General features: G+C 27.6%; 2 protein-coding genes and 2 long non-coding RNA genes across 16 annotated transcripts in view; 2 read left to right on the forward strand and 2 right to left on the reverse strand.

The window, feature by feature from the left end:
* Nucleotides 1-15,718: 15,718 nt before the first annotated feature.
* On the reverse strand, nt 15,719-16,691 carry LOC136968357 (uncharacterized). Its single transcript, XR_010879653.1, has 2 exons — nt 16,015-16,691; nt 15,719-15,928 (listed from the first exon to the last, which is right to left on the reverse strand). It is a non-coding gene; the product is annotated as an uncharacterized lncRNA (long non-coding RNA).
* A 1,258-nt stretch (nt 16,692-17,949) lies between these two features.
* LOC136968351 (leucine-rich repeat neuronal protein 2-like) lies at nt 17,950-53,918 on the reverse strand. Of its 13 annotated transcripts, XM_067262352.1 has the most exons (7): nt 53,701-53,831; nt 51,060-51,166; nt 50,836-50,905; nt 44,583-44,696; nt 38,993-39,371; nt 38,734-38,917; nt 17,950-20,158 (listed from the first exon to the last, which is right to left on the reverse strand). In XM_067262352.1, exon 7 carries the CDS (start codon nt 20,128-20,130, stop codon nt 18,583-18,585), a length of 1,548 nt encoding a protein of 515 aa, XP_067118453.1. In that variant the 5' UTR covers nt 20,131-20,158; nt 38,734-38,917; nt 38,993-39,371; nt 44,583-44,696; nt 50,836-50,905; nt 51,060-51,166; nt 53,701-53,831; the 3' UTR covers nt 17,950-18,582. The 13 variants fall into 13 exon arrangements, 9 of the variants coding, with proteins under 9 accessions (XP_067118453.1, XP_067118454.1, XP_067118455.1 ...); XM_067262353.1 differs by lacking the exon at nt 50,836-50,905 and having other exon boundaries at nt 38,734-39,371; XM_067262354.1 differs by lacking the exons at nt 38,734-38,917; nt 38,993-39,371.
* Nucleotides 53,919-79,537: 25,619 nt separating this feature from the next.
* LOC136968356 (uncharacterized) lies at nt 79,538-105,087 on the forward strand. The gene is made up of 3 exons (XR_010879652.1): nt 79,538-79,595; nt 103,222-103,378; nt 103,867-105,087. It is a non-coding gene; the product is annotated as an uncharacterized lncRNA (long non-coding RNA).
* A 38,448-nt stretch (nt 105,088-143,535) lies between these two features.
* The window catches only part of LOC136968354 (leucine-rich repeat-containing protein 15-like), a 16,180-nt gene continuing 15,536 nt past the window's right edge, over nt 143,536-144,179 (forward strand). Inside the window, exon 1 of the mRNA XM_067262363.1 lies at nt 143,536-143,710. The gene's annotated coding sequence lies outside the window, so the exon portion shown is untranslated. The remainder of the gene's footprint in view (nt 143,711-144,179) is intronic.

A 144,179-nucleotide genomic window follows, 5' to 3' on the forward strand; every position in this document is an offset into this window, starting at 1 on the left:
AACTTAAGATCTTATGTAAAATGTGATCGAATAAACTTAATACGTTATGTAAAATATGAGGGAATAAACTGAAGATCTTGTATTAAAGGAAGGGGAGGAAAAGAGAGAGAGAAAATGGTGTTGAAAAGTGAGAAAGATAAACTATAAATCTAGAAAAAACAAACTGAAAAATATAGAAAATGTATGAAATATATTTTTAAAAATTTTATTTATTTTTATATAAAATATTTTTTTAAAATTTTATTTGTAGAATCAAATAGTAAATAAAAAAATAAAAAACATGTTTTTGAAATTGTGAAAAGATAAAAAAAAACTTCTCCTTTTTTCGAATTTGCCGATTTAAAAATGCAAATTTATTTAAAAATTTGTTTAAAATATATTAAAAGTGACGAATTCTTATTAAAATTTACTTTATTATTGATAAAATATGTATAATTAATAATACAGAATTTATTAATTTTAACATGCAAATTTATTAATTACAATGTAAATTAAATTCTTTTTTTTTAATTGTATTATAAACTTGTATTTTTATTTATAATTTACCGTTTACAGTAAAATATTGGATAGTTTCTAGTTTAAAAATAAAAAAATGCAAATATATTCGCCAAAATTGAAAAGTTTCGCAGTAAAATATTTTAAATTCAGCAGTAAAAATATAGAGATTTATTATTAAAATTGAAAATTTGTCAACTAGAGATGCAAATTCGTGCCATTAACAATATAAATTTGCCCTCAAAAAATAAAAAATAAATTTATATTTAAAATTCACCGACTTAACACAAATATAAAGGTGCAAATTTCGTAAAGGAGAGCGATTATTATTATTATTTTTTTATTTATTTTGTAGTTTGAAGGTAGATTAACGGGTGACTATTTTGAGTGGAAGGATTAAGTGGAAGTGTATTGAGCAGATGAAGATAGAATAGCTGTTTAGAGGGGATTAGCGAATGAAAAAGATGCGACCCATTGAAAGAGACGAATTAAGCAATGGCAATTTGAGCAGACGGATTATTCCTGCAAACTAATTAAAAGAGTAACCGTTTGAGCAGAGGATTACTGAAAAACTATTCGACAGTTAATTTGGATGATGGTTTATTAATGATCTTTGTTAAAAGATCAATAAATGCACTCCGTTCATCTTTAATCTCTCGTTATAAAAGGAGATGAATTGAACGGCTCCCTATTAGCTTCTAGTGTCATAGGTCGCGGATACATCTTCACGTCTTTAAAACTCAATTTTCTCTTAATAACTCCCAACTCGATAATAAAATTGAAAACACGATGCAATCTTTCCATCAATGGACTATTAAGTAATTTAAGCTGCGAGTTAAGTACTGCTCTACTCGGGGGTGGATTTTACCGAAGGGTGAAAAAATGGTCGCCTGTTGGACCAAATTCTTTTTCAACTTTCTTTCTTTTTTCCAACATTAATTCCGTAACTTGTACAGTTTAATGTTTTTAATTTTTATTTATTTATTTAGTAGAATTCCGTTGGAAAGCGGCGTTTTATTCCTCTGCCAGTGCTCTTCTCGTATCGATTTTGATTTTGTGACGGTATGTGTATGTGTGTGTGCTCTTGACGTTTATTTCTATAGTAGCATGTTGCCAAATTTGGTGTTTATTTTTATGTTAGATAATGTGTATGTTTATTTCTTATATTGTTCCAGCTTTTATTTCGCTCTTCTACCATTGTTTATAAGCTCGTATCGTTAGTGTAAGTACCTTTGTCTTTTTATAAACACAGCATAAAGTCGTTATATTATAACGTTTCTATAATAATATTTACATAATAATCCACTGGAAATTGTTTATTAATAAAGCTATAACCGTATATATTAAGCGTTATTTCTGTTGGAATTTTTATTATATTTGCGATTTATCAACCAATTTTCCCTGTAAAGACATCGATTCGCACGTAAAATACGTGTAAATAAAAGTTGCTAAAATTAATTTAAACTAATTAAATTTTTTATTAATATATTTTCTGGAATTTATTACAAATTTTTTAATGTTTTTAACGTAATTATTACGCGTCAGAATATATCTTTTATGAGTTCTTGCACGTTAAATAATCGAATGATTAATCCTACTACAGAATTAATGGAAAATCTCATTGTAAATTGCAATTAAAAGATGAGTTATTTAGAAACGTACGCCTTTCAAAATATAGTAACATTTTCCAAATTGTTTAAAGTCACTCAGCGAAGATATAAATTGTTTCCATAGCGGTACACTATAAATTATTAAAAATTGCAGCCATTTTATATGTTGAATTAGTTCTTATAAAATCGCATAGAGATATCAAGTAATGTATTATTTTAACGGCATCTTTTCACAAAATACTTTCAATCGTATCAATCACTCTACCTTTTTGCATTAAAAAATATATTGCAGAAGCATACTAAACAATGAAAACAATTTAATTAAATGCAAAATATGTGATTGATCGATAATCCAAGTTATATATTATACATATACGTTATACACATATGAAGAATGGAGGTGTAATAAAATGTAAACAGAGGAATAGATACAACAAATAAAATCCAACATTTATTGCATTTATATATATATATATTTTTTTTAAGAAAATCTGGAAAAAATCAAGCATAATTTATATTTGTAAACTATTTTCTCTAGAGAATTATATACTGTATATATATATAAAGGAGAGAAAAATATAACTACTAACGAATAAAACAGAATATTTAAAAGGATGATAGGTATGGATTTTTATCCATAAGTAGATAAAAATAATTTTTTTTTCTTTTTAGTTGTATAGAAGCATGTTTTGTATGATTAGTTTGTTAAACTGGATTTTTTCCGAAATGAAAATTGCTTTATGCCTAGCGAGCGATGAGAATAATCTTGTTCTATCTTTTTATTTGATGGATGGGACACTATCTTTATTTTATATTCCGACAATATTGAGGTCGTCTGTTTTCTTTTGATAGAATATTGGAATTCGTCTGTTCTGCCTCGACGACAACTCGTCTTGATGGAAAAATTGACAGTTTGGACAATTTCGGATAATGACACATTATTTTTCTCTTACGTCTGACAAAATTTTAATAACCTCGTGATGGTTGCAACTTTCCTCAATCCCCGTTTTTATTTATTTAACGATTTAAAACGAATTTTAATCTCATCTTTTAATCAAATATTTATACATTAACCATTACAGAGCTAAAGATGATCTTTTTGATAAAGAGTTTTGACATTTTTGACATTTGAAAAGTCTTTTTTTTTTCTTTTATTTTAATAATCATGCGGCTTGTTGCCGTTATGGATTTGTGAAAGATTTTTTTCCACTGTTTTTTTTTACTCGAATATTTACATAATTTATTACAAATAACGAAATTTCAGGCTAGTAATTATTTATCTGGTGGCTTCAAATTCGTGTTAACTTTGCTACAGTTTCGCTCTTTGGGCAACAATTTCTGTGCCACTGGTTATTGCTGCTCTTGCTTCGAGACACGTTGGCCTTCTCTGCGTTTGCTTACAGCGTAATTATGCATTAAAACAGATCGGAAATCATCCGTTATATTCAATTTTTCCCGTATAAACTCGCCGAATCTATTAGATTTAATATCAAAACTGTTTCCAGTACTTTCTTAGCGCGTTAAATGTTAATTACACTCGCCAGTTATCCCATAATATACGCTAATTGCAATATAATTTTCATGCAATTTTTTTTCTTGCCCTTAGTGATGTATTTTTATAATTATTTCTTTCGTGCTTTATTATACAATAACGCAGCCTATACACACGTATTTGGCACGTATACAACAAACGGCACTTCGTTCCGTTTGCTGAAAAAAAAAACTACACGACTTATTTAATTTACGAATTAATGTATCTTAAAAATCTATCTTTATACGGCTTTATAAAATAATTTATTGAATGGTGAATTTAAATATCTGGCACAAAATATTCTTACATTTTAAGATATTACATTCTTTATAATATTGCTTTTATAGTCGTTCCAATATTTATCCCCGTGTCACTAGTCAAAAGCTTCAGCCTATGTCAGCACTTCTACATCTTCCTTAAAGTTTGTTTACAAGCCAACAGTTATTCCTCCCTTAAATGTCCCTATTCTCGTAAGACATCTCGACATATTTAATTCACAAAAACCTTTTATTTTCGGAGAGAATTCTTAAAATTTTTACCGAAAACAATTCTTTTCTAGACTACAAAACTTCATAATTCAATTTTATGAATTTTTTCTCTTCGTTTTTTCCTTCTTCTTTTTCTTCTTCTAAAAAATCTAGAACTTTTCTAATTTTTATAATAAAACAAGCACGTATCTTATCGAAGTATTCAACTTTTGGCATATTGGGGGAAAAGTAAATAGTGAAAATTTAAAATCAAACTCATGCACGAGGCACTTCCATTCACATTCATACATTATAATGGACTGACAAGCTTGTATATATTGCACTTATCTTACTCTGTGTTTTTCTATCTTCCCCACCTTCCATCCTAATGGAGCCTCTGTCTGGGAGACCATTTAGCTTCTTTTCAAAAACTTCAGGCATAACAGTAATCGGTTAACCGGTCATCGTTCATATAAAAATCCATTCTCCAACATCACAGAGATAAGAAACTTTTGCTTCTCCATTGACACTTAGTTAATATTATGTAATGGAAGAGTTGTATATGCAAGAGGAAGATTCCATTGTTGAATTTTTTAAATCTTTTGGGAAAATATGGGAGGGAGAAGAAGTGGTTGAAGTCCCCCGAGACATCCGTTTATCCTCGTTCTTTTTTTTTATTCTAGGCATTAGACTAGTCTCGTTCTACTGTAAATCTGTAACGTCATCCATCATACACGTCACCTCATGAGCTGGATTTACTAGAAGTGAATGACTAGCATATGACCTCCGTTGGAATTTTACCGTTTTTCTTCCATATCCAGATAATTTCCGTCTTAGAAAAGCAACCATTTCTACTAGAAAATGGGGAAAGAAAAATAAAGGAAAAAAAACAAAAAATAGCATTGCAAACTGAGAGAATTGTGATTAATAACGCAACTGAGTAAACACAGACAATTTCTTCCTCCGCCTAATTCAATTACCGGAATCCGTTTTAAAATTCAAACAATAACAAATCCCTTATAGTTACAAAACATTCCGAATAGATGGCGCCACAGAATATTCATTATATGAATATTTTTCTATCTATTTATTATTACTTTTTTATACAGAAAGCTTAAACAATTCCGATTGTTTTCCTTTATTAATATACTCAAAACACACAAATATTTTTACGTTAATTAATAAGATTAGTGTGTCATAATCCTCGATAATTGAAAATATTTGAATTTTTTAAAATGTGTATACCCATTTACTTAAATAAAACATCTGTTATAATTAGCTCGCTCTCTCTCTCTCTTTCTCTATGCATTTTTCATCTTTTCTATTCCTCAAGGGAGAAGAAATAAGATACGATGTCGAGTAATAGAACGAAAGCTTGTGTGCGACTCCAATTATAAAAGCGTACTTCCTTTATTACAATCTCTATAGAAACTAGCTGATTACAAAGACAAAATTCTATTTTTCCTTTAGCTGAATACTATCGATGTTTAGTAATTCGATAAAAAGCATTACAATCTCAGTTTCCTAGTCGGATACAATATTCCGTTCCCCCCGCTACAACTAAATTTCCGGATAAATTTCATCCCGTGACTAAATTAATCACATGGTCGAATTTCGGAAGTCGTCCTTTTCTGATGGAAAGGAAGTTATCTTTACTAATGATACGTGATGTGGCATAACTGGGGATATTCGATAGGGGTGGATAACACCGTATTTATTGTTACATTTATCCATTTGTTTTTTTCCCCTATCGACTCCTCCTTAGGAAGTGTGAAAAATTGAGTGAAATTGCGAAATTGTGAATCTAAAAATGACTCAGCTCTCTTTAATATGTGATTATTGTCGGTGGGGGTAGAGTAGGTTGTCCCCCTTCTCCTTTTTTTTTTTTTTTTTTTTTCTGGAGGCACCTGCACCTGTTTAAGGGGGTAAAATCCGCGAGATTGCTGAAATTTATCATCTCGAAACATAATTTCTTTTTTTCTTTTGTATATTTTATTCTGCATCCAATCAAAAAGATGTTAATAAATAATAATGCTAATTTAAGTTTGAAATTTCTTATTTATTTATAACAATATATCACTTTGTATCCGTGTATGCTTTATTTAACATAATATACAATATAATAAGCGTATTATTATGTTATTTTACGCTAAAAAATCAGTAAAAAGAAGCCGAAAAAATAGAATAAAATGCATACTTTACGTTATAACCTATGTTATACACGTTCATTATGCGCTATTGTAAACGTATGTGTAATTTAATAATATATTTGCATAGATATTTTCGGGTAGATGTAATTTATCAACATAATTAGCATAAATACATACGATATATATTATAGTGCGCTTCGTGTATTTTAATGGCTTATTTGCATAAATACATATGAATGCCTACTTTAACGGTAAATTAGCGCACTTTACGCGTAAATTTATACATTTTACTAGTAAATTAACATATTAAAATTTACGCTTAACTTGTGTATATGCGCGGATTTAGTATGCATATATTGTTACATATAGATCTTGAGGATTACTTAGTGTAAATATGCTACGGGATATATTAACATAAATACATATTATATGAGCAACCGTTTGTATATTTTAATATTGTATAAAATAATAAACACGAGTACTGTTTTTAACATTACACACACGTATAATTTGTACAAATTTATATATTTTTTCTACACTTTATAAGCCAGTCTACTACATGTAAATTAACATTAGATTTACTTAAATATTTTATAGTATATAAGTAAAAATGCTTGGATGTGAATTAGTAATGTATGGAGTATCTCCAGATTTTCTTAAATAATTAAATACATTTCGAGACGTAATTTAAAGCTGTATTAACATAGATACGTGTTTTATGTATAGACATAAAAATGTATAGAAAGATCACTCCTGATTGTCTACAGAAATATACCTGGATCGACTCTTAAGTGTGATTTTATAATTAAAAATAATAATAAATAATTCGAAGCGAAATTAAGAGAATGTAGATTAATTAAAATAAAAATATATATAAAGGGTTCAAAATATATTTAATAATTATTTAAGAAGTGAAATAATTTAAGTTAATATATCAAATTTAAAATTTCACCAAGAAAATTCTCATTTTCTACACTAATTAACTTTGATATTCATTACATTTGATTATTGTGCTTGTTAATTTATAAACCTCGCCTCATCATCTGTGATTTATACTAATGATACATTTACTGTGACATTTATGCGATATTTATTTATATCTATGACTTAACTGAATAATAACTGCTTTAAACAAACTTTCGTTCCCTGTTGTGTCATTTATTAAAGAATAAAATTTTAAATAAATAAGTATTTATCTTTTCTAGACTAATTAATGTTTATAGTATATCTAACTTTATATCCTTTATCTATTATCTATTATTTATTTATGACGTCGTTTTTATTTTTTTTAAAAAAAAAGCTGGTGATGATGATGATGATAAAATTGAAGCTGATAATCGTCATAAACAGAAAATAATCGAATTATCGAATAACCATTATTCATCCCTATATCGTTTGTTATTATTGAATTATGTTTATCGAAAAATAATTTTATTATTATGATTATTATTTTATTTTCTTATCTAGAACGAAATTTATGCAAATTTATAATTTTATTACGAAATTCTCGCTTAAATATACATAATAATCCTTAAATTAAAAAAAAAGGTATAAAAATGCTTATTTTATACCTCTTTTTAAAGCAGATTTCCTTTAATTTCTTTCCTGGAATCTATAATATTTCTATAATTTTAATTTTAAAACCGTTTAAAAAATGATAAACAAAGATAAGACAGATCTAATTTTAAGTTAATTAAATATTTTTAACAATTTTTTCTCTTGGATATATTTTTTTAGAAACTGGCTTTAATTTATTCTGCGCTTTGTGCTTGTTAAATAATTAAAAGGAGTGCGGGAGATAGATTGACAGAAATGGATCTGGTTTATTGTCAATATGATGGATGAAAATGAGAATGGGTATTAAAAATACCGATGTAACTCAGCGGAGGCGGTTCGATAAATAAAAATCTCGCTATCTTTTCATATATATATACACAAAGATGCATCACAAAGTAAGAAGACAGACCTTCTGAGCTTCGACCTTAGCATCGAACCTGACAGAGATTTATGTCCAGTCTGCAGTAGACTTAGTCGTTCAATTATTTACTGATAATCACAGAGGTCGAGCGTACTTCCGTCGTTTCCTGAGGACTTCCGGTGACGTAAACGGTGGAAATGGCATAAACGATCGCCTCGGTTGGGTATTCGAAAATCTATCAAGGGAATACGCTGTCACTGATAAAATTCACTTCATTAAGGGATATTTTTGTCAATTCGGGGGATTTCCCTTAAATGAAAATTGCGGTGTCGGAGAATTTCAAAAGTTAATTTTCCACGTCATTAAAGGTTTTTTTTTACAGAAAATGCGGGAAATAGATTGCCGAGTTAAACCCATTTTATTAATTAATCCCGATTTTTGTGTAAACAAGTATTTATCACATAGGAAAACGCTTATAATGATATCACAGCATTAAAAAAAACAAGATTATCTTACTTGAGAGATTTAAAAATTTTTTAATTTTATAAAAATTAATCGATAATGTTATTAATGATTGCTTTAACAATTCTTAATCTATATTTAAACTTTTCATGAATTTTTCTACTTCGAAACTTTCATTAAATAACTTAAATTTCATTTTAAATATTGAATTCTAGAATGAAGTCGTAGAAGAAAATTTTTTCTTTTTTTTGCTTGTTTTTTTATGCAATTAGAAAAAAATGTCCTCTTGGTATTTTCCCCTATTGAAACCTCCCTAATGTAGGGATTTTCCGATATTAATTTTTCTTCGCAATTAAAAAAACTCCTGGTATTTTCTCATTGTTATTCTCGTACTCTTGGGGATTTTTGAAATATTAATTTTTTCATGCTGCTATTATTTTTTCCTCCTCTTGGATATGTTTTAAGATAAATGCTTTAAAACTTTTTTAGAATTAAACAGAATTTTTGTTGTTGATTATATATTTATAATGAATGTATACATATTTAAATTTTCTTTTTGAAAAATATACAAGCAAATTACATTTTTAAAAAAACACGTTTTAAATATATAAATAAAAAGAAAAGATTATGTTCTACTGTATTATTTGTTTGAAAGGTTCATCATGATGTGTGTGCGTGTGTATATTTATTTATACAAAAGAATTTGCTAGTTACTTATAAAAAATTCCATTTTTAATTTAAACTCTAAGATATATTTTTTGCGATTTAATTAATTTTAATTTACTAATAGCCTACTTTAACGAAATTAATTTTTGTTTTTATCGACTTTATCATAAATTTTTAAGAATATTCCCTGATAAATATTAATGAATTTAAGGAAATTCCCTATTACTCATAGGGGAATATTATGCCATTGTTATAAACAAGTTACTCTCAAAAAACCTTGGCGTATATAGATAATAACGTAAATATCACACGATATTAGCATATTATTATTATTATTATTATTATTGAAATATAAATAAATATTTATTAATAACAAAAAAATTTATTTACACAAAATTATATAAAATAAAGATTGTTATTTGCATATTTAATCAAAAGCGGGAATGAATTCAAATTGAATATTGATAAATTTTAAAATAATTTAATAACCAGAGGAAATGCTTTACAATTGAAAAGAAATAATAAAGCAAATAAACGTTCGTGAATAACATGAATATACACGCCGATGATAACATAAAAAACACATATATATATATATATTAATTTATAAAATTACAAATAGAAAAAAGAAATTAGATCTTGATTTTTTTAAAGGCATAGAATTTCAATTTTTATCCAACAATGTTATCAAGTTTCTAATGATGTAGAAACACCTGGATCCTGATCTATCAAGATAGAAGAACTGAGATTTTCGATAATGCTGACGACGTTTAAATTCTTTTTCGTTTACTTTTGTTGACGTAACTCCATTATACAGTATTTCAGTTTTTTTGTAATCTTCTCGTTTTTTTATTTTTTATTTTTTTTTTTATATATTTTTTTTTCATACATCCATCTGTCACTAGTCGCTATCAAGCCAGTTCCTTGCTGATCAGAGAAGATTAGAACGGTTTCGACACCTCACTTAACAAAAATGATGAAAAAAGGATTTGAACTTTTGTTCTGCACATATAAGCAGAATAAATAGGCTGTGCAATTTGCACCTTTTGCAATTTTTTCTCCTTTTTCTATCCTTTTCTAACCCTTCTTTATTATTCAATGCGAAATTAGATTTTACATAATATTAGCTTTTCCATAATCGATTTATCTTTTATTATATATATTTATCCTTGTCGAAAAATATATATATATAAAATAAAGTGTAAATTCTTTCCCTTTTTTTAAGTATAGAAAATTTATTATATAAAATTTCATATCGCGCCTACGATGCAAATGTATAGAAATTTGTAATGACTTTATATATTTATAGAACTATAAACATATATCTGATGTAAGTTATTATATATATTATCGTATAATATATAATGCACAGTTTATTATAATAACTAGCCTTTGTTTGTAATGTAGTTTGCTTACAAATCACGAATAACTGGATGAATTCGATGGAAGTAATGCAATATAAATTAATTTTAGTATAATTACTAAAGCTTAATTTAAAACTTAATTTAAAAATAACGTAATAATTCCTTAACGGTATACAATTTTGAATTTCAATTAATAAGATGCGGTCCTATAGATAGAGTACATTGTCTAAACTTTTAATAATGATTGAATGATTGATATTTTAAACATTTCCTAACTAAGTTTAGCCTCTTAGCACTTACGTGTTCTTAAAATGTCAGCTTTCCAGCTGTACTGTACGTATGTATATATATATTGTTTAATGATTTTAGATAAACGTACATCATTAACTAGGCATAGAATTAAACATTATATCCGATTAATAATCCTATATAGGATTTACGTCATTACTCGTATCGAAATTTGGTGAAATTATCTGTGCATATAGATAAGATTTCAAATTACCATAACCGGCACATGACTGTTGTTGTACTAATAATAAGTTTATAATAGAGTAAATTTTGTTATGTTTTCTTAAAAACGAGACAAATTGAGGGAAAAAAATCATTCACGCTTCGACGAATTTATAAGCAAAAGCTAAAATTTTGATAGTTATTCAAGAAACACATTGCCAACTTTTAGTTTAAAGTCGAACATGTTCTGGAAAAAGGCCAGAGAGGAGGAGGTTGTGCTGTATGTCGCATTGCGGAATAAGTATTTGCTTGAGAAAATCTTAATTTCCTTCACTATGTAAGGACAATCGAAAGAAGTGCATCGTATCAAAAGATCTGATTGCTCAAAGACTAGAAACTAAAGACTAAAGAAGTGTAATGACCTATAAAGGAATTTTCGTAATTTAGAACTTTTAGTTCTTTGCCGACGTTTGATTTTTTTTATTTTTTTACATTTTTTATATCATTTAAGAATTACTTAAAGGTATTATACATTGCTACTTCGCATAAAATTTTTATTAAGATTGTCTTAAGAGATACCGATTCTTTTTGATGTTTTACAAATCTCTGGTTTTGAAACGTGTTAATTACTTTAAAAAGAATTGTTAGTAAATTACATATCTTTAATTTAATCTTTCAACTATTTCGATTTTCTTTCGTCATCGTTTCTTTTTGTAAAATACCATTTTTCTTTATAAAATAACCACTTTAATATATCATTTCTCCGATAACAAGTGGAAGATTGACTACATCAACCGGTTGTTATATGCATATCTTGTAAAATTGTTTTTTTTTAATTCTATTTATTTATTTTCTCTCTCTCCTATCTATAAATTTACATAATCATTTTAAAGTTAGTTAATAAATTATTAATGAGAAATTTTATGAAAGTGATTATGTAAAAATATTAAGTTAATTTATACAAAAAATAATATAAATGTAAGCCAGATAATATTAAAAGTTATATGTTTTAATGTAAAAATAATCGATCGAGCTTGCATAAAATGTTAAATTTATACTTTAAACGTTATTTTAAAAAAAAAGTTAAATTTTTTTATGGTGTTTACTTCTCTGAGCTATAATTATTTACGAAAATTAATTAATTAGATAAATTATTTTAAAAATGATATAATTTAATGTTTATGTTTTTAAAAGCTTATTAAATATTTAAAATATTTAATTGTTTTACATAAAAATAAAAATATTTGAAATTAAAAGGAAAATAAAAAGTTTTTTTTCTTTTTTTTTTTTTACTTATAAAATATCAAAAATATTATTTCTAAACTTTTAAAAGGATTAAAAATAAAATATTTAAGGTATAAAATTGTAAAACAGAAACTTCCCTGAATAATATTATCTAATATTTTTTTAATAATATTTATGTATTATTTATAAAGGATATTGATTTTTTTAAATAAATTGATTCTGGGATTAAAACGAAATATTACTCTTAGAAAATTTTTATTTATTTATATATTTTTTGAAATTTAATATTTTATAGACCGCATCTTTTTAAGTAAACAAAATTTATGTATGTTTTACATAATCGCTAATTAAATTTTGAAGGATAATTAAGGATTAAAGCGAACTTATGGAGCATGGAACATCTTCAGCATCATTCATTTCCAAATAATTGTTATACGTGTACTTGTTTACGCATGAAAATTACTAACATTTCTTAAATATATTTAATCATACGCTTATAATTATCATTCGACGATGATAATTTAATTTTTTAAGTAATATATATATGGAAGGGAGAGGGGTGTGTTTGTTATGCATACGACCAAGATAATATATAGCAATGCATATAGAGTTATTCATGGTGTGCAGGAAGGATGCGGTGCTGTGTAGTTACATTTATAGAGACATATTCATTATATACACGAAAGGATAGGATGATACGAAGCTGTGACTATACAGACGTATTCATTACATGTTTGGAAGCATGCGGATGATATGAAACTTTGCTTACGGAAACAAACATTGATAAACGAAATAATAGAAATTCAATGTAATCTTATCCCCTCACAAACAAAATATAATGAAAAAAAACCTGTATAATTCAATCACGTATGTATTATTTTGTTGATTTTTTTACGTGAAAGAAATTATCTTAAAAATTAGATAATTTGATTAATTAATTGTATATATCTTTATATTTTTTCAATTATAAAACGACGAAAAACATATTAAATAATGTAAGATCTTGATTAATTTTGAATAAATTGTTTATGCAGGATACAGATCTCGGAGTATACTTAACCGATTTTCCGGTGTTGTCTTTTTGAAGGAAGAATCTTCCAATTGTACGCTTGGAATGTTAGCAAAGACCATCTTGTGTAGTAGTGTAAGAGCAGGATCCGCATTCTATTCCATTAGATAGTCTGACTGAGCTTTCTCCGGGTCAGGGCAGAACACATTTTAAGTCTTCAAGTGGACTTTGAGAGGTTTTCCACAGGTGGTTTAAGTCTACTTTGTAGTATTATGGTTTCCTTAAGTCTTGCTGAACTTTATACTTCCACTAGTGAAAACCAGAATATCCAACATCATTCTTTACATTGTGTCGGCTTTTTATACCATTTGTACTAAGAGTTTTTTTTTAGTTTTTTTTTTAAACTCAAACAATTACCTTAAAATATCTTTAAAAAATTCCAGAAAATCTTAAGGATCGTAAATAAAGAATTATTTATTCTGGAAATCATTTTAAATTATGTTTATATTCCAATTAATTCTATAATTAATTAGGTAGAAAGCTAACACGGTTCTTACTTAATTATGTTTACTTAACTATGTTTAAAGTATATTTGATTAAATGAACAATGTAGAATAACTTTTATTGGAAAGATACGTTTTAGAAATATAAAGATGATAGAATTCTGTGCCAATTTTATTGCCAAGTTTGTTGAAATTCTCCATATTTGTATCTCTGGTAGAAAACAATCTGGAATATAAATTCGGATATGTTTCTTTCAAACAAATTTCTTTTTTTAACTTTAAATAAAAAAATGTCAACAAGAAATACAAACTCGGCTAATATATATCACCAAAAGGATATAAAAATCGAATGGATGTCGTAAAAATGCTCTCCAATCTAGCATCACCACATCCGCATTCGTGAAACCATTTGTATTTATATTGTCGTCCACGTGACTGTAGATAATTTTATATTTTATCCCCTTCCAACAAAAAGCCATTTTTGCTTACTGCTAAAATTCGATTCACCTAATAAAAATTCGATTAAATGTACTAAAAAATTAATAATAATTTATTCTTTAAAAAAATCATATTAAAGAAATAATAATGATGATGATAATAATAATAATAATATTGCTATTATAAAGCATTATCATAAACTTAGGTTGTATCGGAAGAATTTTATAATCGAAAAAAAAAATTAATGAAAGTAATCAAAATTTTTAATATTTATCGTATTATTTAAATACAATTGTTATTTTTATGTATAAATTTTTATTATTTTTTAAAGTAAATTTTGGATTTCAGTTCATAAATTGAAAATAAATTTAATATCGATTTTGATATTTTTTTTATCTTGTAAAAAGATATATATTTTTTAAATCTAAATTGTTATATTATGTATTAGTTTCTTAACAGAAAAAATATATGAGTAAAATTAGAAATTAATTAATCATCCAATTCGAACCATAATTAAGATGATAATTAATAAGTAATGAATCGTTTCTTATCTTAATTAGATCAGGAATTTTGCTTTTAAGTTCTTAGTGAATGATACAGGAGATCAGTCATTATAGTAACACGTGGCACAACCCACAGAAACAAGACCTCTTCTGTCAACTGACAATAGACTGAGGAGAAGACATATCAGCATGTATCTACATTTGGGTGTAGGACCCCACCTTCTAACGACCTCTATCGAAATGGATGGAAAACAATACAAAAGACTCGATTAATTGGGACAGAGTTCTGCAGTCTCTAAGGACGAGGATTGATTGTGCAACACTCAACTCCGGGAGGACCGAGAGCGAGAAAAGAAGAAGAAGGAAAAAAAGGGATAGCGCTTATCAGCGTTCTCCTCCGGTAGAGGACAGAAGGAGGGATGCTGAGGCCGGAAGGAAAAGTAGAACAATAGAGAAGCATTGATTCGTTCACCTTTATTACGTCAACACTGATAACAATGGAAGCAAGAATGGGAGACTCACGGGATGCGGAGCGTGAAAAAGAGGGAGAAATTGACGCTTCCTTGTTCGATAGAGCACGCATCCTGAACTTTTTCTTATTTCCTCGTGATAAAATTTGTATTTTTCTTTTTATCTTGCATAATGTGGACTAGGTGAAAGTATGTTTCATCGATTGTATTGGATGCAGCAACTGGTCTGCTAGAGAAAGAAGATAGAAGAAAAAATTCATTACCATATATATATTTACCAATCTAATTTATGTTATAGGTAGCGAATAAATGGTTTTAAGCTTGAATTAATTGACACGGATCCGCTCTATAAATGTTTACTTGTCACAACGTAGTTTCTGTTCAAATATATTTTTATATAGGAGATGTGATATTTCGTAACTCCATATAAATAGAAATTTCAATCTTTTTTCTACTTTAATTTCATTCTTTTCATTGTTAAAATACAGTCTGGAGGTTGCAAATATTTGTTCAAGTAAAAATTTGTCGACTATGGATTTCGTCCTGTATCCCCTGACGTTGTTCTCTTCTGGCAAAATCTGTTCTCCTCATTTTTCACATTCAAGAAGAAGAATGGTCTTTAGCCTTCATTTCTCATCGCCTTGTCTCTGTTTGAACAGAAAATTTAGAAAGAATTTTTAAAAAAAGCTGAAATTTCTTTTTAACTAAATTGAGTAGTATTCATTGTTATCACCTTTTTATGTGTAAACGTGTGTAGCTTATATCTTGCTCTAATATATAAATTCTGTTTCAAAATGATAAAGTGTTTTGCCCAAATGAAATATGTTCTGTTTAAAATACATTTTTTGGTAATCATCTTTAAATAAAATAACTTCTCTTCAGTCGTTATTTGAATAATTTATTCTAAAAAGAAAAGAACATTAGCGAATCAGAACCAAAATATTTTCAATTCAAACAGGATTTTTAAAAAAATTAAAGCATCTTATGTGCAATTACGTTGCTAAAATAATATTAAAATTTTAAATTAGTTCAAATCTTAACAAGTTCCTCTATTAATCGAGAATTTTGAAGAATAACGCTGTAGGGTAGAACTCCTAATGAATTTTATCCAACTATGTAAGATTTTCTGCTTGCACGGGCTTCAGAATGATTATTGTGGATTGTATATGAGGTCGTTAAAGCTCTCAAGTTGAAATTTCCGAACTGAGAATCTAACGCCTTCTATTGTACTTAAGTACAGAAAGCAGTCTCTTTATGGCAACTAGGATCATCCCAAAGGTCGTAGTCGTGTACTCTACAACGATAAATATTACGAAACTTACTTTTACCAAAGTTTTAATGTAAATTATATCTAAATTAATTAATAACGATTTAAAAAAGGAGAAAAAAACATCATATGAATAGCTTAAAGAACTTATAATTCTTTGCTTTTAGCGATATACGTGTTTATTAATGGTTAAATAGGAGGCAATTCTTTTAATATGTTATTGTGACTATTAGTGGTTAAAAATATTGTTGAGTAAGCCTTCTGGGTTTTGTGGCTAACCAAATAGCCCTTTAGGTCCATAGCTAAGATCCCATGTGTTTCATCTATCAGTCTGCTTTCGCGCTGATCCCATTTTATAAATCAAATAAATACTGGTAAATATCTCGAGAACTTGTTAAAGTAATTATTTTGATAATTGCTTGACTTGAACTTAATATGTAAATAATAAATGGAGATATGCCGTAATAACCTTCTAAAGCAAACAATATCTGTATTATAACGTCTGTGGGAATTATAAACCTTTCGTTCTATCGATTGTGACAGAAATTAAATTGTCATTTGTCCACACAATACACCATGTTCTCTTCTCTTGCCTGCTGATTAATGCGACATCTGGCAAGCATGTCGAAGGATATTATAGAGATCTTTCATTGTTTCTGGAATTGAATGATGTCACTTTTAATATATACCGATGTCTATTCACTCGTTTAATGTGTGTTATGTGTGAAAAAGCCAACTTGATATTAATAAAATAAAGTCTATCTACAAACATTAAACTTGCATGCAGAAAGCGACAGGAGGGTCTATTCCGTCGACGATCCTAAAAAATTGAGTTCGAATACTTTAATTCTATTATCCTTAGTGTTCGTTGATGCTCCGGTTATTTATATCCCTATAATTTTTTATAATGATCGATTCGAATTTTATTTATGAACGTAGTCTATATTTTCAGTTTTACACTCAAATATTAAAGCTTATCTTGTTTAAAATATGATATCCGAACTGAGAAAATGTATATTATTTTAATACCAAATAAATTATAAATTATGTATTTTTATAAAAGATAAAGTAAATAATTTTAATAAAATAAACGTTAATTTTAAATCGTTTAAATTATCCAATCAGTTTCGAGACCGTTGTAAATTGACCGTTAATTTTGAATTTGAAAATTTAAATTAAATATATTTTCGTATAACTGTTGAAGTTTATTATTTTAAAATATATTGTTTTCGTAAACGAAATATACATTTATGGAAATACATTAATATTTATTAAATAATTTGTTAAGCCCGTACTATAACTGTACGCCGTCATCGGAGTGTTAATAATTCGTAATTTCGCTTTAAATCTTAATATAATTTAAATAATTGCAAATATATCAAATGAATAAAACAAAGAAACTTAAAATTTATTTGGGCCATTTTATTAAAATTTAATAATTACCCAAATCGTTCACAAATCAATGTATTGCATATACTTCACTATTTTGTTTTGTATCATTTTTTTCCTATAAATTACTGTTCCATCTTTTGATAGATGAGGGAAGAGAATTTGAAGACAAGTGGGCAAGAAATATACACAAATTTGATTTCAAACATTAGGTAACAGGTATAAGAGGTAGGAAGGTTTTTTTAACTATATCACTTAGTGTCCTATCTTATTTTGGAAATTAAAATAATTAAATTAATATTTACAGAATTATAGTACAATAAATATATCTTTATTTGGAAAGTGAATATAGGATAATAAATAAGATAGGACACAAGTTATTGCTATAAAGTAAAAATATATGGGAATGTTTAGGAAAATTTTCAGGAAGAGGAAAAGGATTTGGAAAAGTTGATAAAGGGAATTACTTTGATGGAATTAATCATCATTAATTTTTTGATACAATATTGCATCGCTGAGCAGATACTAGGAAGAAGCAGCGTGATATCAATTCAGGATCATCTTGACAAACGTCAAATACAACTTTTCTATAAATAATCTCTTTTTTATAATCGCGAAGGAAGTTGCATATCCCAGGTGGACGTGCTATAGTTCAGTTATCGGTGATATTTTCGGAGTTGGACGAACAACTCGTGTCATTGGTCCATATCGATTTTCTGGCGTTTCGGATCTTTGATATTGCGTTTCCTGTTGGTCCTGTTTCCACTTCTTTTCTAAAGCTCTAGCTATTTTCTGGCGATGCCACAATCCCAAAGTTATTGTAGCTAATATTAGAATTCCCGCGGCGGCCACCGTACCTGTCACTATTTGCCTTCTCGTGTTCTGATAACAATCTAGGTCTTCCATTCTGGATTCGGACAATGGTCTTCCTCTAAGGTGAGGCGGACTTACACACAAAACACGCGTCGTATCTCCAGGAGACTCCGAAGAAAAATTCTTCGATCGTAACATACTCCATAACCATAGCAAACTACAGTTACATGTCAGTGGGTTGTCTCTCAAATCGAAATATTCCAATTTCTCCCAAGGTAAAAGGTCTTCCGGTATTGTGTAGAAAGCATTACCTCTTAGGCTGACGTATCGAAGATGATTCAAATGGGAGAATGCATTGGGATCCACGTATACTAGACTCGGATTGTGATTAATAACAACTTTTTCTAATCGTGTGTTATCTTCGAATGCACCTTTTTCTATCCTTTCGAGTTCGTGACATCCATTGGCAACTAAAATTCGCAGAGATGTCAATCCTTGAAAAGATAGAGCTTTAAAATGTGTCATCCTATTTTGTCCTATATGGAGTTCCTCTAAGCGCCCAATGTCACCCAAAGCATCCACAGGCACAGAGAAGAGCTCATTATCTTCCAGGTGCAATGTAAGTAAATTATCTAACCTTTTAAAGGCCCCTTGCTGTACCATTTGAATTCCACAACCATCTAAAACTAAAGTTCTCAAGCTTACGAGAGGAAAGAAGGCGTTACCGGGAATAGCTTGAAAGGAATTTAATCCTAAATTGAGAAACTGCAATCCTAGGATTCTCTGGAAGGAAGCTGTTGGTATTTGCATCAGTTTGTTGTCCCTTAGTAATAATTTCTTTAATTGATATAGTCCACTGAAAGCTGCAGGAGCCAAATTAGATATTCTGTTTTGAGATAAATCGAGTATCTCCAAGGATGAAAGACTTTGAAACACATTAGCCGTAATTTCTAAGAGGAAATTCTTATCCAGTCGAAGAACTTGGAGAGATATTAAACCCCGAAAAGTATGATTGTTCAATGAAGAGACCATGTTGTCGTTTAGGTGCAAAATACGAAGGCGCCTCTGGATTTCGAAATTGTTTTTTCCAAGAGACACCAATTGATTCTTTGACATATCTAAATACTCTAAGTCATTGTAAACAGAAAAGGAGGACATTATACTCTTGATCCTGTTGTTTCCAAGATACAGTTCTCGGAGACCCGGATTGAGAGTGATGGGAACGACGTCGAGACCGGCATTATCACACCTGACAGCCAATTCGACGTCGTCGCAGATGCATCGAAAAGGACAAGGACCGAACACCCGAACTGCAGTCGTCCAGCAAACGAACACACACAAGATGGCGATCTTTTGCGGGTTTCCATTGGCGATTAACATGGCGTTGTAAAGAATCCCGCAGTTTTACCTGCCGAAAAACAAAAAATTAAAGTAGACAAGTCCAATAAAGTACGTCAAACACTAGGTTAATAATAAAATAACACTAAAGAAAATAATATATATAAATCTTAAGCGTTGACAAGCAACATATGAAGTTGACGCAGCATGGTGATGGATAGGACGCGGACGAGAGTAAAATAGTCGTTAGGAACCATTTCGACGTCATATTTTCTGTTTGTTTTGATTTTTCTTCATATTCGTGTCGTTTCTTGCGAGATACTTGTCGGGATTTCCTATCAATATGTCAATATTTCGAACAATAAACTATTACGACTCTTACGACAATATTAGTTACAGAAAATATTTCTTATCTTCTGACATTTACAGAAGATTTCTCGCTGATTTTTATTACTACACCTTCAATTAACGAGGAAAAAAATTCGTTCCAATCGAAAAAATACTTTTTTCAATTTCGGTAAACACTCATAAATCACTTTTACACTTTTTCCTCTGGAGAAATTTAAACCTCTTCGGAAGGAATTAAAACAAACATTAATATCACAGTACCTCTACCGATGTCAGTGATACTCACTCCTCGAAAAGTTTTTTATTAAAATAATATTTTTAGATATCAGAATAAATATACTTTATAATTAAAGAAAAAAAGAAACTTGTACAATTTTGAGAAAGTCGATTTTAAGAGGAGTATATTCCATAAAATTGATGGCAATATCTACAACTCATTTTACTGCGTTACCTGAACGACCAATGGATCTCCTCCTTAGAGTCATTTGTCATTCAACGTCCCCGACTGCTCGATTATCTACCCTAAGCTGAAATCCCACCCATTCCTAATCTTGTTTGTCGTTTCTTATGGTTTTCTATCCATTTACCAACGGACATTGATAATGGAAGACACATAGAACATTTTCGAGTGATCACATTATATCGATTGTATCTTTTCAACTATAGATACATTTTACGATTTAAAAAACTTCCGGACAATAATTTTTTATTTAAACCTTCTAAGTTCCAAAATTCTATTTGATTTTTTTTCCTTCTTTTCTCTCTCCTCCACCTTACGTCAGCTTTCTCTATATCTACATATGAAGAGAACATGTGGAGCAATCTTCGAGCGTTTCGATAAATTCCCAAAAGTATTGGATCAGTGACTCAGAGAGTCCTTCACTGTCGTATCGGGCATCTATTGTGAGGGTAATTTGGACAGGAACCATCCACTCTAAATATTGAAAGCACGTACTGTACAGTACAGTACAAGAAGCTTTAGTGCACCATGTTGTAAGAACAAAAATATTACCCATGTAAATACTTACACTGGCATTTCTTTGTCAATACTTTCAGTAACTTTTTTAATGTTAATTAAATTATAATACGTTTGAATTCTCTGAAACTAAATGAAAACATTTAAGCTACATGTAATTTTTGCTTATGTTACATCCGTTTAGTTTAACTCGAGGGAATGAGTTAATAAATAATGTCACCTCTAAATTACTAAATTACAATTTTCTTATAAATTCTACTCTCGCTTGGTAGATTTTAAAGAATTTCGATAGGCAGAAAACTTAGCTTATTTATAACTCTAATTCAGCTGTCTTAAATGTAGCACCAGTTAAATCATTCTCGAGATGTCAGCAGGCAATAGTGTATTAAACAGGACAAGTCGAATAACCTTCCTTCATATTAACCTGCTGTTGGCAATATCTTATAAATAATAACCGCTTGGACAGGAAATATTTAGACTATGTGTAACCAGATAATGTTTCCTATATAAGAAGACTGTACTCTAGCTAAGCTCTTCATGATTTGTAGCTCCGGGCGCTAGAACAATAAGTGTTCTCTCCCTTGTATTAATCTAGATATCACTTTATGATTAGATTTAATTATATTTTGCCTTTATTCTATCAAAAAATATAAATTTCGAAGTTTTCTAAAACTTAAAATATGAGTATATTTGCGTTAAGAGTCACCAAGACGTGAAATTTTGCTTTTAAAAATGTTTCGAACATAAATGTTGTAGTAAGACATTTCCTAGAGGTTAATTGCTACTACTTCACGTTCAAATTAATCCAGAATACCACAGAACATAGTTTGTACGAGAAGTGGCTGTGAAAAACACTTTAATCGGCACCTTCTTAACATTCGCTTCATGAATTCTGCATTCCAGATCGCCTATTATCTAAATGTCGCATGCGTTAATTGGATTCATACAAAAGATTGTTCTTAGTGCAAATTCCAAAATAAGGAGGGAAAAAATCATTAGCTTCTTTGACATCAAGTTAAGAAAATAATCAAATTTTTTTTCTTTACTTTCTTAAAATATTATATACTACAAAATATATATTTTATAAAGCTTACTATGGGCTAAAATCATAATTAAAATAGCATTTCAAACGTGTACATACAAGCAAATTGATGTTTGACATATCTCAATACGTGTTATCAAATCCTATCTTGTAATTTACCAATAGGAATTGAACATTCGTGTCAAACAAGAGAAGTTAAGCTTAATTGTCTTCGGTAATTGCAATACGAATAGTAGGTTACGAGTTCACTTAGCAAACTCCCAAACACACGACGGATTTATCCCATCAATATTCATTCACTCACTAATCTCTCTGGAGTAGAGAACTACTTACCCTCAGAGAATACTTGTGCCAAGAGAGGTTAATTATATGCAGCAATCATTATTACGCTATGTCATGTTTATTAAAATCTCATATAAGAAAAAAATATGTATTTACAATATAAATCAAAAGCAAAAATAAAATGATAAATGATTCTCTTTTCGGATACGGTTCTGTATCATTTATATAATCGTTAATGGTAAAATTGGTATTGTGTGGAAGATGCTGGAACTTTACTCAGAAGCGGGATTAAGGTAGAAAATGACATTGCTCCAGAGATTAGCCCTTCTATAGATTCAATACTTGCCTTTATTATAGGATAGCGTTTATGTCCCCGACAGATGTGAGAGGGAGAAATGCAGTACTTTAATCGAGGTTGAATATGACACTGGACCAATGTGATCGTAAATATGGTGAGTGTGCACTGAATCCTAATTAGCTCCACCGTTTCCATCTTATCTTTGCCTTGCAAACGGGTGCATTTGGCTGCAAATTAATAACCAGATTTTTTCCTATAAACAGTCTTATTAGCCTTGTTACAAAAAGAAACGTAACCGATCATTACTTGGTTTCGATTCAAAACTATTATTTGGGTGATGCCTTTGATGTTTTCTCTGATGCTCGTTAAGTATAGGTAATTTGTGTTGCTTAAAGATATAGATTAGATAGCAAACTTTGGCATAGAAAAGCTAGAAGAATGTACGTGTTTTTTCGTTTTTTAAATTTGTTGGATGGTTTCTAAAAGTTATTCGAGCAAAAGTAAAAGCGGTTTTGTGTTTCTGCTTAACTTGTAATATCTGGCAAACCTCCGAATTATCTCGGATAAAATATTGACAATCCTATATCGGTGCTGGGATATTTATATATATATTACATCGGAAACATCTGCGTTATTAAAGTTTTCTCCTTCTCTATACCTATACCTATCGTAATCGATAACAAGAGTAGCATGAAGAAAATCTTATTAATACCATTCGGGAAACATGTCGCACTTTACAAGCCCCCACTTGCCTAATTATACAGTGAACTATTTCATTTGTAGCTGCCAACAATCAATGGATACATCCCGAGTGTTGGCCTGCTAATTTCCATTTTCGGACGCCAGGTGGCAAGTTGCGGTGGGTCGATTCGGAGACAAACTTGCTGAGCTGCACTTTACTGCACTACACACAGAGGAAAAAAGAAAAAAAAGAAAAATGCCCGGAGACAGACGAGGCGTGTCCTTCGTCATGTGACCACTCCCATCCCTCCTGGATATAAATTGAGCTAGTGAGGGAATACAGGGGACGAAGGGAATTTTTCCACATAACATCTTCCAGACAATACTTTTGTTAATTCTCTTTAATTTAATTAAGTGTCGAACAACTTGTTAGCTTTTTCGTAATAAAAAAATCAGGAAAAAAAAATATATATATATACATATATTTAAAACATTAATAAAAATCGGCAAATATACACTTCATAGTAATAACTTTAAAAAATAACTTTCTGAAAATATTTATTCAATCAAAGATTCTAAAAAAACCAACAAAAAAGGGAAGTATATTTTTTTTAAAACCGTATTAAATGCTTTTGAAGTTCCGAAAGTTTACAGAAAAAAGAAGAAAATAATATTTAAAAAAAATTACGACGAGCATTTAATTCATTTGATCATGAATAAAAATCACCATTTCTTAAATGACTCGAGAAAAAAAAATGTAAAAAAATTATAGTTAAAAGGAAATTTTGCGATCAGTTAGATAGAGAAATCCCATAAAATATTTGAACGCCTGAAGATGTATGTTTAGTTTCAACAGCAAAGATGTTTTTTCCAACACTCTACTGATTACTATGTTCACAAGCCTGCAGGAAATGCGAACACATCTGCCTTTTTTTTTTGTTGCTTATTCTTTATTTTGTTTCCTTTTCTTTGCGCCGTTATGTCGAGCATTCATTTTGGTTTGAATCAGAAGACAACAATAGATCCGAAACGGACGAAAATAAATGAAAAAAAAAGCAAAAGGAAAGGAAATGAAAAGAAGTAAATCTTTGAATAATATGATAAGATTGCTGATGTATCTTTCTGTATACCTTTATATAATACGCACGCCCCTTTTCTAAACGAAACTAAGTTGCAAGAGAAATCTCTACAAATATATTTTTCGAATTTTGACAAATATATTTCGCTTGCAATTACATAACGTAATGCCAATAATAAATTGTCTTTACGACAAATGGAGTATATATTTATCCCATTCTTCATAAATCTCGCAAAGATCCCATTAATGTACAACATGATGCTAATGAATGATGGATAGAACTAATCTAAATGGCTTAAACACCCACTTACCCTACATTATATATAATCTTTACGCAGAGAAAAAAAAAGCGATAGAAAAGCCATTTTTAACTTAACAAAAGTAATTATCGAGAGAAAGTACTGTTTTTTAATTTGAATTATTGTCTTGTAACCATCGTTAATCCTAAGTGATGTATGTTATTAAACAGATCACAATCTTACCATCTTTTTTTTTCTCTATTTGTTATAATACATAAAATAGAAGTGAATACAAAAAAAGTATTCCAGAAAGTTTGATTTAACGGATTTAATTATATAAACATATATTTTTTTTTGTTCGACGAGAAATTTTTACTTGCAAATCACGTAGAGAGGCTTATCCTATTGCAGCAACACAATTCAAAATTGTAACTACCTTTTTTAATATTAATTTTAGTAAAGAAGAGATTCATTTACTTACTTATTTCAATTTTTTTTCTAATTTTTCAAGATTCTTTCATCGTTTTTAAGGCGTATGTAACATCACACCTGGGTAGATGGTTCATAAATTTCAATCCTATTTTTTTTCTTGCAATTGTTATCAAGTTTTCTGTATTATGAATCTAATTCATTCATTAATCGTATTTTTTTCTGTCCTGAGAATAACTTGATGGAATAAGTATGTTCAATGATCGTATGGGCATACCAACAAGATTAATGACTAGATACAAGTCTCCCGTTTGTTGTCTGTCCTCGCCTAATAATTGCCCTTATGAAAACAACCTTTGAAAAATGTTCATACATGGCACCGTAATTAAAGTGAAAAACATGGTTGCCGTCGTCATGGTAACAAGTTTAACGCAAAGTTAATTGCTTGCAAGATAGAAAGGATTGTTAACTTATTCTTCTCGTCTCTATCCACGGGCATCAAAACAAGGAAGTATCGGTAGATGACTTGGTTTTATATTATCTTATAGACGGACATTCATTCATTTTAATCCTCTCTAATGTGCCAAACAAAGAGTTTTACTTAATTTTGGAGCTGCTTAAATGGTAACTGATTTATCCTCTGGCATCTAAGCTAAATTAAGTTATCAATTTAAACAGGGAGAGAGCGTTTTAATAGGGTCAAGGACTTACAAAATGGCCGTATCTCGATCGATTGACGAAATACTGAACAAAATATTAATTTTGATTCGTAATCTAGTAGTAATGTAAGCTTTAAATAAGACAATTCTATTTAAGAAGCGGATGCTGCCGGATCGGATTTAGAAGACAGACGGAGAGCGAGAGAGCGAGAAAGAGAGAGAGAGTGAAAAATAGAAGTTTAATTTGAATATTATAGCTTAAACTACTTACTAATGTAACGCTTTTAGGTGAAAATAGAACAAATAGATATATCCATTGATGAGAAATTATCCCCTGGTCACTGGTGCTTATCCGTTATACGGCATCTCAATATAGAAGCATCTGAATTAGACAGAAGGTGTAGAAGGAGACGAAAAGATGTCATTGCTATAGAACACGAGGAAGAGAATTTTGGCAAAAGTCCCAACTCGTTCCGGGCAAACGGATGTCATTCACTTTTGACGTAAATGGTGACGTCAGAAGGTGAAGGATAGACAATAAAAGAACAAAGAAAATAGTCCAGAGAGTAATTTGTTTATTTCTAGGATCATCAACGGTTGAACGAACTTTAGCAATGTATTCGATGTTCCAAAAATAAATCTAGAGAATAGTCGGCATATTATCACTTATTTGTGTTGGAATTTTTATCTGGGAATTGGGATATTTTCTTTTCACTGACGTTCTATGATACAATCATTTACTATAAGGTTTATGGTTACATGGATCAAGCCCGTGTGATGATGGTTACATGTAAATTTCGGATGTTTCCTGGTATCTAAAGCATTGATTTTGTGATCTGCAGGACTTGCTCTCTTTAACTTAATAGTTGAAATAGGATAATGGCGAATAAATCAGGAAAATATTACAAATGCCATCTAATTTAGAAAATTTTACTATTGCCAATAGAAATGTCCATACATAAAATTGACTAATGTATATATATATATATATACGTGCGTGTATTTTCGCCATTATCAAAATGTGTATCAATTTTTACTCTCCTTTCCTCTCTAAATAATTTTATATAATAAAATATCAAATGAATTTATTGTATAAATGGTAAAGTGAATGTACCCATAAAACAGAGAAAAATCGCGTAATATTGTCTAGTCATTTATACTATAGTAAATAAGATAAAAATAATAAATTTGTCTTGATAGGAATTGTACACGAAACGATAAATAAATAATGCATCCAGAAGATAAAAATACTGTAAGTAATAGATGATGGTTAATAAAAGTCTTATGAAGATTTGGAATCCACGAAAATGGTCAATTGCAAGTTAGAAAGGATTTGTCGATGAATTATAGCTTTACAGGAAGTAAAGAAGCGTAAATTTTAACGCTTACATGTCGTAAAATAATATTTTAAAAAATTATATAAATTTCCAGCAGATTTTCTTCGATTAAAGTTTAAATTCTACACGAATAATATTAAAATTTTAACGAATTTTAAATATCTAAACAGAAGAAATTTTTTATTGAATCTAGATATTTATTAGAGAATTTACCATAATTATTTACGGTATATTGAATTTTTTTAAATCTGAAAATAGCTCCGTATATCTTACAGCCGTATTTACCGTATTTATTTAAAATTTAGGTATAAATTTACCGTAAATAATTACGGTAAATTCTCTGTTTAAGTACATTTAAATTGAGCTGTTTTAAGATTTAAAAAATTCAATTTAAAAAGAAAAGCTAGAAATTTTATAAAGATTTGATATAAATTTAAAAACATTCGAGCAAAAATCGTATAATTAAAAGCGATTACTAATCGTTAATATGTAAAAGAAAAAAAAAAAACAAAATTCGAAACGTATTTATGTCATAATGTTCAGTGGAAAAGAAAAATTTAATTTAGAGAGTTTCAACGACGATTTTCTCTTTAAGGAATGCAATAGGAAAAACACAATTTAAGTGGACCGAAATCTTTACTAAAATGCATTCAAATTCGTTTTATATAATTTAAATATCTCTCTTTTTTTAAGAGTGAGGACGTCGTATCTCAGATACCATTAATAACTTTTACCGTATTCCAATTTCCATTACTTAAAGAGAAAGTAATATTGTTAGTAGAGCAATTTCTTAGTAACACAATGTTATTATGTTTGACAAGTAGTTATGTTGCAAGGATCAATGGCGTTGTTCGCATGATTATCGCCGAGAGAAAGCAAGGACACAACATTTCGAACCGGGCTTAAGCTATGGACGTGACGAAAGAGATTAATGAGAAACAGGAATTGCTAGTTGTCAGCCCGTCTCTACGGATTTACTTCTAAGTCTTTGGACTTACATGTTGGGAACGAAGAAGGGAAAAAACAAAAAATATATATATAGTAAAGGCGAAGAAGAAAAGCGTGGAGATTAGAGATAGTTCCCACAGAGGGCGCTAACGAAGCTGCAGTACTTTTTCCCTTCTCCCTCCCTCTTCCCCCTATCGACATCAATAAGTATCGATCGACGTAGCTGATACCTTTAATTATAATAAATCGACTTTTGTCTTTGGCTTGTGTTCTACGTTTGGAAATTCTAAATGTGTTATTTACTATAATCAAACCTTTGTTCTTTACCACTACACAATTAAGGGCAATTACAATCTAATTGATGTTCATTTGACAAAAGAGGACCAGGCTAAAGTTACTAAATATCGAACGTTTATCCAAATCGATCGCTCCTATGTTTCATGCAAGAGTATGGAAATATATTATAAACCTTGCAAAATATTTTATTATTAATTTTTTCGCATAATTTTTATTCATTTCGTTTACTATTTTGGTTAATAGATGGACATAGGAGATGGAAAGGGATATTTTGTTTTTTAAATATCTTTACATTAAAACAGCTCTAATACTGATTACTTAAGAGACGTAAATAGTAATTTACTGACTTAATTATATCTTTAGTTTTTCGTGAAATTTAATCATTTAGATCCAATCAATATGGATTAGATTACTTTTCTTTCCCTTTTTCTTTTATTTTTCTAATCGAAATTGCGGTTGAAATAATGAAAATTCGTTTAAAAGAATGACTTTAATAAAAACTTGATTTTGGCCATTCTTACGTCATCAAATATTATTGCGTCATCAAATATTATTCCGTAATAGTTTGATGTTTATGTGTAGTTTGATTAAACAATACAATACGACATTCGGTGACGTAATAATGATTGCCATGTAATAATAAGTTTCAGTGACGTAACAATATTAGCTGTCGTTCGGAGTAATAAGTATCATTGGCATTACAGATTCTCATTAATGAATTTCCTACTCTAAAATATTCATTGTGATACAACAATAAATTTCGTTGATACAAACAATATAAGCTCAGTAACAATGAATTTCGATAATACAAACAATGTCTTTACTCAATAATTAGTTGAGATGACTTAATAATATCCATTCTTAAGAAAATGACAAATACTTCTATTACGTCATAAAATTGATTGTTAAGAAATAACAATATTTATCATTTCGTAACAATGCATTTTTGTGACGCAATAATATCTTATATGACGTATTAATGACTTTCTTTGATTTAATAATATTTATTGCTTCGTAACAATAGATTTTTTAAATAAAATAACAGCGTTTTTTGTTTCTTCTAACAAATTGTTTTTTTATAACAACAAATTTGTTGCTTCAGAACTACGATAGTATTGATGTCGTAACAATAATAACAATGTTTTTTTTGTTATATTTCGAAACAATAACTTGTTTGTTACGAAAGCAACACTATTCTTTAGTGAAAGTGAATTTCTGTTGATTCCGTAACAATGCATTTTTTTTTTCTCCTACGGCCGTTACGAAACAAACAACAGAATACGTTACGTCGTAGGGGCAAATTTTCGTGACGTAACGATGTTTGTTGCTTTTCATGGCAATTTTTACGACGTAAAATTTGATGACGTGGAGTAGGAATTCATTTAGATAATGGCAAAAACATTGGAAAATTCTGTCACCTGCGAAACCAAATCGGTTACGACACCGAAACTTATTACTTCGCCGTGCAAAAATCGTTTTAAACAGAATGAAAATACAATTTCACCTTATCTCGGCAGAAAATAAATTTTCCTAGAGACGCGATCGAATTTACGTCATTTGAAAATCATATCTTTTAGCTATTTTCCAGAAAAATGATGAATCCATAGATCACCTGAAAGAAGAAGAAGAGGAAAAAATAAAAAAAACTATATATTTATATTGTGTGTATGTATGTGAATGCGTGTTTATATAGGATGACAGTTTATATTCAAGAGAAATAAAATCGAATCTCATTTGAAATAGGTGCGATGAAGAAAAAAAAAAAGGTGATTGTAGGTGTGAAGATTTTTCATTGATGTGAGGAAAAATTCGCATTGCGAGGATACAATCGAGGTTGAATGAGAAAATATATTTTGGACAATAGATACAGTTGCAATAAAGCTATTGGTGTCTTCTATGTGGAAGAGCTAGAATTCACGGTAGGAGGTCTAAACACGACCAAACATATTGCATTCGACCGATTTCTGAGGAGCTTCTTTATAGAAACCAGTATTCACCGAGTTTTATCTATCTTGCCAATATTTTTCGGGTGCTTCAATATCTGAAGTACCTTCTGTTTCGTTCGATCTCTTTGAAAGGGGATTGAATAGGATTCATCCCAAATACTATTGTTTCAAGGTAAGATTGGTCTTGTGTGATTGCACGGAGAAAAAGCGTAAAGGATTTGAAAGTCGAGATTGGAAAAATTCCGTTAGATAAACAAAACTTATAGAAAAGAGACAGAGGGGAAACTAAGTAAACAGATTGAATTTTTCTGTTTCGTTTTATATATATATTTTTAAGAGAGATTATAGGCCAAATTTATTTTGCTCCGTTGTAAAGTTTTAAAAAGTCCAACGTATTAGAGAGATCTGTGAATAGAGTTATGCCCGATTTACATCGTTCCCATTTGAAATGGGAATTTTCTGGATGTTGGGCTCTGACCAAAATCTCTATAGTTTGAAGTTGTGATAGAATTTTTATATTTGAACTCAAATTACAGTCCAGAGATGAAGATAGAGATGAAGATGCTTTAAATTTAAAAGAATTAATTCCAAATTTTGTTTATTTTATTATATAATTTTTAATATTTGCAATATTTTATTGACATTATATACGTATATTTGATGTAAATTGTTTCATAATTCTAATATAAGATATAAAAATAATTTTTAGATCTTATATATTTATCGCAAAGCAAGAAGTTTAATTGGTAAGATAAAAAAAAATATACCGTATATATTAATTTAAACTAGTTCAAATACAGAAATAAAAATAAAATCTTGACTAGGATTCAGTGTAATATCTGCTGTTATTGGCAGCCATATCGATTTTAATGTGGGCATAACGATAATTAAATTATTGCACATGACTTCCTTTATAGAAAATGCTTAAATATCATGCAAATTTACTCATACATTAAGTACTTAGCCAAACTTCATTATCCTTTCTTTCTTCCAGGAAATGAAGATTAAAAGCATAAATATTCAGGATAATATCTAGATTTAAGCTACGTATTCTTAAAGTTAATGAAGAAAGACATTAAAAACATAAGAGGAATTATTGAAACCAAGAAAATTTTGCAATTTTATAAAAATTATTTAAATAAAAATAAAAGTTACCAACAATGGAAAATTTTAATTATGAAACTTTATTATTATTATTATAACAGTAGCAACTTACAGTATTTAGACCAATAGGACGAAGGCTTAGAGGGTATAATTTCTATGCATAAACATCATTTGTTATACTCGGAACGGGTTTAGAAGCAATTTGCCTAATTAAATAAGATAATATACAACGAAAAACTATTAAAACGTTTAAAACTTTTATATTTACGAAACACCACTTTTCAGATAGCATTTACGAATGAAGTAACCGTATATGACAACGACAGCTGTCATCTTTTTGAAAGAAAATGCTCCAAGTACTACTCCGTATTATACCCGTATCATGAAGGAAAAGTCGATTTTCAGGCGCATAAATGAAAATGTGCTGAAAAAATTTAAAGAATATTTTATCATATAAGAATATCACAATCTGACAAACCTGTTTACTTTTTTCTATAGCTAATATTTAAATCAGAATTTAAATAATATATATATATATATTCGAGAAGAAAATCAGAACATTAAAACTGTGTATACAACTCACAAATCTTCAGAGATAATCATCTAAACGAGAGATTTATATTTAAACTTATGGAATCGGGCGCTAAATCAGAGAGAAGTAAAACGTTTAGATCATCAGATAGGGTGAAATATCCTTACTTTAAAAAATGCAAATGAGGAAAGATCATATTACTAGTAATAGGAGCAGTCACAGCACCTATCGATCTAGAGAAAAGACATAGAAATGAATAAAAGGGGGGGGTCTTTCAATCTAAGAGATTCTACGGAATTAATCTGACACGTGATCAGAATATCATATACCGTCTAGTGCGCATGCCCGACACGCCTAACAGGTGTTCTGTATTTTGTACCCGGTGTGGGTAGCATCACGTGTCACGAAACTTCGTGATTTATTGTCCAATCACTGCATTTCTGGTGACTACAAACGTGGAAGAATTTCAAATAGGTGCATGTTCCACTTAAATATTGTTAAACTTTTTTTATTATATACTCGAATATATATATATATATATATTATTTTTTTCTTTAAAAGAAAAAATGCGTTTAAAGTTAAATAACTAATTAAAAAAGAGAAGATAAAGTCATTAAGAGACAAGAAATTGTTGACGTAAATCATTAGTTGTGCCATGTAGCAGCGGTAATTACTCCTTTTGTCTCACTCGCTACCATTAATGCAGAAAAACTACATCTTTCAACTTCGCACTTCTTGTCTGCTGTAGTGCATTAGAGTAGATGCGACTTCTAGTGAGATGTTAGGTGACGGAATATAACCGATAATGTCACGCTCGGTTTGTAACTGAGAGAAAGTGAGGAGAATTAGTTGCCAAATGATTTTTGGCCATCATCCAATCTTAAAGGATTTCCCGTCGAGTTTTGAAAATGGTTACCAGCATTTCTTTGTCTTAAAGGAGCCTTCTGAATGATGGCTTCGAAGAGAAGAAGAAGAAGAAACAAAAAAAGAAAAAAAGATACTCTGAGAAAATGAGGGCTTTGACGAAGACATCAGTTCTAGTTGACGTTTGAATAGGTAGTTTTTCGCTACGGCCATCCCAACAAAAAAAAAAAAAAAAAAAAAAAAATAGAATGCCTATCCAAACAGGATAAAATTCCTGTACATAGAGAGAACCCTTCTATAAAAATTTTAGTAATTTTTCTTTTACTTTTTGACGCTATTGATTTATTCAGTTAAGATCTCCGGTTTATATATATATATATATATATATATCTTTATATATAATAAAGAAAATGAAGTAAAAAAAGGTATAATTTGTCTCTCATGGCATCAAGCTAATCTCCTTTAACAACTTAATGGTCATTGTGTCACCAAACATCCTCACCAACACACAATTCCAACTTGACAAGATAAACTGACGTCTGTGTCAAGGCGAGGAATACCACGTGACTGCTGTGCTACCATAGTAATGAAAGTGAGCATGCGATGTCAGATAGCGTCACGTGATTACCTGTCACTCTCCCATTCTGTCGAGTGGGGAATTGGACGTAAATAGAAAATATGCCAATGGCGAAAAGATCGAATATCTTGTACAAATTGAAAAATGTACGGTTAAAAAGCACGTATCATCAGTATCGAGCATTAATTCTTGAAGAATATTCCGTTCGATATTTCTTTCTTTCTCTCTCTCTCTCTTTATTCTTTTGTAATGTTAAAGGCTTTAACTTCCTGTAAGTTTTTTCTATTTTTTTTTTTTTTTTTTACTTTTTGGGGGTGAATTCGATCAATCCCAGAACGACAATAACACTTCTTAAACGTCGTAACTCTACCAAAAAATGTCATGTGTGGGAAAAAGATAGGGACGGGTCTATAAATAATGCTAGACAATAAATAAGATTTTTTTTATCTGAAATGTTTATAAACTATCCCAGCGAGTTTTAATATAGTCACCGAGTATAATATACTAGCAGGTATGATAAATTCGGAAAATGTAACAAGCTTAAAGTGATCTTCCGGCAGCGAAAATGTAATTAAGAGTAGAATAATCTTATATCTTAATATAATCTTTTGTTAAGTGATGGATGGATGGCTGCTTCTTGGGAAAATACCGCTAATACGATTAACATATACTCCCGCGCTATCTGAATCACGTGATAACGTCAATTTTAAAAGACGGCACATTTGGTTAGTTGACGGGCCGGACAATCGAAAAAGAAAATGGCCTGCAGACGATATCAGATAAGCAAAAATTTAATTGCAAAAAAAAAGTGGCATATTTTTACTCAGTCAAGTGCCAATTCAACATTAACAAATCTTTGAAACGACAAGCAAAGCTGGGGTGCGCACTTAACGATGTCTCCCGACATAAAACTACGAAATATCAAGCAGATTTTATAGGCAACGAACAGAAATGTGCTGTACGAATACGTAATGAAGCAACTTTGTGGGAGACCGTCGAACCATATGGCAGTACAGTATCAGGAGCGGTTAGTGTCTTATCCTATTGTTTCCGGTAGAGCAGGTTCACGATTTCTGGTTGGTCTGAGAGTTTATCTTCGGACTTTGAAAAGCTGATATCTCTGACCACAATCTTATCTCAAACTAGCAGAAGGACTTTGTGTAAGACGCAATAACTAATTATTATCTCTGGAAGACAAAGTATACCCCCCTTTTATATCTTTCGTTGATAGTTCTTTAAGCAGAGAGATGGGGACTTATATATATATAACCTATGTACAGTACGTATATAAGAACATTTTTCTAAATGTTTGTGTTGGATAATTATCGCCGCTTTAACACATTATCAGAAATGTTAACATCGATTAACTATTTATTATAGTTGGAAAGTGTAATGCGAATTTAATCAATTTTAAATCATTTTTTCGCATCTAATTAACGTGATTTCGATAGTTTAAAAGATCATAGCTAAGATTAGAAAGAAATAAAATATGCAGTAAATATATAACTTCGTTAATGAGGAATAAAAGTTAAAATTATATTAATGTTATGAGATAAATAGTTTATATTGAATGATGAAAAATCTACTAGAAAAGTTGTACTTTTTTCATTTAAAAAATGTATATTTTATATGAAAAAAACTGATTATTTTTTACTTATAAATTACTGAAAAATTAATTTTATTTTTTAAAATTATGTCCTTAAAAATATTTATAATAAAATTCAAATAAATTTTAAAAAAATCAATTTACTAAACATATAATTTGTTACTTATATAATTTATAAAATACAAATTAAATATCACTAGTACTAATAAAAAATGTAAAGCAAAATAATGCATTATATTGATCAAAGAGAAAATAAATGAATGCAGCATCAATAATAAAATGCATAAATTGAGCTGAATAAATACTTGTATGATAAAAAGCCAAATCATGTATATAAGCATAATTATTTTAATTATTAATGACAAAAATACGTATCTCTATCTATAATTCCAGAGAGCAAGTTTTTTTCTAACTCAATCATCATTAATGTGATTTTCTTATTAGGTAGAATATTTTATTTATGACCTATGACCTTATATATTAAGCAGTGTTGCAGATACAATTATTTATTTACCCACTAGAGTGTTAGAGAAGACACATGACATAAAGCCTGTCTGCAAAGATTAGGATCACTTTTACAAATAGTCCTACTGAAACCATAAACATGACAATTTTTAAGCTTTAAATAATTATTTTCTAACTCAATGAACAGTTAACTTTTCATATTTGTTGTAAAACTATTTATTTAAAAGAAATTTTCCTATGAATCATTTCAAGCAAAAATAATAATAATAATAATAATAATAATAATAATAAGCGTTAAAAATGAATAAATTAAAATATATGAATTAATTAAATATTTACATAAAATATTTTATAAATTAATATAACAAATACATATTTTATATTAATTTTTAAAACAACCTGAAATAATAAATTTGTTATATGAATTTTTGTTATTATAATTTTATATATTTTATATATATATATATATATATATTTGACCACAACATATAAACAACATAAAACATAAAACATGTATTTTTTATATTAATATAACATATAAACATATAACATAAAACACATAGACACGTTTTTAGTACACAAAACACAAATTTTTATTTTTATTTTTTTTTTTATATAGGGCCCAATTTTTTTGACCCATTGGACTGAGACAACACAAAACACACATAAACACATACACATAGTATAGGCCTATACACAAGTAAACACATGATAATCACAAGTAAATATACATAATGAAGCATGTTCTCAGGTATTTATTAACATATACAACATTAAATTAAAACAGTACTTACTCCATTACATATTTAACAATATTAAATTACACATTATACAAATTAAAATAAAATTTAATACTGTATCTTCAGTAAACAACTTAATTAGAAATACTTTGAAGTAATTTAAGAGATAAAGAAAAAACTACATATATTTACAAAGCTTTTACTGAAATAATTATCGTCGTTATTCATTTATCTTGATACATATACAGTACCTTCGTATAGTGTTACTTAAATTCACGATCAAGCTAAACGCTGATTAAATTACTATTTTACAAATCACTAAGAAGTATTTTATAAATATAATAAATTAACGTCCCATTTAATATATTTACAGTGAATTAACAACGTATAAGTAATCAATTTGAATGTATTCTATCCGATAAAATAGTAATAAATTAACAAGTACTTAAGAGTTAGATACATACAAAAATAAGAATTCTAGAACCTTACACAGGCTTTTAAATTGAGTAAAATCTAGATAAAGTTTACTATTAATCTTAAATTAAAACATTTTTTTAGTTTAAGTAATTACACAAAGTCAATTTAGATAACACCAGTTTTGTTTTTAAGTATAATAATTTGAACAAAGCTTCAACAATGTAACCTTCTATTCAATTGATTGAACTTGGCTATTGTGTGAACTCTATTCATTTCAATTTTTTTTTTAACTTTTATTTAGTTCATGTACTCAACATCTGTTCCTTTAAGAAAAACAATAAATTTTTATATATAAACTTTCACAATTTTAATACATTCATAAATTTTTAAAATTGTAAATAACATACAAATCACTTAAATAGATTAGTTTTCTCACAAAAGACATACACAAAGTCATAGATTCCCTCCCCCTTTGTTAAAAACACAAGACAAACACAACATAAAACATTAATTAATGTTTGACTTCTACAGAAATGTTTAAACATTTTTCACTGTATTGAACTTTTTTAATATTTATACTTGATATTTTTTATTATAAAACAGATTTACTCTTAGATATATCTGTGTATCTTAGTAATATGCTATTTTTTCTTCTGACAAAATTCAACTGATCTTTTACATTTACCAATTTTCCCTTGACATTTCATTCGTTTTTCATAAATTCCCCATATTTTCACTTTTTTCCCTTATAATATTCACCTGACATTTTATAAATTCCCCAGGATGCATGATACATCATTCAATTTCTCCCCACAATATTTAACCACATTTTTATTTCATTTTTCCCATATATCAATATGGCAAACTTTCAATAAGTATATTCTATTTATACATTATTTCTTCATTTTTTCCATTGATTAATTTTAAAATTAAAGAATTTATAGAATTTTTTATTAATAAATTGACCAAAACAACGACAACAACAACACATACACACCACACACACACACACACACACAGACAGACATATATATCAATATACACACACATACTAATATAAATTTATCACGAAAAAATACATATATTATTAATTTTTTAAATTAAAATTTATATCTATTTTTATCATAAATAACATTTTCAATTTCACAACACAGTCAAGTTAAAAAATATATATTTATATATATAATAAAAAGTCTAATAGTAGTAATAATAATAATAATAATATAGCTCATCTTTCAAATATAAAAACTAGAGAGATTCATATATCAATATATAATTTTTTTTACATTTTAAAAATAATATTTTACAAATAATACCTTTAAAGTTGGGAAAAAAATAGTTTCATGTTTTTTTATATAAAAATGCGAATTTAAATGTAAAAAATAGAAATAAATGCCGGACATTTCTTCATTTCTCAACATTTAGAATTTTTAGATATGATAAAGGAGGAATTTTAAGGATTACACAATATTTCCGTATTTCTGTAAAGAATGAAAAATCTAGTTTGTTACTATGGCAACACACAGAGGAAAATAACTGGTGTTATCCTTAAACCATCAACTCAACAGCAGTTGTATATAATATATAGTTTTTTGCAAGAACTACAAGCTTAGAATTGTGATTTAAATGTAGAGAGATAGAGTCTCTCTTTTTCTCTCTTTAGATATATATATATATACATTTTTTCCTTTATTTTTTCTTTCTGTTCTTTACTTTCGTTTAGTTATTTACAAGATTGAATGACGTCGAGTTTGAGGAAGGTATTTAGAGAGAGACTTACCTGCGCAACACAATTTATTTCCATCGTCTGTCACAAAAACGAATTGAGTAGATCCATTAGCCGAATTAAACGTGGAAACAGACGTAGACGAGACGAAATTCCCAACTTTAACATTTGATTCACGTTTTCATCTAAGAGGTCCCCTGTAGCACGTTTTTCACTTCCGTTCCCCGTCGGAACGTGTCTAAGAACACAAAATTTCAAAAAACTGGACCCGCCACGGGGACGTCAACGGTAATTGGAACACAGAAAGACAAACCTCTAAGATTGTGTCTAAAGTGGGTGAGGAGTACCGCGCTCGAGCGAACTTCTTTATTTAATAGAAGACAAAGAAAAGAAAAAAATTTCGACTGTACAGTACAAGAAATAATTATGAAAAAAATATAAAAAAAACAGATAGGTTATCTGAATAGTTCTACTTAACTTTAAACAATTCTCGAGTGGAAACACATTATAAAAATCGTGCAGGGCATCTAAATTAACAAACAAACGATTTTAGAACGTATTTAATTCATTAAATGGAGGAAAAACAGTTGTGTTTTGTATTTTACCATAAACACAATTTACCGTATTTATCTTTTAGAGGGAAGAATAAATGACCAATTCGAAAACAGACATCTGTCGTTAACCATCAAATTCTACAATAAAAATTGTTATAACGTAATAAATATTAATAATTTCTCTATCAGAATAGCCTATAATTTATTTGTATTATTTATAAAATTTCATAGAATAATTAAGATATTCGTTTTAGGGATACAGATTTCGTTTCCAAACGGATAAAATAGTTTTATCAACCGTGACTTAAGAATTAATCCCCGTTCATACTTTTAATATGGAAATCAGTATATTACTTATTTAATCTATTAATTTCTTTATGTTAAAGAAAAAATTCCTTTCAAAATATTAACAAAATTCCGAAAATTTATTTGACAGTCAAAGCCACATTAACAGTTGAATGAACATACTTTAATACTCTTTCCTTAAGAAGAAGAAAATTAATTTAATTTTACACAGAAAAATTTAACGTTAAACTTTAAGATTTACAAAATTAAAATAGCCGAAATATGTATAAAGTTAACCAATTTTTAAATATTAAAATTTCAAATTATTTTTTTAAAATAAGAGTGATATCTTTTAATTAATTATTATTTTTTTAATTTTATGTCTAGAAAATATTTATAAATAGAATATTTTTAATAAGATTTATAAATATTAAAATTTTCAATAAGATTTATAAATATTAAATATTTTCTTGATTAAAAAAAATTATATTTATGAATAAATATTAAAGTTGTTTAAATTTTTAAAACTATTCTTGATACAAAAAATTAAAAAATTATGTATAAGATCTTTGAATTTCAGTAAATCCAATTGGAAAAAAAAAAGATAATCATCATCATTAAGTCGAAGAATAAGAAAAATTGATTTTAAATCCGATTTTTAGAGATTTGACTTTAATTAACGTAAAGTAGATTAAAATTGAATTTATCTTTCACAATTGGAGTCAATTTTAACAATCAAATGAAATCCAATATTCTTTTCATTTGAAAGTTGGTTTTTTTTAAGGAGGAAAAGATATTTACAATTCAGTAATTCAACTCTTCTATCCACGATCAACAAAATACTATCCGGATGCAGAGATTGTTGGAAAAAACCAATTTCCCAACGCCAAATTCGTGACACAACACAAGGTCACGCTTTGGTATCAAGAACTGTTTTCCTTTCAACCACGTGACTCGACTATGCAAATAATAAAAGATAAGTACAATTTCTAACCCGATTCTTGAACGAAGCTAGTAATTATTTTACTTTTTATTCGCTCTGAGAACTTTCTGTACGATCATTCTTTCACGCGAAAGCGTTAATTTATGCAAATCACATAATTAGACCTATCTACAATTCCTTCGCTGTTTTGTTTCCACTTTGTAAAACTAAACAATAATATTAATCGAATATATTAAAAACATTTTTCAATAAAAAAAAAGATGATAATAATAATTTGAAAATTTTTAAATATTTATTTTAATAATTTAAAGCAAACAAAAGCAATGTTTAGTGCACTGTTTTATAAGTTTATATAGAAAATGTCAATGTAATTTAACTCGAAAATATAATGAATTTAAGTAATTAAAATGTTTATTTTAATATAAAGATTTTACATGTTAAATTTCGTTCGAAAGACTACCTAAAAAATAATAGAATTTTCGATTTACTAAACTCAAGATCAACATCTTAAACTAATTCTGAACAAAGTTTGTTTTAAGTGAATAGTTTGCTTAGTCTGAAACTAAAGAACTTTATTCTGAAACTTCTTAGATTAACTTAAAGTTAAGCAAATTAATTTACTATAGAATATTGTTTTTCTTTTTATTCCTAGAAAACATATAAGACATTTTCATTCGAATTTTTGATAAATTTAATATAAACAATGGAAAAACTTGACAGAAAAGATAGATCAAACAATGTAATTTTTTATATTAAACTAAGAAAACAACAATTTAAATATCTTATTTTTATGCTTTATAATTTTATTATCAATGTAATATTTTCTAACATTTCTTATTTATAAAGGTAGAAAATTTTATTTTTGGTTCGTACAGCGAGAAAATTTTCCAATTCCACTAATGGCTGTGTTGTGTTGATTGAAGGCAATTAGATAGTCGATTCACGAAACAAAAAAAGAAAAATAAATTGTACAACAAGAATAAAGCTGTTATAAGATTTATTTCTCGAATGTTTTACATTTAAAACTACATAAAAAAACATTTTTTTTAATTGCATGTATTTTTTTTTTAAATAATTCTTTACCGCATTCTTAAAATTTAAAGATAATAAATCATATTCCATTCAGAACTTAATTGTTAGCGAGCCGCCTCATACGCTATATTGATGTACAAAAGTAATGAAAATAATAATATCCGTAATATCTGAAGCAAAAATAATTGTTTACCCGGTTAATCGAGTGTTTATTGTTCCGGCTGATGGATTGTTTGCGAACATTATCGATAATGTTATTGCACATGTTGATTCATTTGTTCATTCGTTATATAAATCTAATGATATTTATTTTTGTCGATGATAAATATTAAATAAAATTAAGCGATTTGTAGATAGATTTATTCATCATATTTTCCCATAAAAACGTCTTAAAACTATAATTAAAATGTTAAATATTTGTTTTTCTTAAGTTAAAGAATATTAATATTTTTAATATTTAATTATTTTTATACTTTAAAAATTATTTTAGCCAATTAAAAACTTTTAAACTTTATCTGAATATCAATGACCAATTAGTGCTTAGAAATTTTACTACTTGTGCGAGAAAAAATAATATAAAAAGAAGTATAATTGATTGTAAGAAATTTATATAAATTTTCTTTTATTTTAAGTGGCTATTGAATTTTGGAGTGTCAAGTTAATTTTTTAAAATGATTTAAAGATGGCATTGATATCGAAATTGGAGTTGATTAGTACAGTTTGTTATTTTATATATACATAAATATTTTGTAAATTTGAGTTTTAATTGTAGAAGAATCTTCCATTAGAACGATTAGAAGAATTTTTAGACAACTTTCTGTCACAGCTGAGTAACTAAATTACGAGTTTAACTGCGTTTTGCACTTAACGGCTTCGTGCAAGCATGCAAAACGCAATCGTGACACTCTGCATTGTCACTCCTACTGGGATTTGCGTGTGCTGGAAAGGAAATATATTTCTTTTCGCCTTTTATAAATGAATCCAATCTAATATTTAATGGACAGACTCTAGATAAAACCGAAGTTGGTGACGTAGGCAATCCATTCAAATGAGACAAATGATAATGTCAAAATTCGCAGAATTTAAACAAAAATGTCAATAATTCTAATATAAATAATTAAATATTCAAGGATTAAATATCGTTTCTTTAAATTATTTACTAATTTTTTTGAAAATCAAGAAAATATGCCATTAATAAATAAACGAAATGTAATTTCGTAAATAAACTAGGTTATCTTATCAACAGTTAGATCTTAATTAGCTCGGTCTAAGAGTAACAATCAATCTTATAAGTTAGTTATTTCGAGAATATTTTTAGAATATTTTAAATTTTAAAACCATTATACAGTTGTAAACTATGCATGAGACTATCCATCAAGTAAATCGTTTCAAAATTACACTCGAAACATTTAATAACCAATAAACATAATAAATGTATCAACGTTATCGAAGATAGGCCAATAAGAATTGAGTTAATTTTCTTAATCCAATAAACGTAAACAAGTAATTAACAACATTAGACGCGATTGGTTAGTTATAGTCGTGAGTTTAAAAAGGATTTTTCCGGATTGTTTATCCTCGTTAGTTTGATTTTGAAGGATTTTTTTTTTTTTAGAATTAATAATTCTAGACTTTGATAGAGTTTCTTTTAGATCGTTACGACAATTATATTTTGAAATTTGACGTTCAAAAAACGTTCTGTTTCTATGGAGCGTTTTTTCTTTTTTTTTTTACCAAAGTCTGAATTTCAAATGAGCCTTAGAAAGAGATAGAGATTTTGATCTATAGTGTACGCTGACGGTAGTGAATTTAGAAGCATTTCTCCTCTGGCATAAAAGGCTGACGCAGCACTCTCTCCTAAAAATCGACTTTTACGATAAGATGATAGGTTATCTAAAAACAGTTTTTATTATCTTTAAATTGTCTGCTAAATATCTTAAACATTCAGAATATTTAAGTTTATTTTTTAACATGCCCAAATCACTTAATTCTTTAGTCAATGTTAAAACATTTCTATTCTTGCTTCCCTGGTCTTATACATGCTATTTGGTTAACAAATGCTTTTTCAGTTCTAAGAAACAAGTAGCTAAATCTTATAGAGCATTTTGTTAACAAATAAATCAAACTTTACTTCATGATTCTTAAATAGAATTCCTTAACAAAAGCTATGCCAAGTATTAGAAAGCACGAACGAGACAAGTAAGTTATTTCTGATATTTTTAATTATACTTTTTGAATATTTAAAACAGGAAAATAACGTCAAATGAATACTTAGAATATCTAAATTTTATTTCTATATTAAAATATAGATTTATTAATATATAATATGCGAATCGAAGTAAATATTGTCAAAAATCTACAATGATATATGCTACTAAAACATTCAATGCGATGCCTACTGTACAAGGAAACATACAAGATATAGATCTATACTAAGCTGAAAAACGTCAAAAACTAGGTAAATGAGCTTTATGTTACCGAAAAAGATAGAGAAATAGGAATAGCTCATCTAAAGCACTCATTTTTAGAAGAAAGTCGGGAGTGAAATGGATAATCTTTAAATTATTTATTGGTAAGAGGAGCAAAAGTCATAGACGAAAGGTCTGTAGTAAATGATGCATACAAAGTTATAAGGTAGAGAATTGGACAGTTTATAACAAGTTATAAAAATAAATTTTGGCATGACAACTTTTAAAAAATTCAATATTCTTGCTTATTAACAGTCTTTCTTTTTATTTTTAAATAAAATTCTACAGAATTACGATCGCCTTAGAGAGGTTATCAAAAGTTCTAAAACACATTTTAACAATTTTAATTAAAGAAATAAATTAATTTTAAATTCTATTATTTAACATTCTATTTTCTTTATCCGAAATTTCTATAAGTAAAAAATTGATTTTTTTCGTAAAGTAAAAACGATAAATTCGAAAATTGCAATAGAAAAATTTTTTTTTCGTTCTTTCTTTATTCGTTTGATTTAATTTCAAAATATCGAAAGAGTTGACTGTATAAATAATAAAAAGATAAAAATCGGCATAGAGTAAAAATAAATAAATAAATAAAATGCTTAATAGAATAAATAAACTAACTTGTAAGTTTTTAATCCATGAAAAAACTCTTCAGGCTTTGTTCAATAAAACGACAGGATAAAGAAATGATATAGTTTTCATAGTACATCCAATATTTATTCTTCATTATTTTTCCTAGTTCAAGAACAATTAATTTAGTCGATTTATTTTTACAATTGCAAAGAATAGAAGAAAATTATTTCAAATATATTATTAAAAAAATACCAACTAACTCTACGCAATACTAATTATACTCTACCATTTCTGTTTATTTTATATGATAGAAAAAATTTAAAAATAAATTAATTGAATGTAATTTATAAACAATTTAAAAAAATTAAAGTTTTCGATCTTAAAAAGCGTGAAATAAAATCATAATTTAAATTATATTTATTTTTTGTCTCTATCGTGTGTTGGTTATTAGTGATGTCTAGCGCTTTCACACTGTTTTAACCGCCACACCCAACCACACCTACAGTCAGGTGGCATGGACCACATATGCAAATGACAGGAGTATAATCAGGAGAAGGAAAAACTCTCCAGATGATCATCTTATTATGATTAATTTACTTTGCTTTAATAATATTTGCCTAATAAATATTCATTAATTTAAATTTGAGAGCACTTTTTAGTCATATTCGATAATCACGTCTGGTAAGTGGCATATGCGATTGTTTGTCGGCTTGTTTAAGCGAATAATTTTTAAACTAAACCAATTTATATTAACATAGGTATCAGATGTGCACGTAAGTATCTTCCCACAAACAATTTTTTTAGATATAATCATTACGTGTTAGCCGACTATCCTAGTTATTTTTAGGTCACTATTTGATTGTAGCAATAACATCATTCTTTAAAAATAATTTTAAATTTAAATATATAACGTTTGTTGCTTATTTGTGTATTATTGATTGTGTACGACGCTTATGGTTTACAGCTGGGAAGAGTAAAAGATGCTAGACCTCTATCCTAATATCTTTAAGTTTTGAAAAGAATATAAAAATAACTAGATTATGGCACTATATTTAGAGATAATAAAGCATAAAGAACTTAAACTTACGGCACTTACGCTCCTTGAATTGTATGAAAACTTAAAAACATGTTAAATAATGCTAGAGTTGTCAACTGTCTCTCTTTAATTCATAACGGAAAGAAAACGTTTTGACATTTTTACTCTTCTTAAATTATTTAACACCTAGTTCGTAACATAAAATTACATTTTCTACCCCATTCTGTTAAAAAAATAATCGTACAGTAAGCGAAAATGTCGCATAAGCACGCATATAAAACATTATATAAATGGAAAGAAAATGCAGTTATAATTTTGTTAAAATAATATTAAAGCCTAGATAAATTTGCTTTATATATAAATAACTTTATATAATTTTTTCTCTTAAGAGCATTGTCTAGTTGGGATGAATACAGTCTATTTACTCCATCTGAAAGTCTGGACTAAATCCAGTCTCTATCAATTCACTCCAATTCGGGATCAGTTTAACTCCCAAGTGATAGTAGGAAGTGATGTAGTGACCACGAGTATACCGTGACTCGCTAGATAAAGCACAGACAATAAGTTTGATTCCTTAAATCAGACGAAAGAGAGAAAGTAAAAAAGAAGAAAAGGCTCTTGGACAAACTCAACGACTGCAAGGATGAAGAAGCTTGTCTATATATGGGGTATATAAACGAGTCAGGAACAATTTCCAATTGTGAATTCTGTCCTTCAAGTTAATAATTCTCTTTCTGTACATGTTGTAAATAAAAGTAGTTTCCTTTTCCAAATAAGGAAAAAAGTTAGAAAATGCCTGCAGCACTCTACTGTAATATATTGAGTGATTACTTCTAAAAGAAAAAAGAAGGGGGAGGGAAACTAAGATCACAAAACAGCAAGAACAATTGAAAAAGACACTCGAAAATTCGAAGTTTTTTCTTGAAAAATACTTTTGGAAATTTGGACTTAGTCGAATATCTGATTAGAAAGAAGGTAGTCAATCATTATGTCACGGTAGTTGGTAACCTTGGGTTACGATTATGATGGAGCTACTAACACTTGTGTTTTACTGCGATTCTACAATTACCAGTAACATAGAAGCTGATTGTAGCACTTGATATGTCTTTCCTCCTCCATTTATGGTTTGGTGTGTCGCTTCAGTGAGATCAATCGGAGCGAAACGAGAAATGACCATTCATGGTAAGAATGTGTCGACTTTAAATACAAACTTTGCTGAATATAGTTTACGATTCAGTAAAGTTCAGATTTTGTTATAAAATGAAAAGAAAATGAACTATTTTTCAATGGATAATTCTAAATTTTCGATGAAAACTGAGAGAAAAATACACTCAAGTTTTTTAGATAAGCAGACTTAGTTTGCAGACTTAAATAATTAAATTCTAAGACTATATAATCGATTAGTTTAGAAAAAAAGCAGATTTTCTTCGTAATAACTGCAATTTTTGGTAATTTTGAGTGCAAAATATAACAATTTTATTATCGAAATTTTTCTATAAAAAAAGTGAAAAAGAATCTAAATACATATTTGCGGTTCAACCTTATAATCCCTTTTAAAATTATTCTTTTGTCAAAGAGTAAATTTGAAGATATCAACGGCTTAATGGGTTATCACTGTTAGGAGAAAACTAATATAAGTACATCTTTAAGAGAAAACAATCTCCCTTTTTTCCTCTCGTATGTTTTCTAAATTAACCGTCCTACATTCTGACACATTACAATAGCTTTACCACATCTATTTGTGATTTCTCAATGGAATACTCTGATGAGTCTTGGTTGTCATGGAAACAAAGATTCCCTCTCTTTTCTACCCTTCTTATGTTTCTTCCAATAACATAAATATAGCTTTAGTTTATATTCTCTTGCGATTGTTCTTAATATAATTTTCCGTCCTGATTTTTAACGGGGTTCACAAAATCATACTTCCAGCTGTAAATACACTCGAGGCATTAACGTTATGCTGTTTTTAAAGTCTAGAGTGGTTGTTGTTTTTATATGTGATGACAAAGCTATCTCATTATCTGCCAAGTACTGTTCTGTATGCTTAACATCGATCCAATCTTGAGAAAGCAAACTAAAGTATAGCATGTGTTACTTTGCTCATTTTACGAAAATTCCAAATGCAACACTACTTCCGAATTTCTACCATCTGCTAACCTCGTGCATTTTATTTTATTTTATTTTTTTTATTTTTTTCGAGTAAAGGTTTCAAACGAAATCACAAAAGAAAACGTTATCATCTCCCACTGTGGAGCTTAAAATGTGTTTTTCTCAACCCGCTTTTATTCTAAAATATAATTCATGATAATTCATCATTCATATGGAGAAAAGATGAAGATGTTTTGCAGATTTAAAGAGTAAAATGGATTTTTTTAAATAGAAAATTGTTTGTTGAAAATATTGCATTTCGTTACTCTCCATTATGTAATTATTCTGTAATGATCATATCTAATGATTATTTCTATACAGTTTTAAGATTTTTAAGCATGTTTTTCAGATTAGAAAATCATTAAAAAATTTTAAAATATATTTATTATGGTTTAGAATATACAAATAAATCATTAAAAAATATTTTCTGATATATTCCTATAAATTAATTTCGATATAACAAATACAGAATGGTATATTATTAACTATTAAAATAATTTAAAAATAATGATTTATTTCATAGAAGAATAGATAGAAAACATTGAATAAAGTAAAAAACATTTTTCCAGGGGAAATTTTACCGTAATTAACTTAGAAGTAGATGCTCCTTCCAACATCTTTCTTTACAAAATGCCGTTTATTTACGGATCACGTGACCACACGGATAAGAGGGATAATGGAAGAAATGGTTTGTTGTAATGACTTAAAACCGTAGAACCATTGACCAGACAAACTGCCCTGCACGTGGCTAGCTAATAACTTAAGTACCGTAAAAACAATAGTCTTTCTGATACTTACAGTGTACCTCACCTCAATCCTCTTAAACCACACTTCAATTGATTTTCTGTACGGAGTTAGACTATGGGAAAAAATCAACTAGTTCAATCCAGAAGGTACTTAACCGAAGAATGAACAATAAAAAATACTTTTAAAGTAAAGCAGTTCTAAATCAAGAAAAGTCTGGAACAAAGTACATTAAAGCTCCCAAAATAAAAATCTAGATATCTCCATAAGATATAAGTCTATAATACCCGAAAATATTTTTGTATAAAATTATTTTTCTTTTAAATATAGTTTAGCCCAACAAGTAGCATTAACATTCATTTATAATTGACGACATGCATTAAGATATAAATATATTTCGTTGAAGACGAATAAAAGTTTAAAAACAACGTGATTAAATTCATTTTATTAATTGTCACAATTTCATGAAGGATTCTTTTAAATCTTAAGAATAATAAATATTTTACTAAGTACTATCGCTAGTTGAATAAATAAACAACAGTCAGATCAATTAGAGAGATTGGAAGAGATGGTGAAGAGCTGCCCATCGACATGTTCTATTAAATGCATCTTATTACAAAGAAAAAAGAGATCTTAGACATTTCATGAATATTTCATTTGCACTATCCGGATACGTTTTTATGTATGAATATCTTTAGAAATTCGTCTGATTTTTGTGTTGACAATTTTTGATAGACAAAATCACACAGATGCAATTATACTGGAAGTATATAATGCGTTTCATTAATGTGAATAGGGCGGTGTCTGCACACGTTCTCGTTCTATTCATATTTAATGAGATGGCATCGTACCTGAGCTTACTCGGCTCTTTATTGATCACATTCAATTTACTAATTGATAAATTAACATTTTATGCTGTTGATGAATGTGTGGTGAATTCTTCACCAACCGTAATTTTTTCGATTAGTCTGTGTACTAGCAAATTTTCGTAAATTAGATCTTCGTATAATTATCCTTGCACTATTGACCGGTTTCTGTCATTGAAAAAAAAACCCCAAGAAATTGTATGGATTAAACTCGTCGAGTGCAGCATGTTACAGATCACAAAACTAAGCAAGAGGTTTTAAAAAGCTCGGGGCAAATTGTGCAGTTGAGGACCCTTCTCTCCCCATAAGTAGTGAATCGAGTCTCTTCTGCCTCTAGCTATACCCCATATTTCCCCTCCCAGACTATATAATTGGGACACGACCTATTCTTCGTGTTACTTTTAGTTTAATTTTTTGGAAATAAATCATCCTAAAGCATTTAAAAATTGAAAAATTACCGAAAAAAAAGAAAAGTATCAAATATTAATCTAAATTGATTAAAATTGTCCTAATATTTAATCAAATTCTTATAAATAATGTGTTTTTTTTAATTTATATTAATTGTAATTGATTTTTATTAACGTTTTTTGAAACCAATTGCTTTTTCTTGTCTTTTCATGATACTTGATTGAATTTTATTGCAATTGATTAGCCTTTTTTTATTTATTTATTTTTTGTTCATTACAATTAATTTTAAAAATAATCTATTTCCTAAAATAGATTAGATTTTTTTTTATTACAAACTCAATTGACATTAATTAAAATTATCAATTCCGAGACTATTTTGTAAAGGGAATTTTTATTAAAAATCAGAAAAAAATATATATTAAAGACTCCAACTAGAATAAAGCAAATCCAATTATATAATAAAATATACAAGATATTCTTAAAACATTTACTAAGATAAAAGTAAAAATGTGATAAATAAATAAATAAATAAATTTTACTTTATTTTGCAAACTATTATCAATAAATAATCTATCAATTTAGTTTAACCAGTAAAACATTTATACAACAAATAATTAAATGATTTTTAGACATACATATAAAACTACAATTTTTCATATAATACACAAACTCAATTTACTATATATATATATATATATATTATAGAAATTAATATATCAATTAGAGAATTAAGTATTGTTTTTATATATCATCACCTGTAATTTAAGTTTTGAACGTTACATTAATAATCAATTGGAAAAGATGTGATATCGAACATTCCTCATTGATAATTCTATAACAATCATTGAACGAATATTACATGTTATGTTGTCATAGTAACAATATGTGGTCATTTAGTTACGAGTTCGATACACGAAAACAATCACTGCTTATACAAACCACAAAACAAAATATCACAGTCATATAGAAAGGAAACAATACTGTCAACACTTATTACATTATCAATACAATGAATAAAAAATATAAAATATACATTATATTATTTTCACATTTTTTTTATAAATTAATATTTCAAAATACCTACCTAATATATACTTACCTCGTTACTAAATATATTTCTTTCATTTTTCGTACAGTTTTCAATAAGAATATTCTGGATACGTTTAGGCCTATAATTTTTTTTATTTATTTAATATCACAAATAAAAATGGGCATTATCATATTTATGTATTACCCAAGGATGATTTTTATTTGATTATTATTTTATTTTACTTTTGATGGAAATAACTGATGTTTACTGTATTTAATCGATCAAAAACTTACGATGATTCATTTTATCGCCCGGTTCCGGTTAATTTGATGATATCTGATAATTTATCTTCAACGAAGTAAGAAGATTTGGAAATCATACCTTCTTTCATCTTCAACTTCTGCAATTTTATAAACAATTTTGTGTTATAGAAATTCCATTTTAATGACTAGGATAAGAAAGAGTAAAAAGAAAAGGCGAAAGGGAGGAGGAAGGAAGAAAGGAGGGAAAAAATAACAATTTTTTCGATATCATAAAATTTACATAGGATATCCGTTCTAGTTATGCATATAAATTTTTCACCGGAATCACTTTTTCAAAATGAAAACAAGTGTATGTATGTTATATATATATATATATATATATTGAAGAAAGTTGCACACAGAACAAGATTGAAAAGCCCACTATGCAATATCGACGCATGAGCAAGAAGGGGATACTAGTCCGCAGGGAATGGTGGGTAATTCCGGCAGGAAGTGAATGGAGTGAAAGAACGGAAATTGACAGAGACTCTGACTCCGAACCATAGAGATCGCCAACGATCCTTCTCTACGGGAGAAAGCATCGAGTCGGCTTTATTTTGTGGAGTAAACTAACAAATGCAACTCGTCTCCCACTGACGAACTAGGCTAATTAAATTGTTGTTTACATAACCATACTCTATACATCGCCGGGAGGATAGTTTGGTTGTCTTCCAACAGATGGTATCTCTCTAAGAATATTAATTCAATCAACTGTTAGCTCAGAAACGAAATGATTACAAAGCAATAGTTACCTCAAGGCAATAAAGACGTTTGCGGTTCGCCAATATTTGGAATGAAAGGAAAATTGTAAATTTTCAAACTTACCCGTACGACGCACTGGCATACCTACGGACCTTACACAACGTATATTTATGTACAAATATAAAGTAAAGCGAATCTGATTCGGAAAAAAATAAGAGAGAGATTGGAAATGCAAAGCGAGTGTTGTGATTAATATAGAGACAAATAGGAGAATCGATTGAAAACGTAACATTAATGCCAAGAAAGAAAAATTATTTTTCCTGGAATTATTCTTAGAAAGTCGATTTTAAATTAGTTTATGAATAAAAGTTTATTTTCTTTCTTCTTTCCCTCTTCCTTTCTTCTTTACCTTCATCTGATAAATTGTGATTTAATGTTTGTCAAAAGTTGATATGGATATTAGAAATGTATTTATTTTGATTATTGGAATATTTAAATTATTTGTTCTTTCGATTTTTAAAAATTAGTTATTTTATCCCCTGTTAAAACTGGTTAAATATTTATAAGTAAAAATTTATTAAATTTTATTTTAATATTACTTACATATTTTTTTTTTCTTGTCACTAAATTTTTAAATATTCTAAATTGACTTTTTAACATTTTCTCTTTTTTAAATAATAAATTAAGGAAATAAAATTGAAATTTTTTAAAACACTCAATTTTTTCCTAACTATTTTTTTCCATTATTCATTTAATTTAAAGTGATTTATTTTTCAAAAAACCGATTTAAAGTAACCGATTGTCATTTATTGCGATTGTGTTTTTTTTTCTTTTAAATTTCCGAAAATTGATTGTAATTAATTTTTAATTCCTTTTTATTTTATTATAATTGACATTTTGAAAACTGAATGTTATTGTAATTGACATTTTTGAAAATTGTGCGCGTGCCTGTTTTTGCCCCGTTTTTGTAATTTACAGATTTATGAAATCGATTTAAAGTAAGGGGGAATAAAAACAAAAAATAAATAAAATAAAATAAAGACATTTACAATGTCATAAATGTTTAAGTGAAGTGAAAATATGCAATTTACTAAGTTTAAAATTGCGACTAATTCTTTTTTAAATCATAAAAATGGAATGGTTTACTAAGTAATTACGTAAACGAAGATATCATAAAAGCATGGCATATATTTATCTCACTAACGTGTATTGCGTGTTACAAAGCAAGAAAGTGAATAACGCGTGGGATGGACCTTACACGGTATGACATTATGTTGTGACATATTGTCGTGCCTGTATCAAAAGTCGACTTTGAGGACAATCGAGATACAATAACATTCTCATAAACAATCCTTTTTTTCCTTTTTTAATTTTTCCCCCTCTCAGTAAAGTAATTAAACTGGAAAATTTCACCATTTAAAATATTATATCAAAATTACCCTCTTAAGGGTTCATATATAGCTAATAATATTACTTATAATTCTGTAATTAAATATCATTAGCAGAAAGATGCTATTAATATTAATGGCATCATTTCCTGGAATGCATTTGTCAGGAATTCAAACTCTCTTTCTATCTAATAGCTAACAATTACCAAATACTATATAAACAGGCCTATATTAGTTTATGAAAGCTTTAAGAGTCAAAAGTCTGTTAGTGACAGCAGATCATTTAAGAGCACATATTTCTCAATTAAACATACAAAGTATATACTTTTCTGAGAAATTATCTTATGTTAATTCGCTTAATAGTAATTTTCGTAAATTGGCTAATATACAATTGCATTTAGGATCGTGCAAATGGCTCTTTAAATTTTCTTCGGTGTGTAAAATTGCATTTTGGTGTATAACACTAAACGAGCCATGGTTAGGAGCGTATAGGCAAATGTAAGTGTATGCATTTAAGGTAAGAATATAGAACGGTTACTTACCTTTATAAGAATTGTGGTTGCGTTATCCCTGCGTTGAGCAAGGAGACGTAAGGACGACGTAGTCGTTAGCTTGCAGGACGATCGGCAACTGGCAACGTCGACGAAGTCCGAACGTGCTTTGCTTCTTCCTCCAGACTATTCCATTTTAGTAGAGGGTGTGGACCGTTAGTCGCGTGAAGCGAAATTATTGACTGGAAATTGAAACGTGTTGAATATTATTTAATATTCTAAGGAATATATCGAAGTTATTTATGCCATTCATCCCCATTGGAATATCAAATTGTTCTAAGGAATACTTTTAATTCGTCATTACCCTAAGGAGGGGGAAAAAATTGACTAAGCGACATCTGTGAGAGAATCCGGGTAATAAGTTCTGTAAAGTGATTCTTCTCGTAATCACTGGTTACAGTGTGAGATAGTGTAAAGCTTGGGGCGTTAATTAGGGTTGTGCCTTCCATTCATATTTTATGACTGTATAAAAATTAGAGAAAATGTGGGCTCATAATTTTCCTATGTCTCCAGGAGATATCTGAGAATTAGAGTGTATTCTGGTCGTAAATTTACTGGATGTCGTTTAAGGAAATTTATAAGAGGACAAGAAAGATGAAAGCTAAAAGCACTCACTATCTGTGGGTTTTGATGCGTGAATAATTTTAAGCACACTCAATATATTATAAGAATATATAATTTTATTGACTGGACTGTTCATATTTCGCCATGGCGACATTATCATATTAATTAATAGTGTAAAAATTAATTTGGATAAGTAAATGTAATTTCTAAATATGGGAAAGGTTATATTTAACTCGTTAAAGTGGATATCTTGCATAAACATGATTCCGAGGCAATAAAATACTTCCAGCACATCACATTATTCACACAAATGACACGATATTCGTACATTAAAACTAATTAAAAATCAACATATTATAAACATGTATATAACCTCTTTTCTGATTCTTCTTGTTAAGTAGAACGCATTAAGAGATGCTTAAGAATCTTTTAAAATACAAAAGGATTAACTATGTTTGTCACGACACTTTGTAAGGACGAGTTTTAAATCGTTAATGATCAAGACATATAAATTTTAGGAGAAGGAGACAAACACACATTATTTAGTTAATGTATGTGAATTGGTGCCATAAAACGAATATATAAAGCTACAGATGAGATTTAGAATCCACCTATCTGTTCCCTACGTCTGGATTATAAGAGGTTAAAAAAATTAAATTAAATTAAAGTCTAAACGTCTTATCGATTTTATACACTTTTTAAAGCATTAAAACATTATTTATGCATAATTTGTTTTAGGAAATAGAATATTGACGAATAACTTTAAAATTTTTTCAGATAAAAAGCGTTAGTAATAATCATTTTATGTTTAACAGTCCGTAAAGTTCAGGGAAATCTTTCAATATATCATAAAGTTGTTCATCTTCGTATCAGAAAAGAATATGAGTAAAACAGAAGTCAAGTACAGTGAATATTGAAGTCAACTTACAGTACTATATAAATCTTTCAGTGGGTTAAAGTAGATAGTTCTATCTTTCGCTATGCTTAATCGTCCATACAGAAATTTAATAAACTTTCAGCGAAGAAGAATCATTTTCTCTCATGTTATAGCGAAAGATAATAAATGATTTTTTAATCTTATATTTTAAAAATAAAATTCACCACATTGTTTATATTACATTGAATATATATATGTTGTATATACATTTTAACAGATGGGTGTATATTTTATTTATTTAAAATTTTTCAGACAAGTGTTTTAAAATAAAGTTGCCCCTGTAAATCTTTCTTTCCCTCTCGCATCTGGAAGCTTGAGGTGATCCCAGCTTTGGACCATTTTAAAGAGTACATTTTTTTACTTTGCGACTTGCATTTTTTGGTTCGGTTGAACGAAGTTAATCTTATAAAATATTTCGAATGCGATTTTTGAGGATTTCAATTCAAATCAATCAGGAACAAGCAAGTCAGATCAATTCCTGTTGGTGATGGGAAGTATCCCACTTCTTCATCGAATTGTGAAGTGAGGTGTGCAACATCCCACTTCTGTTTGGACAACGTAAGGTTTAGCAAACAGGACGAGAAAATAAACCGTTTCAGTTAATGCTTTTCGCCAGAACTTAATCCTTACCATAGTTCTTGTTACTATGGCAACCCATCTTTGTATCTTAAAGCATCTTTTGAAGTATAGTAGAGAAGATTCTTTTTTATGTTACTTTCTACTATTTTTTTCTCGGGGCATTTTCAGAAAATAGTTGCTTGTATGTTCTATCATAATCTGTAGAAATACTCTCACTCTCGATAAAGCGCTTAACTTGTAAAGGAAAAAAAATATATATTTTAAGCATTATATCATTTTATATAATAATAAGTTACATTTATATTAAACAAGATTTAAATATAAATTCAAAATGACTTTTATAAAATAATCCAAAGAGCATTAAATTTTTATTTAAAAGCTTCGTAATTTATCTAAAGTTAGAAAATTGCGTGAAAGTAAAACATAAAAATTATAAATAAATTATTTGTCGAACAAATAGGTAAAGAATTCATTATTTTAATATAAGCGCAATATGTTTTATTAATTCGTATGCATAAATTTAAATGTATTATATAGTTTATCAATTTAAATATTAAACTATTACGTGATATGCCAAAATTAACCCACTTGAACAAGTATTAGGCATGGAAATTTAAAATATAAAAATAATGAATATGAAAACTTTGTCCAGTGTAATGTGTTTCACTCATAAAATATTCATTTATATATAACAAATTGGCCTTAATAAATATTTATATACGATAAAAATTTGCTTGTTTTCCCCCCTCTCATCTAACTTTTAAGATATTCATAGTTATGGACTTACACATTTATATATTTCGTGTATGTTTAAGGAATACTTAATATAAGGATAGATACCTGAGAGCAGAGAAGGGGGAAAATCGAAATACTTTTACACAGCTTCGGTTGACTGGTGATATTCGATAAAAATCGTTTTGGATGATTCAAAACTTGACAATTAAACAGGCAGATTAAACTTCCCCTTAGTGGTCGGTTGACGAGACAAAGGAATGCCGAGACGAATCGCCTTCATTAGGAAAGATGGTCGGCCTTTCTTTGACTAGCTTTCTCTCCCATTGTAAGTCTCTAGACTCAGAAGGAAGGTAATGGATTCCTAGCAAACCGAATAGAGAGAAAGGATTGCCTCAGCCCATTCAAACTTGTCTCAGTCTGTCAGGATGCTCTTTTCGTCATCACGTGATGCTACCCGTCTCATCATTCTTTTTTAATTACGTTTATATATATATAGGCATTTATAAATAAATAAATATATTGTTAAATTATATTTATTATTTATTAAATAAATATGTTTTATGTTACGAAATCGACAATATTTAAGCATAAGTTTGCATGTTAAAATTAGTCACCCTACATGCTAGTATCCGTTTCCTCTTCTACGTGTAGTTAAGAAAATTACCAATATCCATAGCACGCGATATTTAACTACATTTTATCGTGTTGTTGCTACCATATTTTCTTTCGTTCGAATGGGGTGATTGTTAAGTTGCCTTTTTCCCCAGATATATTTCTTAATGTCAATAAAATGATACATGATTACAAATATTTGAAAGTCAAAATCCGTACGAGAAACGCAATTAAAATGAATTTTGAGTTTTAGTGTTTGATAGGTGATGATGTCCTTAGGAAACAAAATCAAATATCTTTGATGAAGTCGTTCTCAACTTGGGTAAACTCGGTAAAATGAAATAAGCGATTCATTAAATTCAGTCTAGACGCCTTGATTTAATGTAGTTCGAAAGTAGAGTAATTTAAGTTTTACAAGATGGAGAGAAGAGAGTTAGTGGAAGAAAACGAGAGGAAGAAGAAGAAGAAAAGAAAAAAAACTCTCTCTATATATATACATATATATATTTATAAATTTTAAATTTTCAATCAAATTATCTAAAGATGATTTTAAAAAGATTAGATTCCAGAAAATGATTTTTATCTTTGATGTGAATTTTTATTAAAGTGTAAATTCTGACGTTAAATTGGATTTCTCAACCAATTTAATTATATTGAACTGATTAGACCACGTTGTAAAAATTTATAATCGTGATTTTTTTAAAAAATTCTGCAATCATAACTCTGGTTCATCACTATCTTGATTTATAAAATTCGTGCAGATTGTTCATTTATTCCTAATTTCGTATTGTTTCCGCCACTAATTTTCCTTATCAAAAGGGAATTTAACGTTAGATTCCTGTAATAGATACAATATATCTTGGTAATAGATACTGTACTCCTACATAGAACTAAAATAGTTTTTTTTCCCCTTCTTCTTCTTCCCATGCAATTATTTTCGATCCTACATCATCTCGTGCATTAAAAATTTTAAAGTACTCTTCTTAAAAATATAATATAAATTCATTATCTATTAAAATTAAAACCATAAAAAAATTTTAATTTCATAAATAAATAAGCTGATATTAAACTCATTTTTATACTAGACCTAAAAAGTGTTAAGAGCGTTAATTTCCCGGATAAACTTCAAATAATAAAAATAATACTGCGGATTTATAACTAATTTTAACAGCTCTTTAAACAAAAAAACTCGTTAAAACAAACTTATTGAAGTGAGTTAGAGAAGGTGTAAGTTGTTCTACAGCCTTCCTTCATGTGACATAAGTAGAAGAATCTCTCAAGGGAGCACTACTATGGTCAAAAGGTATCTCTAGTGTCCCATTTTACGGTCATTTGTGGCAGACTTTCAATATCTGGCCAGATGTGAGTGTTATAATATCGACACTATTGGTCACCTCCGCCTCATTAAACTGAAGCTGATCACCTAATTACACCTAGAACAAATAACGAGATTGCTTACTTTCTTCGAAGGAAAAAAAATTATGCAGTTATTTTTTATGCATTTTATTTAATTACCTAAAAATATTTTGATTATATAAATGTGCTTAACTTTTTCTTCTTTTCTTATCCTACTTTCTTTTTTTATTCTTTACGTCGATGTCTTTTTTCCATCTTTTTTTCTCTCCTCTCACACTTTCATCTTTCATTGCATCTTCCTTCATCATTTTTCCTTCCTTCATTTTTTGATCAATTTATTATTCATTCTTTCATTCTCTTCTCTTCCTAAGTTTTTCCTGTACTTTTTTATACTATCACAGCACCTATATATACACACAAACAGATACTTATATATATATATATATTTCCTTTCATTTTTTCTTAAAATTCCTATCCTTTCATTTTTTCTTAAAATTCCTATCCGCATCGTCGCGTACTTAAACAATACCATAAATATCCTTTTTATACATTTACTTTCATCCTTCATTTTTACTTTATTTCACACCTTTAATAAAAATTTAGACATCTCTTCAATCTTTCATTTTACTTGCTAAATTTTTAATTTTTGATCATATTATTCTTTTCTTTTTTCCCCTCTTATCCTTTATGAATTTTTTAATTTTAAATTTTTCTTTCTCCTCTCTTTTATCATCCATTTACCTCTTTAATTTACAGGAAAATCCACCATTTACCAACGTATTTTCCCCCTCTCCCTTTTATATAAATTTATTTATCAATAAAAACCAAATGTAAGAATGATTGTTTCTGAAAAATATATTTTTTAATTCTTTATAACTAAAATATGTATGTGACAATCCTTAACATAAACATTGTTGAGAAATATAAACAAACAGATTGACAGATCTAGAGAGAAAGACAACAAACAGTGAAGAGTAGATGACAATGCAACAAAGATAAGAGATTTGCCTCAAGTCTTTTACAATCGCAAAGTTCCCGAAAGAAGCCTCAAGGTTTGTATAGTTAGACAAAGTAGAATAATTGCAATCTCTCAACCGTATCTCGAATCTTTACACGGATGAACTTTCCTAAAATTGTTCTTGAGCATTCTAAAAAGTAATTAAACAACTTATTATCCAAAAGTAATAATTGATTACTAACTAAACTATAATTATAGTCTAGCTCATCATTAAGTTAAAGATAACCTATAATTATACACACAAAGCACTTTTAATAGTTTGGAGAAAATTTTTCTAATTATTCTTATTAATCTTTTTAAACCTTGTAATTTACATTCATTTACGGTTCTACTCCGTCCAAATTACGCTTGCGCTTTCGTGGCTCCGCCCAATCTGGTAGAATTAGGAAAATAAATCCGAATTTGAAAAAAAAGGTATAAAAGAAAATTTAATTTAAAAATAAAATTGGTAAATAATTTCGTAATCTCGAATATTCTTTAATAAAAAATCTTTCAAATTTGCGAAAATTATTATTTTTACTATCTTTAAATATATATTTTTTTATACGATTTTGGAGTTTATTTTGATGTTAATTTTATTATTATTATTTTTATTTTTAAATAGATTCTGTATAAGAAAGTTGAAGAGAAATTTAACGTGTTTTAACTTAAAAATGAGTAAAAATTTATATTTTAAACAATAATTTTAAAGATGAATTTTATTATAAAGAATTTTTTAAAGAATGAGCAACGAAAATATTTAAATAATAATTAAACTTTTAAAGTATTAGAGCAATAACAGATCTTAAATGATATCTACATTGAATAATTTGCATACAAATGGATCTTCTATTTGCAAAGGAAAAATTAATGTAATTTTGTACTTTTTCAATTTAAATACTATGAAACTATTTACGGTAGATTGAATAATCTAAATGTATAAAAATTTTTAACAATTTATCAGCAAAGAAAAAAAACAAAACAAAATGCAAAACTAAATATGCGTAATTAAACCTCGAATGGTTAGAAGATACAAAATGCCATCGATATTTATATACCTTTATATTAAAAGACGAAAAAAAGTTAATCTAATACAACGCAATTTAAAATTACTAACAGAAATAAAGATTTCCGTATGAGCAAATTCTCACTTCACCAATTACTAACAATGTCTGCTATTGTCTCCTGCAGCATCATTGACTGCGCTACTCCAAAACGGGGTATTGCATTTGCATATGCAAATACCGACTCAATCAATTTTCTGTCCGTACCACGTGATCACAGCACGTGTAGAAAGCGTGTCCACTCTTCTGTAATCTGTAAGGTAAGGTTTAATCAGCTCATCATCCCTGGAGTATTGCTCTCTTAACGCATCCAAACCAAATAAGGCGGACATTAGGATCAAGCGTTATTGTAATTATTCAATCGTAAAATGGGCAATTTATACGATTTTTAATTATCTAAATAGTTCATTTTCTGTAACGGTTAAATCTTCTACAACTTTCGTACATTTTATTTGGGAAAAAAAAAAAATATATATATATATATATACTGTATAAGCTATGCATTTTTAACATCTCTGCAAGTTAAGAAAAAGTCGAATCTGTAAACATAAATATATAATTTTCTGTAATAAGCTCTGTTGTATGGGAGAAAAGAAATTTATAATATATTCTTGCTTTTTTTAATATAATATTTGTATACAGATTCCCTTTTTAAATAAATGGATAAGAGGGAATTAGCAAAAATAGCACGCACCTTCCATCAACAGTACTAATGGCTGCATTCTTATCACCCATTCACTAGAGATACTCTTATAGGATGTGATGCACACACGTGCTGTGTACAGATGTTGAGGAGACATTAGCACCCATTTTTTTCTCTTTTATGCGTCTGCTGGGGGTGGATTTTTTTAGGCACTTCTCACCTGTTTGACTGATTAATTTCTGCTCTTTTTTCGTGATACTGATGCAACTTTACTAGTTACAATGTAATGAAGTTGTTTAGAGAATAAAGAAAACAAGTTACAAGACAGAAAAGTTTGAATCAAGTTATCGATAGGCGATATCATAGGGGAAAAAAACGCAAAGTAATTAATCAAAATAGCTTTCGATGAGCTGTGAACATCCAATAGGTTAATTTGTGTTTGGTGTTTAATTTCGACCACAAAATGCAGTTGGTCTATTAAACAAAACTTGGAGGTAGAAGGTTTTTTCCCACTTTGCTTCCTCTTTGGACACAAATCGATGTTCCGATTAACAGCAGCTTTCAATCAATGCCAACTTAACTCTCGTAGAAACAACACAACTCTTGGCACCAGGTGGTGAAGACACTGACTACCTTCTTACGCTCTCAAATCTTTGATAAGTTTTCTTTGCGTTCACTGTTTAGTTGTAAAAGGTTAATTTCGTCGAACTTTATCATATTATTAATTTTTTCTGCACATATTACGCAAGAAAAATATATTCTCGTCAATGTACAATGTATAACATCAGATGGTTATGAAGCCAGTTTTAATGCTACTTTCTAAAATTTTGTCAGCTTTAACAAGTTTTTTCTTTTCTTTTTAGTTTTGTGCTAATTTATATTCACTCAACTTAAGCTTAAGCGCATTTTCTTTTAAAAAATATTTAAAATAACGGTATTCTCTATTAAACTAATCCTCTAAATGATCTCCTAGGATAAGTACATTATTAATGACTTTCAATGACAACGTTCAAGAATTAATTAATAATATTATAAAGAAGAGATGAAAAAGTAAAAGATAACGTACAGAATTAATGAAGAGTAGCAGAGATTATTGGAAGCAACTCATTGATAATCTATACAAAGGAGACAATGTCGATAATATTTTTCTGTCTGTTGGTTTGTGAGAATATGTTCTTTCCCCTTACCATAGAAATGAACCATCCAGCTGCTGACCACAGGAATGACCACGTGCTCTATACAACGGCAGATGGTTTCGTCGTAACCATGGTAACGGGAGGAGGAAGAGAAAAAATCAACCGGAGGACGATTGAAGAGAATATTCAACTACTGTGTGCCATCTAAAAGGGAGATTTCGGCTACAAATTATAAAAGACAATGGATAAAATAACATTAAACTTATAAATGGATAGGAGAAAAAGATTGCATGCGGATTTACAAATATACACACGAAAATAGAAGTAGAAATTAAATTACTGCAGTAGTCCATAGAAGATAGAAACTTATGGAACAGTGAATAAATTAAAAGAAAAGATTACTGTAAGAAGAATTTGTGGCTCTTTTATACTGCTGCGGATTACAACAATGGTAATATTATATTATTTTTTTCTCTTTTCTTTAAGCCAGAGACAATATAGAAATAAATTAGGAAAACAAAGAAACTAAATCCTACTGGAAACCGCAATACACGAAAGGCAGAAGTATTGGCATTGAAGTAACTATCTTCAGATGTAAAAACAAAAGCAACGTTCTGTTCTGATAGAGTTGATAGCTCTCCGGAGAAAATATCTCGAGTTATGATTCATTTTTTTAGACGTTTTGTGCAATTGGATTGAGAACATCCCACAAAATAAAAACCATTTGTTTGTTTCTATTTCGTTTTATAGTAGTTTACTTAATTTTTCATCTACGACTTTAATCGATATAATACTTAATTTATAATAATACATTTGGAGGAGCGAGAGAGAGAGAGAGAGAGATTTAGTGAAAGTTATTAGAAAAAGTTTATTTTCTTTTTTTTAATTTAATCAAAATACTTTATTGACTCATTACGAATAAATTGCTAATTAAACTTTATAATAACACAATTATCTGTGGTTGACTTGCTATTTAACTATTATAAGAAAAAATCCCTACTTAAAAAGAACATTTTAATGCTCTTAAGTTAAATATTAATAGAAACTGTTTTATCAAAAATATATTTTTAAGGATAAATATGCCAAAATATAATTTTTGTAACGAATATTAAGGTTTTTATATGATAAAACTCGAAGGATATATCAAGTAAAAAAAAGGCGATAAGCTCCTAGAAATGTCCACAGTATCCAGCTAAGTCTAATCGACGACTAGTTTTCTTTATCGGAAACCGTCGGACTTTCAGCTTAACTTTTTTTTTTTATTTTTGCTTGTGGCTAAGTGTTGGTCTGGGGACTGATAAACTCCATGTCGACCATTGTACCAAAAAGAGGAATGTTCATTGGGACATATGGCAGTAATTTTCTCTTTAATCTTTTCCGTAATAGTGAAAGGATACATTTCTTTCCAATTTTTTATTTGATTATAGATCAAGAATGTATATAAAAGTGAGAAGAATTGATTTATTGAAACCAAGAGATAGCCTTTACTTCTTTCTATATACTTAATGGTTTATAAATGAAATTAAAAAAAAGAGGATAACAAAAAAGGATAAGTTTGTATCTGTGTCATTCTATTAATTTTTATACAAGTTTAGATAATTATAAAAGTTTACACGTTAACGACTAATGTAAACCGCACATTGTAGCTTTCAAGCTTCTCGTTGTTCGTCACATTTATAGCTGCTAAGGGGATCCGCTTTAGTGTAAATGTTGGCTTTCCTCTCTGCAACCTGTCGCTTCCTCAAGGGATAGGAAGCAGGGATACGCACTCACTATTGAGTTTAAGCGCTTCTAATGCAGTTCACGTGCTAAAGATATAAAGGGTGACATCTTGATAATATAAATCTCAATATGGAAACGGCGACTATGCTGATTCCTATACTGATGCCAACACTTAACTGTTAAGTTACGCATAAATAAAAACTCTGTTTTCAGTAAATCTGTTCATAAAAATAATCGCAGTGACCATAATTACTTTAAAACTTAAAAGTTTTATACCCTCTTTAATTATTTCTTTATGATTATTATAATGACAAAATCTATTCTAAGACCTTAAATATTACTATTTTTAATTTATTTTAATATTTTCCATGCTCGCTATTACCTAAATTATTATAAATTAATTAAGGAATTACAAATAGTTTTGTATTTTTTTAATTGTAAGAAAGAAAGAATGCATACTAAGTTGGTTTACTTCCCTATTAAACTTAGCGATGAATGGAATAAATAGGTTAAAAGTAACACGTTTAATTAAAGTTATAACTTTTATTAAATCCTACAGGAGCAATAACCACGAGTAGATAGGCTCATGATATCTACTTCGTGTTTAAAGTGGACACACCTGGAGATATGCAGGTAGAACAATAGACGACTTCATCGATCATAAGTCATTTCAATCCGCTGACAAGAATGCTATTAACTTAATGAAAAGTACTAACGAAGGGGGTTCGATCGTTCACACGTCACATAAGGTTGGCTAGTTTGTCACCGAGATTGTAACTATAAATGGAGAGGATAAGGCCAAATCTTACTCCACCCACGATGCAATTAAAGAGCGGTAAATGACTGCACACACTTATACCTTGAAGGGATTCTTTCTAATGTTTTCCGTCTGATCATACGTCACAGCAAATGATAAGTTACTTGGCCTCAAAATGTCCATGAACGCGAAGTATACGCCTATTTTGGTAAGTTTTTCTCTTCATTTACTGTGTTACTTGAGCTTTTCCCATGTAAAAATTAATATACGTAGATATATTTTAATATTAAAACCTTAACAACAGTAAATTCGATCAATTTTATAACTTATTTTTAAATATTTAAATCGATAAAAAAAACTTCATTCATTTGTAATTTTTATTGAATTTATTTTTATTTTATAAATTTACTCTTATTATTCTATATATTCAATTACAATCGAGTACCGTGTCTTATTATTTTGTTTACATTTCGAAAATTGAATTTGAATTAAAGTATAATTGTTTTTTTTTTAATTCTATAAGAATGAATATTCTATTTTTAAATATTTTCTAAAAAAACATACAATCAAACGTAAATTTCAATAAAGATACGTATATTTTTGTAAAATATACAAGTAATATACGCTTATATCATAATTTTTTTATAGGATTCGAATACAATTATTTATTGCCAATTATGTAAATTGTTAAAATGACGTAATAAATGAACAAATTCGTATGCCAATTGTAATTGAAGTCAACTCAAGGACTCTCCTCTAGAGAATACATTCCCGAAGAGATGGATGAATCTTCTTCATACATCAATTATTACAATTAATTAATTCATTCCTGTACTACATAATTTATCGCAATATTTCCTTTATTAAGCTAAGTATAGTTTCACCTAAATAAATCTGGAATTCCGATTGATTGTAATACATTCATCTGGAGAATTACGTAACAGCGTTAAGTCTCCTGACTCCCGAGACCCACTTCATCTTTACCTTCATCAGGAAGGAAGTAGTCTATGGAGGGGAATTGCGGTTTGGAAGGAAGACTTTCCAACTTGGGAATACTGCAGTATCCTCTTTTTCTTTTCTCGTTAGTTTGGTTGCGGGAAGCAATCAGAACTTCGCTCATTTACCAAGATCACCTTTAACTCATTTGATATCAGTACATCTCTTCTTTTTTTCTCTCTCTCTGTCCTTTTTAAAATCAAGTATTTTATATAGTAGAATTAAGACGAGTTTCTTTGAGTGATTCGTACTCTCAATGACTTTTCCTCCTTAAAACTTTTTAGATTATCAAATATAAATATAGACTATCGTTCCAAGCGAATAAATGGAATTTTATCTTATTTGGGAATATGCCTGCTCCACTACATAAGTTATGAATGTTTCTACTAAAGATGAATGAAAGGTAAAGGTACTTGAGGACCTCCCAATCCGAGTTAAATAAAATAATCATAAGTGAAGGGAAGACGATCGAAATTATAGGTTCATTCCATTTCCATTCTTTAGAATAATTTTGTGTGGTTTTTCGAATTTCAAATTAATTATTATTTTATTTAGTCATTAAGCTAAAAACCAAAGCTGTACAGTACATTTTAGATACAGAAAATATTAAGTTCAGATCTTAGTTTTAGAGAAGAATTTCTTAACCTTAACGTCTTCAGAACGTTAAAATCTCAAATTCTTTCTAAACTTAGACCTATTATTAGCAAAACATTTTTATGTTTACATTTGTTATATGTAAGCTCTAGTTATATTTTTCTAAATGTTGAAGTGTCGCAATAGTAAATCAAGCGAAAGCTTATGCCTACGTTGAAATGCGAATAAACGGGGCAATCGTGTTTAGTGTGATGAACTACCGCTTTTTCTTGTTTTATTTTGAGTAACATTTAATATATGATCACAGCTCAGGCTGCACGCACACAGCATTCCTTCACATCATCAAAGCACAGTTTAATCCCGCAGAGACTCGTATGACAAAAATATATTTCTTATTTCGACACCAACAGACGACCAATTGTTAAAGTGTAAGAAAATAGAGTTAATAGCCGAGTTCACATTTACCAGGTAAAGTCAACCTAGTTAGCTGATGTATTACTAGATCGTCGCAACGGTGACTTATACTTCACTTCTACTACTATTCGGGATAGCGTGCTTGCACGTTATATCACGTGACAAAGATGTCACGATATATTCTAAGAACAGGTAAGGTTTTGTACACGAGGGCAGCTATTATTATAGTCAGAGATGCAACTTTAAGACAACACCCCGAAGATCACTTTGAAGTTTTTACTAGCGCTACTCGAAATGTATACTTTAATGAATATCTTTCGCATAATTTAATAATTTGATAAATTTTTTTATTGTTATTAAGTTTTTAAATGCACATTACGCTACATCTTTCTATCATAAAAAGTAGTATTTATATATAAGCTGTGTATTTACAAATAAATACTGTATATGCATTTTCTTTCTTTAGCTATTTGCTATTCAGCATTTCCAATCTTTCTTTTTTTTTAAAATAGAATCATTATTAAATATATCCAAAGATATTTTGAGGTCCTTTACAACTTATCTAAAAACAAGGATGGTTGCCATAGTAACATTACAGAAAATGAGAAGAGCTGTCATGAACAGGCGAATTGCATGAAATATTGTGACAATCGTTTGAAAAGTCGAATAGGATTGGATTTTGTTCATTTTTAGAATGTATTTTAGAATGAAACAGTGTTTTCCATCCTATAAGCGCCGGATAAAGATGAGAAAAAGGAAACAGGAAGGGGGAAAATGCTTCGACGCAAAGTAAAAATGGAATATTAGTACTGTACAATCAACTGGGATTAGAAAAAAACGAGTGTTTTTAAATCGAAATTTCCGATGTAAACTTAGATTGTTTCTGTAAAATATTCTATAAGTGTTTTTATATAGAGTTGATCTTAGATGAAAGTAGTTATTGGAACAGAAATGGGGAAGAATTGATCAAACGAATATATCTGAATTCGATAATGCCTATGCCTTCAGAAAGAAAAAAAATTTAAGAAATTTAGACTTAAAAGTCAAATACACTCTCTCTAAGACAAATGATCTATAAATCGAAATTTGAAAATATTTGAGATTAAACTTATATGATCTACAAAGAATAGAAGAATAGTAATAACTGCATACATTAAAACTAACTAGGATATTTTCTCTCGCTTTAAAGTAGAGAATTTTATTTTAAAGCGTAATTAATTATGATGGATCACATTCTTTCCGAAAAATAAATTCCCTACTGTAAGTCGTAAGTGTTACGTTTTAAAATAAATAAAAGTTTGAATTTGTTCGACTGGCGCCGTACAATATTTAATGAACCGTAACGAGAATAATCAATAAGCGAAGATACAAATGTGATGTATAAAACACAAAGAAAAACTTAATATAAATGTTTACACAGATGCCAACCTTCATATAGCACAAGGCTTATCAACATAGCAATAAGCTTAGTGACGTGTATAAAGGAACAGTCAATTTGATACTGGACACTAAGTTATTCCGACGTTGCTGGATAATGAGTATCGGAAGAAGTTGCATCTTCTGTAACTACTTCGTCTGACGTGCCTATACCACATGGGACTGCATCCACGCCTAAAGTCATGTCAGCGTGCTGCAAGAATCCATTATGGACTGTCTCTACTAGTAATGTTTCGATGTAGACTTAGTACGAACTGTAAAAGATGTCCCTTGTGATAAAAAATACATGTGTAGGGATTGGTACTGAGTTTTTTAAAGATAGTAAATCTTTACAGTCATCTGACAGAATCTAAGATGAATGCAGATAGCTCTCGCGTCCTGTTGAAAATTTGATTTGTTGTTGTTTTTCAAATTTATTGTAAATAATTTACAACGCATAATTTCAAATATTTTCAGTTTGAACAAATTTGCTCTATACGACTGTAGTTAGATATATTGAAAGTTTAAAATATTAAAATTGTTTTAAATGACAGTATTATATATTCAAAATAATTTTCTTTCGTTAATTAGGACACATTTGAAAAATTAATTATTTACTTTTATTTAGACTTAACCTAGCGGTTAGTTTAAGAATATTGAAATTGACATAAGTTTTTATTGGTTGGTTTAAATGACGCAATTAAAGATACGCTTCTTATTGGTGAATTTAAATAACGAAATCGACATAAAATTTTCTTATTGGTTACTTCAAAATTTAAAAAAAATTGTATATTCCAATATATATTTATATTTTAAATAAGCTTTAAATTTAAATTGTTAAAATTTTGACAAATTATTTCAAAAAAATAATCACAAATAAAAAAATTGAACAATTTATTTAAACAAAAATTTCATAAAAATTTTTAACAAAGCAAATTAATTTAAGTAGAGATATTAATAAAGAATTATTTTTGTTATTACTTAATTTAAAGAGCTACATTAAAAATAAATACAATAGGAAATAAGAGAGTGATTTTAAAACACAACGGGAATAATTAACAAGATTAAATTTAATTATTTCAATAATTAGTTAATTTAAATAAGAAAAATATTTCAATGATAAAATATTCAATTTATATGCATATATTTAATTTATTTTCGTGCAACTGGTTATTGTTTGATTTTATTCGCTCGACTTATTCGTAAAGGATTATTAACTGCTGTACACATTAACCTTATCGGGTTATTAAAGAGTTAGTAAGGATGTCTTAAACTCTAGTCTGGAGTGATTCAATTTTTCATCTAGGATCTGATCAATCAATAGATCAACAACATTTATTTTCTAGACCCAAAATGAAGCAATCCCAAGAGGAAAAACCTTCTTCTCAACAACTTTCGCTCCCCTCTGATTCGATACACCTGCAAACAAACATTTGGCTGAGATTTATTTGATTGGTGTCGTCCAGATGGCGCTGACATCAAATTTCGCGTTGGTTCTGCGTGACTGGATTTTCTTTGGTCCTTTTTTTGCTTTTCTTTTTGTATATTGATACTTATAACTTTATTCTTTCGTTAAAAAAAATTAATCGAAGGCTACTTTTATCAAATTTTTTCCTTATAATATAAATTTAATTAAAGTTGAAAACTAAACTCGTTCTTTTCAAAACTCCGATTTTATTCGATTTATTTTTATTTTTATTATTCGTTATTTCTATTGGCCTCTTTCAGTCATGACGTCATTCATGCTCCGTACTTATTGGATAATTTGAAATTTTGAATAAATTAGAAAAATAACGATTTTTTTTCCTTCTTAAATTTTATTTCTTTACAACGTTCATTATTAGTTAGGAAGGTAGAAATTTTGTGAAAATTTATTTAATATAATATAAAATTTATGATATTTTGTATAAATATATTTATAAACTTTTTTCGTGTTGGATTCATATTTCTGTAATATAAATTTTTTTTTATTATTTGTTTAAAATACAACGATTTTATTTCATAAAAAATTTTTTTTTCTTTATGTATAAAATATGAGAAGTTCATATTTTACAAATAAAAATTTACTTAGGTCTAATCAAATTTAAAACGGATATACAATAACTTTAAAGTAAATTTACTTTTTATTTTATAAGTTATTTTTATTAAATTTCTTAAACCATTAATATGTTAGTTTCTCATTGGCAAATTTGTTTTACTGTTATTACTAAAAATTTTCATTTATTGGATGACTTAAACTGTTTCAAATTGTTTGAAATGTAAACAAATAGAGATATATTTTTTGTTGTTTTTTATTTTAAAAGTTACAACGGTAAGAAAGAATTTTTGATGAATACAGTATATCAATGTTGATCCGTTTGTTTATATTTTCTTTTTCTTAATAAATGTTCTATAAATTTTACGGTCTCTTCTATAAACACTGTATAAATCTTACAAATCTCTTTTATATTGTTATGTATAAATATAAGAGAATTTTATACCTGACAAACAAGCTGATTTACTTTCAAATATTCATATATAAAACTACATTATTTTTCAAATTTATTAATTTTTTTTTATTCTTTCATAATCGATTGATATTCTTTGTTAATTATATTAAAAAGAAATAAGTATTAATATAATATTAAATATATATATATATATATATATTTGTTTTCTATAAAAACGAATATTTCACAAATCAGATTCGGGTAGCTTACTGAATATAAATTTTCTTTTCGAAAATGTAAACAATAGAAAAATATTTAAATCTATTCAATATTTTATTTTATAAACTGGCAAAAGTTTTATATCGTTGGATTTAATAGAAAGTTTTAAGTTCAAACATTTGAAACTTTATATATTATTTTTAAAAATAATTATAAACATTTCATTTGTTTACTTGTTATTTTTCGTTTGTTGCGTCATTGAATACTACAATTCTACTGGTTAATTTAAATTCTTAATTTTAATTTAAATTTTAATATTAATTCATTTAGAAATGTTAGCATAAAAACTCAAATAAAATATTTAAAGAACGAAAAATAAAATTTGAATATGTTTAAATATAAATATTGTTTAAAGTATCTTAAAAAGTTTTCGTTAAAAAAAAATATAATCATATGTTTAAAATTAAATATCTTTATTTTGACTAAATAATAAATTACGTATAAATATCGCTTGTCTAATAAATATGAAATTATTTAAATCTATCAAAAATTTCCTTTTAGTTAACAAAGCTTATGATTTAAACTTAATTAATCAGTTATGACTAATTAACTCTAAATAATAAGTAGACAATTATATTTTAAATGTTAATTAGTAATTAAAATTAAAGATTTCAAGTTTAATAGTAGGCCTATTTTTAATTTGTAAATGTAAATTGTCATTTAGTAAATATAATTTATTCATAATGTCTGAGGTATTGTACTTTTACGATGATATTATCCATTATGTTTGTGCATGTTATTAATATTATTATTGTTATTATCAAATTTTAATAGATATTAGCAAATTCTTACTGCTTTATAATACTCTATAATGAGAGACACTTTATAGGATAAGAGTTATTAATATAGACCTATTCTTTGCGTAGGAGCCATGTAAATTTGCATTATTGTTTCGGTATTTGTTTGATAAGCATATAAAAAAAATTAATTTTAAAACTGAAATAGTGTCTATGTAGCCAAAACAGATAAAAAAAAAGCACTAATGTAAAAGTTTAGTAATGTAATGTTTAATCTACTACTCATTTTATAATTATGAAAAATAATCCGCTTAAATTAAAAAAAATTTAAAAATATTTTATAAAAAGTGAATAATCGCTAATTAAGTTTTAAAATTTAATTTTATATTTTTCAAATTTCTATTATGTTTACAGTTGAAAAGTTCTTGAGACAATGTAATCAAATTTTAAAAAAAAGAAAAGTTGTATAAAAATTGTTTATAGCTTGATTTCAGTAAAAATATCTATTATTATCCCATTGTTTAAAAACAAAATCGATACAGAGCAGGGATAATTAATAGAAAAATTGACAAGTTACAAACTTCATAAACAACCAATCGCTAATGATCTTTTATTATTTACAGATTCAATGTTTATCTTGCTTAAGTTACTTGAGTAAATTTTATTTTAGAAAAATAGCTAAATAAAGAAGAGAAGGTATTAAAAAAAATAATCTTACACACAGTAGATCTACATATACATATATATAAATTCTCCCATTTCTAACAATTAAACGAGATTCTTTCTTTATGTCCTCTCATATTAATTACCTCACCTGCCGACTAATTAAACCCTACTTTCTCTTAAGAAGAAAGCTTATTATTGACTAATTGGATGGTGCTAACCTTAACGACTTGTTTCCACTAGTGTAATTCTAATTCAACTTTCTTCGACTTTTGCATTCTGTTTTCTTACTATTTTCTATCCTTAATTACGAACTGTCTTAATGAATGTTGAATTTGTTGCCTTTGCAATTTACTTTCTCTGCAACATTCACGATTGTGAGAATTTAAATACTTTAAATGCACGTATAAGAAAAATTTTTAAAATAGAATAAGCAATTTATTTTTGTAAGAAAACTATTATTTTCTACTTTAATTAACGTATTAAATAAATATTTATGAATTTATTTATTTAATGGAAACGAAAATATTCTATAATTTAATTTATAATAGTTAAACATAACATAATAATTTAAAAGATAGCTTGTAATATTTTGAAGTTATTATTTAATGTTCGGTTATTTATAGTCACAGAAAAAGGTGGGAAAGAAATGTTAAAAAATAAATAAATTTGCATCGTTATCTTTTTTTTTCCCACTCCAAAGCTCCTTTCGTTTAAAAGTAATCTGAAGTTTAATTCTTGACAAAATCCATCCAGTATCTTTACATAAATTGCACAAAAAACTTTCCCTTATTAATTCTCTTCTGAAATAACGCCTGTTACAACTGTGATTGCATTACGCTTTAAATTTACTATAATCTTAAGTACACAAACCATACAGGTGCTATTTGATTGGCAGAGGAAGAGAGAAATAGCATTATAGGGCTTTGTGTGACACGAAACAGATGGTGGAATGCCATCAGACGAATTATCGATTTTATAATTCATTTAACTAATGAATTCAAAAATGTTATGCTCATTTTAGATAGATGTAATTACCAAACCCAAATCCCTGTAGAACTGAACAAAAAACGAAAATAATTATTAAGTAATAGTCATGCAATATTTTATAACTCCATAATGTGAACAATTTTTTGTTTTATATTAAAAAAATTGCTTTCGAATTTCTCGAAAGTTAACAAGTTTTTAAACTGTTTATATCAGTGATAATTTTTTTAATATGATTTTAACATTACATCTTATAATAAAGTTTTAAAATCTTCTTTAACTAAATAAGTTAGTACATTTTAATGTAACTTGACGTAGCCATCAATAGTAATATCGGTGTATATTTATCTTATCGGGCTTTACTTATCAGACATATCAATCAGATGTATCACGTAACACGTTATCTATAAAATTTATAATTGAGTTAGTTAAAGTTAAGAAAATTATTTATTAAATTTTATAAAAATTCCCTTTATTCAATGAGATGAATTAATAAACAATTTTTTAATGTAAATTTTTTCTTTTCTTAAAAAAAATTCTAAAATTGACTGACATTTTAGAACTGTTATCTCCTGAAAACAGACTGTTGGTTCTCAAGATGTCATTACTCACAATTGATTGATCGAAAGGGCTCCATATTCTGTTAGTACGCCCTCTTCCCAAGACAGGTGAGTTGACAGAAAGTGAATTTCGAAAGTTTTCCTCTAATAAAATATAACGTTATTCAACTTCAATATACTTTATAAAACACTTCTACCGATTCTGAAGAGGAGATTTCCACTAAAATTATTAGATTGCTGAATTTTCATTTTAATTTCTTTCCCTAAGAGCAACAAAAATTATGGAATGAATATGTTTTAAGGCATCGTTCAAACGAATGCAAATTTTTAAATTTAAGGAAAATTTGAAAATTTAAATTAAAAATCAAAATGATGAGAAAAATTTTTTTTATTCTTTAATACGAAAGTATTTTTATCAATATAAACTTTTAAATTTACTAAACTTACTTTCTATGTTTGGAATATTTACAGTAAAAGCAATTTATCTTATGTTAAAATGATCGGAAATATTCGTATAAAAATAAATAAAACATTTTTATTTTGATTTTAAAATTATAAAAATCAATTATTTTGCCTTAAAAAACGTTGAAAAATTTGTTTCGGGAGTGATCGAATACAGAATTTTATCTAAAAAATTTTCTAGGAGTAATTTATTTTATATAAATTATAATTTATTCAATTCATTTTTATTGAATTTATTTTCTCATTCTATACCAAAAATGTTTAAACAAAAAATTTCTTTTTCGTGCTTCCTTTATCAACTTCAAACAAATCCAATTCAGGAAATCGCTTATTATAACTGCACGATAAGTACATACTCATCATAATTCAGATAAGTATGTAGTTATGTAATCAAGTACATGCTTAAGCCTGCTGCATTGTGCATTCCATATACAGTATATACCCTCACGTATCTAATGAGACTTACTGTACAATTAATTTGTGGCCAGTGGCGAATTGCAATAAGTGCTAAGAATAGACGAAACAAATATCCAAATATCTGATAATTATCTAGTTTCAATGCATTTTGAAAGAGATGGTTTTAACTTACAACTCTTACTTTCTATAAAAGGATTGCGTTTAAACGTTATAAGAGTATTAATTGTTTTATTGATAAAAATTTAAATTAATAAAATATATCATTTTTTAAAATAACGTATCCGGGTATTATCGCAAGGGAGGCCCTAAAAGGTATTTTAATTTTTGGTTAAGGAAGTAAATATGCTCTCTTAGCATTCCTTGGAAATTCATACATAATTTTTTTTATATCTTTGAAATTTTTATAATAACTTTTTAAAATACTGATATTTTATTTAGATTAATACGATTGAAGTCAACACGCATAATATATACATTTTGAATTCAATCGATAATTCTACAAAAACGTTACTCTATAAATATGTATATTAGTTATTTTATAAGCCTAGTTTAACACATTTATAAAAATATATTATTAATTTATTTACATTCGATTTATAAATATTTAAATAAATGTGATTTTAGAATATCGAAAATTGTAGTTTCACAAAGAATAAAAGACGGGAAAAGAATCTGGTCTGATTCCAAATCCACATGAAAAACGTCGGATATCTTTCTATAGTCGCTTGACACTGAGTCAACATGCGTTTCAGACATAGTTCCTTGTTTAAATATTTGTGTATTGTGGACTACTGGACACTCTCAGATGTATTAGAACTTTAAAAAAGAGCAGTTTCTAGATATATTCTTTTACTCGAGTTCTGTCAATAGAGTTCGAATCACTGATCTAAAAATAACTTTCTAAATATTTATTAAAACCTTAATATATATACTTATAAACAAAATAATGATTCTTATCCAATAATAATAACGTAACGTGCATTTAAGTTATTATAAAGTGAACAATAAGAAATGTTTACTAATCTATAAAATTTATTTAATATGCACGTTATGTAACAAATGAGTCCACCCAAATTGCCTAAAGTGTGTGCTAACAAGCTCCACCCAAAATTAACGCTCTTTCAGATCATAAATTGTATGATTCAGTTTTAAAATAATATATTATTTAATACAAAATTGGCAACAAATATTAAATGCACTGTAAAACGTTAATGTATTCTAACACCTGCTTCACATTTACTACTAAAAGATGATGTTCTGCTGGATTTATAAATTTTTTCTTCTCTTTGAATAACAATAATACTTCCACAGCATTCATTACGGACACGTTAACAGCTTAGGGGAGCTAAAATAATGGAAAAAGTATTCTCAATTTTGGAGGAAAGTTGAAGAAGCACAGTCCATAGACATTCGTTCTGGCTATTTGAAGATGTGGACGTTCTTCAAAACTGTGAAAAATGTATTTTCACTTCATTTTATGTGATACTTTGCGACTGGATGTTGTAATTTGGCTTATTCTATGGTCAATATGGAAGAATTTTGCTTTTATTTGGCTACACATGTGGATGACCGTCAACGTTCAGACATTTTATACGTCTAGAGCATTTTTTTATTTTTTGCTTTATAAAATATGAAACTAGTAAAAGCATTAATTCTGGCATGTTTAGAACAAAAATTCCGAACAAAATTAATATATTTTTCCAGTTTATTTTTGAAGGAGACTTTTAGAAAAACCAAAGACAAGTTTCACTTTTAAATATATAATTAATGAAAAGCAAGAAAAAAAGAAAAATAAATAAATAAATGATTTTTATTACGATTAAACAAAAATATTAAAAATTAAGGCTCACTTACTTCCAAATATTCAAAATCTTTCATAAATAATAATGCATATAAATTTTAAATTAAATTCTAGTAAGTAAATGAAAATGCAATAAATTTAAATATAACAATTTCAATTTAAATATCAAATAAATTTTTTTTATACTTTTATAACAAACCAATTGAAATTATAAAAGATGAAAATGTTTTATTACACTTTATAGTTTTTTTATGTATTAAAAAATTTTAATATATAAATTTTTAATGCATTGAATAAAGTAAAATAAGTGGAAATATTCTTTGTATGTGTGAGAGTATTAAGAAAATACTAAATTAACTAGAATATTCAATAAATTATTAATCTTAATTTAAATATCAAAATAGTGACAAATAAATAATTTAAATAATAAAAAAATAATCTTTTCAACAAAAATATATATATATATATTTTATTTTGTAATTCTTTCTATATACACTTTATAAACTTATTTAAAATAAAATTCTTATCTAATAACATCAGATTACTTTTTAAAATAACGTTTTTTTTATTATTTTATTAAAAATATTATAACTCGATCTTCATATTATTTTATGGAAATTTAAAATAATAATAATTTAAATAATTAATTTTTTAAACTAAATTTTACGTTTACTATATGTAAATAATAATAAAATATTCTTGTATACTTATCGAAGAGCATTATCTTGATGAATGCAGAAACAAACAAATAAATTATATTTAATAATTCATGTAAGATTTCTAACCGTAGGATAGTGTTTTTCTTATTATAAATAAAACGAAACCGAAAATTTTGAAATTGAAAAAAAAAAATTAAATTTTCGCTCCAGTCAACAAGTCATGAAGATAAAAAATAAAAAAATAAAAAAAGTTTTCTTATGCAAAAATCCTATTAAGAAATAATTCTGAAAATAGTGAACTTCATATTATTAAAGGTAAGAATTTTTACATTTGTATAATTATGTTAATAACGTTGCAAGTTACCAGTGTAATTCGCCATCATACACAACCTTTAACTCCCGTCTTAGATCAAATAAATATATTTTTATTGCTCGTAATATATATGAAAGAAATTAAAACTTAATTTACTTAAATTGCGTATCTGATAGTCACGTTTCACTGTTTAATTATTAAAATATTGCATGTAATTTCTTCTAATTTCTGTTTACAATTTCTTATTTATGAGTTTTGATTAACTTTATACGTGAAACTATAAAGAAAGCATTCACTCCTTTTTATTATAACAAAAAAAATGTTTATAAAATATCAATAAAATAAATAATTTAGTATATAATTTTATTTAAATGCTTTAAAAATATTCATTTGAGTTAATTATATAAAATTATCTTTTAAATAAGTAATTGATTTTATTAATTAGTATAGAAATATTTTGTAATTTAAATGGTTGTAGGTACTTCTCCGCATTTAGAAATAAAAATGATTAATAATTATAATTTAAAGTTTTAAATTTTTAATTGTATACATGATAATGATATTTAAATTATATTAAATATGCATTAAACTATAGTTTAGATACGTTTGCCAAATGATTTTTGTAATTAACTCCCACAACTTATATATAACTGAAAATGTGTTAATTACGAATAAAAATATAATTCTTTAAAATACATTTTTAAAATTTTTTTTAATACATATTTAAGCGAGCTAGTTATAAAAACAGTATATAAAAACTGCAGCATGTTTTCTTCACATTTAAGGATTGAAGACAAATCTGAAAGTAATTCTATAAAATTGTTAAAATTTTAGAAAAGAAAAACTGCAGTTGTCTGTTTCTATCGGAGAAAAAAGTTTATTTCGAGAAAGGTTTTTTCTTCCTTTTTTTTGTGGAAGAACTTGAAGAAATGGCGAAAAAAAATCAACTCTCTTCCTCCATCACGTGACAGTTAATTGTGTCGGCAGAGGGCGCTGACGTTAAGGCAAACAAAATCGAATTTTCTTGAAGAAGGCGGTGTGCTGACAAGTCGACCAACTAACAAAATTAACGTGACCGAAGCTAGAGCGACCTGTAAGCCAGGTAATGCGGACGACAGGTAGAAAAAGCCTAATGTGATTGGTGACCAGGTAGGACTGTCAGAAAGTCCTTCTTACCTAATCTTATTGTACTTCTTTAATAAGATAAAAGAAGTAGACAGTTCTGTTAAAAGTGAAGTTTTCCGATTGGTCACCGCTACTTTTTCCAGGAAACGACAAAACAAGACGATACTATTGATTGGATCGTTTAAAAGCTTGTTTAAACACGTTAAAAAAACCCGTTGCAGTTCTATTGGTTAATAACGTTCAACTTACTAAACTTGATTGGCTGGCTTTCGATATGTTTTTAAAAAACGTAAAGCGGGTAAATGTTGTGATTGGTCAAAATAATTTTTTTTAAACTTTATATTCAAATGATTGGTTAATTAGATGATGAAACTATAAACGGAGTGATTGATTTGTTTTCATTAAAAAATTAAGTAATCTTATTGGTTCTTTTAAACTTTATAATTTTTCTTTTTTTTTAACGCATGACATCACCGGATCGGTTTACATTAACTTTTTTGTTTCGTACACTTCTATTGGTCATTCTAAACTTATGTCACCAAATTAAAACACCATTATTGATCACCCTAAATACTTTTTAAGGGGTCTATTCATAAATATGCATTTTGATTGATTATTATTCATACAACAACCAAATTAAAGCACTTGATTGCATCGATCAATTTTTTTCTTAATTTATAAATACGAAACAATATATTAAAAATAAAAATAAGTTAAAATTTGAGCTGGCAAACTCTAATATTTTCCTTTGTTAAAATTCAACACACATGAACTGTTCTATGTCTTGGGAATTCAATTTCTCAACTTAGATACACAATATACAGTAACATATAATATTTCCACCGGTCGTCATGACAACTGGCATCACTCCCGTGGTTGCCATAGCAACGGGTTTCGAAAGAATTGCTAGGAATAAAAACTAATTTTTAAAGGTAAATTTTGCTATTTTTTTCTATTTGCATTTTTTTCCCTCCTTCGCGGATTAGACATAAGCACGACCTTGAATATCGAATTATCAAGGTTGTATAGGTTATAGACCTGATGCCTGCACGTTTTAGATATGTTACCGGAGAGGATGCGGAGCTGAGAGTACTCTACAGGATCGTTCGATTACCCTAACTAGGCTAAAGTATACTTATCTCTAGTAAACAGACGTTGGTCTAGTCAGATTCGACCTATGCCATCTAATAGCACGTAATTTACAATGTTGTTCAATCTGTAATCCTTAAAACGGTCTACTTGAATCCAAAACGATTAAATTTGTTTAAGCTATTATAAAAAAAAACCACGCAACAGATTAGTATGATATTATGCTAGATTTTAAGTGGAAAGATTTGTCGAGATGCTGATATTCTTTTACCTTCTTCTTCTTCTTCTTCTTCTTCTTCTTCTTCCTCTTCTTTTTTTAAATTTAAATAATTTTATCTTCTCAAAAAAGAAATTAAATTATATAAGCTTAAATATATTTTATATACACGTGTAAGAAAATACGTCGTATTAAAAAGCTGGTTTTAAAAATAATTAAATTAAATTAATTTTTCTAATTAAAATTAGAAAGTTGTAATTTCATTAATATTTTATAATTTTTTTGTTGGCCGTTTTTTAAAAAATAATTAGAGATTAATATGGTTTAAAAAAATATACATATTTTATTTTATTTTATTTTTTCTTCATATTTAACTAAATTAAAAGCAGAAAAATGTCAATTTTTGTAGTAATTTTAATCAGAGAAATTGTAATGAACGGATTATATTTAATTTTTATTTTCGTTTTTAAAATTTTAATTAAAGGTAGCCTATTCCTTTCCCTTCTTTTTTTGGTTTAAATATTGTATTCCGATCGAAAATTGATTTTTCTAATTAATAAAAGGGAGATGAGAATATTCTATTTCACGCCTACTGATTGTTTAATTCAGTCCAAATTCTTTATATTTTAAGAAATAATAATAAAGAATAAGTAGAGAAATCATTTAAAAAAATATATTTTAATATAAAACGTTAAATCTTCAATATTTTGCCAAGCGTTTAGCGAATAATTCCATCGGCTTATTGATAGAATTTATGCGCTTTAAAATATTAAAATTTTATTACTAATCAAAACGTCATAAAATGAAATTTGTATAATTTTTGATAATCTTTTAATAGATTACGATTTGAAATATTTTCTCTGCGTAATATTTAGTGAATTTAGTTAAATATTAACATATTTGCATTAACCCAGTAGAAGTGTAGTAATTCTAAAATACCCAAGGGTGACTTCAATATTGCTTATTCCCAAATAATGTTGAGCTTTTAAAATTAATATCCCACATCTTAGATTAACGAGCCCCGAGTGAACTAAAGCAATGTGATGACGTCAGAGATTTTTATTAAGTTTCATGCACAGAAAACATTTCCATTTGTCACGGTGCCAAAAGGTTTTCTATTGTGGACATTGACTGCTTCTTACAGCAACAAAACTACTTTAACTTTGGATCGGCTAGTGATAAATAGAGGTTGCTAACGTCACTAGATTTGAAAGGAATAGTCTAAAAGATGAGGATTCTTGAATAGATGATATACAAAAGAATTCCATTACTGAAGATAGTTATTTAAAGGGATCGTATTTGTGGCAACAGAATGAGCTTTTGTTTTAATAGGTCACCTGTCTGGCCTTCTCTAAGAGTCCTTTTGTTTAAGAAGTAGCAGTCTGCAAATTGCCATAGCCGTTTTCTGAATACTTAATCCCAACTTAAGGTTAATTCCCTATCGGGTGTTTTTACACAACCTACATTAGCATTTATCATCCCGAAATGTCACTAAGCTGCAGCAAACGAAGAAGATCGGATGCGAAATCACTTTTCAGCTTATCCCCCTCCATCCAGCTTATCCTAAGTTAACTAGGAGAGGAGAGGAAAAAAATATATAAATTTTTATTGCCATTTAGGCAAAGTAATTATCGAAGCTATCAATGATTATATTTAAATTTTATGCATAAGTAGATAAATTGTTTTTATAAAATTCAAGCGAAAAGTTAACAGTATAAAACTGAAAAAAGTGAGTGAAAGAGAGAAAGAGAGAGAGAGAAGAGAAAGAAGATTGAATGTAATAAAAACGGGACAGCTACAAGATATTCTACTTAAGTAGCACTCTCTATTTTCCCTAAAGAAGCCTTATTTGAAATGGTGGTGAGTGTGCATGTGCATGTGCAAGTGTGTATGTGTTCTTCGATGCAGAACGATACAATATCCGACCAACTGTGAAGTAGTACTTGTCCTCCATTACTGATGATTACTATGTATCTGCACTGACCTGAAACGAAACATTCTTTGTCTATTTTAATAAAATACCCACATCTAAATATCCACTTTTATAATTTATTTTTAGAATATTGACAAATATTAAAATTCTGAAGAGAATAAAATGAATAAATTTAATATTATTTAAATTACAACAATATTAAAATTTTATTTAAAGCGTATCTAATCTTATTAAATGTTTAGAATTAATAAATTAATAATTTTAAATTAAATTAATTTTCTAAATATATTTAGAAATATATTAAGGGAATATTTATTATATTACCAATTATGTTTTGCATGAGTAATTCTCTTATAATAATTGATATATATATAAATCTATGTAGCCTATGTTAAATCTATATAAAATTGGAATAGAAGTTGTTTCTATTTTTATAGTTTAGATAACATTTATGTGCCTTAAAACGAAAACACAAGAATTACATTTAACTCTCGGTTATGTTATGCTATGTTATAGTGCTTACATATCAGAAAATCAGTCAAAATAAAATTTTAGACGATACTTTGACAGTAATACGTCTGATAAACTAGAAACATTCGATTACTGATAAAGAGACTCGTATCGGAATCGAATGTTTTCTTGTGGGCAAAACAATAAAAAAAAAGAATAGAAAAATCTGTTTTGTCTTTCGATTTATTTTATTAATCACAAAATAATATATATATATATTATAAAAAAATTGTTTGTAGATCTCAAACAAATAGTAAAATTAAACGAGTGCCTTTTAGAAAATCTGCATTAGATTTGTATTTTGAAAAGTTTGAAAAATAAATAATAAAAAAATTATCTAGTAGTTATTCCATTTTCTAAACTTTGCGGTAGTTTTAACAGAAACAATTTTGGGTAAACAACGCCATTGTTGGCCTGTATAATATCCAATCTTTACTTAGACTATCTCCTGGGAACAATGTGGTATTTCAGGACTCGTTTATATTGCGAATACAAACCATTTATTCGGCGATTCACGTTCGATATGTGGCCATTGTATCTTAATACGGTTTCCTAGCAAACTGAGCCGGATACTACATTCTTTACATTATTCTCTTATACAAGTTTCTTTCTCATGTTTCTTAAGTACATATTTTTGCTTTTGATTAAGTTTACTATATGAAGTAAACTTGTTAAAATTCAATTGTCAGATTGTCATTCAATCGAAACTCGAGAATATATAACTTACGAATATATATACATACATACTATACATACATACATATATATATATTTTCCAATGTAAAAAATCCCGAAACCAATTTGTATACCGAATCAATTTAAATATGCAATTCGGATGTTCGCACTTGCTGGTTAGATTTTAAGGCAAAACTGAAATGCGGTCGTGAATAATTTAATTTTCTATCATTTTTCACTAACTCCGTCTTTTGCCCGTTGGCTGTTCAAAATTCTATTTTCTGTTCGCAGTTGTTGCAATTTATTTCTCTAACAATGTTTTTTTTTCTTGTTTTTTTTATATCGAGAACACTCTCCTATTCTCTGATACATTAAATCTTTTGTTTGTATCATTTGCAATTCTAGCTGCATTTTTCATTACCAAATTCCTCTTTGAAAATTTTGTCATTTATGTCATTTTGTTACAAACAAAACTGTTTTAAAAATTACTGAATAGATTCTAAATTTGATTATATATCATATATTTTTTTTAAGAGAAAAAGTTTACTAATTTAAATGAATAATTTGCTTTATCGAGTTGGATATTTAAAAAGAAATTATATTAAAAAAAACCCAAAGAGTACGAAAATTGTTATTATTATTGATTGAAGACAGTGTGTAGGAATGATTTAAAAATTTTCGAATTAGTGAATGAAAGAAAAAAAATTAAATATAATATTTTTAAAATCCCTGTAACATTTTCTTAAATATCCACTTAGGAATTTCAATTATCAAACGAATTTCTGTAAATTTGATTAAAATCATTTTTTAAAATATCTGTAAAAATTATATATTTTAATCAAAATCTTAAATAAAATTTTAATAAAATTTTTAAAGAATATATTTTATATAAAAATAAGTTTACCAACTTGTTTGTAAACTATCCAATTTTTCCCCCCTTATTTTTGTTTTTATCATGTTTGCAATTTTGATCAAAGAATTAAAGTCTAAAACGAGTTTTTAACTTAATTTCAAACTTAACGTCACTCGGTAAACTTGATAATGCAAAGTAAATCTAAATCTTTAAATTATTTTTTCGTTTTTTTATATAAATTTTAAATGAAAAAGTTAGGAAAATGCATAGTAGCTACTTAGCACAAAATAAGACTGTTTCGCAAGGTTATTTTGTAGCATTTTTCGCTTGTTCTTTCATCCTTAACTCGAGATACTTTTTCTACGCTGTATCGTTTTCTCTCTTTTTTTCTTGTCTTAGTATTTTTTTATTTTTATTTTTTTAGGACGTTCGCATTGCTCACCTGTCATTCTTTTAAGAGTCATCGATCGTCGGAATGTATGTTCGATACAAATATGAGCGAACTTCTATGGTCATTATAAACGTGATCGAAACGAATGACCTTTACAAAAATACACTTCATGAATAACAGGAGATGCTAGCAACATTCAACAATCAATTGCTTTCAAATTAACGAAAAGAATTGCTTTTTTTTTCTTCTTTTTTTTTGATGACTCTTTTAAAGAAAAATATAGCTCATTAGATTATACTCTGTATAGAATCCATTAAAATCTGATTTCATTCAATAATTATTTTTAAAATATTCTTATGATTCTTGCATAATATGGCAAATTAAATATCTTAATTAGCTATTTGCATATTTTAGAAACTTTCTGATCAAATTTAAAATAATTACACGAAAACTATTAGGAATATAAAAAAAAGTAATCGAAAACTGAATTATTAATAAAAGTAGATAAAATATATATCTATATATATACCTATCGATTCTTTAGTAGATGAGGAATCTATTTTTGCTTAAATTTCCCTTTTTATGTTTAAAGTCTAAAGCGAGGGAAAGTAAAAATTCATCATATATCAGAAAGGTTTGGTGAATTTTGGGAATCATAACCGTTCGATCACTACCGAAAGTACCTCTTGACCTTTTCTTAGATGAAATATGAGGGCATGCCAAATTTGATTCCTTTGGCTTCAATGATATTCAAACGCAAAGAGGTCATATAAACATAGATACGGAAATATTTCTATACGGCATACAGCGTATATACGATATGAAATATGCATAACGAGTGCTGTTGAGCTGTAGAATGGTTTTGGTACCATTCCAAATTTATAATTAAATTAATTATTAATGATTTAATTTTTTAGTTAAACGCCTAGAAATTTAAATTCGGATAATATCATAAATCAAAAAGCTCCGGATCTAACAAAATCCGCTGGCTAGTCTAATCATTAAGTAGTCAAAAGGATAAGTAATTTAATTGAACGGGAAGTAAAAATTCTAGTTACATTTCCGAGAAAAGGTAATTATAGTAAAAGGAATGAACATTGAACATTATTTGCCAGAAAGTTAACAACTTTATCTAGAAAGTGAAGCAAGCGTGAGTTCGACCCACCCACCTGTCTTCCGCTCCATCAGGAAACTTGGACAAGCCAGGAGAGCGTGTAAAATTGAACTTATATGGACGTCAAAATAAATCATGTTGGCCAATCATTAGAAATTTGTCTCCCCTGAGCGCTATAGAGGCTATCTAATTCCATTACATAGAATTGGGATCTGTAATACTTGCTGTCTTCTTATAGTTCACTAGAGCGTGTAATGCCACATAAGATGTCATTGAGATCAAATTGCCACTACAGTAAATCATTTAATGCAAATTAAAAAGTAAAATTTTATATAACATTATAATTGGTATTCGTTATCAATATTTATTTTGAATCTTACTACTTCTTTACGATTTTGAATACTTTATATGGAAATTAACTTTTGCTATTTTTGCGCGTTTTCCCCCTTATTCGAATTTATTTTTATGTATAAAATTGTTATTAATATTTTAAATATTTTTCAATTAATTTCATTCAATTAAGACGAAATTAATTGAAGTAACACGTCTAATGTTATATAATAACAGAAATCGTCTTACATCTAGAATTTCTATTCACGTTTATAAATTTAGAAATTAAGCTAAATGAATAGAAATTAATTTCCTAATACGTCTATTTGTCAATAGATTAATTCATTACATAAGGTATTCATTAAAAAGTATACATTTACGATCAATATTTCATAGTTAAATTACGTATGAAATTAATTTCGTGTAGACGAAAACAAAGGAATTTTATTTTACGCGTTCTTTATTCTTTGTTTTAAGAGATTTTTAAACAATAAATATAACATAAAATAATTAAAATAATAAGATTTAAAATTATATTGAATGGAGAAGCTTTTTATTGTTGAAAATTATAATAGATCTCGACTATATTTTTTGTTGTTTATAAATTTTTTAAAACATGTAATAAGTTTAATCTGAATATTTATAGCAAATAAAAAATATTCTATTCAGCTTTTCCTGTGCTCAGGTTATTATAAGTATATATTTTATTGATAACACACAAAAGAATAATTAGATCTTTCCATCTAGCCACATATATTTTTCATAAGTTTAGTTGCTTGGAATTGATATTTTTTGTATTTTATCTTTAAAAATGATTAAAAATTTACTTATTTATTCCATTATTTTAAACATTTTAAAAACATAATTAAAAATAAAAATAAAATACAATAAAAAAATAAAATACAATATATATATATATTGTATTTTATTTTTAAAAATGATTAAAGGTTCATTTATTTCGTTTATTATTTTAGACATTTTAAAAATATATATAATTAAATATATATATATATATATATTTGAAAACATTAAATCTTACTTGAATTATAGGTTATATATATTTTTCCTTTATTAAAAAAAGAATCGAACATTGATCTATTTTTCCAAGTAACATTTAACAATGTCGTTTTATAAACTTATATAAACTAGCTATAATTATCATAATCGAAATTATCGCACATGTTTTATCTCTCACGTTTCATAAAATACTATCGAATATAAAAATTAACATATTGTTGGCTTTGCACGCTACAATCATTAAAAACATCCAAATGCCAAAATTTGGTATGTAAAATTTTATTATTTTCAATTTTATATTTATTAATAATCATAAACGTCATATCGGATAGTAAATATTACATAATGGACATCCGTAACAGAATTATTGATTAGTTGAGAGTTTTAAGTTTTCTGCCGATCCAGCGAGCAATTAAAATTAATTAAATTAATTAATTAATTAAAATTCATTTTAATTAAAGCAATTACAAAGAAAATTCAAATATAACAACCCATCATATTTAAAGTATACACGAAAAGGGAAGAGTAAGAAGAGTAAATCTTGTCTTGCTTCATGGATATTTGACATTTTTCAGAGATTATTCATTTCCTTATTCCGTTTGCTCTATCAAAAGTTCGTGCAAGCAGAGATTAATTCAATCCAATAAGCCTGATTTAATACCTTATTAACAAATAAACCGCATAATTATTAATTTTACAGTTGTATTGTTCAATTATCCATCTATGAAATGCAATTGAAGTTTTCAATTATCGAAGATGAAATAAACTTACTTCATCATTTTAATGCGTGTCCTTTAAAATTTTAACATGTTCTTCGTTAATATAATATCGTTAATTGTTACTTTAGTAGCTATATCGTTTTGGAAAATTTTGATAAGCTGTAAGTAATGATAATTTAGCATTTAACCATTAAAGCCAACCGTTAACCTAAAATATTCGTTAATGCAAACGATAACATAAATTATTGATCTTATCGGTATATTCGTGCAACCCAAAATCTTCCATTAAAATCATTATATTGCTTTAATTATTTATAGTTTATCCGCTGACAATCTAAGCCGACACGCAATTCTTCTCAGTTACAGGCTGCAGGATTTAGAATATGAGATTTGGCGAGGCGAAGAAAAAAATGAAGGAGATTTTTCTTTCTTCTCCGAGGTGGTGTCAGGTATAAGTTTACCATAATTATATTAAAGATGTATTAGTTATTGAGTGAGTGATCCCATTTCGAGCAGGCTTAATCTTTCATTGCGCTTATCAGGATACTTAATCAAAGAGTGGTATTTTGTTCGATTACTTTTACGTATTGGGTACATGGACGACTTTACCGAGTCTAATAGCGACAGTCCACAGGTGGCTGTCGGATGAAACGAAGACGAATGACGAAGGAAAGGGCGGTGGATTACCATCAGACGTTGACGTACAGTCGAGTCTGAGAAAGGCTTAACGAAGTAAATTCGAGGACCCATGACCGGAGAATTCCTGACGGCCTAAGGCCTTCCGAGGTTTGGATGTCGTAAATCAAATAAAGTCCATCAGAAATGTCCCCTTAGACCGTTTCCATGGTTACGTCCGGAGGATACTGCTTCTTGTTCTTCATCAATTATAGTACTACCTTTACTGGAAAAGATGCAGTAAGTGCAGTTTTCAACTCGGTTTTCCCGAATAATTCTCGACTGCGACATGCGACATCTCCAATATATACCGTAGGCTAACTTCCTTCTTGGACACTTTTCTCTATTTAATTTTCTTTCTAAATAACTTAGTATTAACTTTTAATACAGCTCTTCCAATTTTGTTTCATTGTCATTGTAAACTTTCTTCGCAGAGAGAAACCCCACGAAATTCTTATTGTTTGTTTATATTTATTTTTAAATAATTTATTTAATCGAATATAAATATTTATATGTTACAGTATTCATAAATATTTCTGAAATATGAAATTGGTAGTGAACGCCTGTAGATCCTATTAGGAAGAAAATGGATTTTCTTATAGTCTATTTATCAAATTTTTATATTGAAAAGGTAGGGTATATATATTTTTCAATATAAATGGTTTATTTATAAGTTTCTTTCAAAAATATTTATATATCAAGATATAAATATAAATAAAGAAATATATTGATATTTAACAGAGTTTTTAAAAGAAATTTTTGCAACGTTGAATAAATTATAATTATTTTTGAAAACGTTTATAAAACTAACGTGTTTATCAATAAAAATCTAATATTATTGCATAGATATTTTTTGAATAAAAGGTACGTAATGTTAAAAATCGTAAATATAGACCTATAGAAAATTAAATAAAACCAATAATGTTCTATAATAGATAAAGAGCAATGCTACAATATATCTTATTCTGTTTGACAGTTTTTAGTGGGCTTTACGGGGGTATAGATATGTTTATTCGAATATAATTCTAATATTAAATAAGAAACATTTTAAAACTTATTTATTTTTATGTCAGCTTTCAGAAAAAATAAATAGAATTTTTTATATTAAATTTTGACTTCAAAAGAAACCAATATACGATTGCTTAGATATAAGAGCGAATCCGTTTTTTGACTAAAATATCTTACATTTTTAGAAATGTTGCTGACGGATATTCTGTCAACGGTAATGCTTTAGTGACACTAACTGCTGACACTTGGTGTCTCTTGTGTTGCCCTATCATCCTTTCTACTCCTCCTACTCTGGTTCAATTGGGACTTTCGACAGAAATACTGTTTGAAACATTCTCCCTAGTTTCTCCTTCTAGAGTGGTTTTTATGGGTCATTCTCCAGCTTTATTAACGCCAGAAATGGGTATTATTATAGGAACAAAATTGGTACTATACATCATGACAGCCATTCATTAAAATCACTTATCGAGATACTTTTATATAATAAACACTATATAACCTATCGAATCTTTTCCAGTTTATGAAATGTAATTTATCAAAATTTTTATTCGAAAGCGAATACACTTGTTTTCAACAGTTTCTTTGTGAAAAATTGAGAATGTGACAAAATAGAAACACATCAGAGAAACAGGTAGATCCTGATACTTTCGGCCTCTTAAACGATGAAAAAGAAAAAAGAAAAGAAAGCGGCATAGAAGGAGGAGATCAAGAAAATATATTTCTCTGAATGTTTCAAGCGACAAGACGTTAGAAACGATAGTGAATTGAAAGAATTGAAAATAAAAGAAATATATATAGACAGGGGGACAAATTTCAAGTGAGGTTCTAGAAAAAACAGCTAGGAAAAACCTCGGCAATCAGTCATCCTCGACAGTTGAGTCCCAAAAAACGGTACCTTGACAACAGTTCTAACTTTAGCCAGTAGAAAGCGAGTTGGCACACCAGAGAATCAATCACATTGTCTTTCCGTAAAGTGAAGCAAAAGTCACTGGATAAAAGTGTGACTCTACGGGCTTCGGAGATGAAAGTTATAGACAGAACGATTATTGTGAGAAACAAAAACAAGACCGAGATATCTGTCTACTAAAAGGTGTCAGGTGATAGATATTCTAAAATCTGAATGACAGATAGAATTCTCCGTGCTTATCGGGTGATTTCATGCGAATTTCCTTTGATATGCAAACAGAAAAGCTCGAGTTTTCAACTCAAATCGTTCGAAAAGAAGAAAATCTTTTAATCAATTTTAAAATAATGTTATTAGAAATATCAAAAAATAGTAATCAATTTATATTGGATTGGGAAAAAATAACAAGAAAAATGTAATAAGCTTTGTAGTAATTTTATTCTCTTGTATTGTTTAGACTTTTTGTTTTCTTTTGTAAAGAAACAATTTTTCTCTCAATACAAATTAATTATGATCAATATAACAAAATGTAAATAAATCTAATAAATTTCTTTTAAAAATTGTTCATAAAATTAATATACAAAATTGTATTTTTTAATACGGTTTAATTGTTATATAGGCAAACCACTATTAACCATCTTATAAAATAGTTTCCTTAATGCAAGAATAATTGTTTGTATTCTCTATAAATTAAGTTAATGGAAAACTTAATGGAATCAGAACACAATATAATGAAATTGGTCAATTTAGAATCTTGAATTAATTTGATTTTGTCTTCAGGAAACGAATTTTCGTCTAAAAATTATAAATTGATTATGAGTTTACTTTAAAAAAAAAAGAGAGAACGAAAGAGGAGAGTTACGTTATCCATCATCGTTAATTTTTATTTTTGTAAGCCAGGAAAAATAGTAAATTTACAATGTTTATATTACAAAAATAGTACATAAGTTAGTTTTTTTAAATAGTGTTTACAGATTTGTAAAAATGCCAAATGGAAGTAAATTGGCAAAAGTTTTTTTTCTTTTTTTTTTGTAAGTTTAGTAAATCTCGTATAGTACATTGGAAAACTTTAGTAATAATTAAGTATTGAAAAAATAACCTTGAAGTAGTTTTTGGAAGGAGTCAGCAAATTGAAGTGAAGACATGTATGTTACTTTCATGAGCTTCAGTGTCTCCGGAAACAGATTTGGAGAAGTTTCGTCGTTTTGTGAAACTTAGGTAATAGTCAGTGAATCCGTGACTGGACTATAGATAGCGTGACCCCACGTGACTTTTACTGTATTTTCACATGCGTCACGATCGAATCGTTAGCAAAACTATATGTTCTATATTATTTTTAAATATGTAATATATATAAAAAAGTGTTCCTATTAGCATTACGTTTACGACGCCTGTATGGTTATATATATAAACAATATTTTTCGTTTATATGTATTTCTCGGACGGAAAAAAGGAACAAAAAATAAATAAAAAGAGTTTTATTTATAAAAAAAAGGAACTGATCTCTATCACTTTAACTTCTGCTCACGCACATTCACCATTAGATTAACCTACTGTAAATGTGAAATCGTCAACCATTCCCACAACTTTCTTCACACTATTACTTAGTGTTTGTTACTATAGCAACGTTTCGTTTAATCACTTAACAGCACATTGACTATTGTTACATCGTGAACTTTTTATACTTTCTATAGAAATTTTTGTTAATTAGTCTAATAATTTATATAGGAAAAATTTTTCATATAATTGCTTCGCTTTCTATATTAAGCCGTTATTAATATAATTTCGTCTTTGTGGTGAAAAACACAGAATTTTCGACGAAAGTACATAAATTATGTTTCATTTTAATTATATATTAATACATAATGATACTACGAAACAATGTAAAACTACATCTGTAATGATTTTTAATGAATTCGATTAATTTGTGAAGAAGATTCAATTCATCAGATCGGAAAGAACTGAAGATATAATTAGGCCCTTAATCACTTTTTTTGTTTCTTAAAGACGGAGTTAGCATAACTTACCGACACTTTACTTATATTAAGAGTTGAATGAAGCTTCTATCATCGAAACATCTGTAAGAGGAGTCAAAATGAATTGACTCGACCTTTTGACATTTGACATGGCCGCTGGAGGCAAGCGTATCGAATTCATTACGCTAATGATGGGCCAAACTACAAGCACACCCTCCAGCACGAATTCACGCTCTCGGATAATTACAAGAGGATAATTAAACAAGCTGACGTTTCGGTAGCCCACTAGAAGACAACAATATCCTACCTGTGTGTTGAAATTTCCCCTCAAAACGCTCTTCATAGAAATCAAAGGATTATAACATCGGCATCTTATAAAACGAAATAAATCGTTAAACTTTAAATTACGATAATAAATAAATAAAATAAATTTAGAAAACTAAGATAAGTGAAAATTTAGTTGAAAAATATTCAAATTTAGCTTTAGAATTTATTTTCTATCGGTATTGTAAGTCAAGTGACATCTGACGCCATGTTTAATGAGCACAGACAGTAATTATTGAACATAGCATTTGTTTCTGTCACATTTTGTGCCTGGAGCGATGACAGCATTACTGAGTCTTTTTAATCTTGCTTCTCGAAACTAAGGCCAATTAAAGCAAAACTAATTACCCGAAAGGCCGATAATTCTACCGACAATCTCAGCCCTTTGACTTAGTTAAGAACAGCTTTGCTCTATTGGAATATTATCTGAATGTTGTCAGAGATAATAGTCCTTTACTTAACTGCACGTTAAGTGTGGATTTTACTTATTATGACGTCATACTAAAACATTTATTTTCTAAAATAAAATTTTAAAAAAATGTTTTTATTACGCTGATTACACTTTTACTTTTATTCTTTCTCATTAATTCTTTTCGAAAATCGGGCGAAAAATTTTTGTATTTTTATAAAATGGAAAAATTAGATCAATGGCCTTGACGTCAGTTAATTAAGTTAAGTCATAAGAATGCCAATTGTGCATAATATGTATGAAATCGAATTAAGTTTCACAGAAATTGTTTATAATTTAATTGCGCCTTCAACCGTTGTTGATTTTTTAAAATGTGAAATGAGGATTTTTGACGTAATAATGACGTAAATTCAATTGTTGTCAGCTCATTCCAATTAAATATTTATTATAATTAATATTTGACTATTTTAAATTGCAATTAAAGAAAATAATAAACACAAATATTTACGCGCTTCTAATTAAATAATAATTAAGCAAGCATGCCATTTATCTTTAAAATATTGTTACTTTTTAAAATACGACGAAGTTAAATTTATTATTTAATTAATTTATTTCTTTATTATTTTTTTAAATTTAAATTATAAAAAAAATAATAATAATAATTTTAAAATTTAATTTAAATTTATTACATTAAACTACATAAAATTGTCAAGAGATATTAAAAAATATTTGACGCTTGGCTTATACATTTTTAATGTATTTTTAATAAATTTCATATTTTTAAAGATATTTTATTAATAAAAAGAATATTATTTTTCCGTCGAACATTATCTTGAAATTAGGCAAACATAGAAAAAGTTAGTTAAAGGTAATAAAATTGTACAAAATTTCATAAAATTTTGCGATAAAATATTAAAGTTTTTCTTATATTTTTTTAAAAAATAAAAGCGTAATTAAAAATTCAAAAACTAAAAATTCCAACACTAAACTCTATATTTAGAAACTAAACACACACGTGTGTGTGTGTTTTTTTCGGTGTGTAATGAATAATAAAAATGTTAATTATCAGAAAATATCCATGTGATAAACCTAGTAAATATGAAAAGTGGTTCAATAAAGTGATATCCTTTTTTTTTATTGACATAGAGACTTAATAGATAAGACTACACTACACTACAGCTGACGTATTCAGTTTAATAAAAAATAAGTTCCATTTACAGTTTCTACTGAGATTGAACTTTGCACATGTTCTTTCTAATATTGACTGCTACAGTCGACAGCTGGTTAGAGCAATTTTATTGGCTATCGATTCACTCCGAAACTTTGCTTAATTTTCAAAGATTTAATTTGATTTTTCACTATAAAATTCTTTTCAACTGATAAATGCATTTATAAGAAAAGGAAATTTTTACCAATTCGTTTCTAATTTGATTTTACTTTGTTTTTTTTACTAATAATATTTTTCTTTCACTTTTTTTTTGTTTTTTAATTTAAGGATATGTATAGAAGTTTTACGTTTGTTGCATAAGGGTGAAGTTAGTATGGAGACAGGAGGAAAAAAAATCGAAGTTTGCCCGGAGTCAGTAAACTGTCAGAAAAGTGTAATTAACCAGTGCTGTTTGACTCCTGTTTGCTGACTTCGCTCCTCCTAAGCAGGTGGATGTGACGCTCTTTTTTTCTCTTTTTTTCCAAGTGTGATCACATGAAAACTTATAGTGGGCTATCTGCTCTGTTATCTATGTCAGATAATAGGTTAGAAGGAAAGTAGTTAACTTCGAACGTCATCGCCAATCCATTACCTGTTAGCTAATTATTTGGACGTTTATAATGCATTAGTTGAGGTTTTAGTGTATCCATAGATAATGAAGAGCAGACTGATTGGGAATTTTATCCACTTTGTTATCTAAAAGATAAGTAAGAAGTTTTCTTTCTTTCCCTTTTTAATCATTATGTTTATGGTTGCAAAATTTTATAAATACATTTTAAAATTTATGCAAATATTAATATTAATTAGTTTCATCGTCTTATACTTATTCGATAAATAAGTTTCTTTTTTTGTATATGTGTGCAATTTCCTTTAAATCTATATCGGGTTATTGAAATAAATGAAAAGTTCATATACATAAAAATCTATAAATAGATTTTGTTGATGGGGTCATTCATTGATGCAAGAGGAAAAATTCCCTTACATCAAAGTTTTATTTTGTAATCAAGTGATAATAATAGATAACAGGAAATTTTAGGGAATTAAATGTAAAAAAATCCTCTAAATTTATAAGAAATATTCCCTAGAGGATAAGTGTAGAAGAATAGATTTCCCTAGACAATAGAGGTAATAGAAATCAAAACTATATTTAGGAACCAGCTAAAGGAATACGTTGATTTTTTATTAAATAAGAAACCAAGAAAAATAAATGTAGTGGAAGTATTAATACCTTATATTTAAATAATTTAAAGGGGTATGAGGGAATTCTTTCTCATACAATCTAAAAATCCCTTACATCTATAAATAGATGTAAAGGATTTTTCTTTAAATTCCCTCACATCTTTTTCATAGATAGAAGATAAATTTTTCTCTAAATGGATGTAAGAGGAAATTTATCATAAGATTGAACGTCAGAACCTTACAAATGGACTTTTGTTTGACTTTAATCGTAAATGACGCAAAAATAATCGAATGAATGGATATTCTGTTAAAACAAATTCTTATCCAGTTTTATTATCAATTATCCATACTTATCACATGAATTCAATTAATAAACTAACTTAGTTAAGGTCGTTACTATATTGATTTTCTCAGTGGTTAGGTCATTTTTACGGTAATCTAACCATGACATATTCAAATTTTCTCCAATTATATCAATTAATATTTATAATCTGGATTAATGTCAATTAAATAAATTATCTGATTACTTATCTGTTATTCGATGACCCGAGAAAAAGGGATAATCGCCGAAAATATCTGATTATTTGCAGTTATCTGTAGCATGGGATGATTTATTAATATATCTATTAGTGAGGATTTTCTATCAAAAAATGATGACAGATAACTTCTGATTCATCTAATCGTCTGAAGAAGATTATCAACTTTCATAAAAATATTTCCTATTGATTTTAGATAATAAAAAATGCATTGAAAATATAAAAATAGGAGAAATTCTTCTGTTTTTTTTAATTTAAAAAAATTTAAACTAGATTATAGATAATGCAAAACTAATCTATTTACGTTGTTTCCGCTTTATTATCCGATTATCGAAACTATTCACATATTTATTATCTTTAAATTTGATAAAATTGTTTAATGGATTGAATTATTATTTAAAAATTTGATAATAATCTGTTATTTTCTACGCTTGTGGATCTAATTTAATTTTTTATGACGATATCAGTTACAAAATAAAGGAAGGAAGAAGAGGAAAAAAAAAAAAAAGATATTATTATATATAATTTGTGAGGAAATACGATAAAATACAATTCAATTGCAAGAAATTTCTGCAATAAGAAGGAATTATATTATGACGTAACAATGTTCTACACTAAACTGTAACGAAATTTAATTGTGATGTAATAATGTTTTATCTGTAATGTAATGGTAACAGCTCTAATTAAATTACTAACACAATGAAGTGTAACAAAAATTTAATTATGGTGAAACAATGATTTTGGATGAAATTTAACAAAGAAAATGTAATTAACATAATTTTGATTGAAGGGAAATGAAATTTAATTATTTAACAAGATTGAAATTTTGGATGAAATGTTACACAATTGCAATTCGTTGATGACTTTAATCGCAATTATATCGAATAAACGATCAATATTTTCTATTATTAACATATTTTCTACATTTAATATAATATCTATGAATTAAAAAAATATATAATAATAATAATAGTAATATAATCATTAAATTTCCTTTATTGTCTTTATTGTAATTGTTAAACTCATTAGGATTTTTCTATAGTAAAAAATGCAAATTAAAAATTTTACAGTTTAAACAGATGAAAAATAGCACATTTGAATATATCAATTCTACTGAATTAATTAGGTAAATTATCAAAATGATAGGAGAGAGAGAGAGAGAGAAAGAGGGGGGAAACAATTTATCGCATTATACACTGAAAAAAAGAAGTGCCAATTGTTGGTCTTTTGCCTTAGTAGCTTTAATAATAAGCACTTACTGTTTAATGCGTTTAAAATTTGTATGAAGTGAAGCAGTCATACATCATCGCCATGTGGATATGACATCACAGTTGAATAAATAGAATTGTCATAATTAGGTAATCATCAGAGACTAAATGTTTGCTCTGCTGGTCCCTTCTGCATCCAATTTATGCCATAGAGTTCTGTGCTATTTTCCAGACCGTTTTCTATTCTTGGTTCTCTCTTTTTTTTTATATTTACAACCTATCTCTGGTAAAGAATTTAGAATTGATTCTATTCTATAGATAAAGCTATTTTTTCCTACGGAAAAGAATTTAAATATGCAAATATGATGTAAATCGTTCTGCCTTCGGTGATTTATTGCGGTGAATCCTGAAAGCGGATATGACGTCAAGGTGTTACTTCTGCTCTGTGGACTGTGAACAGGTTTAGAGAAGAGAAGATATATACGTTGTTCTCATCCTTCATTATTTTGCCCATTTGACAGCTCGGATAGAATCTATAGAAGAATCTTCAATTGCGATAGTCTAATCATCTACAATAAGTATTCATGAACACAACCGTTATGATTTAAAATAAGTTACAAATCTTTTCAATTGTCGTACTTTAGTTTTATGAATAATACTTGGAATCATATATTAAACGAACGGTATATCAATTTTACTTTTTCATTTTACTTTTCGAAAATGCCCATTAATGGATTTTAATAAAATCTCCACGACCCGAATGTATATTCTAGTATTAAAAGAGCTCCATTAATAATATTGAATATGACAAATAATCGTTTTTTATTTAAATTTTTTCGAGGTCAAAGTTGTCTTTTACGCGAAATTTTCTCCGCAAAATGATTTTAAAACTTGGCAAAGAGCTCCGAAAACGAAAAGCCCATTGCTGTGACCCATTATCGTCTACGTCATCAAAAAAATCGTACAAATCATCATTATTCTTAAACATAATCTAACGTAATCATCGTTTCCCCCCTCTCTCTCTTATACATTTTTCTCATTATCTTGTTAAATTTTGTAACGTACTCAATTATTTTAAAAACCCCAAAAATGTGTGTATATATAATTATAAACATTTAAGAGATAAAATATTAAATCATTAATAATTTTCTTAATTGCAGAAAATTGCTGTTTAATAAATTACTCGTGTCTTAGTCACGAAGAACTTCTATTTCTGGAACGATTCCAAATCATTCGAAATATTGCCTTTTGTTAGCAAATCGGTTGGCGGTTTACATTTCGTGAGATATAATAAATGATATTTGGGTGGCAAAAGTCAACAATATAAAGTTAGACGAAAACGATTTAAAAGTTTGAAAGCAAGGGAGGAATTCCTTAGATACGACTATTCTAAATTCCGTTATCTGAAAAGTGAACAGTTTAAGATGTCCTCTTTGACTTGCATAACACTTCATACCCTAACAGCAAATGTTTCCAATTGAACTTTCAACTACAAACTTCATTCCAAGCTCGACATCCCTGGTGCATCGAGCAATAAAGACGTTGACAGTTTGCCTTGAGATATCAATGCGTTGTCTTGTATGCCGTTACAGAGAGATAAAAAAAACTGCATATCCTTCGGGCATCAACTTTAACTGACTTTCACAATCATCCCATGAGAACCTGGCGAGAGTCTCTAGAAACGGTAATTAATGGTGTAGAGATAAGAGAGGACCCACAGTCTAATTACCGCTGAGGGCCATACGACACTACTGCATGTAATTTACTGTGTTTCTAGCAGAGATAGCAAAGCAGCATTGGACTAGGCCTCTGGATAGAATTGATGAGGATGCATTCGGGTTGGCTTTAGGATTAAAACCAATGGTGTCTCCGTCACATGACTAGGCAAATTTCCTGATCTGCCGCATCATCTCTTGACGCTTTTATTACTTCCGCCTCACTTTTTATTTCCGGTTTATACCGCGTGACATTTACTTCCGCTTCCATCTTTATGCTTCCTTACAGAATAGCAAAGACTCCCCTGAAAGAAGCAATTTCCTCAACGGTAACAAGTGATTGTATTTTTTTAAAACTGTTTCTGTCATAACTGAGAGTGATCTTAGATGCTATGCCCCAAGTGTCGAATTTTCTCCAACTGTCGTACCACCCATTTGTTCTAGGCTTCATTCAATCCAATCTTGAAATGTCTCGAGGCTCTTCGCTATGTAAACAACTAGAATAAACATAGAAAGTCAATGCTTGTCATAGAAGATATTTCTAGTACTATTCTAGTTTTAGAAAACGGATTAAACATAAGATCTTAGAGATTGATTCGAGAGCAAGATGAGAGAGATAGAGAAATTGCAATCCTTTTAACGTTGTTTAATGGAATGAGAATAATAGTGATCCTTTAGAATAATAATAATTTAATGGAGATTAGACAACAGGAAGCGTGGTTGATCGATAAAAACAAAAATTTGCGATGAGCAAGCTTAATGTATAAAAAATGAAGACGTGAAGATTACACCATTAAACACATATATAAAATTGAAATAATGTAATTAAAAAAAATTTTTAAATTAAGAAAAATTATTTTGTAAAAATTCTTAAAATATAGTTTTATTTATATATGAGCTGTAATATAATACAGAAATATCAATCAGAAGGATATAACAAAGAAATAAAAATCGTAGTAGAAAACATCAACAGAAAAAATCATTAGATAGAAAGAAAACGTTGAAGGAAGAAAAAAAATAGAAGAAACATAAATTATATGAATTAGATTAGTAAAAAAATATAAAAATATAAATTTTATAACAAAAATACAAAAAACAAATAATGGAAAATTTATTTTTATTTTTTTTGCAACACTTTGATATCATATTTCAGATAAGTTTAACTATTTTTCCAATTTTCTCTTAATGTCTATAGAAGATGGTTTATATCATCAATTTTAAGGATTTTTATGTCAAGATAAGGAATCAAACAGTTGACCTTATACGTTTGATATATCGGTAATGTTGACTTGATTGAATACTTCAGCAAAATTGGGATCAGACACAATTTTCAGTCGAGAAAAAATAATACCTTTAATTTATAGTCTATTGAGTGTGAGAAAATAAGGTTTCTCATATAAACTATATTTATCATCTAAGATAAGAAAAGATGCTGAAGAGAACGTTTAAAGATTTAAAGTTTTGAATCTTTCTTTTTTCTTCTTAAATAAAGAACTGGGAAGTTGTTATAATTACAAAATATTGGAGATTGTTACATTGTTTGGATAGATACCCAGGAAGATACGAGTGATGGCGATTGAAAGACTTATGACTGATGTTTTTAATATGAGTTATCATCTTAGATAACGATTAATCTTCGTCATTATCCATTTCGAAAAGGTGAATTCGTGTTCATGAGGAGGAAAAGCGAACAAAGAAAACGGACCACAGACAAAGCCTCCTGTATGGATGTAAAAATTGATATAAATGGCCTCTCAAAGAAAATCGAAATCTAAGAATTGATGGTAAACGTATGCGATTTTTCGTAATAATTACCTGATGTATGTTATGTATTGATCACTTACTTTAAGTGGATGAAGACAACTCTATTTAATTATACCTAAATAATATATTATTTTAAGAATAAGGAATAAATTACTAGAATCGATCATTCTGAATTTATTATAAGTATTTTAAATGTAATGCAGTTCATTCATTATAATTTTAACACTATCTCTTACTTCAAGAGAATTGTACGGTCCATCAAAGCTGATAAAAATCTTAATTTTAAAGAATGTAATTCTTTAAAAGTTTATCATTATTATTATTTTTTTTTCAATATCTGCTTCTTATTTATAGACATTTATAGATTTTATAATTAGATATATTAAAGTAAATATGATCTTTTTTAACATCTTGATGATAATATTTGATATAGGATCGATCTTATAATAGTAAAAGCTGCTATCTTAAATCTTTGGCTTATCACTTTACTAAATTATATAAAGTTTTTCCTAAATTATGTATCATACAAATGGATAATATAAAAAATAATAACTTTACGTAGATTATTTATAAAATTTAAAGATAAAACTAAAAATATTTAATTAAATTTAACTTTAAGTAAGTTTAAATTTTATTAAAAATGTTTTTATTAAATAAAATTTTATAAATTAAAAATAAATAAATAAATAAATGTATTTATTTAATTTCATTTGAGAGAGATAAATTAAAAAAATTTAAAAAAATGTAGAGGTGAAGCAAAAATAATTTTCTTAAAAAAATCTATCAAAAAAGACAGTTTTTAGGTTGTTATATAAGGGTGAATATTTTATTTAATATAAAAATAGTTAAAAAATTCTTTTAAAAATTCCAAAGAGAAAATTAAGCAGAGAAAATCAAGAAGAGAAAAAAAGCAAAATATCAAGATAATTAAGCTTTTCTTTATATAATTCCCTTTAAGTTTTTGGATATTGTTATAAAGTATTTAAAAAAACAATTTTATACGGCGCACTCTAATTTAATTAATGCCTTATTTCTGTTTTTAAAATCGAGTTCAGAAGATGGTTTTATAAAGTAAAAAATTGGATAAAAAGTTGGAAAATCTTTCCATATAACTTAGTGTAGAACATCTTAAATTTTTAAGACGATACATCAAGAGTTTATTCACTTTAGAAACTACAATAAAGTATATTTTTATGTTTTGCCATGTAATAATAAAAATCTGTCCTATATTTTTTTCAATTAACCTAGTTTTGTTAAGAACACAGCTTTAACAAGACTAAGCAGTTTGTATCATTAATTATATTGATTTAGACTAATGATTATTTTGCAAAGTTTGACAATAAGTAGATTGTAACAAATAATACAAAAGCGCAACGTCGTTACTGGATTTAAACATTAGATCGAGTATACGTTACACAAGACATTAATTTCCGAGGAGACGATGATCAATGCGTTACGATACAAACATTGATGCTTCTTGTAATTAATTTAGAAAACATGCAAATGAAGTAGCCCCTAATCGCACATAATTAGTTTGATGAGAAAAGTCGTAGACGTATTTGCAAATCCCAGGAGAGAAGAGATACGTCATGCCTGGGATGCTGTAGAAACTTCCTACTCATCTATAGTCAAGAATAATTATAAAACTTTTGACAATGAAGAAATCAAATGATAAATGGTTACAACTTTAATTAAAAAAAAATAAAAAAATTTTTTTTCTTCCTTTTCTTTTTATCTAACATCCTAAATCGATACTTGTATTTATTTGTTTCTTTGAATTGCTCCAACTAATGGAGATAAATCAAAGCTTTTTTTACGTTAGAGAGGATCGCATTTCCCATTTTCAATAGATTTTCTTTGATAATGGATAAAGTAAAGATTCTCCTTTAAGGATAATTGACTAACACGACTTTTTATTAAACGAAAAGTTTCTAAATCCGTAATCTTCTTGTTTGGATCTTCGGATAAAAAGCGTTAATATGCTAAAGTAGAAACTTAAAAAGTTAACGGGTTATTGTCTCTTTGTTTCATTATGATACCGAAAACTTCTTTTTTTATAATCTCATCCGTTGCTAAATTTAATCCTCGCTGTCTTTTTAGTAATTCCATGACGTGTTTATCTATGTTTCCGGACCAATAGATCTTGCAAGAGAAAGCTGGTATTGTCTGTCAATGGATGTACCGAGTGATGGCTGACAACTTTATCTCCCTGGGGACGTTGCTGGATACTGTCTCTCCTTCTACCCTATGCAGTGACAACTGATAATATAGTCTCACAAGAGACACTGACTCTATTCAATGATACCGAAAGCGCCATGTGTGCTGACCTCCATTTTAGGATAACATTGTAAGATTTAAGTCAAAATGTGTTGACTGTAGATAAAACTCCGATAACTAAATAGAAATTAGCATTTATCTTATCTTTTTTCTTCTTCGAATCGTTACAAAAATAATCGTGTCTTTCCTTTTTTTTAATCTATAATGCAGAATTCATTTCGTTAATTTATTTTTTACTCGATTTTAAATAAAAGTTAAACACGTCAAATGCATATTTTCATCCGTTTGTTAGTAATTATAAATGGTGGCAGATTTTTTCCCTATTTTTTTAAATTAGTAGAAATCACTTTACGTGTTAATCTTTCCAACTTCATTCCCAAGAAAAACACCTTCTCCATTATAAAGTTAATCCTATCTTTTCCCTTCACTAAGCACACTATTAAACAAGCTACAATATACTGTACTTCGTTTCATTTCTGTTTTAACAATCTAAGTTTTTTTTTACAGTTTTTTTCGTATCTTTTCCAGCCTCACATCCAACGACGGCGGTGCTCAGGTGCTTGATATAGCACATCACGTACCTTCACAACAATCGATCAGCAAAGCAGTCTGGCCGTGGAACCTTACGTTATCCAATTTTCCAATCGCTAAATCAGATCTTCGCTACAATCTCTTGACTGAACCGGTAAGACAGTTTGTCGCTTTTCATTCTATATTGTCACATTTTTACCTGTCTGTGCTATTTTACTTGTTATAAACACATACTAAACGTTGGAGTAAACAATGAATTAAGTAATTGTTAAATTAATTAATTTCTCTTACAAAGATCCCGAATCATCGTCTACATCTTCTTCTCTGTTTACACGACGATACAAATAAATTATAGATTTATAAAATGTATAAATAATATATTAAATTCTAATATATTTAAAATATTCTTTTATTTTTCTATGAGTTTTTAAAATATAATAATAAATATTTAGAGCATAAAATATCTTCGAATGATTTTAGAATAAAAATTCTAGTCATACATTTTGACTTTTGTATTATTCATAAAATTACTAAAGAGGAAAAAAATCGTATTTCCTACTCATATATTTTTCCACATTTAATAATTTCTTTAGAATTTTCGGAAATTTAGTAAATTCTTTCCATTGTATTGTTCTGTTTCAGACTTCAGAAAAGAAGGAGGAAAAGGGAAAAAATTAAGATTAAATACAATGAAATTCTATATACGTTAGGAATATTCTCGACTAAAATTCTGTGCCAAGAATTTTAAATAAATGCGATGAAGCTGGGAAAAAATGGGAACATTTCGTTCAGTGAAATTCCTTACGTTCTATGGATGACTATCTGCAATGCTAATCATACTCTGTGTCTGCCAAAATCACGCCAAGAATGAGCAGATGTCAAGAAGGAGATAGACAGACCAGCACAGCTTGGCACCTCCCTGCTTATTCTTTATAAAACTTCCTCCTATCAGCAGTTGCTCATATCCAGATTCTTTCGAAAAAATAAATAAACTTATGGTTTATTTAAATATAAATGGATGTTTTCTTTAAGTATTGGCACATAAATTTTGAATATTTAAAATAATCTATAATACTTGGCGATATTTTCCAAAAATACTCGGAACCGAACGTGATTAAGTTGTAAAAAGGACTCTTTTATAGTTTTATTAGCATTTCTCCATCCTTTAAATGTAAAATAGATCATTATAGTGAGGTTGGCATGTTCTCATATCGATAACGATTTTTAGTTTTGGTAGTGGTCATGGATTGACCCTCTCTTATGACAGAAATAATGTGGTAGACCGCTAACCATGGCATCCACGGCATTTGGGATAAAGTGAACTTTAATAAAATACCGAAGCTTATAGTCAGAATCCACATGCTTTAGGATAGAAAAGTGGAGAAAAATTTTGAAAGTAATTGAAGTTTTAGTGCAGTGACCCACTCGGTCTGATAAAATTTCTGTTGAAACCAACTTGCCAAAGATTTAATTAAAACTGGACAATGTTGGGGCGGGATCTCTTTGATGTATGGACCGAGGGCGGGAATATGGGTGCTGACTGTCCAAGTTGGAATGTCCAAACCCAATATACAGTTCACATATAACAAAGCATACGAAGCGGAATGAATAGTTTTCCTTTACAAAGAAGGCATTCTCACTTTATATATATATTTGTGCGAGTGTCGGGCAAAAAATAAAGTAATTTATCCTCTTGTACCCTTTAGCTCATACCTGAAATTGCTGAAAGGAAATTTAATTTATAATTTCTTTACTTTAGAATGAATGCACAAAATAGAAATTTGCGAGAGCTTCTTCTCCTTTTATCATTTCACAACGAAAATAAAGCATTGGTCAAGGTTAACACAAGCCAAGTTATTTTATTATTAAACGTAAATTACTAGTTTATAAAATATTTAACTAATTTATTATTGATACATTGTAGTATAATGTTATAAACTGATAATAAATTGATTACTATTGACGTTTCATCCAATTATTGTGTTCATTTGAATACGCTTCCCTCAATCATAACTTGCGTCTAAACGTTCGAGATATTACATCAGTAAGTTAATGTAATTAAGTGATAACTACTATTATAATATTGCTAAATGCCTTTCCCGTCTAATTGTTGTAAATTTTGTAAAGTTGGTAGAAAGTATGTACATTTATATATATAAATATATATATATGTTAGGCAACGAGTATCGAAGGGAACAGAATTTAATTATTTTTGAGAAAATTTAATAGAGATTTGGTAGCACAAAGTAGAGCGAGAAGAAAAAATTAACTGGTTGAAGAAAATTAAGAGAAAAATTGACTTTATTTCTTCGGGCGCTCCGCATCTTATAGACTCGAAGGAATTGTGGAAAAATGGGGGAAAAACTATTTGCGTCCGTGTCGTTGCCATGGACACCACGTCAATTATCTCGTAACACCATTAGGATCTGTAGCTTACTGATCTGTGGACTTGACAGATTTAATTGCTATTAACCCATCTTAGGCAATCCGATAGACTGTTCAAGAAGTGTTGGTACAAATCCTCGAAGGACGAAGCGAGAACAGATTGTTTGGTTAACAAAATTGTGTTGATACGTAAAGAAATTTCATGATAAACAAGTCTGATGACAAGTGCAAAGAAAAAAAAATAATCGAAAAAAAGAATAGAAATCGATCTATTTAGAAACAATTATAAAGCGGGATTCTTTCCTGTACGGTCTCGGTGTATTGCGTAAAGTAAGCTTTACACGGGAAACGAAGTATTTTTAGAAGCTGAAAATCATCGTTAAAGTAGCAAATTTGTCAAGATTCTCTCATAAATATAGAATTACTTTGCAAGATAAATTGCAGTAGAATTCATTTTTCTTCAATGAAAATATAGGTATTAGAAGAAAACTACGTTCTACTGATTGAATGGAATCTCATAAGCTGATTGAGGATTTGAAACATTATATCACTTCAAAACAAAAATGAACTGAAAAAGGGTTTCATATTTTTTGTTATTATAGCTTTTTGTTTATAGTTTTGATATTAGTTGCATTAAACTAGTTAAAACCACAAAATCTTCGGATTACTGTGGAAAGTCTTATTTCTCTCGTGTTACTCCTGAGAGATCACATTTTTACTCCAGAAAAACTTTCTTTAATAGCAAAGTTCGTTCTTGTGTTACAGACTGACTTGTATTTCTAACAATCTTATCGTACTTTAAACTTTGATTTAAACCATTAAAATTATCAAATAAACAAGCAATCAGAGAACGAAATTATAGAATAATCTATTTACGTTATCGTAGACAAAAGTGAAGTTATAATTTCGATTTTTGCCATAGATTTAATAAATTTTTTATCTCAAAAGTGACCATATTTCTCATCCAGGTTTTTCAGAGGATTAAACAAGATCCAATATTAGATAAATAGAATAGACTCGCTCACTCTCTCTATCTATCGCTGCTACTAATATTGGATTTAATGTAATCCAAACCAGAAATTATTATTATTATTATTATTTTTTATATCTCCTAGTAATTTTCAGAACAGGCCATTCAATCAATTTTTCTAGTAATTTTGTTTATGTTGGATATTTAATAAATAAGTTTACGTTGCTAGCCAAATATGGATTTATAGTATGTACAGTTTTGGCAATACATTGAGATGAAATTAGTTCCCAACTTTCTGTTCCAGCAAATTACTGAGATCACCTCCGTTACGGCATACAGGTCGATGGCACGAAGGTTGTCATGGTAACGGGGGGAGGGAAATTATTGAACGACCTCTTTCGGAGGTTGCATGTGATGTATGAAAATCACTTTTCCAGTCAATTTCGAAAGGGACAACTATTGTCAAGGTGTACCACTTCAGTCGTGTACAAGAATGTAATAAATTTCTTCGTTCTTTTTAAAATACCTTTTCCGGCGAAAATGTTGCACCTCTTTTTTTCTCTTCCCTGTCTCTTCCTATCCTTATAACTAGATACATCCACTATATTTAATGATGGATAGTTATCGATTTTTTTACCTATATAAGTGCGCTTAGATTGGTAATACTTGAACGGTTTCATTCACTTTTCCAGATATTTTATGCAGATATCATTCTCTTAAATGACATTTTAAATAAAATTAAAAACACTATCTTAACATTTTTTCCCTCTTCATTTCCAGATGAAAATTCATCTATAGTGGATGAAAGTATGTGCCAGAGAGCTAGAATGGAGAAGTGAAAAATTCTAATTTAAAAATTATTAAAGAAAGTAAGGTTATTAGAAAAATAAATTAAAATTTTACAAAATGTCTTGTTGATTAATTTAAATTATATAAGAAATGATTTGTTGAAGGGAAAAAATTATTTTCGAATTTATTATTATTATTATTTTTTTAATTAGTTAAAGTAAAGACACTTTGCAAAATATATATTCGAAATATATTAATTTTGAATTAAATATGCAAAAGAAAATAATTACGTAGATTACTAAGAAGGATTAAAATCACATAAACTGTCAAAATAAGTTACTAACTGCCAAAATTATTTTATCATCTTTGTTTACGTAGATGAACTTCTAAATTAAAGAAACACAAGGGAAAAAATTAATAATTATAATAATAATAACAAAGCGAATACATTTATTTAAAATTTAATTAAAATACTGAAAACATTATTTTATTTTTATTCAATTTGGAAAATTTTAAATTAAAATTTCAAAGAAAACGTTATATAGATTATTAATTAAAAGTTAAATATTTGACCTGGACATTATTTTGATCATTGCTTTGGATGAGAATTTCTCAGCTTATACAAAAAATAACGAAAGATTAATGGATATATTTGAATTTTAGTAGTTTCTATAAGTAGTTTACGTGAAAATATTTATAAATCATTCATTTTTGAGAAATTTCGACATCAAAGTATACTTAGGTAATACATTAGAGTACATTAATATACATATAATTATTTATTTATACGAATATATATATATATGTGTATATATGTATATATATATATATTCGTATAAATAAGTTTTCTCATAAAAACTATTAAAATTTAAATATTTTCCATTAATTTTTTTCTTATTTTTTTTCTATATGAACGTCCATAATCCTCAACAAAAATAAATGACCAAACAGCAAGATAACGAATATACATAACTATTTATCTATGTATATACATAAAAATTTTGTTATAAAATTATAAAGTTTTCTAGAAATACCATTTTCCTTCCAATTTATAAAATTTAAAAGTTATTTTCTACTGAAAATAATTAGTTTTTTTTAATAAAAAGTTTGTATCAAAGATTTATCTTTTTATCAAAGTAACTTAACGACTTCACACGAGAAGAGTTATCAATTTATTTAAAACGAGATAAAATATTAATAAATAATTTTTTAAAAAATATGTAAAAATAAATATATTTTTTTATTTCTAAATTTATAAAAAAGGCGAAAAAATCTCTCCAGAAAAATAATATTTTCGAATAATAAATATCAAGAATTATACTAAAAAAATACTTTATAATTTTGTTAAATTTTTATATAAATTAATTAAATTAAGCATTTAAATAATAAAATTATACAACAAAATATATTCATTTATATAATACATAAAAGAATAAGTTTATTACTATTATTTTTTAATAAAAAATTCTCCAGATTTTTGTAATTAAAAATTAAAGAAAAGAAGCGAATTAAATTATTAAATTGGAATTAAATTTGTGTAGAAAATTATCTTGTTATATAAAGTAATTTAATAAATATATCCAACAAATATTGTAACAATTTATTTAAAATATAGAGAATTATTTTTAGAAAATTGGAAAACGCCCCAAAAATAATTTTTTTTCCTATATATATATATATATTTGTTGTTTCAGGGATTTTTTAGAATTTCTAAAAGAGTAAAGGGAAAAAAGACAAGATAAATGATAGGAAAGGAAAATATTTTTCCAAAACATCCTCCTTTAAAAATCTATAAATAACATTAATTTCTAAAGAGAAGCATAATTAATTTTGTTTCAATAGTAGATGTTAAATTTATTTTTAAGACGTTTACTTCGATCTTAAAGAGAATAATGAAATGAAATTGTAAAGAGAGAACAAAAGAAAATTATCATTTTGTTGACATTTACTTTAGAAACAGCAATAAACGCATCACAAATGGAAAACCCTTTCGGATAAATTGAAATTGTTAACAAGCAACTTGATTAATCTTCAAAGCAATTTTATTGAAGTGGAGTATGAGGTCTGTAATCTATTTCTCCTTCATCAAAAATAAATGTCTTAGATCGGTCTTTAGAAATTTTGAATAATTAATAGGTGAAAGGTAATTACATTTTGTAACGAAAGTTATAGAAAATGTGAGGATCGATAATGGTCATTTTATCAATCGAACTCTATTTAGTGGTCAAATAAGAGCTGAAGAAGATCGAAAAAAAAGGTAAAAAAATTCTTCCTTTTCCTTTTTTCTCTTCTTTGTTAAACTACCTAATCAAGATATTCTTTTAAAATATCTGAGAATTTTTATGTTAAAAATAGAAAGATTAGTTTTGTGTTTTAAAAAACAATTATAATTTTCTACCTTTATATTCTTAATTCCTTTCGAGTTTTTAGTGATTTTAACTATATTATCTTTTCTCCTTTTTTGTTTGTTAAAATAACTTTCTTGAATTTTAAATGAAATATTCTTAAGGTTCATTTCACAATTTTAATATTTCTTTTATCCTAATTTCCTTCATTTTTACTTTCTTCTATCTTAATTTTTCATCGTTTTTTTTTTCTCTTTAGTAATGCTAAATTTTTCACTTTTTATTTTAATATTATCACAAATTTTCAATATATTTTTTTTCATTAAACGCTACAATATATATTTTTTCCATTTCCTTAACCTTTTTTTCCCGTCAAAATTTTCTGTATTTTAATTATAACTTTCATCTTTTGAATTTAACAACTTCATTTTCTTAAGAAGTGAATTCAATTTTTGTATTATTTTCGTATTTAAAAATAATATATAATATTAAAATTTATTTTTATTGTTTAGAATTGTTAACATTGTTTTATATTAAAATTTGTTTAGTGAATTATCATAATCTTTGCATCAGTATTTGCATACTTTCCTTCGTACTCGCCCTGATTTTTTAACAATTTCGACTTCCTATATTTTAATATTTTAAATTCTTTTTCTACATTGAACGCAAAACTCTCTTCCTTCTTTAAAATTTTATTTTATTTTTTATGAATTTATTCATCTCTCTATTTTTTTTATTTATTTATTGGCGTGGCTTTATCCGATTTTCTACGAATTACACTTAAATTCTCTTATAATTTTACTAAAATTATTTTAGTTTTTTAAATATTTAATGTTTTTTTAATTTCTCAAACAATTATCATTAGTTTCTTCCTTTTTTTTTGGTGGGTTTATTTTCTCAATTTCCTCTGTACTTTATTAATTTAACCTACAAGTTATTTTTTCCTATTCATTATTATTACAAGTGCATTTTTATTCGATTTATCTAGCTTTATCCAGGAGTATTTTCAAGAACTGTATTAAGGCATGCAGTCAGCTGCTAAATAATTACGAACCATTATTACAATGTATCATTCCATCTCTCACTCACACTCATATAATCATTCTTTTACCTTTTTATTCCAATTAGGAGCGTATCCTCATCTATCCCATTTCCTAAATTCGACTGAGTGCAGATAAATATATGTAACAAGTAAATAAATTATCTGGGATTCTCACGGATGTATTGGGAATTATAGGTACTTAACTAACCATTCTCTAATTCCACCATTTTGTTAATTACATCAGAAAATATCTAAATAATACTCATCAATAATTTCTTTCGGTTGAAAAAAAAGGTGGGGATGGAAGGATTAGAAATTTATTACGTTTATAAATAATAATAAAACATTATTCGTTTATAATTCATAAATATACTTAAAATGGATTCTTAAAAAATTCCTTATTTATCCAAAAATATATAAATATTATAATAAAAATGCAAAATTAAATCTCTACGGGAAAAGAATACAAACTATTGATAAACTAAAACTGAATACTTAAAGTTTGTGTAAAGTGGCATAACGTAATATTCCTGGTTTTTAAATATTTTATTATAAAAAAAGGAGGAAAAAAAGAGCATCTTGAAGCTGGAGTGGCAGAAGAGATCTGGAGAGTAGAAGCGATGGAAAAGAGGATCAAATATCTCAAGGGATGAGTTCTTTGCTTATAATATAGTGATGTTTTGATATATTGTTTCTTGAGATACGTTATATCTTATAAATTATTAAAAATATACCAAATAGAAATGTGAAATCCTATTTATATCTTGTATATTGTTTAGAAGGGTGATATAATAATAAGCCTATATAATTTATAAATGATTAATAACTGTAGGAATAATAGATTTCTTGTTAAGTATTCAATTTTACATGTTTATTATAATTTTTTTTTCTTTCTTATTTTTTTTTAAAGCATCTATCACTTTAACGAGTATCATATATTTTATGGTGTCATGCTTGAAATCTTTCCTTTCTCCTTCTTCTTTATTCAGATCGCAACAAATCTTCGTATATCAAGCAAATGTAGGCAATTATGTTTGCTGACCTACTTTTTAAAGACGTCTGAAAAATTTGAAAAGTCTCCTATAAAAAGAGAAAATCCCTTTTTTTCCTTTTTCTTCTCTTTCTCTCCCTCTCTTTTTAAAGATGGAGACAAGATAATTTGAAAAAGGGAATTTTTTCCCCTTGATATTTAACCTATATACATCAAGCGAATAAGTTATAATTACGGAGAAAATTATAGAAATTATGTCATTTGCCTGTAATGATGCCAAATTTTTGCATTTTTCTACTTTAAAAAGTTGCTGGTAAAATTAATTTAATAACATATTTTTGTGGTAATAAGCAAATACTTGTGTATCTTGGGTTTCAAATATTAAAATTCAGCTATAAAATCGATAAGAAGCTTTTATCGTATAAACTCTCAACTTCCATTTTGTGATTTCTCTGGCAAATTGATACAAAACATAAAATTGATATATACTTTATTTATATAGGACTATGTAATTTAAAAAAAGAGAAGTTTTTATAAAGTGAAACACAACAAAATTCTATATATTCTAAAGGCAAAGTTTATATTATTTTAAACAATTCTGAATATTTTAAACTTTAAAACTAAATCCTAATACAGCAACCCACTTTAAATCGAATGTTATATTTGACTTTTATGAAAGGAGGAAGAAAAAAAAGAAAATAGGAAAAAATAAGGAGAAAAAGTGTTATTTTTTCCCTTTTTCCCTTTGTACTATGGTTTCTATTTGACCATAAATCTTGGTCTTACTCCAAATCGACCCACCCCTCAACTCATCTTGTGAGCTTTGCTATAATCACTACTAAAGCAAATGAAAAACACTTTCTCTACTGACATCTGCTATGATTTATGATAATAATTTGTATTGCTATTTTTAATGCATCTTTTTCATTTTACTGTTTTTGAAACAAGAAAAAAATCACGCGGAAATATCCGATATTTTTCTATCTCTTGTGACCCTCTCTTCTTGCGACTCCTTTATCATTAGAAGTTATAGTCGTAAATAAGGATATCCTACGCTATGTTTTGATCCTTTTCAGTTGTTATACACGTATTTTACGCGTTTTGTAATGAAAAATTAGTAGTTTCTCACATAATATTTCCCAGTAAACATTCTCTTACTGACAGATTGGATTTCGGTCCTCCCTATAAATCATAATTAGTTTAACATTTATATGCATATATACATATATGGCCCTCTTGTTGTATGTATACACACGATTCGAGTCACTCCTGTGGGGTTTGCTTCTCATTATGATGATGCGAATTAATTAATATTAAATTTCAAAAAGCCAAAGCCAACTTTTTAACTTTAAGCGTATTTTTGCAACTTTAGATAATTTTAAAATAATTAGTAAACAAAGTTAAACGAAGAAAATAAAAAAAAAATGTGTTTAAAGTTAGAAGAGATTAAATCAGTATGCATCTTGCTGAAGCGGTTGGAAAAAAAAGAGAGAAAAGAGAAATTTTTGTAAAAGTCAAATTACCATTTTAAACCGAGATTTATCTAAAATTTCCACATTGCCTAAGTAAAATATTTATTTTCCCATAAAAACTGATAAATAGATCAATATTAAAATCTACAGAGATGGAGAAAAACAAACAATATATATACAGCGATGAGAGAAAAATGACAAGCAACTTTTCCATCCCCATTTATCCCCATCAGTTGTTTTATTCGACAATAGAGAATTCCCATTGGCACAGTCTGAGTTTTGTTTTACTGAGTTGTCGCATTTTCCATTCCCCTCCCAATGTCTCATGCATTATTCAAGCTGCTGTTAACCGTGCCCTCATCCTGTCCGCAAACTGTCGGAGGCCTCATAACGCCCACGAGACGCCTGTCTCTAAAATATGTTCGCAGCAGGAGACCTAACTGTCCAAGAAATGTATACCCAGCAATGATACTAAGCTATTTGTTACTCTAGTAGCATTGTTCGGGTGTTTTACTCTACCAACATTTTAAAAATGTTTCGAGTTATAGAATAGGAAAACTTTTCACTCCACATCCTACCTTACAGACCGGAGATTAAATCCAATATAAATAATATTTAATAATATAATATATTACTATCAATCCATTAGACTGGTAAACAGCTCCGGGGTTCGAGTTCTTCCACTAGTTTAAGCAATATATCCATTAATCTTTAGTATATAGGAAGGAATGTCTGTGATCGTAGGACGTCGATAAGGAATGAATGATGGTAGAGTAGGTCGTTAGGCTTTGAGTTTGGCAGATAGATGTTACATTGACGGCATTGAATTGATATGCCATTGATTTTATAATCTACACTTGTCTGTAAGATCGTTTTAGAATCGGTGCGAGTTTTAAATGTCTACCTTTTCCACTTAAATAATTATTTAAATTTAATTTTGAGCCAGCTCAAACTTTAAGTTTTATCAAGTTTTAACCCTTGTAGGTGTTGTTTAATGCCTTGTAATATATTTATAATCCAGCCTAGTACGTGCAGAAAAGGTTAAAATTACTTTTTAACACAATTTTACACCTGTTTAATATGGATTTAAGGTTAAGATTTCTTCATCTTATAATTTATTTTAAAATTATCTCAAGGATTTAATATATAATTTGCTGTTTATATAAAAATTTTAAGCGAATTTTAATTTTTTTAAAGCTTTGTGGACTTTCATAAGGTTTGTTGTTATAATGCACCGCCTTTAATTTATACCACGACAGACTTTTCTTCTTATTAAATTACTTTTGAAATTATTTTAGATGAAACTAAAGCATAAAATTAATGATTAAGGCCAATTATTTTCGAATTATTTGGAGAGATAAATTTGAAATTGTTAAAATGATCAAAATTATTTATTTTCTAAAAAATGTTTTCTTTAAAAATTCTATAAAATAATTTACTTAGAGAAAGAAGGAAAAAAATGCAATTACTTTATAATAAGTAAAGTAATCGAATGAAGAAGATGGGTCGATCAATTTCCATAAGTTAAATTAGAGTCGAATGAATTTGTACCATTAAAAAAAAAGGAAAAAAATTCTTCGACTGCCCAATTTATACTAATTGAAATTGATTCATCACTCAATTTTTTCCAAAATTGTCATCCTATTAAATTTCTTCAAAGTTTTATATATAAATAACATCTTATATACGTCCAAGATAAAGAAGAGGAATTGACATTTTCAAATTCACCATTAAAGTCAGATATCCATGAAGATTTTCCAGATGTAGTAATTGGAAGGCGAAGGAACACTTGAGGGCTGTAATTGGTCTTGTCGTGTCCGCAACCAACTGTGGGAGGCTCTTTTCGACTTGGAAAGTTCTCTCGTTATCCACAGACGACTTTGACCTCTGTCCATGCTTGGTCGAATGACATCTGGATTGTTGGCTTGATTGGTCAGAAGGCAAGTGCCGTTTTAAGCATGTCACTTTAATGGTATGGACCTCTCAAAAAAAAGAAAAAAAAAAATAGATCTCTCCTAACGACCAAAACGTAGAAGCGACAGAAAAAATCTTAATGGTGTAGAAACTTTAGAATTCTTACTGCAAAAGTATCAAAAACTTGAGGAAGATCAAGACGGTCAGTTTGATCTAAAGTATAATTATCAGTTACCTTCCTTTCTCACTACTTTACTGGGATATTTCGGTATTCTATAAGCAACTTTTCCTTTCAGAACTGTAAAAGAATACGTTGGTAGAAAGTGACAAAAATAATGTTATACGAGACCATATGGTTTGAAACTCCTTCTCTATGATTTTAAAATAGGTTTTAAATTTTATATTCTTCTTTTTATTTATTAAATTTTACTTCTTTATCGATTCGATCTTAAAAGATCGTGTTGCTTTCTCGTGCAATGTATTGGTATAGATTCGATGGGGTCGAGTCAAAGTTCAGAGGTTATTGATAATCCCTACTGGTCTGTCAATGTGTCAATTGGACAGTTATAACAAAAGAAGAAGAGGAGTATTATGATTCCCTATCGATTCCGGAGGGATGTTACTCTGTCCACTTGTCACATCTCTTGTCTTCGAGTGGCTACAGGCTGTAAAAAGTTAAGGATAGTCGATATAAAATATTAATACAACCGCAATCAATTCTGAAAATTTGAGAAATTACTCCTAAGCGAAATTCCATCGTAAATAATAAAAAAAAAGTTTGCCAAATTTCTAGACATAAAAATATTATATTTTTCTTTTTTAAATAAAAATTCTCAGCTTATTAATAATTATTTAAGACATTTTTTACTTATATGTTGCGATTTTTTATATTTTTATAGATTTTTCTTTATGTTTAGTAATTCTCTTTTTTTTCTTTACCAGCTTATTTTGTTTTTTTACTAACAAATTGAGAATTTTATAGCAACACGAATCCACTGTTTTATATCACACATTAATTTTCACCATTTTCCAAGTTATGTTTTTACTATAATTTAGATTTTTTAGCTAGGCTTTATCGATAGAAACTTCACATTTTACTAGTTCTTCAATTTTATTTTGGTAACTCTTCCTTTTTTTATAGTAATTCCGCTTTTTTTTCACTGTAAAATCGCACATTTTAGTAGTAATCCGAGCACGTTCTAGCTGTAACTCCTTTTCTTCTTTGTACAAACTGCAGAATTTAATAGTAAATGTCACTTTTCAGTACTAAGTTTTCACTATTTTTTTTATTTATTATAATTTTGAATTTAAATTGCATTTTTTAAAAATTAAATTATCATAAATTCTAAATATTTTGAAGTTGTTCATTTGCGAACATTAACTGAGTAGTTATGCACAGCAATATGATAACCCTTGATGGCTGTACTAATAGTTAGTTATATGAGGTTATGGAACAATATAGAGTAAATGATATTATACAGTTTGTACTGCGGAAAGGTAGTTGCAATGACTTAAATACATAAAGCAATAGTTTTGATGGATGTTCGACTACAACTGTACTGTACATCTCAATTATAAGTGTTATAAAAATAGAACAGTTTAATGGCTATTTACTTCATTAATAATATATTTTTTAAGTTTAATTCTGAACGAATCGCTCGAATACAAGGCAATTTTGTTAATTGTTCGCATATTATTATAGAAAATCCACTCGATAAATTATAATAACAGAAAATCTGCTACATAACTTCTAAATTAATCGCGCAAGGACTGTAATAAAAGGCGAAACGGCTATAAAATCACACTATAATGTTTCAGGTATCCGCACATAGTTCGATAATTAGAAACGGTAGGTTAAATTACTGTACATTTCTAACTGCATTTAAGTTATTTAGTGTGTTTTTAAGGCAAATGTATTTATCAAATGCAATATTTAGATGCACGTTTTGATAGAGGGCGAGGTGAATTTCTGATAGACGCTCTTAATATAAACCGTGATAGTCATATAGGTGTGGAGTAAGTTGAGCTGTGAGCGGTAGATAAGTAGCTGAGAGAGCAATATATTCGCACAACAATAATTTAGATAGCTGTAAAGGCCGAAATAGTAACTGAGATAATTTAGTAGTGGTAAAATAGTAGCAAACAACTATAGTACTTTGTTAACATTATCTCGACTATTGATAAAGATAGCGAGTGAATTACCCTATCAAATATAATTAATATGGACAATTTTAGCTAAGAAAAAACCCGATAAAACGAAACAATACATTAATTAAAACCTTTATAAAAAAGTTAAGAAGAGAAGAAGAGGGAGGGGGGTATAAATTTTCGATAAGGTCAAACTTATGCAAAATCAGCGCATATGTAACTCGCAGCTATTTAGTAGTAACTCGTCAGACATGTCGCTAATTAAACTAAACACGGAAAGATTATAGATTAGACAGGACAGGAAAGAGTAAGCGGTGTCCTGTTGCATTCTGGGTAATTACATTTGGAACACAAGAGTCGTAAAAGCGTCCCAGGAGTCATTGGAGTCTGACTTTACGATGTACTTCTGGTGTCATTTTAAACGGTGACGTCACTGGATCTACACACTTACCGAAAATGGCGAATTGAATGTGCATACGAATTAATTAAAATCGTAATTCATTTTTAGCGAGTCGGGGTTGAATTATAGTCGCGATCAATCTAGAGAATGTAAGGTAACATTGCAATATAATTAACTTCGATAGAAATTACCGAGTTAAGTTTGTGCAAAAATAAAATTACTGTTTAAACACACTTCGAATGATTTAGGATTATTGATAAAAATTTATTAACGTTAACGGAATTAATCTAGGATTTATTCCTCTCTCTCTCTCTCTTTCTCTCTTTCTCTCTCATGCGGAATTCTCTTTCTTAACTCTTAACTATGATATTTTATTCTGTTATAATTATAAATTTTGATTATAAATGCTTCCGTTTTTGTGATTTAATTAAATAGTTTAAGAAGATTAATTTTTTTGTTTTTTTAATTTTGTTCTGAAGTATCGATCGCAATAGTAAGAAAGTATAAGGAAATTCCTTCTTTAAAATATCTCCGTTAACTTTTTCTCTTTTGCATTTTTAAGTAATTTATCTTTGTAATTTATAATTATTATTTATTATAGTTTCTTTATCCTCTTAAGCTTAAATTTTCTTCAAGTTGATAAGTTTAATATGTGATTACGTGAGAAGTTTTTTGCTTATTCAGAGCCATCAACAACGATTTTTTTATTATTATTATTTATTTTTTTACTATTTTTCGATTAAAATAAAGTAGTATGCTTATATAATTTTCAAAATAGAGTGCTATAAATATATATTTTGGCTGCAATTTTCAAAAATTGTTTCCACTTGCATCCGTCTATCTGTCTGTCCTTCCTTAATCTCGAGAACGGAATTAGATGAAAATCGAGACCAGATACGAGCCGAAGGCCCTATTAACTATATATGTATACAGTACTTCCAGTCTGGACGGAAGTCACGTAATTTTTTAAATTAAAATATCATTTAAAAAATTGCAGCGCGCCATTGTGACGATGTCACAATAATATAAGTTGTATTTATAACACAGAATATTAAAGAATTACTGATAAATTTATACGTGTTGTATTAAGGATCATTTATAAATTACGTAACGCTATTTTTATACTTTTCAGCTATCGTCGTACCCCCGTAACACTCCGTAACGCTGTAGCACTTACTCAACTAAATTACGTAACTCATATCCTCGACCCCTTAATTGTAGTAAGGAATAATACACAGCACGGAGTATCGAACGTTACAATATTTTATTAATTACATATATAAGCACAAAGCAGTGACGTAAACAATACCGTTCGCTACGTCACACTCCAGAAACTGAATCGTATTATGGTCTCGACTCCTGATATCCAAGGGTTGAGATCGTAACATTACGTAACGTTTTCGTAAACACCCCACTCACCTGTAACGATCATCTGCATACCAACCCATCCATATCTGCGTTACGTAACTTATAAGCATTTCTTCAGAAGGATATTCTTTGAGTAAAATAAACAAAATTTCGATGCTAATTATTGATAATAAAGTTATATACCACCACTAACTTTAATTTTTTATATAACAAAGATCAAACCTCTAAATAACGGCCACTAAATAAAAAACTGGCCGCTGTTCAGAGGTGCTGTTATTTGGAGGTTATTTTGTACGCATTTTTGTCCAAAAAACAAAATTCCTGAAAAACTGTCCGTTGCATAGAGATGTCCGTTATTGAAGGTTCGACTTTATAATGTGTAAATACTGTATATAGAATTTATATTTTCCGAGTTATACATCTGCAATCGCTTTATATATGCAAGTCTATAAAATTAATTTATTAAGAACGAGAAATTATTTATTGTGACATCGTCAAAATGATGGGCTGCAATTTTTATTCATATATTTTTAATTTATTTAATTTAAAATATATGCTCTCCATCTCAAATTTAGTAGTGGCTTGCCCCTGTACATCATACTTTTCCTGTTAACAATGGAGTCATGCCGGTCATCTATCTAACTTCTTTCAGGGGAAAATTTTTGAATTGAAATAACGTGACTTTCGGTATGCATCAGAGATTCATATATAGTTAATTGGACCCTCCTGTGCCAACGTATCTGGTCTCGACTTTCATCTATCTAACTCAGTTCTCAATATTAAGGAAGGACAGACAGAACGGACGGCAATGGAAATTTATAGGTCTACAATTTTTTCAAATTGCAGCCCATTAATTTTATATTTATTTACTTTTTAAGCAGTACAAATATAATTTTTTAACATTAACTCAAAGATTAAATATTAAAAATATTTTTAAAATATTATTTATAAACGAAAATCATCTTTTAAATTCGAATAAACGTAATTTGATTTCTCTTACATAATTTATTTAATAATAATAATAATAGTAAATGTCAATTCACTTCTAAAATTATTACAAAAAAAAAATGTTTTAATGTTGACAAAAACAACATCTTTTTATTAAATTAAACAAATAAAATAACGTAAATTTTGCATTTATTAATATATTCTTTCCACGTTTTGACGAGAAATTATACCATAAAAATTTCCTAGATTAAAATAAAAATTCAAGTAATTTAAATGTATAAAAAAGAGGCAAATATTCATAAATAATTATATCAATTTTAAGACGATAAACGTGAAAAAAAATTATTATTATAAGCTCTGGTAACATAATTCATCTTCAATCGAGTTTAATGATGGATAAAACTTTAAAAAAAAAGAAATTATGATAATCTTAAAATATATGATACTAATAAAATCATATTTGAATTAATAAATAGATGAGAATTATAAAAATAATTTTATTTTATCTCCTTTCTAACTTTTATCACGTCTTTACATAGAAATGCAATCAAATGATTAACAACAATTTCATTCAGAAGCTTGATAGATAACTTTATATAAGTCCATTCATTTCAGTCATAAAATCAAATAAACGATCTTATTCCATTTAAATAATTATCGTCAGATCGATAAAGATATAAATATCATAAATCCTTCATAATCCAAGAAAACGTGTTAAAAGAATTTTAAATATATGACTCTATCGATTTTCTTCATGATGTAGTTCGTCGTACAATACAACTCTTTCCCTAAAAAAAAAAAAAATAATAATAATAATAATATTCTACTAAATAAATACTTATAAATATATTTATATATCTTGCTGGAGAGTAAATTATTCATTTTATAATTCAAAAAATAATAATAATAATAATAATTTATTATGTGCATTTAAATAAGTTAAAAATTGTTTGATAATTTCCATCCTCTAAGCATCACCTCGTAATCTAGCATCATCTTCGTGTTAAAGGGTATGTATGTATGTATATCTGTTATTTTTTTAATAATGTAAAATGTTTATTAAAATGTTAACAATCTCTCGTTTTATATTTTATTTATATACAGTAGATAAAAATAATATTTTTGCGTGTAGTCGTATCCTTAGGCACTTTAGAGAATCTTCACACTTTTATCACTGCAAAGAAAATATTTATCATTGTTACAATAAAAAAAAGATAATTTTTGAATATATTTACGTATTAAAACTTGGTAAATAAAAGTTTATATATTAAATAAATACAGAATTTTATATTTATTTATACGACAAATGGTTAAACACCTCTCCAAAGCACTTGAATATTTCATCTCGAAGGCATTCGAGAATGAATCGACCATAAGATCTTTATATAAATTACGGAAAATATATTGTACATATATATATTTTTTAGTTTTATTTTTAAATTAAATTTTATTAGAGAAATTTAACTAAAAAAAACGTTTCGAAAATTTAAAAATTATTTTTTAAAAAAAATCCCTTAAAATTTAATTAAAATATTTCAGTTTGTTCTCATAAAAATGATTAAATCTTTGGTGAATATCAATAAACATCCAGGCAAGTTTAATTAGCATAATTTTCAAGCCAGATAGGCAAGATTCTGATGAGATAGAGAGAGGAAATTAGATATAAAAACACACCTTACTAATATTTCTACATCTGTAAACTTGCATAAGTAAATTTCGACTTTTAATAAACTAAAACCAAGTACCAAATGTAAAAATATATAAAAAATAAATTAGCAAATTTGAAATTTAAATTTAATTATAGGTAAACGTCTTTACTTTTCCCCTCGTACTTGACATATAATGTTTGAGTTTGCAACTTAAAACTCACTAAATAAATATTCAAAAGTAGAAATATCATTAGGAAACCTCTCTTAATCAATAATACTACTTAAGTCCTTCGATTATTTTAGTTTTGAGGGAGATAATGACGTTTGATTGAAACTAGAGAAAGATAAGAAAGTATTTAAGTAGAATAAGTTAAAAAGCTTCAGTAGTTTCAATCATTATCTTAGCTTATTTACAAGTAGGATTGGCAATGCGACAAATCAATTGTTTCGTTGGTTATAGTATTACTTTAATGCTCTTTTTTTCTTCCCCCTTTTTTAAAACGTTCCATCTGTTAGAATTTAGAAAAAAACACCAAATGTTCTTTCCTATTTAAGCTTAATTGTCGAACAAATGCAGAGATTTGATTGAAAGAATTGAAAATAAGAAAAAAATCAAGAATTTCCTTTCTTCTAAACTCTTTTTTTTCATATTTAACTGAGAAAATTAATATGACTTGATTACCAAATCTTTCTACTTTTTTATATTATCGAACATTTTCTCTATTTTTTTATAAATATAATTTTTTAAATATTAAATTTCTATTCTTGATCGTAATCGTTATTTTTACACTTAATTTGTTTTATTTTTTAAAGACTTTTCGATCGTTATTATAATTTATTTTTTTTTTAATTTCTAGTTTTATTCTTTATTTTATTATATATTTTTTTAATAGTGAAAATCGAAAGATCTGGTGAAAAAACTGTACTTATTTTTGCTCCATTTTTTTGCATGGTAAGAGATATAAAGACTTTTTAGAATTCTGTAAAGCTCTCTCGTATGTCGGAATGATTTATGAGTCTAAAGGTCCTTAGCGATTCTTAAGTCTCTAAGGAGTTTAGAATCTTATTTCATGTAAGAAGTACATAATTTGATAGGTCAATTTATGTAATTTTAACCCCTTTGTAATTGAGTTTAGAGCTAAGTGACTACACGTTTCCCTATTGTAACAACTTTTAAACTGGGTTAAATAATTTAAATATAGTAAATGTGAAGTTGGTAGAGTTTAAAAACTTTTAAATTTTTTATTTTTAAGTAAATAAATAAAAAAGATGGCTGCATTAATCTAACAGCAAAAGTTCTTTATAGTTGGTTAGCTCTTATAAGGTTCCAACCATCTATTACGGGATCTTAGATAAGAACAAGAATTTTCATTCTGATTCTCGGCCCTAACAAACATGAGTTAGGGAAAGTCACATAACACAGGAAGTCCATCAAACGAATCGCCCCCGTTTCGTCCCCCCGATCTATGCGTTTAAGTTCAATCTCCCTCTACACAGAAACTACCTCAGTTTGAGAAACGGAAAATCGGTTGAAGGAAGAGAAACATGGACTAGATGGAATGGCCAAGAAAAATCAATGAACCAACTACAAGAGAGTTTCTCACTCCATTGAGCAAGTCAGACAGCTTGTCTGTCAGCCAAATCATACTTCTTGTAAGCCAACTTTTGTTGAACTGAGGTTTCTTCCAACTATCACTAGTGTCGATTTTTTGCCATTTTTATTTATTTATTTATTTATTTATTTGACTGGTGAGACATGAAACGTATATCCAACACAGCAATTATTGACTTTACAGTTAAATTAATGGGTGAAAGTAACGAGATACGCAACAATATCGAATTTTAATTAAGTTCTATGACGTCATGAGCAAGTGGATTAATCGGCGACGACAACGTCAATCAGAATTTAAACGTTTACAAATATTAAAATTGCAGTGTGAACTACTTTCGTCTTGTTAAAAATATATATATATTGTTTATAGTAACACAGAAATACATAACGACGTCACGAAAACAACAATTTAAAAATTAACAATTTAAATTAAATCTACACCGCACGCGAGTGACGTAAGAGAACGTATTTGAAAAGCGACCTATGAAGTGGCATATCGATGCGCGCGCGTGTGACATCGACAACGATTTTGAAAAACGCACCAGTGACGTCATCAGTTTCTGTATTTTTTCTTTTAAATTTTTTTTTTTAAATTTAAATTTAAAAATTTTTTCACAAAATTCAAAAAATTTTAAAAATCTATTTTGCTTTTTATCTTTTTAAAAATTAAATTAAATTTACGAATAAATATTAAAAGAAAATTAACTAAAAACGGAAGGAAAAACGGAAATTTTCTTTTAGATAAATGAATTATGGGGTTAGTTTGTCCAAGCAGAAAGGGGTTATATATTTTTTTTATCAGGAGATTTATCCCGCTTAGAGATTTAACAGAGCGAATCGCAGAACATAATGACTATCAGTGGACAACAGGATTTATTTTGGTAACTGGCCAGTCAATGGTATGTCACATCGTCTACAATTTATGATCGCTAGTTGTCACCCCTTTCTCTCGAGCCCCCAACTTATCGCAATACTACGGAAGTACGGTGAGGGCACGTGTACCTTAATGTCTTCCGACAGGGCGATAGAAAAGAAAAAGACCATATTTGACGCTTCTGACATAGCTTCCATTTAGATCGAATGTTTCGATAGAAGTCCACTACCAACTCCGGTTGCGTCTTACCTTCATATACTCTACCGTTAAAGCTGTAACCCGTTTTCTTTTGTATTTCTCAAAACGATAGATAATGAACCTTTTTTCTGATAGTATAGCTATTTTTGTACGGCGTTTTCTCAATATAAGTACGTTTGTTTTACTGTGTCAACTTTGCCCTGGGGAGTTTTTATTTCTAATAAGTTTCTCCTTTTAAATCTATAGCGAGGGGAAAGGGGAAGAGCAAGAGCAAAAGAAAGAGAGGGGGAGAAGAACAGAAACAGAAACAACTATATACCGTATGGTACTCCTAACATATATTTATATCTGCTAGTTTCTACAACTCAAAATGATGGGTTTCTTAATATCTTTAGGAGCCTACTCATAACGAAATTAAGCGCTATCCCCCTTTTCAGATAGGGTCTTTAATGGGTTTTAGGCCTATCTGTAAGATTGGGTTCGTGTAACGTTTTTCCGTTTAAGATACCAAAGCATTACCTAACACTATAATTATGATAGTGAAGTTGATTGTCTGGATGTCTACCGTCTTTTTCTTTTTCTTCTTTTCTTTTTACATTATTTTAACAAAGGATATCGAATTTCACGTTGAAAAACACAAAAGTTTTGCTTTTGTTTTCGTAATAAAACCACTTTTTTCTATAACATAATTTGGAAAATTGTTTAAAAAATAACTTTAAATTTGTATAATGAATCTAAATGAATAATTTTCCTGTATTCCGTTTATAAATCTTGACGTATTCTTACTTACGTAATTACATATTTACGTAATTTAGCTAATATACAAAATTTAACGTTACATTGTCATCAAAGGATGCTTAATTTATTTATTTTCAAAATGTTTATAAAATTAAAATATATACGTAATCACCGTGTCTTTCTCTGTTATCAATATTTCACGAGGATTACGTAAAAGATCAAGTTGGATTAAAAGGAATTTAATCTTACCTGAAAGAAAGCTGCTTCCATCTGGTGAGAAATAATCGAAACTGTTTTATTCGCAAATTTTTTTTAAAAATGAAATTATTAGTTATAAAATTATTATAATTTTTAAAAAATATATATTAAAATTTTATTATTTTATTAACTAAAAATAACTGTTAATAAAGCATAAATTAAAATTACTTCATTTTATTATAAAAAATATTATTACTCATTAATAAAAAGCAGTTGTTTATATTTACTAAAAAAGCAAACTTAATTAATTATTTCTTTTATTTATAAATGACTTTTATAAGTTATTTTATCATTTTTTATGATATAAATTTAATTACTAAATAGCTTTTAAAATAATAAATAAATAAATAAATAACAATAATGTTACTATTATAAATATATTAATAAAATTTATCTTTAAATATTTAAAAAAATTAATTAAATAAGTATAAATCAATTTACGAATTGGAAATTAAATATAAATATATAATTTGTAACATAAAATTTAAACACCTCTTTGTACGAATATTTAACACCACAATTACTCATGGCGCCATCTGCTGTGTAATAAATTACAAATATTTAGTCCTTTTTTTTTTACTCCTTTATAATTTAAAATTTATATTATTAATATAAATTTTTAAATTACTTTAAACAAATTATTTTTTTAGATTTAATAAATTATATTTGTTTAATTTATTAAAAAATATTTAGCTAAATAATTAAATCTTATTTAATACAGTAGAGCGTCGATAAGTGGAACGTCGGTAAGTGGAATGGCCGGAAAGTGGAACGATTTTCAGTCGGACTGTGTCGTGCTGAATCGAATGTTTTTGATACTAAATTTACTTCTAAAGTATAATTTTCATGTTTTTTATATTCTTTAATATATTTATTTTGTTTGTACAAAATGCAGAAATAATTTTTAACGATACGATAGCCTCGATGATTATTATAAAAATTTTCGTTAGGCTTAAAATCGACGAAAATTCAACACGAAGCGACACGCAACGGAGAAAAATTCAACAGGAAGCGATACGCAACGGAGAAAAATTTGAACATCGGACAGGTTAATGTATTTTTTCGTACAAAGTCGGAAACTGGAACAAATCATTAACTGGAAGGACCCCAGTCCCCAATTGGTTCCACTTATCGACGCTCTACTGTAATTCAAAATATTGATTTATTACATGAAAGTTATTATTAAATATAAACAAATATTATTTTATTTATACTCTAGTTTTATAAATAAAAGTTTATTTTTTTTAATGAAGAATTTATATAATTTTAGACATTTTATCTGTAAATTTAATATATTTTATTCAGTTATATTTGATATTCTTTAGCATTAACAGCATAAATATACTCATGCAGTATATTGTAACTTATATATATTAATATGTTTATATGATGATACATATTTACAATTATTGCACTATATATTAATATGTAAATATATTTAAACATTCAATATATTACTTGTTTAAATTTATATTTTTATATTTATGTTTAAATAAATGTTACATTACTGTTATTATAATATTGAATAAATAATAATTTTTCCATTTGTACTGTACTTAAAAATTTATTTAGAGAAATACTTTAAAATAAATTAAAATTATTTTTATTATTATTTTTTTTTATTTTTATTTACATAATAGAAATACAGTAGAGCGTCGATAAGTGGAACGTCGGTAAGTGGAATAACCGGAAAGTGGAACGATTTTCAGTCGGACTGTGTCGTGCTGAATCGAATGTTTTTGATACTAAATTTATTTCTAAAGTATAATTTTCATGTTTTTTATATTCTTTAATATATTTATTTTGTTTGTACAAAATGCAGAAATAATTTTTAACGATATGATAGCCTCGATGATTATTATAAAAATTTTCGTTAGGCTTAAAATCGACGAAAATTCAACACGAAGCGACACGCAACGGAGAAAAATTCAACAGGAAGCGATACGCAACGGAGAAAAATTTGAACATCGGACAGGTTAATGTATTTTTTCGTACAAAGTCGGAAACTGGAACAAATCATTAACTGGAAGGACCCCCAGTCACCAATTGGTTCCACTTTTCGACGCTCTACTGTAATGTGGTATTCAAAGAAACTCTCCCATATATAACAATAACAATAGGAATAAAATGCATTAAAAATAAAAAATAGCAATAATTAGTAGACTATTTATTATGTTTCAATAAGCGTATAATTAGGAATATATATTTAAAAAATTATGATTTATCCCAAATTTAATTATTTTTCTCGCCGTCAGATGGCGACATAAAAACAAAGCGTATAATTTTTAAATATATTTTTTATTATTTTAAATGGCCTTATTTTCATGTTATGTTATTATATAACTGACACGAAAGATTTCTTTAAAATTATTTTATTTTAATATATATTAAAATCCTTTTAACCGCGCGAAATTTTTTCCATCTTCTTTTTATTTTAATGTCGTGTTTTTGTATATCAAAGTTCTGGACGAGTTTAATTAATTTTGATTAGTATTCATTAAAGGAATTTCTGTTCTTTTAAAGCGTTGACAACGAGATTGAATTCAGCCAGGAGTCAGAAACAGATACTAAATTGCTGCATACTTGATCCAATTTTGTCGGAATGTCGTGTACTAAGTGCATATTACAACTAATCTTCCGGAAAGTAATGTAGCCAATACACTCATTTTGCTCTTAAATCCTTTGTTATTGAACCTCCTTTCACTTTGTTTCCTTATCTTGTTATATTCAATTATTTTAAGAAAGATACAAAAGGGAGGTAACTAAACAAACAAATCTGGAAAAAAATTAGAAAAAAAATATTTATATATATTAAAGACAATCTAATAAAGTTTTTTCCATCCATTACTTTACATTTTATAAAAGATTTTTAGTATAAAAATTCTTATTTTTGTTTTTAGTAGAATTGAATTAAGAGGAGGAACGGGAATTTTAGAGGAAAAAAAAAATTGTTTATTTTTCTTAAAAGTATCTCTTTCTCAATTAATAAATTCAGCTTATTGCATTTATTTAATATATTTAGATAAAGGTAAACATTATTAATTTACATTTTATTATTTTCTTGCTGGTTACAAGCATTCTATCAAAATAAGAAGTTGTTTAATCGAGTCTCTAGAGACCATCTTGTTTGTTGTGCCAATTACCTTTGCCCACAGTTGTAGACACTCTCATCGTTTAATTAGTCAATCCAATGGTCATAATTAAATCTCGGTTTATCTAGCAAAATCTCCACGTATTTCGTACGAATTTCTTAGAAGAGCGCACGAGAAAAATATTTTATATTTTAAACAATAAAATTTGCACCTAAAACAATGGAATTGATTAATGGTAACTTTCATGCGAGTCATACATAAATTTTCAGACCGGTAAATGGCATAATAATTTAAACAATAAAAATACATAACGTTGGGCCTGATAAATGATACGTTGACTAAATTTAAACGTTTTTCAGACGGTTACGTGATGTATAATCTTACTTTAAACCGAGTTTTAACGCTGATGAATAATATATATAAACTAAACAGACCGTGTAAACAGTACATCTTATATAAGAATTGTTCAAAATGAAATCCTTCTTTGTTCGGTACACAAATTGCTTGGCATGAATCCGTATGGAAGCAAAATACCATTAACTAACTTTTAAGCCAACATTTTATAATCGATTAGCAGTGTATTAATTAAATTTACGAACGTTCTTTTACTTGATATACAATAAGTAATTGAATTTTAAACTATTTTACGATCAATAAGTTGTATACAAAATAAAAAGAGACGGTTAAAGCATTAATCAGTCTACCGCTCTGGGGGACTCGGAATCGAATCCGAGTGAGCAATTATTCAAGTGTGGTTAATCCCGGATTTTTCAGGCTCCGACCCTCGCTTTCCGGCCTTCCCCATTGTGGGCCTGGGAGAACCCATGATGGGTATGAGAATAAAAGGCCCTATAGAGTTAAAATAATAATAATAAACAAGATTTAAAATATCAACTCTGAAATGTGCTGAACGGCAATTCTTCAGTTTTAAGAGATTTAATGATTAATTTTGGGCAAATTTTCTCTAAACAATTTTGTTTCATCGTTTATCCATAATGTAGTTTATATGAAAATTCAGCATAAAATTCATTTATGACGCAAATGATTTTGGTTGAAATCTTCATCAAATTCAATTAGGAGATAACAATTCTCTCGGTTATAAAATTCAATTTTCAGAGAACAATCCCGTTGACGTAACACGATAAAATGCGATATAAATTCAATTATGACGCAAGAGCGATTTTGGAATACGTCAACCAATTTAATTACAAAGTAACAATGATATTCTTTCATATTATCTTATACAATTTAATGAACATATTTTTCATCAAAACTACGAATAAAACTTTTATCATAAAAATTTATAAAACAAAAAATATTTTCGATGTCTATGACCAGCAATATCGTCTGGTTTCTTTCATTTAATGTAAAATATTATTTAAAATATATATTATATAATATCGATTTATATACAAGGAAAAATTTTTAATTATAATTGTTATTAGTTTATATATTTTATAAGAAATTTTACTGATAGAGAAGTAAATTTGTTAACTTTTTTTTAACAAAATAAAAATTTTTATAAAATGTGTTTCTGTTTATCACAGATAGATGGCGCAAAGGAAATTTACGTTGCCAACATTTTAAAATATTTCTTTCTTATTTAAACGATATTACTTTTCGCAATAATTTAAATAACATTTTTTAAAAATATTAATATATTTTAAAAATATATTAAAATTATATATTTAAGATCAAACACTCAATTTTAAATGTTGCACATAAATCTATCGTAATAATAAGTCATTATAAATCAACTTTACTAAATCAAATATTTAAAATAATAATTAAAAGTTTCGTGCAATTTTAGGAACGCATTACAACTTTTCAGCAATATATATTATATGAAGTTATTCGAAAAGGAGATGCAGCATAGTTTAAAACTACAGAGACCTTTATCTAAATCAAGTCGTGAATTTCATACATCTAAAATGTCTCGCAAGGCGTATTCAAGCTTATCAACAAAGCAGAGTATGAAGAAAAGTTACAACACCATTCATTTAACAAAGATAAGATAAATTGCATGGTTGCAAGTACTAAATTGAGTAGATTTCACAAAGCTATTAGAAACAATAACTTACATCAAGCGAGAAAGTATTTAAAAGCAGAAAATCGGTCCCAAATGCTCAGAATCTAGAAAATGGAAAGCTGCCACTCATCCAAGCAACTAATTTTAAATGTTTTGAATATTATAAATGCTCTTCTACTCGATCGTATTGAAGTTAATCCAAATATTCGGTGAACGACAACAGCATTGCAGGAATTCTACGCGTATATTTAAGAAACTGTACATAATTTCTGAAAAAAATAATACCATTTCCTTGTATATAAATAGAATTTAAACATTAAAAAAACGATTTCTTTTTATATTTTATATATAATATATTGAAAGAAATGGTTGCCAGTTGCAATGTGAATATGGAAGATAATCCGGTTAACGCTTCTTTGCGTGTAATGGCGTCAGAAAAAGAGATGAGGTAGATTCTATTTATATCATGCAGGCAGGAAAACCAGTCTTAAATGCTAAAAATAATCTCGAAGAGACACCCGTGGCTACGGTTCTAGTTTCTAGATATTTAAAATCGACTTTAGCCATTCTGGATCACGAAATCCACACGGGCTTTCAGGATAAATGCAAATATATTTTGCTTCATTATGCCGCTAAGAAGATGCAAAGATGGTTAAGAGATTTTTAGAGGGAAAAAAAGAGTGCAAACTCTAGGCATAAGCTTTATTTGATATATTCTTTTGCATATTCTTCTCTAGAAGATTTATAGATTCTATAATCGAGCATATAAATATTGAGAAGAATATTCAAAATAAAAGCGATTATATTCCTTTAATGTACTCTGCTGATAACAGCATTTCTAAAGGCTGTACAGGAAATAATCGAAGCCAAATGTGAAATTGGTGTTAAGTCACCCACGACTAACAAAAGTGCCCTGGAGAATAAAAAAAAACAAAGAAAAATGGTGTATGTGAAGCGCTACGAAAAGAAATTTTGGAACGAATTTCTCTTAGAAACTATCTTTAGAAATTATATATTACTCATAATTTATGTTAAATAAAGCATTTTTAAATATCAAATCAATTAATTTTGGAACGAAAATATCATTAATTGAAAGAATATAAATCAAATTTTTAAATTAATTAATTACTTTTAGATAGTTATAAAATTAATTAATATAGATTATTCTATTAAAATTGAATAACAGAGAATAAACATTGTTTTTTGTAAATTTTATTTAAAAAATCGTTTAAATTTTGATAAATATTTTTTTACTGAGGACCTAATTTTCTATACCCATTATGGGTTCGACCGGGCCCACATTGGGGCCTGGTGATAGCCCTGTTGTGATACCCACGATGAGGGACTGATCTCGACGTATTCTGAAAAGCCGCCCATGAAAAGTTTCTGGGATTTTTTCTATATCAGATCCCTAGAGCGGTAGGCCAACACATTAACTATCTGGCCATCCGGCCGTCTTGATAATAAATTTAAATCGTATTTTTATAAAAATAATAACAGAAAATAATTAATTTCTGCATTATAAATTTAGCAATAAAAGAAAAAAAATGTATAAAAGCTTTAACATTCAAAAACAATAACATTTTCACAATTATTGTTTGTTTTTAGTTTTGAGAAAAAAGATATTATATAAGATTTATTTTAAAAGAAAGTAACATTAGAATAAGTTACGACTTTACAAAACATAAAACGGTTAATAATATAAAATAATATCACATTAGAGATGGCCATTCCCAGTTGAAAATGGCTTGTATGTTAGACAAGTGCAAATCTACTGAGATTCACATTTACTCTACAGGAGGAGGGGGAGGAAAATGTATAATATTTATGGTTGAAGTAACCTACATGCGCTGTAAATGTGAATAAGTCATTGTTGAAAGAATTTTATCTAATTTTATGAAAAAAAAAAAAAAAAAAAAAAAGAGAGAGAGAACTTAACGCTTCTCCCGCTTAAAGCGCAGAGATTAATCTTAGCGAGTGCAGCCTACTGAATTGGTGCAGAAATTCTATTTATGGCATGCGACATAGACAAAGATCGATACTTTTTGATCGATCACTGTCAAATAAGCGCGAGAGCAACTACTGATCAATTTTCTCCAAAGAATTTTTTGGATATTAAAAATTCCATAATTATAATAATATTTATAAATATAAAATTAATTTTAAAAAAATAAAAACGTTGTTTTAATGTAAATAAATTACTTAGTGATCATCAAGAAAAATCGGAAAAATTATCGTAAACTTTATTAATAAATAATAACGTGGATTATCTTAAATATTTTACATTTTAATAGCTTGTAAGTCAACAACATGAGATTAAGTGTCATGCATCATTTATTGCTGTTGGTTAAGTAAACAAATTCTGATAATCGAATTAGTTACTTGATCATGGACTACCATTAATAATATTCGGCCTATGCGGGTATATAGAAGTGCTCCTTACGAGTCAAGAAACTTCATTTCTTCCTATACGAAAAAAGAAATATATATACATAATAATAATAATAAATTTTCTTAAAAAATTAACAATAATAATAAATAACTTGTAAGTAGCTAAGTGCGCTTAAACGCGGAAGGAAGATTGAGTAAATGAATTAGCAACTTCTGGTTAGTTTTATGGATGATATGTCGTTTCCGGTTTGGTGAACATGGTTTCTAATAATGTCAATCATAGTAGAAACAGCTTTAAACTGCGTTTGTTTATCAGATAATTTTAATTGGATGTCCCTAGGTAGATCTGCTTGAAAGCTAGTGACAACTGAAAATGCATACTGAATTTATAAAGCTCAAATAAGGGAAGTTAAATCTCTTTGCTTCATTAAACTGGAAATTTTCGTATCAGTAATTTTATGAGACGTTTACTGTATTTATGTTAAATATAATTTAGCATTTAATTTCTCACTAAATTTATACAGCGAGTAAAGAAAATTTATTTATATTTAAATTTTAGGCACTTATAATTTTTTTTTATTTATTAAGTTTAGTACATCAATTATAATCCAGCTTTTTAAATGTTATAACAACTTTTTATAATTTTTTTCTATAAATTTGATTTTTTAAATAGTTGCTAAATTTATTACTAGATGGCAATACAAGTGCTGGATTGTATTCATTTTAAAATAAATTTTAACAATATTATAAGTTATTATATATTTAAATTCATTTCAAATCAAATCAAATCAATTTTATTAGTCAAGGCCTCAGCCTGTTACATTTAAATTCATTTTAAATATGTTTATATATTAATTGTAAATCAATTTGTATAATTTTTGTAGAGAAATTTAAGTACATTTATAATTTGTGTATAATGTTTAGAATATTTCTAATAGATCTAAGAAATATTTTGCACTGTTTATATGATTTATTTCATTTTCTATATAATTTGAACAGTTTATATTATAAAATTATATAATTTATATTATATATGCACTGATTTATATTATATCTTACCATATTCTACGTAAGAATGTTGTGTAAAATTCCTTGCAAATGTATTCATTTTTATTATAAATTTTAAATTATTATATTATAAAAATTTTCAAATAAATATAGCCTATTAATAAATAAATATTTACATTATACGAATAGTCTGTCTACAAACTGAAAACTTATAGTTAAAAATTTATTTATTTGCGAATTTTAAACAAATTAGTTATTATTATACAAAAAATAAAGTAAAATTCATAAGATTATAAATCAATTACATATATTTTCTGATAAAGGAAAATGATCTTATTCAATAATAAATCAAAATTAATCAGGCATATTTTATAATATATTAAGTAAATAAACAAAATTTATTGATGAAATTATTATGTAAATTTAATTAATTTAAAATTGAGTTTTAGACACTTTAAACATTTATTATTTTCAATTTATTTAAAAATAATATAAAAGTAAATCATTTCTGAAAGGATTATTTTGTTCTGTATAAGTAAAACATATTAAAGTTTTGCAATAATTTTAAAATATTTATTTAAAACAATTATATAAATTGTGTAAGAATTATTTAAAAAAATAATATTCTGTGTTATAATCTCATCAGCTATATGAATGTATGCAAGATGGAGGAATATTTTATAAATTCTTTCCAATTTAAAGCGAAATATTCTTTATAAATATATTTACTTTTTATTGTATATATTCTTATCTTTTTATATAATCCAATTTGTATCTACTGCACATTAACCAACGAAAGTTTCTTCTATTTTATTGATTGTAATCAGCTCTCTGGGATCAGCTGATTGTGCTATTTTATCTCATAAAAGCTAACGAGGTAGCTCTTTCTTTTTGAACCATTGTAATTTTTAATGTATAAGAGTAGTCTATTGTTGTGGCAATATTCATAATGCTATAACTTACTGATGAAGCATTTATTTAAGTTTTCTACTATAAAAACCTCCATCAACCTATTATATCACAAAACGTTTTAATATTAAAGAATAAAATAAAAATTTCTGTGATAAATAAACGAATAATTATCTTACATTATACAGGTGATACATCTGAAGAATTTCGACGTGTAACTCTTAAACCTTTGACAATATAATGCCGATGTTATACAAAAGAGATTGCTGGTTAAAGGTTTCATAATTGAAAGAGGAAATTACCCTGATTGTTGCTTTCTGCAGGTAAACAATTGTCTTTGTTGTATAATTTTCTACCAAGAATTTCAATGATATGTTATGAAGATAGCTCTTCACAAATCACCTTTCAACACTAATGAGTTTTAAGAAAAGTTATTATAAAAAAAAACAAAGAAAACTTTGTGTTAGATAGCTACTTTAGAATAAAAATTAGATTGAAGCTTCTTATTATAATCATCTAATTATCTCTGTGTTTAGAATTGTGTCAGTAAATACTTTAACACGACAAAAGGATGATATTCGATTAAAGAGTGATGCAAAATTAACTAATTTAACTAAATTAACTTTAAAATTTTAATTTAAAAAATTGATTTTTAAGGATAGAAAATTATAGAAAAAAGAAGAATTCCTAGAAAACAATTGATTGGAAAATTACTATAATCAATCAATTTGTATTTTAGATATTCCTAGATATAATTAGAGGGGACTTATCAATCATCGTCGTCCCTCTAACCGTTATTTTACACACAAAATATTTTCTCTATTTCAACTTTTATAAATAATCATACACGGGATAATATTGGATAAATAATGAAACGAATAGGAGTGGTTTACATATAAGGGAGTGAAGTAAGGGGGAGGAAAAACCGAAATTTTACATACTAGAAGAGTGTTGGATAACGCTTTAAAATTGTATTTCGCACAAAATTCTTGATGCTAAATTTAATCTTTTATTTTAAATTTTAGTAGATATCGTCTCTATACATTATTCAGCACTTTATTATTTATGAAATAATTAATTTTGACGTTTGCTCTATTAACTTTAAAAATATAATACGTATATATTAATTTTAATAGAATAAAATGCATATTTAATTGTACTAAAAATCAATTTCTTTATCAAATAATAAGTATTTATAATGTATTATTTTCATTTTTAACAAATTTATTCATGAAATTTATAAATAATATTTTTATTTTAAAATTAAAAATAATTGGTATTTCATTTATCGTTATTATATTTTTTAAAAATATTAATATAATATTTCTGCTGATATTAATAGATAAATTTTTATATAAATTAATATATTAAATTTTTCAATTTCCAAGAGAAAGAGCTTTAGATAAATATTATAACTTTAATAATATTATTAAAATATAAATAATCAATTAAATTTAATTATTATTTGAAGAATTTTATTTATTCTTGAATAAAAAATATTTAATCAAAATTTTTAAGATGTTTGCCTGTATAATAATAGAAGCTTTCACTTTCACAATGTCAAATAAGGTATAAAATTGATGAATTATATTATTTTTACCTTGTCAACAGATAAGAAAAAAATAATTTTAAATATTAAAAATATCAGTAAGTCATATATATATATATAATATAATATAACTTTATATAATATATGTAAGTATATAAATGCACAGACATACATATATATACATTTTATTTATGGTCCAGAAGATGGGAACTAGTAGGATCATTTAGCCAGAACCTCTAACAAAGAGGAGGCCCTACAATTTAGTCTTTTATATAAAAAGCATGAGAACTTTGAAGACCCTGGGGAGATCTTCCAGTAGTGGTCTGATCATGGTCAAGAAAGAAAACAGAAAAATAAAGACGAGAATGATAGAAAAAATTCATTTGTGACTGACCTGGACCCGATTGAATCTCTTTCAGGTTCTATATAAGTATATATATATAAACTATATATATGTCTGTGTGTGTGTGTGTATGTTCTTCTATCAGAATATTTTTAGTGCCATGATTTACTTTTTTTATAAAATTTGTAATAATAGACATAACCTTAAAATAATATTCATTATTCTACATCATTATAACAACAAAAATATAATATAAAGTTTAATATAAATGCTCGTTTTAATTTCTTTTTAAAATGAAACTTTAGTACATCACTTGAACGACAGATGGCAGAGTAAAGCAAATTTTAAATTTATTTTAAATAGTTAAATTTTATTTAAATAAAAGTGTTTAGAAAACTCGAAAAAAATATTTTTTTAAAAAAGAAAACCGTAAAAATACTTTTCGTGTTTTTTTCTTTTATAAATTAACGGTTTCATTGAGGTTAAATCAATACACAATGTGAGTGGTAACACAATTGACCCACCATTTTTTTAAGCAGTTACAACTTAAAGTAGAAAAATGCATATAAAAAAAAAAATCGAAAAATATTATTAAGGGATAGAGACTAAAACTGGTACGTATATAACTGTTTATTCAGGCTTAACATAATTAAATACAGTCAAACGTCAAACCCTCTGGAGAACGGCCACTGATGACAACATTAAAAAATGACCGTTGTTTAGAGGTTATTTTCTATGCATTTTTGTTTAAAAAGTTGAAAGTATCTAATGAATTGATATCGAGAAACACACAGAATACATAAGAAATATTTATTTTTAATAAAATATTTTTAAAAATAATTATAAAAGTGATTAATTAAATTATAATGATAAATACTGTAATAATCCAATTAAATTATTGCACAATCATTCAATTAGTCGCAAAATTTCATACCCTAAACTTAGTACAAAGCGCAAACAATAGAAACTATTTTTATTCAATTAGACCTATTTATGTAATTTCCGGAGATGTCTGTCTATCACGCGGTACGTTAAAAAAGAAAAAAAAAACTATTTGTGGCATTTATTTCTACACACAATATGAGGAAATCCCCGAAAACTCTATTTATTTGTTCTAATTTGTAGGGATATAAATCATCGTTCAGTGTTATAGACATTATGACATGTTATATACGTTAGAGAAAATTAATGAGAAAAACCTAAGCTCTATTAATAATATAATTTGGTAAAATTTTATTTATTATTCAATAATAATATAATAATAAATTGTTTATAATTCAAAACGTTGCAAATTTAAACGAAAAATTGATAAAATAATATTTTATATAAAATATATTATTTAAATTTACTTTAAATATAATTTTCTAAATATAATTTGAATATTTACAATATTATTTTCGTCTTCGTTTACTATTTTAACACGGTATATTCACTTTGTAGGAACGTATAGCAACACGCTTCGTCAACAAACATGGTACGGAATGAAAAAAAACAAATAATTTATTTATTTTTAAACGTTAAAAAGAATATTTATAGAGTTTCTCATGTATATTTACTTATTGTGTAAATAAATTTAAATAAATATATGTATATATATAAGCGCTGTATAAAGACATTCGACGACATAATCTAATTTATAGTATAATATACATATTCATAATAAATATCTCTCATAATATCGATAGACATTAAAGCTATAATGCTTACTTAATGGAAAACTAACTGTTAATGTTTCATGTGCTAGACAATCACACAAACCGCAGACAAGATTATATCATAGTTAAGTAAATTGGAAAATGTACTCAATTGATATAAGTATCCTGATTATGATAGACTTTCACAACTGTACGATAAACTAAGTTAAATAAGGAACAACATATGATATTTTCTGATAAAATAATTTTTAAAATATATATTTATTTATTTAATTACTTTTATACAGGCAAATTAAATTTGTAAAGATAAGTTAATATACAGACGAATTTTTTACTTAAAAAATTTATTTATTTTATGTTTAAATTTAAGCTTTTTAAATTGAAAAAATATAATTTTATATTTTATTCATTTAATATTAAATTCACACGACCGGATGGCCGAGAGGTTATGATGGCAGCTTACTACTCTGGGGGTCCGGGATAGAATCCAAACGGGTCGAAAAACTCGAGTTTTTCGAGAGTGGTCCGTCCGGATATATCGGGCCCTATCCCTCACCACCCTGTCGCCCCATTTGTGGGCCTGGCCGAACCCATAATGGGCTTGTTAAAGATGCCCTTCTAGAGAGGATGACCGCAGAACGGGAGGAGTTAAAAAAATATTGGATTTTAATTTTTCTGCTCTAAATAAAATAAAAAGATATGCATATAAAATTTTTAAAAAGTAAACCAAGCCTAAAACATTAACATTTTTGTAAATTTCATGCGAGAAAACGGTTTTAAAAAGTGCCAAAATACTTTTTTAGAATGATCGTTTTTGGTTTATGGTTCACTTTTGAACTTTTTATAATAACGTTACGACGGAATAAAAAGTCGATTCGATCGCCAAGTCCCGTATTAAAGTAAGTATTTAAACAAACAAAATCGTTTAATAAATATCGAGACAAATTCTCTTTGCTCTGGTATTAAGCTCCTTTTTGAAAATCTTTCAACCAATAAGGAGCCTTAAAACTTATCGTTTCTCGAATAGTCAAAGCATACGAGATTTTTTTATGATCTTAAACAGTAAAAAATCTGATAAGGTTGCTGGAAAAAAAAAACGTTCAAAATACAGTAAATTCGGTCACGTTTTAAAGATAAAGTATCTACCTGAGTGACAAAACTTGTCGATGTTTATTAAACTCGAGTATTAAGTATATTTTAAGAAAAAAATTCTTCAATTTTCAAAAATCTAGACCTAGATCTAAGTATATTAAAATCAGAAAGTTAAATAGTAAAAAAAAGAAATAAAACCGAATAAAAAAATACATATAACTATGAATTTTTCTCCTTTAAAACGTATTTAATTTTAAAAAAATAATGAAGTTTAATATATAATTTATTTAAGTTAATATTTAAAAAATATATAATCAAATATAAATACTAATTAAATAATATTTGATATAAAAATATATCGATTTTTAAAAATAACAAGAGAACATTTTAAATTCAATTAATATTAAATCAGAATTTTCAAAATTAATATTAAATCAGAATTTGGACGGTAAATAGAAGTAAACATTTTATTTCAGAAAAATCGTTAAATAAACGTGCAACTAATCATAACCGAGGCATAATCAATCTCCTAAATTAGGATTAATTTATTTTTGAATAAAATAAAAATGAAAAATAAATCAAACGAAAGTGGCCCATTTATATTTAAATACCAAAGGGGGAATAGTATTTCTCGACATAACCAATATATGTACAGTGTATATACGTAGTGTATATTTCATTTTTGTGTAGTTTATCTAATTCAATATACAAACATATCCAAACTTTCTTTCTCTCTAAATCATCACTGCATATATTCATTAAGGTATACGTATATCACATGACAAGAACACACCCGTTTCATTTCATCATGAGAACCAGTATTCTGTTGAGAATAAACAAACCATATGATAATTTATCATCCACAATAAGTCAGCATCTAAAGTTACTTTTCCTTCATTGATAAATTGATTCTAACGGAAAAATACCACCTGTGAATCTATAAAGCTTTTAACTTTTAAAGAATATTAAATTCTTGTTTGTTTGTTTTCTTTTTTTTAAAATAATACTTTAATCTTTTCTCTATTCATTGTTTGAGATTAAAGATTAATTTTATTTTATTTATTATTAAACAGTTGCGCTATGTAACAACCGGTACTGCAACCCTATTTCTATTAACCTGCATGCTGTGCTTTTTAGATAGAATAAAAGTGGAATGACTGTAATAAAAATGACATTAGTGGGTCACTGTATATCAAATTATTCCACAAATTCAACATTAATTAAAGAATAAAAATGAAAGTATAATTGACACTTTACAAATTTTTGATGAGAACAAATTAAAGAAACTATATGATAAATAGAAAAAAAAATATATTTTCTAATCTTAAATATAAATTTCTTTTTATCTATTTTTTAATGTAATATATCACTTTTACTAGTAATTAATGAAACTGTATCTATTTATCTACTCTTTCCTAAATCTCTATTTGTCTAGCTGCTCCGTCAGATTTACTTATTTATCTAGCTTTTTCCTGAGATGAATTTGTGTATTTACCTATGAACTAGATTTTAAATAATTATATATAAAAAAAATTATTGGTATAAATAATTATATGAAATAAAAAACAATGTTTAAGTTCAATTTAAATGTTTAAATTGTATTGAAATTTATGCAAATATAACATAAATTAAAGCAACGTTGTGTTAAAAATAACTGTTTTGTAAGGAGATCTATATGACCTTACAGATATTATGTTGCATAAATGAATAGCTTACCATATTTACGATAAAACTGATTTTTTCCCCCTTCAATTAAACATAGTTACGGCTACTTTATACATTTTTACAGATAAATATACTTAGCACTTATTGTTTTTGAAATATGATAAGCTTACGTCATCTAAAACTGATCACTAATATTCCTATATCATATGATAAGACCACATGTTAAATTCTTCTTGAATTAAGTAATTCAGCTCGTTGTGTCTGCAAGTCACGTCTCACGAATTAACGACGCGTGGAGGACCATTGTCACGTTCATAAAGAGGTTGAATTGGAAATAAATATTTAGAATTAAGTCATTCTCTATTCTAACATATGTTGTAATCGTGGTATATTACTATAGATGAGACATCAAAATTTATTATATTTTATAGAAGGTGAATGAGGTCGAACATATGTATAATTGTGTAATAGTGAAATATAATATGCTTTAAATTAATAAAACTATGGTTAATTTACAAATTTGAGGAAACTACAAGTTGAAAATCGATATTTCCTGAATTACTGTACATAAAATAGGTAATCTCTTCGTGAGTGAAGTCAGCCTTCCATAATAGAAAACTGTAATTAAACTTACAACATAAATCTACAGTTGAGTGAAAACAAACGATTAAAAACAATTATTTTTATCTGTAAGAACATGCCCTTAAAAGAAGTTGAAATAAACCGCATTCTTTTCTACAATTGCCACTCCCTTTATCATAATTAAACCCATTTTTATGGAGTGTAATGTAAACATTTAAACTGCATTTGTATCATAAAATCCTTCATAATGTTTGTTAATAAACTAACTGAACCAAATACATTTTTCGAATACAAATTTTAATCGATTTTTCTAACAGGTGACGACCTATATAGAACCTTCTGTTGGTATGTTATTTCGATGGTAAATTCTAAAGAAAAGCTCTTATTTATCTCCATCTCTGCGATTTTGCAAAGAACTAGAATGCAACTTAATTATTTTAAGCTCGAATATGTATTAAGCATAACTGATAGTGGATATTGATGACATCACGATAGAGAACACTGGGATTATTGTGAAATCTTAGAAGCAAATGTGACAAATAACTCAGGAAATGCTTCGTTAAGGTTTGTATTTATGCCTTGTCATCGTTTGTCACTTTGACAATCTGGATGTCGTTTGCAACTTGTTACACATAACGTGGCCTATATTAGACGATTTTTACAAGCGAAAATATGAAATATAGTGAAGAATATAAAGCATTCGAGATATTTTACATCGTTAAAGTATTGTTATCCTCCAAAAAATCTAAATTTTTTGCTTTACTAACTCGACATCTTTCTAAGAAAATATGGTACGTAAATAAAATATATACAATAGATTTACAGCCTACGTGTACTATCGCACGGGTAATTTTACCGTCAAAATTATTCTGTAAACTGGATCGTAACAGAACAAGAAAATAAAAGAAAAAGAAAAAAATAGATCAGAAAAATGCAATTTTTCCTTAAAGAATAAGAAGGAAATTCCTCTTCGAAGAGTGAATTTTAATTAGTTGAAGTCGTAAAATAATCTTGTACAGTTTAAATAATAACAAAGAATATTTTAGAAAATTATAACCTCGGAAATGTCAAAATTAATCAGCAAAATAAAATTTATTATATGGCACGTGTTCTTAAGCACGTGATAAACATTTTAAAATTTATAAATTTCGCAAACATTTCAAAATTTTCATTTGTGGATTATGGACTTACAACATAAACTGAAGGCTACAGTAAATATTGTACTTTTATATTATCGAAATTGAATTTAAAAAAAATAAACAAAAAGAAAGAAAAAAAAAATAATAATAAGAAATAATAAATTTTATTTTCTTCGTTTAACAAAATTGACATTTTATAATAAAAATATTTTATTACTTTTAAGAAGATGACATTCGTTTGATGAAAATAGCATTAAAAACAATTTTCGTTTTCTTTTAATGTAATAAAATATATAAATTACACATCGAGTATGAAAATAAACGAAATTAAATTGAATTAAAACAAATTGACTTTATTTATTTATACTTTTTAAATTTTCTTATTTTTCTTTCTAGAAGTTAAGAAAAAATAATAATAATTGTTAATTGTCTCAATTAAAATTTATAATTTTAAAATAAATAAATTTAAATGTGAACAAAATAAAAATACTTCGGCTCCTTTGACTGAATAATAACACACCAACCGCTTAATAGTGTCTATTTTTCCCCTACCCAATTTGCCTTATCAAATGAATATTTTCAAACACATCACTAGATTTATGCATCGAGAATGGAGAAAATCCAAATTTATTCTAATACAACCGAGCAAGATTGAATTAATGTATTTCCTTCTTTCTTCCAACTAAGCCTCATCTAATTCCTAATAGATTTTACCCCTTCACCACACACGTCTCGCTAATCTCCCCCTAGTGACGAGAATGGAAGAGACCCATTTACTGGTGCAGCTGGCAAGCACGTCGAGCTACAATAGTTGAGAAACGGTGGAGCTTGTATAGCCTCGCCCAAGCAAAACTAAAGTAGAATATTGTCAACGGATCCAATTCAGAATTCGAACCTTACGATGACATCGAAACGATATATGTCTCATCAGGTAAGTGCATATATAAATTCATTCAGTATATAGTGGGTAAGGTAATCAGAAAATGAATCTGGCGGTCAAAGTCCCACAGCGCAGGTAGCATTGTCGGTGACGTCATCGTGATTCTCGAACCCTCTTCCTCCCCCATCTTTTCCCGCCATGGTGTAAACAGTCTAGGAGTGTTTGTATTGTGTCGCTGTTATTTCTTTTTTTTTACAGGTAAGTTGTTAAATTTATTCCTGTTAATAAAATGTAGTAAAATGGACCTTTTATCAAGATTACGACAACAATTGATTGATTGATGGTGGATAAAGCGTTGGTATGCGGGGAGGATAAAGGGTTAAGATATTCCAACTTGTATCTGTCTACTTAAAATATGATAAACACTTGAAAATATCGTATAGTTTCTGTACGATAAAATCCCTTATCGAGTACAGTTAACGGACTTTTACTTCTTATAATGTGTATTGACACCTGTGGA

Source organism: Centruroides vittatus, unplaced genomic scaffold, assembly GCF_030686945.1.
Source record: "Centruroides vittatus isolate TY-2023 unplaced genomic scaffold, ASM3068694v2 contig_1450, whole genome shotgun sequence".
Classification (NCBI taxonomy): Eukaryota; Metazoa; Arthropoda; class Arachnida; order Scorpiones; family Buthidae; genus Centruroides; species Centruroides vittatus.

Bases quoted from the DNA above. Each gene is read 5' to 3' on its own strand.
- LOC136968351 (XM_067262357.1), bottom strand. From the start codon at position 20,130: ATGTTAATCGCCAATGGAAACCCGCAAAAGATCGCCATCTTGTGTGTG.